The sequence below is a fragment of the Colossoma macropomum genome, unplaced genomic scaffold (assembly GCF_904425465.1).
Source record: "Colossoma macropomum unplaced genomic scaffold, Colossoma_macropomum, whole genome shotgun sequence".
NCBI classification, from domain to species: Eukaryota; Metazoa; Chordata; class Actinopteri; order Characiformes; family Serrasalmidae; genus Colossoma; species Colossoma macropomum.
In genome coordinates this window covers 5,448,502-5,592,680 of record NW_023494792.1, presented here as the reverse complement: position 1 = coordinate 5,592,680, position 144,179 = coordinate 5,448,502, and the positions used below count along the sequence as shown (strand labels likewise).

At 39.4% G+C, this 144,179-nt stretch overlaps 4 protein-coding genes and 1 long non-coding RNA gene across 7 annotated transcripts in view; 2 read left to right on the top strand and 3 right to left on the bottom strand.

Moving 5' to 3' along the window:
• Window positions 1–30,368: 30,368 nt before the first annotated feature.
• On the top strand, window positions 30,369–54,142 carry fgf18a (fibroblast growth factor 18a). Of its 2 annotated transcripts, none has more exons than XM_036575664.1 (5): window positions 30,369–31,983; window positions 44,044–44,083; window positions 44,261–44,438; window positions 52,348–52,454; window positions 52,593–54,142. In XM_036575664.1, exons 1-5 carry the CDS (start codon window positions 31,952–31,954, stop codon window positions 52,857–52,859), a joined length of 624 nt encoding a protein of 207 aa, XP_036431557.1. In that variant the 5' UTR covers window positions 30,369–31,951; the 3' UTR covers window positions 52,860–54,142. The 2 variants fall into 2 exon arrangements, with proteins under 2 accessions (XP_036431557.1, XP_036431556.1); XM_036575663.1 differs by having other exon boundaries at window positions 52,590–54,142.
• A 4,605-nt stretch (window positions 54,143–58,747) lies between these two features.
• fbxw11a (F-box and WD repeat domain containing 11a) lies at window positions 58,748–83,250 on the bottom strand. Of its 2 annotated transcripts, XM_036575660.1 has the most exons (14): window positions 83,125–83,239; window positions 79,418–79,522; window positions 73,879–73,947; window positions 72,665–72,884; window positions 71,173–71,359; window positions 68,275–68,365; window positions 67,992–68,129; window positions 67,731–67,849; window positions 64,799–65,048; window positions 63,458–63,576; window positions 63,165–63,275; window positions 61,869–61,947; window positions 61,470–61,634; window positions 58,748–59,952 (listed from the first exon to the last, which is right to left on the bottom strand). In XM_036575660.1, the coding sequence occupies exons 1-13, from the start codon at window positions 83,161–83,163 to the stop codon at window positions 61,473–61,475; spliced, it is 1,689 nt and encodes a 562-aa protein (XP_036431553.1). In that variant the 5' UTR covers window positions 83,164–83,239; the 3' UTR covers window positions 58,748–59,952; window positions 61,470–61,472. The 2 variants fall into 2 exon arrangements, with proteins under 2 accessions (XP_036431553.1, XP_036431554.1); XM_036575661.1 differs by lacking the exon at window positions 79,418–79,522 and having other exon boundaries at window positions 83,125–83,250.
• Window positions 83,251–87,366: 4,116 nt separating this feature from the next.
• etf1a (eukaryotic translation termination factor 1a) lies at window positions 87,367–102,022 on the bottom strand. The gene is made up of 11 exons (XM_036575659.1): window positions 101,900–102,022; window positions 101,136–101,258; window positions 98,040–98,215; window positions 97,491–97,630; window positions 94,579–94,717; window positions 94,210–94,400; window positions 92,134–92,263; window positions 91,710–91,883; window positions 90,163–90,227; window positions 88,998–89,145; window positions 87,367–88,064 (listed from the first exon to the last, which is right to left on the bottom strand). The coding sequence occupies exons 2-11, from the start codon at window positions 101,219–101,221 to the stop codon at window positions 87,982–87,984; spliced, it is 1,332 nt and encodes a 443-aa protein (XP_036431552.1). The 5' UTR covers window positions 101,222–101,258; window positions 101,900–102,022; the 3' UTR covers window positions 87,367–87,981.
• A 6,944-nt stretch (window positions 102,023–108,966) lies between these two features.
• LOC118811279 lies at window positions 108,967–114,080 on the top strand. Its single transcript, XR_005007467.1, has 4 exons — window positions 108,967–109,160; window positions 110,189–110,251; window positions 111,903–111,989; window positions 113,216–114,080. It is a non-coding gene; the product is annotated as an uncharacterized LOC118811279 (long non-coding RNA).
• A 24,275-nt stretch (window positions 114,081–138,355) lies between these two features.
• spock1 (SPARC (osteonectin), cwcv and kazal like domains proteoglycan 1) overlaps window positions 138,356–144,179 on the bottom strand; it is a 363,926-nt gene continuing 358,102 nt past the window's right edge. Inside the window, exons 13-14 of the mRNA XM_036577816.1 lie at window positions 141,190–141,327; window positions 138,356–138,733 (exon numbers count right to left, since the gene is read on the bottom strand). Coding sequence (XP_036433709.1) covers window positions 138,528–138,733; window positions 141,190–141,327 — 344 coding nt within the window. The 3' untranslated portion in view covers window positions 138,356–138,527. The remainder of the gene's footprint in view (window positions 138,734–141,189; window positions 141,328–144,179) is intronic.

Sequence of the window (144,179 nt, the reverse complement as noted above, 5' to 3'; positions counted from 1 at the left end):
ATCAGATTCAGACTTTGACTCTCTCTCTAACTCTCTCTCTCTGTCTTTTCAGTCATTCGGGCCTGTAGACAGACATGGTACCTCTCTAGCTGCACTCTATTTTAATAGATTAGATTCAGACTGTGCCTAGTTCTCTCTCTTACACTCTCTCTGTCTCTCTCACTCTGCTCTAGTCTGTAAGCCTATGCAGTGCCTGCATGTTCTGCACTCACGTCAGTCGTAGCTTAATTCAGTGTGATAGGTGAGAACTCTGTCTCCTCGAGGCTCCAGACATTTTTGGCCAGCTGCTCTGAAGCATTACAAAAGACGTTAGCTTATCCATAAATTAGGTACTGGCCACATCACCAGATTGTTAATTCACTTTGAGTTCCCTGTAACCAGGTGCAAAAACAAAAACAACAGGCCTAAAAACGCAGCCCTGCAGGACCCTGAGGTGCTCACTTACCCGAGTCTACTGGGAGATGACTCAAACCTCCGAACATTCAAGCACACACGCGCACACACACACACACACACACACACACACACATAACCTGAAAATAGAGATAAATACCTAGCCATTGTTCTTAACATGCTTTTCTCATTTAATCTTATTGTAAAGTTGCGGTTAGTGTTCAACAGAGCATGATGGTGTGTTGAACATGACCGTGTGTTTCTCGTTCTTGCGTCCGTGTGTTTATGTATTGATGTGAAGTGAAGCGTGGCCGTTTGCGTACAACTGCGTGCATGATGTATGTTTACGTACGTGCCTGTGTGTGGCTCCCATGCACTGTGTGTGTGCAGGCAGGTTTGCGATGTATACGCAATGACTGAGCTATGGATATGTTATGTGTGTGAGTGTGAGTATGTCAAAGAGTGTGAGGGCTTGCCTGCTCAGGGCATCGACTGAATTGTTTCCACATGTGTCTTAATGCAGAGTTCTGGGTGGGTAGGGTTGGGGGGAGCATGGGTGTGTGTGTGTGTGTGTGTGTGTGTGTGTTGGGGGGGGGTCAGGTTTCATTGCACCAAGCAGCACATCTGGGCCTCAAAATGCAACGTTAAAGTTCCCACGACTACCAACGCACATTTTATACACACCACACATGTTCTTCACATGGAAACGCAACAAAACATACACATGCGTTCACGCGTGCACACTGTTTGCATTTGAGCAAACAAGTAGCTCACACTGCACAAACATAAAGCCAATACAGGAATTTACAGCTACATCAGTCAACAACATACAGCATTTTTCACCAGCCACACACGTCACACTCCCGCTCCCCTGGCACCGCAGTCCTCTGTGTCGTGGGCATACGGGCGTTTCACTGGCACAACACATGGAAGGAAAATCTGAATGTGTTCACTAATCACTCCCCCATTACACCCAGAGAGAGAGAGAGAGAGAGAGAGAGAGAGAGAGAGAGAGAGGAGAATATGGGAGGGGGAGAGAGAGAGAGAGAGAGAGAGAGAGAGAAGGAGAATATGGGAGGGGGAGAGAGAGAGACAGAGAGAGAGAGACAGAGAGATAAACATTCAGAAATCTGTGTGCTCTCCAACGCTCCCAAATCTAATTTACACAACAAACAGAGAGAAAGGGGAGAAAGTGAAAAAAGAAAACGAAGGACAGCAGCAAGGGAGAGAAGGAGAAAAATGCTAATAGGCTCCAGTTGGGCATGTCTGGCCAGAGATTAAAGTAAGACAGGACATGTATGTGTGTGTGTTTATATATATATATATATATATATATATATATATATATATATATATATATATATATGTACACACACACACACACATATGTAAGGTATGGATAGACAGATGAATTGATAAAAGAGGACAGTCTTTTACAAATAAAGACTCCTAATCAGCTCTTATCTTCAACGTATGGCTCCAGATAAAACCGCAAAATGGTACTGAATTTTACATTCACACTTGCACATCTCATTTGCAACAATGGTTTGTTAAGGAACCATCCATTAAAAGTTTTTTTTTTTTTAGGGAGCCAAAGGTATTTCTTCAGTGGCATCACTCCCTATTTGGCACCTTTATTTTTAAGAGTGCAAATTCAGTAGAGAAGATCAGGCCATACCTGATGGCTAAAGTTGGGCTTTGCCGTGTAGTGAAGATGTGACCAGTACAGATGTTCTCTTTTCTTTCTCCACCAACATCACTCTCTCTGTTTCGCTCAGCTCCTAGTCCCAAACAGCCACTCTCCATCTCCCATGTCTCTCTGTCCCTCATCAGTCTACCTCATCATCCTTTCACTTTTCTTTATCACTCCTTTGCTCTTCCGCCTGTCTGTAGTCATTCTTTTCATTCTCCTTACCTATTGCTTCCTCCTTTTTCTCATCACTGTCCAACACTTCATCTGGTCTGTTCTGAATATGCCACAATGCTTTCATTCATTTTCTCTCTCTCTCTCTTTCGCTCTCTCTCTGTACTGGTGAGACAGGGGACAAGAACACTCTAAGATGGATGCACTGTTCTAGGAAAAAACTTCCATTGGTACAGAATCATTTCACTGCTTGGAGGTTCTTTAAACTTTGAAAAACAGACCTGCATTATCTCATTTTAAAAAAGTTTCTTAACTCTCATATTTTGTTGAGATTGGCTTTACTTTCTAATTGTTTGGGTCCCAGAGACCCCAGTGCTATAAATGGAAAAGTAATAATAATTATGTGAAAATTAATCTTGTTCTTTCCCTTCAATTTGTTTCCTTCTTTTCATCTAATTAAAACTCAATGGAATTAGTAAAATGGCTGAAGCATTAACCCTCCCTTTTTCCAAAAAGTAGACAGTGAGCATTTGAGAAAGGTGAATGCTGTAAATGGCTATAAAACATTGTCATTGACTAAATAATCAGAGAGAGAAAGAGAAAAACAAAGAGAGAAAGAGAAAAACATTCCCAGATTTCAGTCTTAAAAATTGGTTTCATTTTCCAAGTAATCCCAAATACAAATTTAGACTCATCAGTCAAGAATACCTTACTCCAAAGCTTGGACGTCCACTTTCAGTATTCTGGTGCAACATTCTGTTTTGTGTATTTGTTTCTCTCAGTAACAGTTTCTTTATAGCAACACTTTATTTCAGACTCATAGCATTGAGTTGTCTTCTCAGAGTGGAAGGATGGACAGAAACACCTGTGGATTTTTTCCATATGTGAAGATCTGTTTATCTGATGCTGACAGTTTTGGTGGTCTACCAGGTCGTTCTGCTGTGTCCTATTGTCTCTGTTTCTTTGAATGATTTTTTGAGCTCCAGTTTTGGAAACTCTTTTTTTCACTTATTCTCAGAAATAACTGCTCATAACTAGTCATTTTAGATGCACATGAGAAATAAACCTGCAAGGCAGCTGAGGTGTGTTATGGTAGCTGATGTCTTTTTAAAGAGTAACATAATACAGAGTAAAAGTAAAGAGTGGATAGATTTGGCATTAGTTGTGAAGTTATTAAGTACTGAGCTGATAAAACACTATTTTTTTAATCTTTCAAAGAGAGGCTGGGGTCAACAAGATCCCAAATATAACATGAGAGTAAAAAAATATCAACTGAAAGGTTCTTTCAGTATAAATAAAAATAAATAAGTGAATAAAAAGTGGAAATGCATAAAAAGTGGATAATCTATGGCATCAGTCTAAAAGGCCCTTGAATTTTTAAATGCATACCTATCCTTTAATTCCAGTATTAATTATGCTTAATTTTCATTTTACATTAACTAATGCAGAATTACCTTGTTAGGTATGTGTGTGTGTTGTTGTTTCTTAGAGTGTTTTATTATGTTTAATTCTGTTAGTTATTCACTGTGTAAGGAAGAGGCTAGTTGGCTCCAAGCTGGATGTTTTTGATATTCCTGTGGGTGTGTGTAGAATCTAACCTTTGAGTGAAACTGACAGGTTCAAGTGTGCAGTCTCCCTCTCTCTCTCCCTCTCTCTCTCTCTCTCTCTCTGTCTCTCTCTCATGATAGATTTTTTAAGTGGGTCATAGTTTTTATTTTATTATTTTATTTCTTTTTTACTATTATTTTTGAAAGTATTTCTGAAATGTCTGTCATGTGTCTTGACTGCATTTTTCTGCCTCTTCTATTACTGAGGAATCTATTTAACAAAGATTTAATGCAGAATTCTCAATTTTGCCTTTCATTTAGTCACAGCCTGAGGGCCCAGTCACAGATCCTGTTGTACGTCTCAAAGGAAACCTGCTGATGACCCCTACAGATTACACACACACACACACACACACACAGAGGCCAAAAATATCCTTCACAGTAAAACTAGAATGCAGAACAGCTCTCTTTCTCTTTCTAGACATACTACAGAGACCCAGACAAAACAGTTAGAGAGGAGCACGGTCTCACATACACAGTGCACACGCATCCACATACCACAGACATATGCACCACACAGACGCTTGTTAAACCAGGGAATAGGGAAAAAAAGAACCCAACCTCATATATGTATATGAAATATATATATATATATATATATGAAAGAGAGAAGCCCCTTAAACCGTGGTCTCATTTTCTGTCCCAATGGGGAAAAAATAGTCACAAACAGGGAGGCTGAGAGAAGACCTGACTTAGCTGAAATTCTCCCTGCTTCAATTTCTACTTTTCCACCAGCATCAGCTAAGTAGACAGAGAAAAGGCAGAGGGAGAGAGAGAGGGGGGGAGGGAGAGGGAGAGAGAGAGAGAGAGAGAGAGAGAGAGAGACAGAAAAGAGAGAGAAATTGTCAGACAGAGTCAGAGAGAGAGAGAGAGAATATGTGCATAAAAGTAAAAAAGAAAATGTAAAAAAAAAGCTGGCCACAGAACATTTATCTTTGATCAGTTCTGACCACCACAGGTTGCCCATCTTTGGCGTTTGACCCTCAGCCAGACAGAGACAAGTGCAGCGCTCTGCGGCTCCTCTGGGTTTGGCGTCGAGCTCTGGAGTACTGTGTGTTTGTGTGTGTGAAGCAGCCCCGCCGCTCGCTCCGCTCAAATTGCCCGGGACAGTCACGATTACCCTGTGGCCAACCAAAGCATTTCCTGGGTTAGTGTGTGTGACGTGTGCTGCTTTGCTGTGGTGGCATGGGGTGTCATTAGCTGCTTGTTTTACTGCTACCCCAAAAGCGCCGTCAAGCCACATCCCTGACCCAGGGGAACATTGCGGCAACGTTACGCAGCACAAAGGAAACGTCTTCACAACACTGCCACAATGCTGTTTTAGAAAAGTTTAAGTGCTACTTTAGAGGGCAGTTTTCTGGGGGTCTTTTCTGAGTCAAAGGTATTACAGACTTCGTAAAAATAGCCAAACGTCATAAAAAGGTTTGAGGCACGCGGTTTATAAGCGCCTTAAGAACATTGTAAAAATGCTGTAAAAGTGTGTGTAAATATGTTCCACTAACATGATGATGTTGTTGCTGAAACACCTGGGCTGCAGCTTCTCACTCTGTTGGATGCAAACTCCTCAAGTGTGGTCCTGAGAAAGAGGACTGGAAACGGGATCTTGTTTGTGTGTGTATGTGTGTGTATGTATGTGTGTGTGTGTGTGTGTGTGTGTGTGTGTAAAAGTCAAAGATAATAGGGATTAAGGCTGTACAATATGCCTTTTTAATTGTTAGTGCCATATTAGGATTTGCAATAGCACAATTACAGATGATTGCAATGAGCAAATGTGCCCTTTACCAAAGCACAATGCATTTCAATGTGCACTGTAAGCATCTTGAACAATCACAGTTCCAGGGGCCGATCTTAACTGCAAATTTGTTTGTTGCCAAGACCATTTTTCTGAGAGGACTTTATACCTATTGCACCAACCAATGTTACTTCTAGGCACAGGGTCTCTGTACAGCAGAAGCGTCCAACAATTAGAACCCATTGTTTTCAAAGAAGATGTTTGCACAGCCCTATGGCGACTCCCAGCTCTGTTCATTTTCTCAAAGCCTAATAAGCGAACATGCTACTGGCGTACACTAACATGCCAATTCATGCTACAAAAAAAAGGAAAAAAAAACAGTAAGTAACATTAGTGACATACATACATACATACATCATCTAAACCGCTTATCCTTCTGGGTCGCGGTGACATTAGTGACAGTGAAACCAAATTAATTAAGTTATATAGTCTGCCATACTGATGGAAAGACATAAATGATTAATTAAGAAATTAAAACAAATGAACAAAACAACAGCTTTCTACTTTGGTTTTAACTAGAGTTTTAAATTATATAGGAATTTTTGCAGACATGCGACAGCTCTTTCTAAACTCAGCCATTCTGAATGAAGTGATATGTCTACTTTTTGCATGCATTGTAGCATAGTAAGTTCATCATGTAATGTTGTTAAACATATACGGTAGTAAGCTCAGCTGCTTGGCTAAGTGCTGCTATACACCACGCCAGTTACAAAGAGGCCAGTTAGAGACTTTTTTTGTCTGGCATGGTGTGCAGCAGTGATTAGCCAAACTAATGAACTAGCTTGTTTAAAGTTACCATAGCCTAGAAACAACCTTGAATTTGACTTCACGTCTGCTCCCAGCTAAATTTACACCTGGTCTCAATTTATGCTCACCCTTAGTTCAACTAGAAAATTCAGCTTTTTACCAGCTACTGCAATGATCTTAAAGTTACGCCCAAAAGGTTACAACCAACTTAGCTTACTGACCCTCTTGATGCAACCAGCCTCAGTTAATTGTTTGTGTGGGGATTCTAATGAATTGATGTATTCATATAATCCAAACAAAAGAAAATTATTTTGGCCAAAATAAAGCATGCTACTCTTTAACCATGTCACAAGATTGATATGTTGCAAGGCGTATCACAATTGCAATAATTGCAGTGTCACTATATTGTCCATATATCCTTAAAAATAAAGGTGCCACAAATGGTTCTTTGAGTAATGTCATAGAAAAACCTCTTTAGGTTCCTTGAAGAACTATGTTTGAAAGAAATACCAATGAAGACCTTTGTGAAGATCTTTTTAAAGGTTTAAAGAACCTTCACATAATGTAAAGGGTTTATTTCAATTTAAGTGATCTTCCTACACGGTAAAAAATGAAACTTTTTAACTTAAAAGTTGAGTTCAATGAAGTTCCTTATGTTGCGTCATTTTTACAGTGTACGTTCTTTACGTACTTTACTTTTTACAAAAAAAGATTCTTCACATTCATACTCTCATGTACAAAAATGATTCTCTACAGAAACATCCACTGAAAGGGTTTTTAGGGAACCAATGACATCACGTGAAGAACCTTTTTTTTTGCACCTTTATATTTAAGAGTGTCTTTTTCTGAATTAAATAGGGTCTGAAGGAGTGTCTTGAGTGGCAAATGTGTGAACTGAGTGTAAGGTGCATACGAAAGACACACATAAGACCTTTAACATCTTCACAAGAACCAAAACACCAGATGGCTGTGATGTATTACAGCCACGTCTCACACACAAACGAGCTCACAGCCATGCACGAATGGAAAGAGGGATTACATGAAGAGATGGAGGGATGACGGAGAGAGCAGAGCATATGATGATATCAGGGACAGCTGTGCATGAGCAGCACATCTGTGTGCGTGTGTATGAGTGATCTGAATGATCATGCATGTATGTCGCTTTCTATAAGTCTGCTTGTCATAGGGTTTCGGTCTGAGGATGAGTGAGGAAAGAGAGACTGTAGATGTGTATGTGCAGATGCCCATCTGGTCCTTCTCTGCTGTGTTCTTATGCCAGCTGCCTAATAGCTCCAATAAGACTGTGGTTTACAGTCACACACAAGCAAACACACTCAGAGTCACTCACACACATACACACATACACACACACAAACATATGCTTCTGTTATTCTTCTCCAGGAGAAATATCCCAAAAAACTGCCATTTATTTACTTTGAGCTGCATGATTGTGGTCATATACTCTTGCCAGTACCAACCGAGAGGGAGAGAGAGAGAAAGAGAGAAAGGGAGAGCAAGAAAAAGAGAGAGGAACAGGTTGGCATGCTTTCACCTGCTTGAGACAAAATAAGAGAACACTTCTCTATCCCTTTTTATATGCAAATGCTCAGTCAGCTCAAGAATTTCTGCTGGGTCAGTACTATGCGGGTGTCTAGCAAGGGTTTAAATGTGTACATGTGCACTCTCTCAACCTAAACTCACCAGAGAGGGCGATCACACCTTATTCCCCATTGGACAAGGTTACCCCGGTTACCTGCTCCTGTGTTCTCTCCACCCCTCCCTCGCTTTTCCCTCTCTTCTTCTTCTCTCCCTCTCTCTCCTACTCTTTTTCACCCCTCGCTCACTCCCTCCCTCCTCTAATCTATTCCAGAGCATTCTGTGATCACATGGAAAAAACATAGCAAGTGCACATATTTCTTCTCAAGCCAAGAGTGAAAAAACACAGGACAGGCAGGGGGGGTGGAGGAGAGAGGGAAAAGTGAGAGAGAGAGAGAGAGAGAGAGAGAGAGAGAATGAGGAGGGGGAGAAAACGAAATAAATTGTTTATTGAGTCTGGGCACTGGGCCCTTTGTTGTGGTGGAGACCTGTCTTTTATTAGCAGGCTGAACTGTCTTCAAAGCCTGGAAAGACAGACGACAAGCCAAGAGAGGGAATACACAGCCCTGCGGGGGAGTCACTCACACACACACACACACACACACACCGTTTATTTCAGCTTGGAACTCACAGTAAGACGGTGAGAGATGTACACAGCGCTGACCCCAGGGCTGTGGCTATCACACTGCTAGCACTGCTCTTATGGCAGACAGCTTCTGTAGAAACAGCCTTTGCTTCTAGCTGCAGGACACTGAAGTCTTGATACAAACTGTCAGAGCAATGTAACACTGTATGTGTGTGTGTGTGTAGGGCCCGTTACCAGCACTTGAAGCAAAATCAAAGCGCTCTGCTTCCAATAAAGAGTTCCAATCAGCAAAGTGGCAGCAAGCGATGACATCACTGTTGCAGCTGGGCCTTCAGCTGCAGCTCAGAAACCTGTGTGTGTATATGTGTGTAGGAAAGAGACAAAAAAGACAGAGCTTGTATGATCTTTTCATGCATAAAGGCTTGTGTGCAACTGCAAGTGTCCATAAAAGCACACATTATTTAGGTATATAGAAGTCTGTGTGTTCTGTGAAGGTTCTACTTTGAGCATATGTGTATTTTCCAATAAATTGTGTTAAAGGTTACCCACAATTATGTCTCATAAAAATGCCCCAAAACAACAAAGCATTAACAAATTCCACCATTATCACCTGTTCGGGCATACTTGAGGTGATACAACGCAGTGGTGAGGAAAAACAACACTGTTTTTTGTTAAACAGGAGTTATTCTCATAAATAGTGATGTGCATAAACCATCTACTAGCAGCAATGCTGCAGCCAAACCAACATATTCCAATACCATGGAGAACATTCAAAACTAACAAGGCCGACTGCGGATAGTGTGTGCATGTGTGTGTGTGTGTGTGTGTGTGTTGGGTGTGAATGGATTTTCACACTATTTCAGTCATCCGAGCAGGAAAATTATAGTCATAAACGACAAACGCCTTTGAAAAAACAGACAACTTCAGAGCAAGCCAAGGAACACTGGTAAAGTACTAAACACACAGACAACACACATACACACTGCTACTGAAGACAGTATAAGATGACAAAACACACATATATACAGATCAGCTTTTTTCATCCAAAAAATCATCACTCTTTACTACTAGACTGTTTGTGGTGCTATAACGGAAAGACGAAAATTCTGGATTGATGTGTACACTTGCTACTATTGCTGTTTGATTGAAATATTCTGTCTAGTTAGTACTGGTTAACTTGATAGTAGATATGCAGAGATGGATTATGGTCTTGTGAGACCCCCAACCACAGAAGTCTTTGGAGGCTCCCCGCACCCCAATAAGAGCACAAAAAAACAGAATTTATTTCATTTATTTAGTCATTCATACATAATTAAGGAATATTCATTCATCCAGTTTTTACATCTCCAGTGGACTGTCGAAGTATGTTGGCTACCTAAAGCCTTGTGGTCTTAGAAGAGTATTCAAATCAAAGTTATTCCATAATGTTGTGCCAGCACTCTTTTATAAGTATTCTCACACGAATGTGACACTGTCCCATGACTACAAATGATTTTCTTGATATAACAGCAGCGTCTTATGTCTAAAAATCAGTAACAATCAACTGCTTGTGCATTTGCGTGACTGTGACAGAACAACAACTGTGATTATTTTGAGCAATACCATTCTCAAAATAATCATCATGTAGTCTAAACGTAGAGAACAAAACTGAGGTTTTGATTAATAGGCCTATAAAGCTAATGGTGCAGCCCAATTAGAACCGCTTTGAGAATTCTGCAGTCTCATGAAAAGAAATTATGCAATAACAGGAGCTTGGAAGAGAGACCATGCCCGAAACTCCTCTCTCCTGGCCTACTGACTAATATAGTCCCTACTCAGTGCTATCATTCTCTGTAACACATTTTTATAACTGTATTGCTTGTGTTAGTTAAAATTGCAATGTCACTCTGTTACTATTGCAAACAACCTGTAAATATATACTAAATACGATGAAACTTCCCCCCTACCTTAGTCCTCAGAAAGGCACACGTTGCAGAATCCAGTGTTAAGCACCCATCATCATCAAATACTTTTTGTGTGGACAAAAAAAACGCCCTTCTACCAAAGAAGCAAGATGACAAATATTTTTTGGAAAGAAAAAGAGTACATTTTGGAAAAAGATGGCAAGTATAGGGTATGCAGCTGGAAGCCATGTTGGCTACACTCCTACAGAACAGGTAAAGTGATCAGTATAAAGTACAGTAAAGTAAGTTCAATATACTGTTTGAAACGACGGCCAACTTTACGTAAAGTTCATAAAGCAATGCTTTTGGAAGAAACCATGATTTCAAGCACTGGCATATACTGTTGGCTAAGACGACCTGCAAACCTCCTAAGAGTTGTTACAGATTGATCCAGCTGCTTCATGTTCTTTTCTACTCTTCTTCAACTTCTCATCCAAAATTCTTTCTTGAGACAAACATGTCATTGGTAATACAGTAGCATATGTGATCTACTAAGTGTAACGGGACAAGGCCTGCCATTTTGCAAAAAATGCATCAGCAAATGTAACAGTTTAAGAACAATGTTCCTCAACTGCAAAGATTTTAGGCATTTCACGCTCCTCAGTTCATAAGATAATTAAAGAATTCAGGGAATCTTAAGAACTATACGTGTATAAAAAGCATGGCCGAAAACCACAGCTGAATGACAGTGACCTTCAATCCCTCAGGCGGTACTACGGCATGCTTCTGTGATGGATTGCATTGCATGGACTCCGTTGTCAATAAATACTGTTCGTCACTGCATCCATAAATGGACAAAAAGTCTGCATTATGCACAGCAAAAGCCATACATCGACAACGTCCAGACTGCCGACTTGTCTGGGCTCAAGCTCATCTGAAACGCACTGATGCACAGTGGAAACGTATGCTATGGTCTGACGAGTCAACTTTTCAGATTTAAATATTTTCTCTGGGCCAAAGAAGTAAAGGACCATCCAGATTGTTACCAGTGTAAAGCTTGAAAAGCCAGAGTCTGTCATGGCATGCAGGTGTTGTTGGTGGGTGACTTGCACTTGTGTAAAAGCGCCATTAACGCTGAAAGATTTGTACACATTTTGGAGAAAAATATGGTGTCCTTTAGACGCTGCCTTTCAGGGATGTCCATGCTTATTTCAACATTGACAATGACAAGAAACATACTGCATGTGTTACAGCAGCAAAGCCACATAATTAGAAGTGCTAGACTGGCCTGTCTGTCTCCTGTTAAAAAGTATGGTGCATTATGAAGTGTAAAATACAACAACAAAGGCCTCATACAGTTGTGCAGTTGAAGACTTGCATGACTAAAGAATGGCAAAAAAATTGTTGTTCCAAAACTGGATCAATCAGTGCCTTCTGTTCCTAAATGTTCATTAAGTTCTGTTAAAAGGAAAGGTGATATAACAGAGTGGTAAACATGCTTCTGTCCCATCTTTTTTTGGAATGTGTTGCAGACATCAAATTTGGAATGAGTATACATTTACAAAAAAGGTTTACAAGGTTATAGGGTAAGGTTATAAGGTAAACCATGAAATATTGTGCTTTTATACTGTTTACTGTAGTACAATTCAATAATTACTGCTTTCTGTTTTTATTGGTATTTCACATACGGTTACAACAATTTTGGAATTGGGTTTTTATATATGTTTATGAGAGGTTTTGTTTTTAAGATTTTCTTTTAAAATAATTTTACCACAGAAAAAAATCCTGAAAGGATTCTAGATGATACACGAGTTTACAAGATGTGATGTATAATGTGACCTTTCACATTTTACACAAGTGAAAAACTCTAAACTTTCAGTAAATGTGAAAAAATACATATAACTAATGCACTTCTGTTAGATCTGTGTGCTTTTCAACACAGCAAAGAAAAAGCAGGACTGTATTCTCCAGATGTCCATGCTGTATTTCTCCGTGCGGTGGGCGTATCTATGAACGAGCACCCGAACAGAGTTTAGTTGTATTTACTAGTTAACCATCTGGTATATACAAACTTCCGATGAGCACCCAACCGCAGCATTAGTTTAGTGACACTAATGGTATATTGACAAATAAGGAGAAGACAGACAGACTCAACAAACAACAAAACCAGGTAAGTTGAGTAACATTCACAGGCCATGTCAGCAAGCCATAAAGGTTTTTGTAATTTGGAAAGCTCCTATTAGCTAAACATATAGTGAATAGCAGACTTGGTGGGGCATTCATAGAGACCTGATGACTAGCCGATACCGATAGTCAACTATTGTTAGTCAAAGATTAAACAATGCTATATTAACATACAAATAAAAGACAAACAAACAGATCCAACTCCGAAATGGCTTTTTACTATTGAGTCGAAGAGTATTTCCAATGTGAAATCTATGTTGATTACAACCATTGACTAATGTTACAATCTTGTGACCTTCTAGGTTACCAAAGCGTTTTTTTTTCCCTGGCTGTGCACTTAGTAATGTTTGTAAGCACAAAACCTGTCTATATGGAAAGAGGTCCTTTTTAAACTTGCATCACTTTTCTGGTGTCATACACTTATCACAGAACTTTAGAATGATGACTGAATCAAGCATTTATAGGTCCTTTGAGACTGAGCATTTAGATAACATTATTGGTCACCTTTTATTCCAATATAGATGTCTTTGTCTCTATTTTTTCCCTATTTATTCAGTCTTTCAGGGATGTAGTATTAGGTTTATGGTTTTTTGAAGATTTCTGTCCAAAATTCGCTCTACATCTGCCAAACAATTCTGCAGTTTTGTACATGACCACAACATGTGTAAATGTTTGCACACATCTGTTTTACATTGAAAACAACACAGAAATAATTTTTAAATTTACTTTGTTTTCATAGTGTTATATATACTAGATGCAGAACCTTACAAACTTCAAATCCACCACTTGTCCTCTGTGTTTTTCATACCTGGTTCTAAAGCACCTCTGCCCTGCACATTTAAATTTCTTCCCTGCTTCAACACATTTGTTTCAACTCATCAACTAATAAAACAGCCTTAGACCCATTAATTTTTTATCTCTCTTCATTGAGCCAAGCTTCATTGCAGCACTCACATCTTCTCCCCCACCTTCTCTACCTTGCACCAACAATCCGTCTGCCACATGAACGTATATCAATAGATGACACTTGCCCAGTGGTGGACTTTGACAAACAGGGTTGGGTAGTAACATCATTATATAATCAGGATACCAAAAAACGTAACAGTATTCCATTACAGTTGCAGAAAATAAGACAAGCAATCAGATTACAGGTGCATTATTAAATAGGGTAATTACCAGCAGGATGTGCAAATTAATTCGTCTTTGCTGAATTTCGCCGTTTTAATGACCAATCTGACAGACAGATTGAAAGAGTTTTTGATTTGGGTGGAAAAGAGGTGGGCTGTTGCCCAGAGAGAATTTTGAGGAACTCCACTGCACAAGCAGCAGTTCAGCCAATCTACAGAATTTGTAGTACATATTTTATTTTTATAGGCAGAACTGAGATCTGCAATGTTTTCCTGAAGATCCACTTTGCGATATTCTACAGATGCAAACTGATCTCACAGTAAGCTCTTTATTCTCGTTTGTTGCTAAAATTCTACAGTCTGACCAGCTATAAATCAAACTTTTGAAAACCTTAACCTGATAGATTTTAACTAACAGTCTGAAATGTTAATGTGTCCAAGCACGACACAGCAACATAAAACCTTTAGAGCCAGTACAGCCTTTTAGCAGACAGAACATGATGGCCAGTTTCGTTTTTTAGAATGGCCTCTATTTATGATTATTGTTGATGAGTGATCTCAAAATAAGATTTCTACAATACTGATCTTTTGACTTTGGTAGGAAAAACAATAGATTTTTAACAAACAAGACAAATAAGGGAAAGTCTCAGGAGGGCAGTATAGGTTTTAACTATATTGCATTTGATCCAGTGGACTTAATTATTCTACATTGATTACTTGTCGCTCTGTGTTTTAGTCAAAGAGCTTTTAGTCTCAGTTTACCTTTTGTTTTTTGTTTAAACCACTCATTTTTTTTTTTCCTGAGGAGCAAAGCTTGATTTCTGAACTTCATGCTTTGGTTATACATGTCTAAACTCAAAAAAATTATACTGTTACACAAATTTGTCATCTTTATGTTTTAAATATTTCCATATATTGTGCCACTTAGGTTTGGCCATGTGAGATCAGTGACCGTTTCTGTGAGGCACAATATTTAAGTCACCTATAATCTGTCATTGTTTCATAAAACAGTGCAGCTTTTGTGTTCGGTCTATGCTATGTTAAATTCTTGTCAAAAAGTCTTGTTGACAGTATGTTTCTTTTTCATTATTTAATTATATGTCTTTAATCCAAAATGAGTGGAAAGCAATCATTAATATTGCATCAATATTGTAATCCTTTGGATTAGGTTACAATTACTTTACTGTAACAGAAAACCTCCCAAGCCTGGTAACAAATTACATGTACATGTACTTTTTGGTGTATATGACATTTTCTACACTGTTTTAATTTTTGGAGACTTTTAATTTCACTCCACTACATTTCATCTACTTTTCACTTCACTACTTTTTACATGAATGTGTTGGTACTTGCTACTCTGATGTAAAGGAAAATATATATTTTTTTTAATATCTAAAATAATAAAATGCACTTTTAAACTGAAGTAAACCAAATGTAACACAGCTTTCACTCGCCTAATGACTGTACAATCATACAATCACATTGAGGGAATTATTTGTCTTTAAAGGGCAAGACCAAAAACCACAACTGAAGTCTTCAACCTTTTAGCACTTACAGGCTGCTAAAAGATCATAATGTTTTGTTTGTTGTCTTCAAACGCAGCCTGGAGACCTTTCTGTCTATTCTGCAAACTTGTATGCACTGATCCAAAGAACTAAGAATTAAACAAATGAGAAAAAATCTAAATTGTTAACTATATGTGTGGTCACATTTTCCACAGCTGTCACTGGTTTACTTCTTCCTAGATTACTGAATTCACTGTCCTGCTCATTGTGTTAATCAAATCCTTGCCTTGTAGTACAACCTTGTTTCCAAAAAAGTTGGGACTGAAAAGTGAAAAGTTGAAAAGTGGATTTATTAGGGGCAGTCCAACACTCATTGTCCATATAACAGGCAAGGGATCCATACTCAAAAAACAGAGAGATAATCAAGGGTCAGAACAAGAAAATAATACAAATGAAACCAGCTGGAACTCAGAAAGACAACACAAAGACTTCCCAACCACTGAAACAAACAAAGGGGTATATACGGGAGTCTTAATGTCCTAGAAATGAGCTGCAGGTGTGTGAGAGAGGCGGAGAGTGGGCAGAGCCAGGGAGAGTCCAAGTTGAATCTTCACAAAAGGGGTGGCTGACATGACACAAATCATTTACACCCTATATTGAATTAAAACACGTATAAAGACAACATTTTAAATGTTGAAACTGAGAAATTTGATTGTTTTTTGAAAAATGTATGCCCATTTTGAATTTAATGATAGCAACATCTGTTGGGAAGTTGGGACAGGAGCACGTTTACTACTGTGTTGCATCAGCTCTTCTTTCAACATCACTCTGTAAGCTCTTAGGAACTAATGATACTTGATGTAGGATTTCAGCTGCTCAACAGTTCGGGGTCTCCTTTGTCGTATTTTTAATTTCATAGTGTGCCAAATGGGTGACACGTCTGGACTGCAAGCAGGCCAGTTTAGCATCCAGAATCTTTTACTACTAAGCCATGCATTTGTAATATTTGCGGTGTGGTTTGGCATTCTCTTGCTGAAATAAGCAAGACCTCCCCTGAAAAAGACGTTGTCTGGATGGCAGCATATGTTACTCCAAAACATGTATGTATCATTCAGCATTAATGGTGCCTTCACAGATGTGCAAATCATCCATGCCATGTGCAGTAATGCACCCCCCATATCATCACAGATACTGGCTTTTGAACTGTGTGCCGATAACAAGCTGGATGGTCCCTCTCCTCTTTAGCCTGGAGGATACGGTGTCCATGATTTCCAAAAAGATTTCAAATTTTGATTTATTGGACCACAGAACACTTTTCCACTTTGCCTCAGTCTATTTTAAATGAGCTTGGGCCCAGAGAAGGCATTTCTGGATCCTGTTTATATATGGTTTCTTCTTTGCATGGTAGAATTTTAATTTTTGTGTTCACGGACAGTGGTTTTCAGAAGTGTTCCTAAGCCTGTGCCGTGATTTTCACTAGAGAATCATGTCTGTTTGTAATGCAGTGCCACCTGAAAACTCGAAGATCATGGCCATCCAATATTGATTTTAGGCCTTGTCCCTTGTGTACAGAGATTTCTCCGGATTCTCTCAATCGTTTAATGATATTATGTACTGCAGGTGATGAAATCCTTTGCTGAAGTTCTTTGCTATTTTACTTTGAGAAACATTATTCTTGAATTGTTGCACTATTTGCCCACACTGTCGTTCACAGAGTGGTGAACCCCTCCCCATCTTTTTTTTTTTCTTTTGTTGTCCCTGTCCCAACTGTTTTTGAAATGTGTTGCTGGCATCAAATTCAAAAAGGCCATATATTTCAAAAAACAAAATTTCTCAGTTTCATATGTTGTCTTTTTACTATTTTCAATTAAATATAGGATTTAAAGTATTTGTACATCATTGTATTTTGTTTTTATTTGCATTTTTGGACAGGGTTGTAGTTACAACTTGGTGTTACCACCATTTTTATGGGGCACGAACAGACTTGCATCTATTCATTCCGATAACTCAGCAGCTATGCCCATCAATTCTCAAGATACTCGTTAGGATTGGTGTAGCTCCCTCTGCATCCTGTTAAGAACTCCCAGATCTCAGTGCAAATTGCTGTTCAACGCCCCAGGTTTTGGTCATCCCAGGCATACCACAGTAGTACACATACGCCAAGTCAACTCAAGTCACCTTTATTTCCACAGCGCATTTAAAGTACAAGCATCAGCCAAAGTGCTGCACAATAATATCAATTAAAATAACCACTACTTACTAATCAAAACTACACAATACATTCAACAAAGAAAATAACACGCATACAAAATCAAATCAAATAAAAACAATGAAACTAAATAGAAGAGCTACACTGGCAAGACAGAACAAACCAAGACAGAACAGATACTGAATGTAGTCATTAAAAACACTCAAATGCCTGAGAAATGGGTTTTTAAATTTGACTTAAAAACATCTACTGTGCGGGATTCCTTTATGAAAAGCGGAAGACTGTTCCAGAGTTTTGTACAGCGAGTTGCAATAGTAAATACAAGAGGAAATGAAAGCATGAACAACTGTTTATAGGTCCTTGAAAGACAGGATGCTTTTAATTTTCGCTATACTAATTGGTTGAAAGAAGCTACCTCTCACAACAGCATTTATTTGCTTCTCAAACTTAAGTACAGAATCAAAAATAAAACCAAAATTTTTACATGGCTATGCAAGATGATAATGGCCCCAGATCATTAGATATAGCTCTGGCCAAAAAAGGATTTCTGAAAATAATAATGTCTATTTTGTCTTGATTTAGATTAAGAAAATTCTTAGACATCCAGAAATTTATATCTCTCAGACAAACAAAAATTGAGGCACAGAGAACCATTTTCACCTAGTAAAAGCAGGAGGTAGAGCTGGGCATCAACTGCATAACAGTGATAGCGGATTTTGTACTTCTGAAAAACGGACCCTAAGGGGGAGCACCTGTAAAGAGAACAAAATGGGACCCAATATAGAGCCCTGAGGTAACCCACAAGTAATAGGTGCTAAAGAGAAGGACAAGTGACCCATCTTGACGGAAAAGGTTCTATTTTCCAGATAAGAGGCAAACAACTTCAGCACAGTACCCTGGAATCCAACACCACACTTCAGGTGAACAAAATGGTATGATTGACAGTGTCAAAGGCTGTGCTAAGGTCTAAAAGAATTAAAATAGCACATTTTCCAGAATCAACGGCTAAAAGTAAGTTGTTAGATACCTTAAGAAGAGCAGGCCCAGTACTATGGTGTGCTCTAAAACCTGATTGCAACATAACTTGGACAATATGTATGCTTAAAAATTAAGAAAGTTGAAAAAGGTATGGTAACTTCAGAGACTGGTCTAAAATTGTTGAGAACCGACAGATCTAAGCCTGGCTTTTTTAAAAGAGATCTGAATGACAGCATGTTTAAACCAAGAACGAACTATGCTGTTGATGAGACTGCTATTTATTACAGACAAAATACTCAGACCAACAGACAGCAGATCTTTAAGAAATGGTATGGGAGGCGCATCCAGGGAGCAAGTGGCAGGCCTCATACGCAATTATATTGATTAGATAAGACACTGACACAGGATCAAACTCATTAGGGAAAACAGAACATGTAGATACATGAGGGGGGTCATGGGCCAAATATGTGCTCTTATACTGTCAATTTCAAACTCAAAAACTAAGAAAAGCTCATTAGCACACGTCATTAAAATCTGGATATACTGGGTGTCCTAGGTTCAAGCACAGAGCCTCCCAGAACTTCACTTGCAAAATCCTTGTTGACAGAGGTAGTGGCTCTGTGATGCTGTCTCAGGCACCAGGCGATGCTGTCAATTGAGGCAGTGGGACATTAGATGGAGGTCTTGAAGGAGGCAGTGGCTTTAAAGTGACTTCCTGTACTTCATCTCACCTCACCTTGAGGTTCTGAGCACGACTGACAACACAAGGGCTCCTTCCGCTACCTTATCCAGTCTGTGTAAATGCACAAGCATGAAGGTCAGGGAAAGTCCTCATCCTTCTGTAGTGGACTTCTAATATCTGGCCCACCTCTGCCACCAATGAACCTACACTCCAGTGCATGCTGGAGGCTCCAGTTCTGCCTTTCCTCCCAGGGCAGGCCATGCAGCTGCTACATCTTACATAGGGATGTAAAGTTACTGGGTCTTCTTCTTCTATTGTCATCTGTCACTGAATTTCTTTTTTCCCATTTTGTTAAAACTGTGGAAAAAAAGACTAAGCTAATAGCAAACTGTGTTATGCCATGTGCTACCCCAAGAGGAGACAGGCATGCTGGTGGCAGCAGTCATTTTTCCTTTATTTGCACACAACATAAACAAAAAAAAAACATAAAACCAAATACCGGCCACTTTTCAGAGGCTTCTAGACAGGCTTTTCAGTCCTTTCGTGTACACCCAAGCTTTTCAGCTCTTAAGTCCTTTGCCTGCTGCTTGTCCATCTCCTCTCTTCCCTCTCTGCTCTTTCAAAAGGAGTACACGCTGCAGCATCCGCTGGTTCTCATCAGGGGCTTGATCTTGCTGCTCCACCTCCACATCATCACTCCTGCTCCACAGCTCAGCCACCAGAATTAAATGTCAGACATAGTACAGTGGCCTTCCTGCAGAACAGGAGGCAGGGCTCAGGGTTTGGGCACTGTCCTCTCGCAGCCGTTGTCCGCTTCCCACCATCTCTCAACTATTATCAGCCTATTTTAATGATACATCACTTAATCTAAACTCTAAATTCATTTCCTAAAAATAAAAGCTATAGGACAAAATACATTTTTGCATGCAGTTTCACTAATTAACATGATCAATAATACATCAGTAATATTTACATTAAGCTTGTTAAATATAAAAAAAAGACAATTTAAAATGTCCAAGCCTAATAGCTAAGTAAAACAAATAGGCTACAGATAATATAGTGTAGCCTAGCTCAGCTCACAAAAATTCTTTCATAGCTCTTTTAAGAGATTGTTTTTAAGAGTCTGTGAGCATGTGTTCAGGTTTGGATGGCAGCCCCGCGTCCAGGCCATCACAACGTGTAGTTATTATGACGCTTTTGCACAAAAATGCTTCAGTCAGTACAATGCATTGAATGCACAGACATCATTTGAATATCAGCTATTTCACATGCTAACAAGATATTTAAGCTTGTTCTGATTTAGACTAACCACCAAATACCTATGTTGAGCAACCTTTTGACTTTAAACATGGCATGATAGCAGTCATCCTGGGCTTTTAATGGACATATGTTTCAAAGAGAATGGTGAGAATTCAAAAATGATCAGTAACCAGAGATCCTGAGTTAAAAAAATCTTCAAAGGATTAAAGGAGTTAAAACAGAATGTCAGAATTTGTGCAAACAACCAGGAAAATCACATCTGAATTCAACATAGGGGTGCAGAATACATCTCAAAATACACCATTTATTGATGCTGGGTGCTGATATTGTTAGTGAAAGACATGCACATCTCCCAGTGGCCGAATAAGTATTGGACCACTGAGAAGAGAAAAAAAGTTGCCTGTTGGATAAATCCAGGTTTCTTTTGCATCAAGCTGACAAAACAATCAGAATTTGACAAATATAACATGAGTCCCTGGAGCCATTGTTTATGAGTGAACAGTACAAACAGCAGTATGGTAATGCAGGGAGTGTTTTCCTGTCACAACTTAGGGGCCCTGATACATACTGAAGAACGTCTAAATGCCACAATGTATCTGAGCATCGTTGCTGGCCAAGTTCATACCTGGCTTCAATTTATCCACACTCAGGTGGACACTTCTTACAGAAGGTATGTATTCCACAGTGAAATTATAATGAATCAAGACGTTATGAAACTTATTTGAAGAGTTTATAGAGAGTAGCTAGCTCCACAGTGCCAGTCATTATGATTAGCTGATTAGCAATTCTCAGTAAATAGCATTTAGAATAGCCTAGCTAACTTCACAGTCTATTGCTTATTAAACAAACAATATTATTCAATGAATATGTTGTAATTGCAAGATCTAACCTTGCAACATTCAAGTTCCACATCAGTAAAATTAGCACTTCAGCTGACTATCCAGTTAGCTAGCCAGTTGGCAAGTTTGCAAAGATTACCCAACTGCATTTGCAAACAGTACAAATATCATGTGCTTATGCCCTGAAATACACACTTGCTAGTATGTGCTACTGGCAACATGTGCTCTACAGCATAATGCTGTTATGTTGCGGCTGAATTATTTCTCTAAATCCCAGAGCCTCTGATTGAATTTTACCCATTTCTATAGGCACTAATGACTTTAGCCTTTGCCTTACCCATTCTTACGAGAACAATGACTTTCTGCTGCTGCTGGGACTAAGGCAGTGATGAACCAATATTAAAGGGGAACAACATTTCATAAGCTTTAATGAGAGAGAGAGAGAGAGAGAGAGAGAGAGAGAGAGAGAGAGAGAGAGAAAGAGAGAGAGAGGGACCCCAAATTCACTACCGATGAGGGACACCTCCCAGCAACACATTCCAATACACACATGCACATTCTTTTCTACAGCATATGCTTGCTAACCCCTCACACACATTCTAATACACACACACTCATTAGGACCTATCAGCACCTCACTTATCAACACTGTCAAGTCCACCAGCTGATAGAGAACTTTCACCTTCTCTCTCCTCCATCTCCTCTTTTTCTCCCTCTCCATCTCTCTCTCTGCAAAATTCCAGAATAATGCCATTCCAGATTTCTCTCACATCCCATATCTTAGTACATTTCTGTGATTGGGTAGAATTCCGATGCCCCTCGGTACTCCAGAACTCTGTCACATTCCATATTTTTGTCACTTTCTAAAATTGCGGCGTGTTCCAAGGGCCTGTCGGTTTCCATATTTCTGTCACGTTCTATATTTCTGTGGCCTATAATAACCAGCTCTGAAAGCAGCTCAGTACATATAAGCAGAAAAAACACACAGTGACAGTGAAGAGGAGAGAGTGATGGAGGAGGTGTCATCAGGTTCTCTTGCTCCTTTTCCCTCATTTTTTCCTCATGCTTTCCCCCACTTTTGTCCAGTTTTTTTTAAAGGTACAGTATGTGGCAGGTGGGGGGAGGGTAAGCAAAGCAGACACTGACAGAGGGATCCTGGAGGAAAAAAAGAGAGACACAGAAGAAAGAATCTGTAAGTATGAATCACCTCTCTCTTTCTCTAACTCTGCTATAGGACAAAAAGGTTGGGGCCTGGCAGTGTGGGTGTCAGGTGATGTGTGACGGGGTTAAATTAAAGATGACATAATGAAGGGGCCACTGGTGGGGGTCTGCAGGAGCAGGGGGCCAGACAGACTAGGCGATCCGAGCTAGAACACAGCATGCTGGGCAGCAGGGAGCTTGCCCACGGCCCCTCCAGATGGTACATGTTAGCGAGCCATGCTAATGAAACGCAGACTGACGTCAGGCCCCACACCCTCCCATTGTTATGCTGCTTAATTTGTTATAATATTTGCCTTACAAACGAGAGCTATAGCGCAGAAAAGAAGGGGAGGGGAGAGGGGTGAGTAAGGGGAAGAGAGAAGGGGGTAGGTTTAGGGGTTTAAGTCCACTTTACTCTATAGATCGAGGGCTGTGGTGTAAGCATAAGCCCTAAAGCTGAAGGTTGAGAAAAGGATTGAGGTGCTTCAACCTCTGTGAGCCTAATATACAGTGCAAGATCAGCAGACTCCAGCCACTCCACATCGCCAAGCCCAACTAATCGAGAGCTCAGCCTAAATCCAGTCCAAGAATGCTGCTGCAAGCCTAGGGAGTCATAGATTGTGCAGTGTAAAAAAGGTTTCAGGATAGAGCAAGGAAGGGGTTAGAAGGAAAAAGCAACGCAAGGATAGAACTGGAACTGAAGTGTTCACTAGAACTTCATAGTTAAAAAGAGTGTTAGGGTTGACCAGTCTTGCATGCATGCACACAGACACATAATCTTCTGTTTTTCAATGGCCCTGCCTATTCAACCCTAAACACACTCTCTCTCATTCTCTTTCACCAACACTTCCATTCATTCTCTTCTCTCCTCACCCTCTCCTCTCTGAACCAAGCCAAAGAATGCACTTTTGTTTTTCCAGAAACAAATGTACTGTAGCATTTGAAACCACCTGCAAAGCTGGCAAAAGAAAGACAGAGAGTGAGAGAGAGAGAGAGAGAGAGAGAGAGAGGGACAGAGAGTGAGAGAGAGAGGGACAGAGAGCAAGAGAGAGCGGAAGAGGGAGGGTAGGGGGCAAGGTGCTGTACACTAGGGAGGACAGTGAAGAAGAAAAGAAATAATGGCCAAAAAAGATGAACAAACAAAGATCAGAGAAAGAATGTTGGAGGGCAGCAGAGAATTTGAATGGGAGATGGAAAGTTGGAGAGCCTTCCTCGTTTTCTCTCTCTGACAGAGTGATTGTAAGGTGCTTTATTGGCGTGAGTAATGAGAGGAGGTGTTGCCAGAGTAATTACATAGCACATTAAAGGCTTTCATAAACATTAGCGTTCCTCCTCTACTCAGCGGGATGGCTTGCTCGCAAACGACTGAAAAAAACTGCAAAATGGATGGATGAGCAGGAAAAGAGTCAAACAGTTAAGGAGGAAGGAGAGTGGTTAGAGGAGGTAGAAGGGAGCTGTGAATTACTAGCAAGTTTGATCATGAAGCAAAAAGGTTAAGATGAAGTTGAAGCAGAAGAAAGGAAGAAGCAGAAGAAGGGAGGAAAGAAACGACATCTAAGATTCAGAATCCAACACAAACCACATCTGGTTTCCTCATCAAGACTGATCCAGTCCATGGAATGCAGGACGCACGGCCCTGACCTCATATTCTAAATATACATAGTCATACCATACATCTTACAACGGCACATGCTCTGAGCCTCCCAGCCCATGCCAATCTACCACCTACTGCTTGCATATACACATGTAATACACACATACACCCAACAAATTATAAAAAACATGGGCAGGCTCCCAATACCCAAGACAGGATATAATAAGGAAACAGCTCTATCACATCCCTACTGATATGAGTGGAGAGGATGGAAGGTAATGGCAAGGGAAAAGAAGAGAGGAGAGCAGAGGAGAGGAAATGAAGATGAAGGATAAGTCCTCTGCCTTCTGCCTGTTTCCAACACTTGTGAGGTGCAGTCTGCAGAGAGGGATAACACTGAGCAAAACAAGTTTGTTTTATTTTTCGTTACCCAGGTGCTGCAAAGGGCAAATTCCCCAGTTTCAGCTGCTGCAGTTCAATACAATGATGTCAGTTTGGTATTCCTATCCATAACCCTATTTAGAGCCAGACAGCTGTTTAAAAACAATACCTACTGCTAATTATGTCATTATACATTAATTCTTTCAGCCGAGTACAACTTTTTGACACAGGACACTGGCTCGGTCTTTGCCGCTCTAGCCTCTTCCCCAGCAACCTAAGCCTCCTCAGCACATCCAAACGTTTTGGTTGGTATACTGTACCTGTTAGTAATTGCTGGCGAGGTTTAAAGACGTTCTCCTCCATTTAGACAAGTTCATTTGGCTTGTCAGTGTTTTCTCTGAACCTTCTGAAGCCAGCTGCAAAATGAGAGTTCTTTTGCTCTCAGAGGACCGAGGAACGTCAGGTCACAGTGCCAGGGAACTTCAGAGGTAAATTTACTACCACTTAAGCATGTGTTCAACTTGTTAGGACATACAAACCATAGGTCATGTGGTCAGTGCATCAGAAATGAACTGGCCAATTGGTGTCCTTTTGCAGTCAAAAATTTTGGCAGATGACTTGGCAGTAATTGGGCTGGGAACACACAGGCATGGTTGTGATTAAAATACTGAAATGAAACTCACATTTTGAGTGCAGTCTCACTTGTCAAAAGACACAGTTTGCTTAATGAATAATGAACCAGTACTTATGAACATGGCTTTCACAACAGCTGATTGGATGGAAGACGGCCTGGCAGACACAGTTTCATGAACTACCAGAAAGCAGAAGTTACTGGGATTTTCTGATGCCTCTGGGACTGAACAGTTACCAGTGGCTTTCCTTTCACCTCTGCTATACTAAAGGCCTCACCAAATTAAGTCCAACCTTTACCTTCACTGGGCAGGACTCGAACCTTAAAGATGGAAGGTCCCACAGTAAAAATGGGGCCTCTATCAACTAAAGCTTATTGAAAGACCAACAACAAATGGTATTGGTTTATTGGAAACAGATCACAGGAGAGAGAACACAAGCGGTTGCATGTCACTAAAGGCTTTCCAAAATGTGTGTGCTGGAGTTATCACATGAAACAGTGTCTTTGTTTTTTTTTTGTTTTTTTTTACAAGAACTGTACAGCGTAAGTGAGAAAAGTAAAGTTATCGCTCATCCTCTGTGTCCCTTGAGTCCGTGAGACAGCTGTGACAGATTCCAAACATGAAGCAGTGCTCGCTTGCTTTCCCGAGATTAATCTCAGAGAGTGAGGGCCGGCACCCTGCCACCAACATCGTTGCTAATAAAAACAATATTTCAACTCTTACTCTCTCTCTCCTTTTTCTCCCTCTCTCTTCTATCTCCTTCAACTCTGCATGGCAAACATACACACCATACACACACCAGAACATGAACGTCGCTAATTAATTCCTGCTCCGTTTGCTGCACAGCTGTCCGTGCTCGTGGTACAAGTGGCTAACAGGTTCTCATTTCAAAGAGCGGCACTGAACGCATTCCGTTTGCCTCTTTCACTAGGGCCTGTCATCAAAGACACTTAGTAATGTGCCTCATACATTTACACATTGGGGAATGGTTTAAATTTGGGGGCTTACTGATAAAAGGGATTTCATTGCAGATAACGACTTTATGATGAGATGTGACGCGCTTCAACAGTCGTTCTATCAAGTGCCTTACCTAATGAGAACCATAAGACTGTGGTTCAGAACTGTAATCACCATTGCTCCAGCCAATCAGGTCTACATACACACATGCGCACTCACAAACGCACACACACAGAGGTTACTACTAAACCACAGAACCAGCTGCTGCCTTACTATATGTCCAAAAGTTTGCAGACACCTGATTATGTATAGTTTCTTATGAAATCAAAGGTATTAATAGGGAGCTTGTCTCCCTTTGCTTTAGTAACAGCCTTGATTCATCTGGGAAGGCTTTACACTAGAACACTGAATTTGACTGCATTCAGCCACAATAGTATTTGTGAGGTCAAGTACTAATATTGACTGATTAGTTCTGGATCACAAACTAATCCCAAATGTATTTGATGGAACTCCATAGAACGTAATTCCACTGTTACAATGCTCAGGAGCTTTATACCACCCTAGACAATGCTTGGCAATAGGCATGGTGATCTTAATGTGCGGCTGTGCCAGAGCTTCCCATTGTATTGGCAGCTGTGTACTGTGTGCAACTGAAAGCCTGTGTCAGTAATGCCATGCACCTTAAAGTAGATGAAGTAGATGAAAAATAGTAATTCATTAATTATGTTAAGTATTTGGACATAGGGACTGCAGTGCAAAAAAAGGGGCCAAGCCCAGAATATGATGTTTTTTTAATAATAGTTTTGGCCTGGTCTGGCAGTGTCCAGATTTAAACCCTACAGAAAATATTTAATTCACAATAAATACTAGCTTGGCAACGTTTTTCAACTGTTTGAAGCCATCAATGCTGAGTGGAACAATACTGATTCTTTTTTCTGCAAAAGGTTGTCTGAAACTTTACATTTAAATAAATCAAAAATAAAGAAAGAAAAGAAACAAATGTATAATACTCAATATATGCACACATATGACCACCTCACAGCAAATATATTCTGTACTTAAGTACAAGGTAACTAAAAAACATTGTGCTCTGAATGGACAGCTTGCAAGGACCACCAAGGCTATTGATAGATAAAGTAAAAACACACTTTTGTTAACAACTAGGCTTATAGATAGCCAGCTAAACAGGTTAAAAGATGGCTAACAGGCTAAACCATTGCTCCATTAATATTATTTCTCATAATGACAAATTATTTGTTGGAATTTTCTGTATGTTATCCTATTTTATGTTGTCACCATTTTGCAAAAGCATCACCTAAGATGGTGTATTTTAGTGATTTTACCATGAGTAAAGCGATAAAATCACAGTAACACATGGCAATCTCTTTTCAGTCTCTTCTTCACTGTATGCTGACAGCATGGTCTGGAAGTGGAGCGGAATAACATTCACCACGAACACATGCCACACATGCACCCAGGCCCAGTGCAGCACACATGCAGATGGCAGCCTGCAGCAAGACTAAGGTCCTGTTAACACTGTGACCTTTAGCTAAGCCCTACAGCAGGCCTGATGTAACCACTGGTGCTAAAGCACAGCAGGGCTTGGCAGTGTGTGTGTGTGTGTGTGTGTGTGTGTGTGTGTGTGTGTGTGTGTGTCATAGGTCCTTTGTGTGAGAAAGACAGCTTTGGGGCCTTGCACCTTCTACATATGCACACACAAACACACACACATGGCTGCAGCAGCCATAAAGGCAACTCATGGGTCTTTGTCTGGCTGGACCCATATTGACATGGGCTGATGGATGTTAATTGCAGGACAGAATGGCAGTATTGAACAGGCTTCAGAAAACGCCTGCAGAGCTGGACCCAGAAAGGAGATAGATAGAGAGAGAGAGAAAGAAGGAGAGAGAGAGACAGAGAGAGAGAGAGACAGAGACAGAGACAGAGACAGCCAAACGTACAGCCAACATAGACTCAACAACTGACACCTTTCACACCAGAGCAAGCCATCTCAAACAAAGACAATACTGGTGTGTGTGTGTGTGAGAGAGAGAGAGAGCGACAGAGAGAGAGAGAGAGAGAGAGAGAGAGAGAGAGAGATGGGAAAGAAGAAATAGAGAAAGTGTGTGTGTGCGTGTAAAATGTCTCAGCCAAAGATCAATAGCCCGAAGCTGCAAAAGCAAAGACATGGGCAATCAATACTCTGGCCACAAGCAGTGTGAAAAGGCCAAAGGAAGGAGAGGAAAAAAAGATAGGAGGAGGAATTAAAGAGACAGAGCAGAAAGCAGGAAAGAAAGAATGAATGAGAAACAGAATGGGGTCAAACGAAGCTGTTTGACTAAAACGTTTATTGGGAAGGCACAAGAAGTACACCAGATGTGTGCTTGAACTTCTGAACCAAGTTATTGAATTTAGACTCAAGTAGGTTCTAAATTAGCTGGTATCATACTATAATGCATTAGTAAAGACTCCCCAGAGCTTGCTAAGGGAAAACAGGAGCATCATTTGAAAGGTGTCTGACATCAAATGAAAAATTAAATACTTCATAAATCATTGGTTGTTGAGATTTTTTCTTAGCGGACTTCTTAGAACGTGTGAGTCTAGAATCCTCGGTGCTAGAATGTAATGGTTAGATATAGTGAATGTCACGATATTGTATTACAGTCACACCTATAGTCACACACTTGAAAGCTTACAAAATTTCCATTTTTTTCTATATAATTCATTAGTTGGATTGAAAACAAAGATATTCATTCAATATAATCATCTATAATGCAAATATAGACAATTTCTTTGCAATCCAGAACAGCCAGTGAACACATCTTCTGTGTTGTAATGCTGACAGTAGTAAAAGTGTTCAATCTGAAAAAAATGTTTTTGCCTTAAAATGCCCTGTATGTAGTTCTTCACCATGCATGTCTTTTCAATATATGTTTTAAGCAAAAACTTTATGATAAACTACAATAAAACAATACATGAAGCAACAGGCACTGTATTTGTAACATTTTCATGTGATTACTTTCTGTGATGTAGCATTTAGAGGCATTTCAGACGTTGCTGTGAATCATTCTGACTGTGTACATTTCTCTAGAATGGCACATTTCTGATCAAATCACTCTTGATGACTTTGTTTACATCTTAATAGTTAAATTATGCAGAATGTTTTAGAAACAGGTTCTATAGGCACTGTGCAAATCAGGAGATATTAACCATCTCTTACATTTTTTTTAACTGGCCCTGCAGTTATTGAGGATGGTCAACTGTTTCTCCCATAGTGGTGCCCCCTAGTGGGGACTTCAGGGCAGTAATAGAGCATAGTGGACACCTAGAGCTTGCCTGATGGATGCTGAAAAGACGGCGGGGCTCTGGTCCCTAAATGTCAGGTGAGTTTATATTGGACTTGTTTTGCCACGTTTCTTTCTCTCTGCCCTCTCCTCCTTTCTCTCTTCCTCTAACAAACAACTTTCCTTCCAATACCAGATTCTTTATAAGGTGGAAGAGGTCAGAAAGGAGCAGCCAGGTCACAATGGGGAGAGCTAAACATCAATGGATCAGACAATAGCCGAGACCATGTGAATATGCCTGTGAGGGTGGAGAATGCCGGTGAGCTGACCTGTTAGTCCATTTCATTGACTAACTACTGCCCCTGATGGACCACTATTAATAACTCTCTTTCTGACAGACACAAACACAAAAATCTCTCTTTCTGACAAACACACACAAATACAAAGCCATGTGTGTAAGTGCATGCGTATGTGCAAGTGTGAGAGAGACAGAAGGAAGGGGGGTTTGCGGAGAGAGGGAGGGAAAGAGGGAGAGTGTTGGCTTGGCTGACCGTCTGCGGTTCTGTCGCGGTAAGGGGTGTGTGTGTGTGTGTTGGGTTAAAGCGGGCGTAGCTGCCGAATTCCCTGAGAAATGTTCCTTTTGGATCGGACCCTATGCTTACATACCTCCCTCTCTCGCTTTCAAACGAGCCGTCTCCATTCTCCTCTCTTAAACTTCTAACATTCGCGAAGCGGGGAGTCGAAGCAGATTCACTTTGAGCAGCCCTGCAGTGAAGGAAGCCCACTGTCCACACAGGCTTTGGGTTCTGAAGAGTAGTGGTGTGTGTATCACCTTAACGAAAAGGCAGAGCTCCCAAGAGCCTCACATCGTCGCCCTGGTACTGAGAGCGTAGAGAGAAACACGGGGAGTCCCGGGGGGGGGAGGGGGGTAGTCAGTGTCCCACCGGCAGAGTGATCGCGTTTGGATTAAATAAATGCGAGTTAAGGCAGGGAGCAAGAGAGAGAAAAGGGGGGGGTGGGGAAGGAGAGTGGATTGATCTGCCGCTTCTTGTTCTGTGTGTGTGTGTCCTGAAGTAAGATTTGTGCTCTCGCCTCCTCATCAGCGCGCGCACAGAGAGGCAGGGCTGCAGGGGGAAGGCTCCACTCACAGAGTGCGCGCGGAGGACGACCTGATCTGCTCTCCTCTCTTGTTTTGTGCTCTTTTTCCCCGTCGTTTTCGTCTGTCCGTGAATGAAAGGGGAAGGAGAACAGAAGGTGGCTCGGTGTGGCGCTCTGGACGCATGGACAGGCACCTAAACCGTACGCGCGTAACTGAAAAGAGAGAGAGAGAGAAGAGGAGAAGAGAATCTCTGAAGAAGAAAGGGGAGGATTTTCTCTTTCGATCTGAAGCCCTCGCTTTCTGCAGCTGCGCTAGACTTTAGCTCGTTGTGTAAAGAAGGAGGGACCTGCAAACTTTGTTCATTAAAAAAAGCACATTAATAATAAATCAAAAGCTCGGATTGCGGTTTTTCCCTCCACTTTTAAACATTTTTGCGCTGATGTCATCGCGCTGGCTTGTTGGCCGCTGTCGCGCCGGAGCTGCAGGGGAAGCGCGGTGAACGCCGGGAAATCAGGTGCAAGGGAACCGCAGGGTGGCCGGTGATCCACTGGGTCACAGCTGCCCCTCCTCCTCCGCCTTATACCCCAGCTCCTCCTCACCTTGGACCGCTTTCCTGACCTCCACCGGACTCTCCTGTCCCTCACCCGCGGCCATGCTCGCGCCCGTCGTCCTCCTTTCCTCCCTAGGGAATACAGGGAGAATACAGCAGCACCCTTAACTGGACCTCGGACAGCCAGCCTTACATGGGACAACACCTAGAGGACGCACAGCTCCAAAAACAGACTAAAAAGAGAGCGAACACACCGTGCTTGGATTATACTTGGCTCGAAAGAGGGTCAAGTTTTATGCCTCCCCTTTTCTCTCTGGAGGAGCCTTAAACAAGACAGCCAGATTAACATGGGACAACGCTTGGAGGACGCGTGGCTGTAAAGTCACAGCTCCAAGGAGACACTCAACAGAGAGCGACCACACCGTGCTTGGAGTAGGCTAAAAAGGTCATTATTTTGTCCACACAACTTCTGGCCGATCCTCCCACCCACTGCAGCCAAACTTGGCTCTCGATTTGGCCGGAGGTAGCGCGGAGCTGTTGGGTCTCTTCGGGGCTTGAACTCCGCTTCACCTGTTCCTCACTCCCTGGAGAGCACAGCTGTTATGCCCTAATACAAACCTCCCCACTACCCCACCCCTTCTCTCCTATTCCCACCTCTCCTCCTCTCCTCTTCTTCCTCGCGCTCCCGCTGCCCCGCCCCAACCCGTTTACCGAGCGCAGCCGCCGTCCCGTCGCTGCCGGTGGCACACACTGCATCGCGCACTCCTCGATCCTTCAACTCACCAGCACACACGCACAGACACACACCTCCTCCTTCTACAGAGGAGGCTATGCGCGCCGCCGGCCACCGGCGGGAGCCTCCGCTGACCTCGTGACCTCGTGGCTGTCCCGTCCCGTTCAGCCGTCGGATCGGCACGTGACCCGAAAGCTGGGGAAGCTGCGCTGAACCCTCCTTTTCCCAAAAAGGCGCACGGATCGACCGGGACGCAGAGGCACGGAGCGATGTGGTCCTTTCTCTCCACGCTGGCTGTCTTGTAAGTCATTAACGCTGCGAGTCATTACCTAATGCTGAATGGCTGTAAATGCGTGTTAAACACGAATCGTTTCCTAAGCTGTAATACTTCAAATATTTACTCTGCATGAGAGAAAGAGAGAAAAAAAGCAGCAGTTATGTGGAATTGCCCGTTTGCTACACGCTTCACTTGACGTGACTAACTGTAAGTCTTGCATACATAATGATGAGGTGACATCACCTCCTCTGGGTTACCATGGTCACGCATGTCAATCAAACGTGTGGCTCAGGTAAGAATGGCTGTCCAATGAAAACAAACTCCAGCAATGTGCCCAGTTGTCCGCTCCAGAAGTGTACATGCAGGGTCTCTTTATTTTTCCTTTCCTTTTTGTCAAACTCTCTTCCTTTTGCACATGGCGGTCATCTTGAGGTGGTTATCATTCCTTACCCTAACCTGTAGAAGGGACGGTGAAGGAAACGCTGGCGACCTGCTCCACCCAGGACTTTCATTACAGGCCTGGGCAGACAGGGAACAGCCGTCTGCCCTTTGATTCTCTCCCTCTATCCGGAGCCCCCAAATTATCTAATAATGTTCAAGGATGTCTGAGCTAACATGGAGCTGGCACCTTATCTGCTGTCTGGGTAAAGAGAGAGCCAGCGAGACACTGGGCGAGAGCAGCAGACGTCTAGTGGAGCTCTCCAGCAGGAAACGGCTGCCACATACAACACATCTCAGCTCAAACTGGCTTCTAGGATTCTCAGCCAGTTGTACAGAATTAGCTGATTTTCTGGAACACATACTGAGCTCATCCTTAATAGATTAAGGGTAGATTAAGTTGGGCAGGGTTTTATTGTGATTGTGTATGTGCACATCTATTCAGAGCACAAGTGCACAATGCTAATGTGCACTGTTTGTGCTTCTTATGTAAACCAGTGATTCTCCAACCTGGTCCAGGAGAACCACTGCCTTGCATTGTTCATTTTTTTCCAAACCCAGTTCAACTCATGAAAGGACTGTTGATGAGTTGAATCAGGTGTGGAAAATATGCAGGGCAGGGGTTACTCCGCAACCAGTATTGAGAATCACTGGTCGGAACCATACTCACCTTGCCACATGTGCATCACCCAAGCCCTATTCTACACAGACTGAGAGAGGTGCAATAGGATCCATCCATTTCAATTTAACTCTAATATTTCATCACTCTTGTCTCTTGCGTGTGCAATCCAGAACCGACTTTCCTTCAAGCCCTTGGCCTAGGACTGCCTCGCAGATGTGAAAGGTGTACTGTGTAATGTGGCAGTAACACTACATTGCAAGCTGATTAGCTGGCTTGCAAGGCTGCCATACCGCTTTGACCGAGACAGTCAGTTAAAATTTGTGTGAGGAGGGGTGGAAGAGAATGAACTGTGCTTGAAGGGTGCAGAGGGAAGAGTGTTAGGGGTGATTTGGGATAGAACTCCACCTCATGGAGCTTGACTCCACACACAAACGCCTTTAGGACAAATCCTGTCTCAGGTCTGATGATGTCACACCGCCTTGCTTGTCTTGGCTCCTGACCACAGAACACTGTAGAGTAAGAGCTCCCAGCTACTCTTTCTCTCTTCTCTTCCCTCCCTCTCCTCTTTTCCCCTTTCTCTCTCTCTCTGGCTGACTGTAGGCTTAATGTGGTTTGGGAGGGATAGGGAGAATCCGAACTTCCAGCCGAAAGGGTTTTTTTTTCCCTCTTCTTCTTTTTTTATCGTTCTCCTTCTTTCAGCGTAACAGAGTTGTTTGAACAGCTGAGAATTCTTACCAAGCTCAGAGCCGTTTTCACCTGCGCTGCCAGTGCTGGCAGGTACATGAAGCATATATACACCACAGCAGGCAGCCAGTGCTCATACGTCTCCAAGTAGTGCACATAAATATGGAGATAGCATGCATGAATGCACTTATAATTTGGATAACACCCCATACGTAGTGGCCAGCATTAATTCTGTATAAAACATACAGTATAATGCTTACCAACTGCACACTGTAAAGACAGCACATGTGTGCAATTGAACAATACGTGTATTTCTATTAGGCATACACTCTGGGTGCTAATGAAGAGTTACCCTTAAGCATGCATGCATGAGAATGCATTACAGACATGGTAGCAATGAACAAGCGTATATGGAAGTGTATAATGTATCTACATTATCTATAGATTTCCCTAGCTAGGGATACAGGAGGTGTTCAACATTTCAATAAACAAAGATACATGGCGGAAGGTATGCTGCAACAATAGATACATTTAAATGTAAGCAGTCTTTTCAGATGACTTCATGGGGCATATATATAGGGAAGAGCAGGGCACAACCTAACACTGTGTAAAATGTATATTTTATATATTTAAAGTATGTGCTTTAGCTTCTTCTTATGTTCCCAAAACAACAACATCTGCAAATTTTGACAGCAATTGGACAGATATTTCTCAAGATTCACTGTGAAGACAGTTTGTACAAATAGAATTTTTCATCATATGTGTTCTTTTATTGTGAATGTAAGTCACAGAAATCACACCTATATATTTTAATCACCTCTTAGTGCTTCTTGGCAACAGCAAAGTTCTAAGCATGTACTGTACACGTGTACTGAATTAAGTGTGTTTGCATTGATTTATCAGATGTTTTAGTGACTGTTACAACTAGCCCCTCTGTCAGTTACAATTAACCCTGTCTACAGGGTAAGCTGTAGCAATTGCATTCACACTGCTTTTGGCTGAATTTGTCCACGAACGATAGTACTGTAGTTCAGCATACAGTATGCACATTTTGTCTAACAGCGTAGTCTGCCTAGATCGTAAATTCCTATTCTCATGTAATGCATGCCAGCAGTAAGTAACAGTTGCCCAGACAGCATGAATCAATGCACAAGCAGTATGCATACATGAGAAGACAGCACTGATTGATTCATGGCTTGTATGTTCAGGTGTGTGCGTGGTATTGTAAACCACCCCGTTGTTCTGCACAGGTGTAGGAATGGCCAGCATATGCAAGCGGTACCTTCAAGCACCTGGCTGACACACTTCACTACCCATGTAGTCTATGTCTACAGGTGTAGAATGGGCACACACAGGTGCAAGTAAACCGCGGACACGCAAGCAATCTGTCAGCAAATACCGCTGCTCGCCCCATATGCACTGATCCCAAGCTAACGCATTCTCAGTGTGCAAACATATTGAACCAGTCTGCTCGGATATAAACGAACTGTGCACAGCTATATAGCCAGAAGGTGTTCGTTGTAGGCCAGTTTGCTGAGGGAAAGACGGCCAGTGGGGAAGTACAGAGACGACCACCCTGCAAAAAGGAAGATAGCCAATAAGATATACAGAGACATACAGTCCATGCTGTTCAACTCCATTGGCAGCTTCCAGTTATACATGGCCAATGAAGGTATTCCCAGAGACACAGTCAGAGAGCAAACACACATTGGGCCAGCATGGGACCGCGTGAGGACAGGATGAATCAGCTAGGTTTGTTATGGAAAGAGACGAGGTCAGTTCATTCAGACGATTTTCCAGCAGCACCATTCAAACATCTTAAGCATCTGTCTCCCTCTCTCCTGCTCCCCCACTTTGACTTCCTCTCCCTAATGCAGCTTTGCATCCAGCTCTGTCTCTCTCTCTCTCTCTCTCTCTCTCTCTCTCTCTCTCTCTTTGTAGGGGAGTCCCAAGGTGCAATTTCAGAAAAAAATATGTAAAAGAGACAGAAAGATAATGTAAGAAAACGAGAAAGGGAAAGAGAGATAAACAGAACAGACAGGAAGTAGTATTAGTTTCAATGAAGAATGAAGTTTGTTGAAAGATCTGGTCATGGAAAGAGCGCTGAAGCACACACAAGGTGTTTGCATCGACAGTTGTTATGTTTATGTGTGTAGTTATAGTTAGATTGTCTAATAGGTATTCTACTATAAAATTACACAGTTACATACATTAGGGTGGATAATGTTAGCTGTGTCACTATGTCTGTGTAAAGTGCTTCATTGCCGTAAGAGATACGAAAAGCTTGGATAATCCTCGGTTTCTAGTAGTGGAAACGTGGAGATCAGCTACAGTTGCTAGGAATTGTCAAAACAAAAAGTCAACTATTTACAAGTAGTCTCAGAAAAAAACATGTAAAAAGAACTAAAAAGGTCTGCTTTTACAAATGGAATTATCTTCACGTTTGGAGTATTTATGTATTTGTTCCAAATAAATTTCAGACCAAACAGGGTTCTCTTCTTGGTCAGATGGAACCATTTAAAGTTAAATTGAATAATGATCCATTTTTAAAACTACAGCTCATTAGAAGTAGTGTGGTTGGTACAGAGACACTGGATATAGTAAGGAAGATATTCTAATAAGCTGGTTCTGGTCACGGGATGGTGTGTGTTTGAAGGAAAGGGACAGCCTCAGGCTACGTGCTGGAAAAGTTGGGTCTAGGCCTGTCACAATTATTACATAATCGTCTGATCACAATTATTTGAGCTGATGGCAATTTTTTAAACTGACCACAATTACATTCCATAGTTGTCAGCTTTCAAAATATGTTTACACTTCAACAAACAGAATGTGATCTGGTTGCATTCTGAGGAAAATGCATATAAATAAAAGAAAGAAGAAAGCACATTCACAAGTCTCACGAAAACAAAATTTTCACTTCTGACTGCTGTAACACCTTTAGAGGGTAGCAGTGAGAAATGTTGGTTTAATTTAGCTTGAGCTGTGTCTGTCATTAGTTGGGAGCTACTAAGTAATAAGACCTAGGAAACAAGACAGGTAATGAACCAATTTGGTCAGGTCAGGCTTGCACTAAATATTCACACCCAATGAACAAAAAAAAGACAATTAAAATTGTTATTGTTAATCGCAATTACTTACATCTAGTCTCTGCGTATGTTATAGCTAACCTTCTCATATGGGGTATGCTGTAACATTTGCTTTTGGCTGAATTATTGCGAAACTGCAGGTGCGGGAAACTAAGTTTATGTTTTCATTTGTAGCATACATATGTATTGCTTGTATTATATAATTATTAATCTTGTTCTTTTTTTTTTAATAAAATTAAGAAAAATCCAATACAGGCTATGGCCCGTTCTCCCCTGCTTTGAGCCACACTGAGTGAATAAAATGAATGAAAAAAAAAAACAATTGTCAATCACAATTATTTATATGGCAATTAACGGTCAGCTTCATAATCGTGAGAGGCCTAGTCTAGTCTGTGGCTGCTGAAGTGCAGCTGAGGTGCTGGATAGTGAAATGTGTGGTCCGTCTCTTCTAGAATCTAAATCTTTGGTTCTTGTAGCACATAGTTTGATAGTGTTTATAGTCCATGTGTGCACACCTGTTCTTTGGGGATCACCAGGGATCGATGTAAGCAATATGAAAGGTATATTCTGTTGTATGGCATATTGTTTTATGTGGAAAGTAACAGTGTATGTCTATGATGTATTGTTTCATGAGGAGAAAGTGTGCAGATGTGTGTATGTCATCTTTGATAAGGCTGATATATGATATAAAAGGAGTGTCAGTGTGTGTTCTATGTGTGTAAAGAAAAGTTTGATGTGAAAAGAAGTGATTTGTGTGTGTAGATATGTTCCTCATTACAGATGTATGGAGGGGAGTATAAGTGTGTGTTGAGCATCTGAGTGTGTGCTTTGCTGTGGCTGCCAGCTGCTGAGACACTTTCTCCCCCTCTCTCTCCCTTATTTTCCCCTCTTACTGTTTCTCTCTCTCACTCCATGTTTCTCTTTCTCTCTCATATCTCCTCGCGGCTGGGACGGCATGGGGGAGTCTTCCCTTCCTCCTACCACCAGACAACAAAACAAGAGAGAGGAAGGGAGAGAAGAGAGAGGGATTAAAAAAACGACAAGATGAGAAACACTCGTTCAATTCCTTCCATATCTCTTCCATTCTGCTCTTTTCTGGAACTGCTCCCTGTGTTTTCGAGAGCTCTCCACATCTCCGCTGACCCTGTGGAAGTGATGTAATAATGAGGTGTGAATTTTTAGGATGTAAACAAGTAACCGGGTTCAGTTGAATCATTCCAAATAAATCACAGACTACTGCCTTATCGCGATCACAAAAATATCATTAATATTGCTTGGAAGCCACAGCCCAGCCACAATTCAAAGTAAATTACATCGTCATTCAGAGCGTAACTGACTAGGAATCTCCCAGTGCTAACTGTCTGGTGCCCTATTACGTCAGCGATCAGTAACTGAATGCCTGGATATGAGTGTGAGAGAATGACTGGATTTCCACTGATGCAGCACTGCTGGAATCACAGGGCTTCTCAAGGACACCCAGAATGGACTACTCTAGCACAAATACTCATAAATGCTCAGCCATAGAGAGGTCAGGAGGTCGCTGGTAGGGAGGAAAAACGGAAACGATGAGAAGGGTTCTTTGCTTGTTTCTCCATCTCTCTTTATTTCTTCAACACTGATTCTGTCAGATCACTCCCACTCCTCTACCCCTCTGTATTAGCGCTGACATCACACTGACCACACCACCCAGCGAGACAGAGACACAAACAGAGACAAAAAAAAAGAGTCAGTGAGAGATGGAATGAGAATCTCATTCTATAATGTTCTCATTCACGCATTTGCCAAATACTGGGTGTAGAAAGAGATAAAGAAAACAGAGAAGAATGTATGACAAAGACGAGTGAAGTAAGAGATGGGGGGAGAGAGGAAAAACATGGCTTCTGATGGCTTGTTTGTGTGTAGCGAGTTGCCAGGCAGAGGGCGGTGGGATTATGGGATCGGCCTCAGGTTTTCCTCTCTTGGTGGGCAGATCAGCCACTTGAACAAGGCACACCCGTCTGTGAAACACACTTACACACATTTCACTACAAAGCACAGTGCAGAATCACACATATGCACTCTCAAAGTGTACGTAACACATCCCTGGAGCGGCCACAAATACACTAACATCACTGGCGTATACACTCTGATACACTTCATTAGAGCACATAACACTCCCTTTCCATGCTTAACTGGAAAAGATCTCAGCAGGATCGAGCCCCAAAAGCCGATCTGGGATCAGTTTATTTCTGCTTTGGTCCGACTCAGTATGGGCCAAGACTTCAAAGCTGACTTTGAGTCAGCTGTAAGACATGTTATAAACATACCTTGTATTGTATGGGTCGAAATATAACAATGGCAGTTCGAGTATATTGCTTACAATAATCAAGCAATTTTGCGGTGAGGCTGGAAGCAATACGTCAGCCACAAATCAAATTTTCTCCCTAACCCAAATGTAGTCAATCAGTCAAGACCTATTTTTCATCTTTAATTTTGCACAGGACCTACAAGTCTAATTTAACTAACAAGCAATGGAAGCTTATAGCAATCAGTTTAGCATTGTGCAAACTGCATGTCAAAATCATCACACTTGGTTTAAATGACTGCAGGTTGTTTAGCAATCTAGACCTGTTTGTGTTAGTTTCTGAATTATGTTGAACTATGAGACTTCTGCCTGACATCAGAAGGTCTGGTGCATTTTTTCCCTTAACCTGGCCAAGAACCGCCTACTTTGACAGAATAGGGCCTTCTGACTGACATGCAACTTAACCAACCATTGTTGTTTTTGTGCCAGATGCAGAAGTGGTATGCGCTAGTTAGTATACCTCAGTTTCTAGCTTTTAAATACTTCAAAGAAAACTACTGAATAACAAAGTTGTGATGCTGTGAAATTCACACACATTTTTCAATCCATACAATATCTTAGAGCATAACTGTTTCCCATTGGTCAATTTAAAACCACTGCGTGGATGTGCGTACAAACAGTCATTTGAATAGCCACTCAGAATTCAGCTGACAAAATCTCGATAGCTGCAGCCAGGTTAATGTGCAACAGATATCAAATGGTCCACACCTCTGTGGGTGGAGCATCTGAGACAACATATTCAAAAACAGTAGTAGCCTGAATTTTGTCTTTTGTTACTGACACAAGTACATACAAGGGAAAAAAGGAAAACATCTGAGTGGCACTGGGACCCTGAAGAGTGGTTCAGAGACCACTGGTGCTTCCATGCAGAGAGGCTGGTGCATGTACTTTCGTAGCTTGTTCCAGCTGATGAACAGCAAATAAGCAGATGAAGTTCAACTTATTTCCAAGAAACAGGATACACAGTAGTTTAGCTGAGGTATGTGCATTATGGCCTGTCTTTTATAATACATGGAATCTCTACTAGATAGTTCAAGTGCCTAATGTCAGCCTGTATATGTAGAGTTTTCAATGCCATGGGATATCCTGCATGTTGATTGTCTCATTAAAGGAATATTTTAGTTTAAAAAAACAATAAAAAATCAATCAGCCAAGATGCATTTGCCATCAAACATTCTTTCTTATGTTCTGCATTGGAGCTAGGCTAAAAGTAGTTGAGGCTTAAACTCCATTAGCTGTCACTGTGTAAACGTCATGGCATACTCTTATCTATAAAAATTAACAAAAGTGCAGACAAAATTGAGACTCAATGATGGTTGCTCCTGCTCTTTTTAACTATGCAACACAGTTCTGTCGATTTTTTACAGATAACAGAATGGTATTAAGTGTCAGAATCCACATAAGCAAGCCCCAAGCAAACTTCAGACACTAAACATGTCTTGGCTGATCAGCTACATTTGGGGATTCTTCAATGAAGTATTCCTTTATGGGTTTGAATGGACAATGTTTCTGTTGTCAAATATTCTGTATAAACAAATATCAGTATCGGTGAAACACTTTCAACTTGCCTGCTTTCAGCTATGTTTCTGAACTACTTTAGACAGCTCCTGGGCTTCCTTCATAAGACTGTTATAAGAACTTCTGACAATTCCCACAAAAGCTGTTCTGATCATACACCCTGAAGGGGAACCTAAAAAGCACCTCTAGAGCATCACTAGACTTTGCTGAAGGGCTCCTAACTCCCCTCTTCACCTTCACAGGCCTGCACTGGTCTGCTGCTGTTCATATTTAACACGGTACAAACGGTTCTCGCATGAGCCACTCTCCAAGTTTCCATGCAAATGTGAGCTATGCTTCAAATGTCAGCTTTTTCCTCTCCCAAAGTGAGGAGATTAAAGATGGCAGACAGAGAAGGAAAGTGCACAGGGCTCTGTCCAAAATCTCAGCACACTCCCTTCCCTCCCACCCCATCCTGCTCAGTGGAGATGAATAGGGAGATTATCGCACATTCAACATTCTGACAGAATCAACATCCTGCACTCCGGGAGGTAGAAAAGGAGTTGTAATCTTATTGTTTATAATTTTATGGCCCTCTTAAGATCCAGCCAAATTGTCTTGAGGGAGTATGACTACAAGGAGTTAGAGACTGGAGAGAACTCGGAAACATCCCAAAAGCATCACTGTGCAAAGAACATCATAAAGTTATCTTTTTTAGGAGTTAGGGTGTTTCCCTCAAACCATCATAGCCATGGTAAACTATGATCAGCACTGTGTTTGGGAAACAGGGCTCAGATTAATTGGCAATAGAAGAAAGGCACATGAACTAGACCTAGGTGTCATGACTACCTGTGCTACAACAGGAAAAACAGAAACCTATACATTAATGCAGTGTTCCAGGACTGGGACTGAAGAATAGTGGATTAGAAACAAGGTTTAGAAGATTGGTGTAGATTCTGATGCTAGATTAAAGTTGTAGTTCAGCAAAAAAAAACAAATTACACAATTTGCCTCTTTGTCTAAATGTCATTGGTCAACCAAGATATGTTCAGCATCTGAACTTTGGTTTTTTTCCCACACAGCATTGAGTAGCATAGTGTTAGATAGCATAGTGTTAGTATAGTGGTGCGTAGTAGAATGTGCTGCATTGACAGCAATGAAGCTCAAGTACACTCTTTGTAGATTTATATGTATAGCATTTGGTATCAGCTGACCGCCTCTTTACAAACTGTTTCTGAGCTAAAAGATACTAGGTGAAATAAATTATGTTACTAGGCTAGTAACATTAGCTTTTGTCTGTTTATTAGGGATGTGAATGGGTACTCGAGCAGTCAGTTAACCGTTCAATGTGGCAGTATTCAAATACTAAACTGCTATTCGGGAACTTTGGAGTTAATTTTGTGCCAAAAGTATTAAATAGAATAGTAAAATCCACAAGCAAAATATTATGTATCAAAATGTCCAAGATATGTTGCAAATACAAATAATGAGAGTTAAATTAAACTTAATTTTCAAAAAGATTACTACTCATTTTCTCTCATCTTTAATTTTTTTTCTGTTTGCTTCTATTTTTTTTGCTTCTGAAAATTTCCTTTTGCTTCTGACTTTTGGCACTTTTTAGCAGGGGGCGGGTCACATTCACACGCACTCTCTATTGTTTAACTGATTTTGAGTGACAGGTCTTCTGAACACATAGCCACGCCCATTTCATGAGCCATGATCTGCCTTGAACATGACGGAGCACTTTGTATTCAGTGTATATATATATATATATATGTATATATATATTTATGGGAAACTGAAGTATATCAGGTAAACTTAACTGTTGAACAGTTGTTCTGATGACCTGCGGCTCCACACGGTTTCAACTATTCCTTACCTTAAAACATCTGGTCCAGCTCATCAACTGATTAACGAGCCGTTCATGAGCTGCGTCAGGTGTGTTGGGTCAGGAATCGTTGAATCTGCAGTGCTGTGAGTTGACGGAAATAAAGTTGAGGCAGCACTGGCATAAACACAGTGAAGAGCAGAAAATACTGCTGATAGTAGCAAGCTACAAGTTACTGCTGCTGTGAGATCGCTGATAGACGATAATGTTTAATCACTATAAAGAGAATAAAAGTTGACATATCATGGTTGGTCGTTCTGTTCTGGGGGTTACGAAAGCTGTTATGTCAGTGTGTTCTTGTTTCTACCCACAGACTGCCTCCATGTCAGTCACTGAAACAGGATTCCTATTTCACCACAGTAATTTATTGAATGTGCTGCTCCACATCGCTGTCTTCACTTTATTACAGTGAAATAACTTCAGATATTTAAGCAGTTTAGTTCCATATCCAGAAAGGCTAGCCTAGTTATTACGTCGCTATTATGTTTTAACAGGACAGTTCGATGTTATGGTTTTGCTCATATTTATGAGTAATAATGTATATTACATTCTGTCACTCCAAAACTCGAGTGCCTAAACGTGAGCAGACTGTCAAGGACACCTTGATAAGGACATGATCGAGAAGGCAGATGTAGCGTGGCTTTACTGTTAACCATGCTAATTAGTATAGCTGAGGTTAGCTAGGTCCAGAAACAGTGAAAATATATTTCTCTCACAAACTAACATGTTGGAACATCCACTGCAGAAAAATACCTCTGGTAAGACAATGAAATCTCATCAGCACCCAGTGTTGTACCAGCTGTAGTCTTAGCTCACATCTGAAGAGGCAGCCTCCCTTACTCTTGCAACACATAACTCTCATTCACATATTTCTTTGCTTGCTGCAAAATTTTAGTTAAACCCAGTGCTTTCACATAAAAAAGTAAACCTGTCCCTGCAATGGTTTATTTCAGCCAAAGTACCATTTATTTTTGCAGTTTCTTTTTTTTGGTCCTTCCCCATAGATAACTGGATTTCCATTCACTGTGGATACTCTTGCAGATACTCAAATTTCAAAATTAGTTGTAATGCACATGCTTACTGTTTATTTTAAAGATTTCAGACTGACTGCCTCACTGTATAAATTTCAAGCCACGTCACCTACCATCGTTTTTATGGTGTCATTCTGGGTTTAATTTAATGCAGTGGTGCTTAGAGAAATTGAGCAATGCTGGAAATCCCAGAGCGTGCTGACAGCAAATGTTGGCAGGGGTTTATGCACCTTCATTAAAACAAAAAATTTTCAAATTTTAAGCAACGAGGCTCGGCATGTTCAGTGCGCGGTAACCTTAATGTAGCTGACAAGTAGTATAATATACTCCACCAATTAGCATGATGCAAAGTACATGCTTCAATCATCACACATTTGTTTCAAACTGCGCTTAGTTGAAAACAATCTGAAAGAAGTTTGCTTACACAGTTTCTGTTGATGTTAACTATTAAAAAGAGACAAATCACTTTTCTTCATCTCACTCTCTCCTCATAGGTTTATCCAGATGATGCTGGTGATGTGCAACCCTTTGCAGGTGAGATAGTGTATGTGTGTGTGTGTTTTAAGAGATTTCATTGCACATTTAATAATGAACAACATGCACAAACTTTACCTTTGTGAGAACTTGGAGATATCTAAAAAAAGAAAGAAGAGGGGAACTGGCAGGGTAGGGAGAGATAACACCCCTGTGCTTATGCTACTATCCCTGCAGGTGTTCGGAGTTGACGGTGTGAACTTCAGCGTGCACGTGGAGAATCAGACTCGTGCACGAGATGCCATGAGTCGAAGACAGCCCCGAGTCTACCAGCTCTACAGTCGCACCAGCTGCAAACATGTCCAGGTGCTGGGCCGCAAGATTAGCGCTCGCGGAGAGGACGGGGACAAATTCGGTAACAACACACACACATACAGTCACACAAAGGGTCTAAGGCCTGTCTGACACCTTCACTGGAACCTTTTGTTCTCACACTCCATCTTAACTTTGCCTCTCTCTGACAACTCAGCCTTTCTTTCATTCTCTCCCCCCTTTCTGTCTGACTCACAGTCTCTGTCTCTCTCGATCTCATTCACACGGTACAGTAAAGGGCAGAAAAATAATGAGATCGCGAGAAAAGCATGTATCTGCAGACAAGATGTTGGCAAACAGACTAGAAGACAAATAATATTGTGCTTATTCTGTGGTACAGAGACATACACACACACAGGAAAGATGTAGTGAGGAACTTGTGTGTGGAAAACAAAGACCTCAATGACTGCTGACACTGTGATTCACTGAGGGGAAAGGGGAGGGAGAGTGAAAGAGAGAGGAAGAGGGAGTGAGAGATGGATAGAGCACAGTCAGCGCTGGGTGTTAGACAGAGTGTTAGAAACTCACCTCCAGATCGATCTTTCCATTGATCCGGCGTTCTGCCTGTGGTCTTTCCCTCTACGCTTTTAAACAGCACGCTGACCATCTCCTCCCCCTCTCCTTCTTCCACCTTCAGCTCATCCTCTCTGTCTCTTCATTCATCTATCCATCCATCCATCCTCCCCCACTCTCTCTGTGTGATGCACAGCAAAGCCATACAATCAATTCCAGAGGAAGTTGAAAGCTGATCCATACCCTATGTATGTGACTTTCCTACAACAGCAACGGCATTTACATTTATGTACAGTACATGGCTTTTAAAACTCTGAATTCATGCTTCTGTGGCATTTTAAGATATATATATATATATATATATATATATATATACACACACATATAAGGGTTTGATGTAGTAATTCACTTCCCCAGTCCATGCAGCCGTTTTTTAATTCAATCATTCATTAAATTCATGTTTTTCTGACAGCATGTTAACATATATTCAGCCTATGTCAGTTTAGCCTCACCCATTCATGTTAAAGTGGTAAGGGTATGTTAAGCCCAGCCCAGACTACTTTTGAAAGAGGCACAATACAGGACAATCAGAACAGAGCTCATTAACATATATCAGCCTTAAAAACAGAGCAACAAAAACAGCCTGTTCAATTCTAATGGATAAAAGGAAGTCTGAAATAAAAATAAAGTATGACTCTTCTTCGTACACACAGACCGCAGAGGGAAAAACTTATGTGCCCTTTAAAGTTTACCATCCTAACTCATTCAATTATGGCAGTGACTAAAGGAAAAGAGGAAGACCGAAAGCAATGGGAAGAGTATAAGAGGAAAGAGCCAAAGGGAAGGCCTTAGGAGAGATTGGTGGAAGAGAAGAAGCGAGTGAGAGCTTATTGATTTGTGATGACCCCTGCGCTTATAAAGGTCATCTAGAAACCATTTTGGGGCTTTATCTTCAAACAGGCACGCTCCCTGTGAAATGCACAGTGTATGAATGAAACATATGCACTCACATACAAAGACCTACTAAGCACTTACTAAATAAAAGTAAATGAAATGTAGTAAATGATACCCTATTGGGAGAACAAGATGTTTGTTATATGTCATACTTAACTTATATAGGACAAAACTGCATCAACTGATAACTGGAGACTGATTTTTAAGTTGAATTGCACTGACCCAGGCAAATATGATGGTTATCAGTAACTGTGTCAATCAGGAAAGTCAGTGTCAGTCATACTGGGGTTTAATCTGCTTAAGAGCTCCAGGTTATCTCTCCTGCTTTAACTCTGTTTATCTCTGGCTTCGTCTCACAACTGCTGCTGACAGTGCTGATGCCAGTGGTAGAAGTCAATCATTAGAATCATAGCAATTATTAGAAGCCACTTGGTCAGTTTCTGTTTCACTCAGCTAATAAATGGCCTCAATTATCCTTAACTCCTTTCACCATCCTGAAAATTTCACCTGAAATGAATTTAATATTAGAAAGGGACAAATATATTTGTAGCATAATTTCTATAGTGTTTCAAATATTTAACCTAAGGCATAATTATGTGAATGTTCAGTACATTTATTCATCTGCACTGTCTCAAATCAAACTTCAGTTTACAAGTTTACTATAAGACTGCAAATTCCATTCACTGTGGGCAATGTTTTGGCTTTTCAAGGATTTGACAAATTTCATATATACTTAACCTGAGGTAAAGATTGTTTGATATTAGTAAATCTAAGAAAAAACAAGGTGCTTACAACAGTCCATTTTTTTATCATCATATTTCTTAAAAAAGTACATGAGGAGTGAACCACAGACAAACAAAATTAAGCTTATTTTAACTAACTACTAATACTGCATTTTGCTGTTTAATCAAGCATTGATTTATTTTTTTTTTTTTTTAACCAGCCAAGTAATTAGGTTGCAGTTCTGTGGGCTAGGGAAGAACAACTAAAGCGTAGGGCAGAGTAGAAGAGGAAAATTATATGAGTTCAGAAGAAACATCACCAGACAATTTGGTAATGCAAGTAGCGTTCTGTGACATTGATCCATATTTGTTGGTCCCTCTTCTTTAACAGCTAAATCAATGATTAAAAGACAGTATGTTGTATTTTGCGTATTATTTATCAGAATATGTGTCAAAAAAACATTATGTACCTTAGTCTTTGAAAAATGTGTACAAAGTGGTGACAGAGAACGTCTCAGTAATACAGCCTAAGTGAAAAATATGAGTCAACTTAATTATTCAGGTCATTTTAGTTGTATCAGCAAACTCATCTTACCAAAAGGTGATTCAGATCGCTACTGAATGGTGAAATAAATGTATCAGAATGAAGTAACTCTGCCATAGACATTTCTTTCTCTATCACTTATTGTGTGTATTTTATGTTAGAGAGGTATGCAGTTATATCAGATTAGATGTTGTGGGTTCCTCATGTTAATTCAGCAAACCTTACCAAGCGTACTCAGGTCAATCATACACTAAAACAGCTATATGGATGTAAATTACAGTATGAAATATTCCAGTCTTTTCATGAAGTACTGCATTTTGTTTACATTGAAAGCGAGATATAGCTACAGAATCATAAATTTGTAGCAGCTGTGCAGATCACTAAATAGTGTGACTGAATGATTTGGGGAGAATATGTAATTGGGATTGTTTTTTCAATTAAGCTCCATGCATATCCATTTTTTTCAGACTTCAGGTCTGAACACTGAATGTAGCGTGGCTCAACGCCAGATACTAGGTTACATTTCTCCACTAAAAAGTTGTTAAGACAACTGTAAATAATGTAGGACATAATTAAAACTGTACTCTTGTGATTTTTTGCCATTAACTAAAATTGCCATTAACTAAATTTTTATAAAAATGATTAATCATTAAGCCACATTACATAGCAACGTTTAACGTAGAAACCTTGCAATTCATTATATAAATAACTTCTGTTCATTCAATAACCTGTGCTATGAAAACACAAATTTCTGTTAGTGCCCTTATGGGCTATGCCAAGCTAGCAGTGGTGTATATTCACATTTAAAGATAGCTCTACCTGACACATGATATTTGAAGCTTGTACTGTATATTTTAACATTGCATGTTATAATTTAATAGTTTATAGTTTAATCCTCCCTTAGTATGAAACAATACTTCACGCTAGCGTTAGCTATCCTGACTGATTAAACAGACAAGGAGTCAACTACTGTTAATTACCAGAATAAAGACATATGTCAAATAATTACTGGATTACGCTCAATAAAAATAATTAGGGATGCACAGATACTGATACTGGTATCGGGTATCGGGCTGCTACCATGCTGATTACTAGTACTGGTACTTCACCCATACCAACATTCCCATACCCGCTGTGACACAAGTCGGGCATAGGATATCGTGTTAACTTAATGAACCAACAGTAAAGGAGGCTCTGCTCACACAGAGGAGAGTTGCTGACTCCGTGATACTCGGACATAAAGCCATCAGTCACTTTAAACATTCCGCTTTAGTACATGGTGTCCCAAAAAAAATGACATCATTTCATAGTCTAATAACATAGCCAATTCTCCCTCAAATGATCTCAAATTTTAACAAAATGTGTAAAAACTAACCAAGTTAAATTTTTAATGTTTTTTTTCAGGTTGAAGAATGGCGTTCACTAGAAATGAAAAGGCATTTTGAGTGTTAGAATTTGCTCAAACACAGTCAAACAAGAGTGTGCAGCGTGTATTTTCGAGAAAATTCAATAAAAATGCACCAACTGGAAAGCAGATTTGGACATGGCACAAAAAATTCAAAGAGGAAGGCTGTCTGTGCAGGGCAAAGGGATCTGGACGACCACCAGTATCGGAAGATATTACATTTGTGAAGCTTTGTGAAATCGGTTATAAAATCTACATCCCTCTGAATTTCTTGTTTGAATTTTGATAAATAAATCTTGTATTGTTCAGCATGAGGCCTATTTAATTTCGTTTGCCTAGGGCATGTAGTTACTCAGATATTCACATCTCAAATGAGGTCAATTTTTTTGGGACATCCTGTATATTCCCGCCTGACCTACACCGTGCAATTTTAAACCGTTTTAACCCTCCTGTTGTGTTTGTTTCGGCTAACACTCATATTGTTCCCGGTCACTTTTGACCCGGATCATTTTATTCCATTATAAATCAACAATAATACATATATTATCATCTAATGTTGTGTTAGTTCTTTATATGAACTTCAGCTCTTGTGAACATTATAAGTTTTGAACTTGTATTTGCTGTTTATGTCCTGCTGGCCTCATTTACCTGAGCTCATACCGCTCGTTTTTTTTTAGGGAAAAAACATTATATACATATATATTATATACATATTATGTATATAATATATAATATTATTATAATATATATATATAATACACATATTATTTTGACTATAACGAATACTAAGATGAAACCTATTGTAGTGTTTGTCACAGAGTACTTCACTGAAATGTTTACCAAAGTCACTTTTTTGAAACCAATTAAGTTTTCTAAACTGTGGCACAAAATAACAACTTTTGTGTTCCCGGTCAAAACTGACCGGTATGATTTATTTATTGAAAACAAAAGCCCAAATGTACACAGGGAAAATTTAAGAGAAATGCTTGAACCATACACTGTATGAACATATTTACAATTTTCTATTGTACTCTGAAAAGACAGTGCCATAATGTTATCTTTATGTTCCTCAGTTTTGTCCTCTCATGAGCATGTGGGGCAATATACTGTAGTCGTTGCATGTTCTTTGCATATATATACACCGCATCTGTGGCACACAAAGCTAGTTTTTTTATCTCTTGGTGCACACAGTTGGCTCCTCTTTCTTTTGACTCCTCCTTCTCTGGTTGCTGTGGATGTGCTTGATATGTGCTTGAACTCTGTTTTATACACTAATTGTAGTCTTATAGATTAATTTCCAATAACCGGTCATTTTTGACCAGGAACACCATGGGTGTATACAAGTTCCATAAAACACACACATTTTTATAAAAATATTTCAGATTTATTTTAGGTGTTCAAATACCATGTGTGAACAAAGTCATGGAACCTCATGACAAACAGACGAAATGTACTACACTTTTTAAAGAGGAAACTTGTAAATCGGTCAGATTTGACCGGAACACAACAGGAGGGCTAAACACAAAAGCACAGCTGCTTCCCCATTACGGGTGGAGACACGCAGGTGGAGGAAAGTCGACATTTGCTACTAAAGTCCTTCTATACTGTTTTTCCTCTGTTTGAATGAGTAGAATAGTGAGGTAGCTATAAACGTTCATACGGTGATTTTCTTTGTAAAACAGGCTGTAGAAAGACCGTTGCTACTGTCCAACCGTGTTCATCTACACCTGGTTTTAGCTTCAGAGCTCAGCGTTGTCACTGAGCTAGCTACAGAGACTGTCTTTGAAAGACACAATAAGGAGCATTAAACTTGTGAAACACATTTTACTTACCGCTGTAACGTACAGAAGTGTTTTTCTGATGTGAAACAAAACCCGCTCTTCTCCACAGCAGCGCTACTCGATCAAAGGTAGTTAGCTAACTAGCTAATGTAGCTAGCATAGCTAATTCACGTCATTTGAAATCAGCTAGCTAGATTTTAATGATTTGAATTGTTTATGGTATCGGACTTGGTATCGCCGAGTACTAAAAACATGTACATTACTCGTATTTAGTCTGTAAAAACGATACCGAGTTCTCCCCACCTTTAGAGGTTAAAGTGACAGTTGGTTCGGGCTAGCACTGATCCGTTGAGTTTTGAATTTGAAATGAGCGCGCGGCTGCAGCGCAGCCATTGGTGCGCTGTATTAAAGGGGATTTCCACCGATTTTTCAAAATTTATCCATATTTCTGTGGTTACGATACAAATAAAGTCATCCAACGTGATTTGATGTGAAATAATGTATCTGTAGAGGAATTTGCCAACGAAGATTTTCTTTACAGTGGTGGTGATAGGAACCAGAGGTCCCAGAGTCTACAATGCAAATACAGCCATTTTATTTACTGTCCAAAACCATCAGTGAACCTATATGTAACGTTGGTGACGGTAAAATAATGGTCAGTCTGTTTTCTTTGGGGACTATTTTGCCTTAGAACATCCTTCATGTATCCCTGCACCATGAATTAATCAAGATATAATGATTAAAATACGCGTTAGACCAAAACCTTGTCACACCACTACCATAAAACAACGTCTCAGACATCAGGCAGTATGTTCCTAATCATTTCATGTATGGTTTCGTTTCAATAACTGTCTACGAGGGGACTTTTAGAGGTGGACATCCACTTCCTATCACCACCACTGTGAACAGTTCTGGCTCAGTACGTTTCTCCAGCACAGAGCATTTTACATCAAACCACTCTACATGACTTTTTGACATGCTGACCATTTAATTGTGCAGAAATTTTGAAACATTGGTGGCGTTCCCCTTTAAGCAGTAGGATGAAGCCATACAAACCCTGAAGAAATAGAGTTGAACTGCATCATATGGGCTAATCTAGTGGTCCAGCCATTATCATCCTGTTATAATGGTTAGGAATGACTGGCTGGATACGCTTTACCTCTGCGTGGTCCGGGTTTCTGCTATTTTTCAGAACATACCATCATTTTTTAAAGCACCATGTATAACTGCTTAAAAAACAAATGCGATGAGCATGATATAGAACACTTGAAAAAGTTGTGAGCATGCATCCCCTGTGTTATCACTGTAAATCAGGCATACAATGTATTTTGAATCTGGTGACCAGCCAACAGGATGGTCAAGTTCAAGACAAAGATAAAAGTACAGAGCTCAGTTAACTGCTTCATAGATTAGAGAAAGCATTGTCAATTCGAGTCAGCCTTCAAGACAATGGCTCAGCAGTCAGATAGTAAAGCCTGGTAATGTTTTAATTTATTACTTTTTAGAGCAATTTTAGCACTTTTAAAGAAGCATTTATTGGCTCAACCTTTACAACAGTTCAAACATTCACAAAGAGCTGGTGTGGCTGCAGGTTTTCATTCCTACAAAGCAGATCACCCGATCAGCAGTTTGAAGACAAAAAACAACTGATTAAACAAGTGGGATCAGGTGTGCTCCAGCTTGTTTTCAGTGAAAACCTGTAGCCACACTGGTCCTTTGTCGATAAGATTGGACACTACTACAGTAATGTTACTACAAAATGTACAGGATTCTTATAAGAATCTTATAGTAAATTCAGACAGTTACTTATTTATATATTAATATGACACTGCTTGTCCTATGGCAAAAAAATAAGTAACTGTCTGAATTTACTATAAGATTCTTATAAGAATTGTAAATTTTGTAGCAACATTACCATTTTTTCATAAGGGAAGGTGAAAGAAGAGACATCTCATTTGTAACCTTAGTGTATTTAATGTAATTCTTTTTGTAACGTCTGTCTGTCTGTATGTGTCCGTTTGTCCCTTCACAAGCCCAGCTTGTAGTGGAGGCAGACACCTTCGGCAGCCAGGTGCGAATCAGGGGGAAAGAGACCAACTACTACCTGTGCATGAACCGCAGGGGCAAACTCGTAGGCAAGGTGACACATCTCTATGTTAGCTTAAGTGTTGTCATTTCATGCTCTGAATGGTCAAATTGAGTTTGTGGCAAACTGACACGTTTCCATTCTCTCCCTCTTTCCCTTTCTCTATTTTTTTTTTTGGGTTATCTTCAGAAGGCCAGTAGTCGTAGTCCAGACTGCGTGTTTGTGGAGATGGTGCTGGAGAACAACTACACAGCGTTAATGTCAGCACGGTACACAGGATGGTATGTGGGCTTCACCAAAAAGGGGCGGCCTCGCCGTGGCCCCCACACGCTTCTTAACATGCAGGACGTTCACTTCATGAAGCGCCCCCCTCCGGGAGAGCAGCCGGACCACACGCCCTTCCGCTTCACCACTGTCAGCAAGAGGAGCAAAAGGGTCCGTGCTGCACGGCCGCGTTAACATACGCAAAATCCCCACTGTCCCTCCATGGGACCCTGCTAACGTTCGAGTCAGGGCCTACTAACAAAAGACACTCTTAGACTACAGCCCTGCTAATGGGACCACGCTAATGCTAACTACAGGACCTGGTGTCGATGGAAGGTTGGAAAGTCTAACTCCATTTGACTGGCTAATGGACAATGCTAAATATGGAATGCTTTCCTTTTTGAAGGGTCAGCTATGTGTAACATCCTGCAGTAAACAGGATCTGAACTGGACCTGCTAGCATACCAAAACAACTGCTACTCCCCTCTAGAGCCTTGACATGGCCTGATGTTGACAAACTAAACCAAGCCAAAACTGACAAGATCAGTGGAACTTAATGCAATGACAAGCTCTAGCCTTTTTCTATGGTCTAAGGAAGCAAAAAACAGACAATGGTAAACTAACAACCCTCGTTGCACCATGGGGGGACACTGACGCAGCAGCCTGCTAACCCAGCTATCGCTTCCTACCACTTCATGAGAGGGATACTCTTTCCTACAGCATAGGCTCCACTCAGGATTCCCAGAGCAAGATTCATTTGGAACTAGACCTACATGGCTGGGAGAGAATAATGGGTCTCCTGGATTCCTGTAGAAGATTATGAGAAAAGAGTTCTGGACTGAGTCCTACTAAAGGACTCAAGAGTGATAAAGAGGAGAGACTAAAACTGAAAAGCCTCCCTCTGCCTCTGCCTGCAAGCTAGTATGAATTTAGGAGTGAGTGAGTATGTGTGTGTGTGTGCCTGTGTGTATGTGTTTGAAAGAGTGTTTCAAGTTGCACCAAAGACCACATTGGATGCTACCACGGATGACTCTGAGGAGTACATCTGCGTAGGCGAGCTTGAAAAAAATATATAGCCTACCTATGGCTGGAAAAACCTACTAAAACTGGAATGTAATGTAAAAAAAAAAAAAAGAACACCCAGAAACTCCTTAGAAAGCTGCACCAAAAATGACCTAACGACCAAAGACAACTAGAGACCAATGATGAACTTGACAACCCCCACACCCTAGAGCCTCTGAAGCCACCAAGCCTATCAGAGTAGAGCACTCAGCAGTGGGACAGGAAAGGCACGGGGTTGCTTTCGGAACGACACAAGGAGCAACGTTCACGTTTGGGTTCCAATCGGAATGCTGCTAGTGGAAAATTCAGTGGAGTACCAAAGTCACTTACATTATTATTAAAAGGAAAAAACAAACATAACAATAAATAAAACTATATATATATATATGAAAAGAGCAAAGCTAAATAAGCGATTATATTATGACTGCTACTATAATTGTTGTTACTATAAAGTTTATTTCACTTATTTATTTCATCTCTGTGTATGGCAATCTTTCTAAAGCCAGTAAACTCTACAGAAATTGTCTGTGTTTTAAAACATACTCCCAGTGTCTGTTTCTCTCAATTATCACTTTTGTTTTTGTCACCAGACAGCAAGCTGTCAAACTTGTGGTCATGTTTAAAACTACCATTATAAAGACTGTCCCATACAGATTAACCTTTTAAGAACAATGAGGGTGTCATAATAATAATAATAATAATAATAATAACAATAATAGGGCAATATGGCAATTTTTATCATTATTGCAATAACTTATGTCATATGCTTTTCAAATCATGGACATCGTCATTTCATCGGACATGTATTTAAAGACATGCTTAAAGAACAGTGACTAACTGCATGTGTCATGACAAAGACATGAAAATTAGCCCTGTTTAATTGGACTTAGTTCAGCACAATATATGAAACATTAAATAAAAAATACACAGTATTTTTTGATAGTATTTATTAAAAGGCCTATTAATCTTTAATATAATTGTTTCCCCCTTAAGTCCAACATATGAGGTTTGGGTAGTTTTCAGACCAAAAATGAATTAATAAATAAAGAAACAATAAATTTTGTTCAAGACCATTTTCTAACTGCTCTTGATGCCTTAGAAACAGGCTGTTTTTGCTAATGTACCTTTAAGACTGATATATTTAAATTATCTCTGCTTTAATTGGCTCTGTATTGTGCCTCATTCCAAAAGCAGTCTAGGCTGAAACACTCCTTATAGCTTCAACGTAAAAGGGCGGAGCTAAACCGCTGTATGCTGAACTGGCAGATATATATTAAATGTGTTGTTTTTTTTTTTTGACTTCACAAAAGCATTAAAAATGGAACATTTTTGCAGCTTGGTTTTAATATATGGATGTTATGGACTGGGGAGTGAACAATACATTTTTTAACAATGTTTACATATGACATCAAAGTCTTTTATTAAAAAATGAAATGGGCTCTTTGAATGTGACACTACTGGAGCTTTTTTTATGTTCCGACTTATTACACCTCAGGAAGACTAAATACAGTGTTATATATCATGTATTGTGAAAATAGATCCGCCCACCCCTATAATAAAAACATAAATGATACAAAAAACATTTCACAAATTAGAGAACTAGAGAACAAATTGATAAATCTAGATACTGGCTATCCAAGAAACTATCGTGAATAAGCACTGAACAAAGAATAATCATTAAACATTGGCATATTATTGATTCATCCAAATAACATAAACCAACGATAACCGACTGAGCTGCCAAACAAATGAAAAGAAAGTGACTAATCTAAACACAAAATACTGCAAATGCTTCCTTAATCTGTTTTCTGGGTAATGATTGTAATAGTAAGTTAACCTAAAAAGCTACAGACACCCATGGAAGTTCTGACATGTCATACAATAATTCCAGTAAATATACTCATACATCCCTCTTACCTCTGGTGGGAAATGTTAGCCTGTTGTCTGTGAATCATTAAAGGACTCTCGTGAGCACACACTCACACACACATACACAGCCGTCACCTCCAACCTGTAATCCCGGCAATCCCAGTCGGCTGACTCAGCGGGAAAGTGGAGCGTTCAGAGAAAGAGAGCGCAAGGAGGGGTGCAGAGAAATAGAAAGAAGGAGAGAGACAGAGAGAAAGAGAATGAGGGTTTTGGAAACAGAATGGTGGAAAGATTCCACAGCCAAACCCAGAGGAAGGTGTATGGTAAGGCTGCAGCAGGAAGGAATGTTAAAAATGTGCGTGAGAACGGAGCAGTGACCTGGGACCTGCAGGAATTATGAGAAAAAAAACATATCCCTCAGACCCACAGGAAACACACACGCCCTCCATCATACACACTACACCCCAATAGTAGCATACTTGGATCATATACATGGCTGATACACCAAAACTAAGCTGCAAAAGCGGCCTGCTTTGAAATCATTGCTTTTGTGATGTCACAAAAAGTGGTGCGTTTACATATATCCACCGACTTAGCTTATTGCAATTTAGCTCCACCCATTCTCATTGACATTACAAGGCGTATTTTAATCTGGACGGCTTTTTGAATGACCTACAATACAGAGCAATCAGAATACAGGTCATTTGCATTATATTGGTCTTCAAAACCCAGCAACAAAAACTAAGAGACAAGGATATGTTGGAAAATTGTCATGTAAAAATGCATCAAAGCTGTTTTGTTACATAAAACTACATAAGTGTGGTTTCTAAAAAAATAAAAAGTGGACCTTATAAAAAAAAAGTATGATTATGGGTCATTTGATATTAATATATTAATATAAGTGATTCCAAACTTTTGAACGATAGTGTACATATAGAGTAATACATTCTAAACGACTATGTAACGCTATGGAATCTGTGATCAACCATAGACACTGCACACATCTGTCACTGCTGTTGTAGCCTAAGCACACACTCACACACATACTCCTAATACAGTTCTATAAACCCACTGTGTAGCCACTAATACCATAGTGTGTAGAGTAAATGCAGAGTATCACTCAGCACAAGGAACCACAAATGCAAGGCCGCACACACAATCACGGTAAACCACAACTATACCGAAGCTCAGCAGCCAGACCCACAATGTAGAACAAGGATTAGACATGCACATTAAATGCCCTCAGTCTCACACACCACAACAACCACTGACACGCTTCTCACACACACACACACCAAATCATGGTCCAACTGTACTCACTGCACACTGAAGTGGTCTGAAGGCTGTTTCAGTTTTAACCAACTAATGGCTTGTTCAAACTTTGGCGATTGGCTTTAAGATGTTTCAAAAAAAAAGGGAGAAAGGGAAGAAAAGGAAAAATGGAAGGGAAAAAATCTTGACACACAAATCAAGGACATAATTTAGAAGGAAACAAGTATAACTGCAGCTCTATTTAAAGTTGCAGGCTATGTTGGACCTGGGAACCCCTGCATGCCACACTTCGGCATTTTCCCTGCTCACTTCACTACCACACTTGATTCAAATCCTTAGCCAATTAACTACCCTTTTGTGAGCTGGAACAAGTGTTTTAAAACTGGAAAACAAAACTTGGCAACACTGTACTGATGCATTTCTCCATTAGTACTTTTGTAAGTATGTACACTATTCTTCAGACGTTTGGAATGACTCGTCATGTCAATAGTTGCGGTTTTGATTAATATTTCAAGGTTTTTTGGTAACATGGGGAACTTAGTAAATGACAAATAACAATGTAATTAACTATTTATATTAAGTCCTACATTGGGATTTGAGCACCGCTTTCCCAAAACTAGGCATTCTGGATGTTAATTCAGTTATAACTTCTTTCTCAAGAATCTATGGCTCTGGCTCCCCACAACCATTTTAGTGTTAAGATCATCTTAACTGGTGAAGTGAGTGCTTGCTCTACCACTTAAGAATGGTCTTTGTGCTAAGGGGCTTTTGGGATACACAGTCCACTTCACCATTCTGTGAACATCTAATATTTCTTCAATTTTCTTTACTGCTTTCCACCAATTAGTTGGAACCTATGAGGTCAGTTTCCCGGACAGGGATTAAGCCTAGTTCTGGACCTCTACTTCTCTTTCAATGGAGAATCCCCATTGAAAATGTCATGTAGCCTAAGACCAGCCTTAATCCCTGCCAATTAAACCAACTATAAAACTGTAGAGAAGTAGCATCATAGTGGGATCATTCTGAACATCTATTGGCTTTATATTGAAAAAAGATGCTTTCGAACTTATAAATGGTAGCAATACTTTTTATGCACTACATTTCATCAGTAGCTGAACCGATTACACAGTTTGTGCTGTCTCAGAAGAAGCCTTAACTGTGCCGCACTTGGACTGGCATACTGTTGGAACATGTCTAATGACATCCGAATACTGCACCCATAAAGTCATGTCTGGAGCAGAGGATATCGACATTCAGAAGACCACTATATTTATGACTAAAGTTTGTTAAATCTAAAGTAAACTCAGGGCGAAGTCGAAAATTAAGAATGGAAGAAAAAATTCCCTCTTGTTCTAATGTTGCCTACTCTGTATGTGCAGGCTTTAGAGGGTAAATGATCCTGAGAAAACCTTAACCATAGCCACAGGGGAATTTTTATTTATCCACTGTTTCTAATTATCTAATCACTCAAATGCCTTTAACAGGAGGCACAGCAGGTAAGTCCAGGCTTGTTCTGATCTGAATGAACTCAGCTCTTTCATGAGAGGTTAGTTCACAAGCCACAAGATTGCAGATTATGGAGCAACAGCACCACCTGTGGGCCGTGATGAGAAATGTTCCTCCTAGGGTTTCACCACTTTTAACATGTCTGCTGCTCACTCCAGTGTGATTCTGGTGGCTCTGCGTGTGCAGATTATCATCTCTTTGGGTCCCAAAGGGTCAAATGTCACATTTGGTCACTGAATCAATTAAGATTTGCCGTGTTTGAACACCTGTTCAAAATTCACCGTCACCCCTAATCCCCCATATTGATCTAGAACACGTTTGAGCGCACAAAACGTATTCACTTAAACGTAAATACAGAACATAGATACGCAATACATTGTCAAAACATCGCCATAGTCATGTACTTTATTCACAATAAATGTATTTTTTCTTAAAAAAAAAAAAATTAATATACAACACAATTTGTGACAAGACACTTCTGTTTACAACTAGAGTCGGCCCTCATACAGCAAGCAGGCAGAGACAAAGACTGTGTTTGTGATGAGAGAGAGAAAGAGAGACAGACAGAGAGACAGAGAGAGAGAAAGAGAAAATATGTACACTAGCCATTGAGTGGAACACATAGCTCTACACTGCCTAGTGCAAGCATACAATGGAGGACACGACAAGTCCAATTAAATAAAAAATAAAAAAAGAATAAAAACAGTCATAAAGAAAAAGAAAATGTAAGATAAAAAGCAGAAACAGGAGAAGCTGCTTTAGAGGAGACAGAAACTCCACGCTGTCTCACATGCACAACGCTAGTCTCAGCCATGAGAAGAGAACGAGACAAGGCGAGACGAAACGGAGTAACCAAACTCCGTTCTGCCAGTTCAGAGCTGTCGTTCTCCACAGCCTAAAGACGGGAGTGCATCCCTGGTCCTGAGGAGAAGCCTAGGGCCAGGGAAAAATGAAAAGAGAAAGGGGGGAACACCCTTGTGCATCTTTACTCCACCAATCTGTCCATCTAGCCCACTCATTTCATCCTCCTCTGCAGATTCGTCAAGAGTCTCTTTCTCTAACACTGCAGTAAATTCATCCCTTGTTCATCAGCGTGCCCATCCAGCACTTCCCGAATGGAGGCAGGAGAGTAAAACTGTCTTTTGACAGAGTGTTTGGTGTGTACAAAGTCGTGGTTAGTGAACATTGAGATTAAGGTTTTTCCTAACATTATAATCAAAGAATTTCTGAGCAATACTGTGGCAATAGATATTGTCTCAAGCTTATACACTTCATTCTGAGTGTGTGCATGTGTGTGAATATAGAATTAATGCAATATTATAGAGCAAAACTGTTAAAATGTCTGTGTGCTACCTTTGTGTATTGTGTGTGTGTTTCCGTTTTGGCTCAGAGTGTAGGTGTGCATGTGCATGTTTCGAGGCAAAACTCGTCGAGTGTTACTGGAGAAGTTTCTCATCAGACTGGACAGATGAAAAAAAAAAGAGGAGGCGGTTCCCTGGACACCTTTCTGTGACAGACACAGCCAACAGCCAAGCAGCTCTCAGCTTTCCCAGGACACACTGGCACACATAAGAGGCACCTGGAAGAGAGAAGAGATAAAGAGTCAAAACAGTCGGTGGAGATAAAGCATGTGCTGTTTATCTAGAATTGCAGGGGTAAGGGTGTGTATGTGCGTCTAACAGTTATCTGGTGCTTTTTGAGGAAGTATGTATGCATGTGCACTTTTCACAGATGCTCATTTAAAGACCCTACACTCAAAACCATGTTTTTTAAATGGTTAACTCTTGTTGGAGGGCTTATTATGTGTGTGTAGATTGATATTTGTCTCAAATGCATTACATAATGTTCAGTTTTCCGCTGAAAATGCAGGACTTTTTTCGTACTTCTGTAAAAAAAAAAAAGAATTCTTGGTGCACAACGTATCAGCTTAGTTTTTTATGTCACAAATAAACTTGAACCTATCGCAGTCCAACAGGCAGAAATATGTTAATAAGAGGACTGTGATGTGGTGACAGGGAACATCCAGCTACAGAACATGTACTAACACAGATAGCCTGTTTGAGATGTTTGGACTGTGTAGTTAGCCTAAAACAGAGAAAAATGCTGGCGAAATTTATAATTACGACTGAGCCAAATTTGTGTTCATCTACTTAATAAACTGTCAAACGGTGGTGTAATTACGATCTGTGAATGAATAAAAAGTATTAATTTTTAAAATGTAATTTGCTGCTTAACTTGCTATTAGTATGTCTCAAACAAGTTAGTGCTCTCAAGGCTGACCACTCCACTGTTGTTAAAAAATTGGGATCTTTCAGTCATAGGTGTACAGTTTTATGAGGAACCCAGTAAAGATTTTAGTGGGCCCGCTTGCCATGGGTGCGACTGATCCTAGCACTAGAGCCTAGTGCTAGCTTAGCACGCAGGCTAAAACAGCTTCACAAACCACAACACTGGTTCAATCCAGACTGATCCTTCACAGACACAAATTTAGAGAATAAAGGTTAAATTCTGAGTGAGTGAAATCGAGCTGCAGGAATGAAAAAGACAGAATATAACTTGCTCTGTGGTGTGTCTGATCATTTAGTCTGGTAAATTAGCCCTAGTATGACCTACTCCACTGTATTCTCCTCAGCACTGTTCAACATTTAACAATTGTTGTTCTGTTTGTGGTTAAACACTTATTCACAGGTTCATTGAATCTCACCAGTTTGTTTTGTTACAGTGGGAGTTTTGAAAATAGACTAGTGAGAAATAGACTCCTCCATCTCTTCTCCTCAATCAGAGCACAGTGCACTGGGGCAGGGCACTGGTGGGCAGGGTATTTGGGGCGGGCAGGGTAGGGTTTGTCAAACGTGAATAATCAACGCATAATCAGGCAGATTTGGAAATCTTCACATTCTTAATTAGTGTAAAGGTTTAGTGATGCTCCTAGGCCATTTTAGTAGTTTCTTAGAGGGTAAAGTCTATGGGTAAAGTCTATGGGCTAAGTCCAGTGTAAGTGTAGGATTAGAGACAACTTGTTCCACTATTATGTGGGTAAAGTTTTGGCATTTACATAAAAACTAATGCATATATTTTGTGTGTGTGCGTGACTACCTGCTATCTGGAGATATACGTGTAGGTGCGTGAGGGCGATCGTCCCTCTGGCTGCCCATTAGGGGAGACATTCAGGAAGTCCCATATAAGGATGGTGTCGTCATGGGAACTGCTGATGATCTGGAACTCATCAAACTGTAGACGGAACACACGTCCAGAATGCTCCTGCAAGTGGTAACCATGACAACACACACTTAATACACACAGAAACAACACACACACACACTCCTTTGGAAGATCACTTGTTCACAGATTAGTTACAAGATGGGAGGCGTTAACTGCTTAAAATTCTGACCGCAATGCTCCAAGTTCTTTAACAAAACAAGTAATTCCATCTGCCATTAGACAACCTATTTAGTTAGTGCCAGAGACACTACACAAGCACACATACACACTCACCACTAGCGTGCGCAAGCAGAGTGTGCTGGCTGGAGCTCGAGGGTCCAGAGCAGCCTGTAGGTCCCACACTTTAATCTTCCTAGACACAAAAAGACAAAATGAAAATGAGTGACACATTGGTAAACAGGTGTGTGGGTGTGTAAGTGTCTTTGTACATTTTGAAGACAAAAATGCCCTGAATTTGAAGGAAACCCAGGGAAAAAGGAAAAAATTACCCTGACTTTGAAAACCACAATTTGCAAAAGCTATACATTTTCCATTTTTTACAATGAAAAAGGGAAAATTCTTAACAAATTCTTATTACATATACATTTATGTACACAAATGGTTCTCAAATTCAACTATGAAAATCACCATAAAAGTATCTTAGTAAGGTGTTGGGAGACCATAAGCCACCAGAACAGCTTCACTGTTCCTGTTCATAGATTCAATAAGTCTCTGGGACTGTACTGGGGCACCATTCTTCCAAAAATATTCCCTGAATTGATGTTTTGATGATGGAAAGCACTTTCTAATGCATCAGTCCAGAGGTGTTCAGTTGAGCTCAGATCTGGTTACTGTGAAGATAACCAGATGGGGTGCATGTTTTTCATATTCAGCAAACCATTCAATGACCCCTCGTGCCTTATGGATGGGGGAATTGTCATCTTCGAAGAGACCACTCCCATCAGCAAACTGGAGTATAAAAATTAAAACGTAAAATAGAAATATAATCAGAATTTATCTGATTTTTATTAGCCCCTTATATTTGATATCGGAATCGGTTACAAAATTTTCATAGCAATTACATATAAACCTGAGTATGTAATAATGTGCGATATGTATTAGATATAAGGTTAGATATAAGGTAACAAATTAAAGGAAAAACCTGGATAAAGGAGTGGTGAAGCTTAATGAGTCCACAATTCTGGAAAATTAAAAGAAATGTGCATAGGCCACATTTTGTTTTATTTTTTCCAATATGTTCAATTCAGCAAATAAAAATAAATTTTGCGTTAAAATATGCAGAAATGTGTTCTCTGTAGAGGATGTGTAACCAGAGGCACCCTAACTTTTTCACAAGCTCCCAGCCTGCCAATGTACAAAACGGACACGTATGTTGGATGGAAGAGAAGCAACAGTATCAGAGCTCATGACAGAAGGAGGCATAAGCCATTACTCAGAGCACGATTTTAACAGCCTTCTGTTTTGCAGTGTGGTTCAGTCTGTCAGGTACTCAGCCGCTCTACTGAACAGCAGTGTGTCAGCACCAGAAGGCCCGGGCGTGAGTAGTGCGTGAGCGTGTGTGTGCGTTACCCGTCATATGCTCCACTGACGATCCTTTTGTTGTCAAACCGAATGCAGCGAACAAGCTCTTCGTGACCCTCTAAAACACGCAGACATGCGCCACACTCAATATCCCACAACCTGCACGACGCAAACACAAACAGAGGTGTCAACAACAAAGTTCTGCATTTCTAGTGTTTCTATATGTGTACATTATCTCTGTCTTGCACACACATTCTTATCATACTTCACTGATAGGCAGAAGTACCATCACCACATGTGCACATTCACATTCACACGCACACAAACACACACCCACACACCGTATGGTGTTGTCTGAGGAACCGCTGACCACCAGTCTGTCTCTGTATTGAAGGCAGGCGATGCCTCGCTTGTGTCCGTTTAGTGTTCGCACAAACTCACACGTGCTGGTGCTCCACACCTAAACGAACACACATACATGTACTATTAGAACACCATCGTGTCCACACAGAACAGCCTCCTACAGTATAAACACAGGTAATACTGTACATCAATTCAAGTTAAATAAATATGACAACAAATCACTGAAGGCTGTCCTAGATAACCATTAACTTTATATTATATTGAAAAATACATTTCAAATGGCAAACCCAACCAAGACCAGAGCGTCTACCACAGCAACAAGCATGACCCAGCTAAAGTAAACAAGCAATATTTACATATAAACAAGCATTTACAACAGACCATAAACAAATGTAACCACAGTCCTTGCCCTTGTAGTCATCACTGGTAAAGTCCGCAACCAATAGTCAATGCTGGAACAAATAACTAAAGTACTGTACTAAAGCTGTTTTAAGAAGAATTTCACGTTTTTTTTTTTGTTTTAATTTTCAATATATTTTTATGGTTGAGATGTAAAGTGAAATTGTGCATTACAGAAAAACATAACACTATAAGACTTTCTTTACAGTGGTAGTGATAGGATCCAGAGGTCACGATGTCTACAGTGCAAATATAGCAATTGTGTTTACTATCCAAAACAACCAGTGAACCTTCACATGCCTTCTGGGTATTTACAGGTAATGTTGATGGTGAAATAGTGGTGAATCTGAAAACATACGTTTTCTTTGGGGACTATTTTACCTTAACACACTCTGTATGTGTCTCTTTGCCATGAATCTCTTTCATTATGTGTTTATTTGGAAGCAAAAAGTGAATTCACATTAAAATGTTACATATTTTAATGAAAATGGAAATCTTGTAAGTTTCAATTAAATGATCACCATAAACAAGACTGTTTAACATTGAACGGATTTAAAAACCTGAGCTGAAACCTATTAAAAGTTCAAAAGTCACATGGTTGAGAAGTTGTTATTAATGTCAAGATCAGTTGTTATAATAATTTTCTGTACTGCTATCAAAGGAATTAATTCCAACTATGAGCTGCATTAAAATAAAAAGGTAACTGACAAAAATGGCTGCAAGACAGAGGGTTGTAAGCATACTCTACATCTATAAAAGGAGTGAAGCTGAACACTAGCGGTCATTAAGAGCAGGGATGCTGGACTTTGGCCACAGAATAGGAAATTATGCAGTGCTGCTTTCCCAACACTGCAAAGGTTGTACATTCAAATCTTCAATTATAGAACATTTCAAACACCACTATTAAGATTTTCTCTTACTTTTATAGTCCTGTCTCCTGACGCCGAAACGATGTATTTGTCATCAAAGTCAACGACATTCACAGCAGCCCGATGTCCGACGAGCACGCGGCGGAGGCTGATATCAGTGGCAGACGCCATGTCCCACACTGCGATGGAGCGGTCCTTAGAACACGTTACCATCAGCCCGTTACAGAAACGCAGGTGCAGAACTGCCTCATTATGGTGGATCAGAGTATTCAAAACCTCACCGGAGTTTACATCCCACACTCTGAGATTGTAAGAGGTAGAGGAAAGAAGAGAAGAGAACGAACAGGAGAAAACAAATGAGAAGGATAGCATCTTTAACCTGCAATATGAACAAAAACCTTTTAAAAAAAATCCTTAAAAGTAGAGCAGATGCACATTTAGAAAGCACTAAAAGGGTTTGCTGATGAAGTAATTTCCTGATTGATATTCCTCACGGCAGATCCTGCTATTGCCTCTAAATCAGCTTTTCAGTCTCAACTGGCATGGCAAGAGCCGTTGGCTTGAGTCATAAAAAAATCTGCTTCTCAACCAACACTTGACTGATGATTATGTAATTAGTTTTGCATGAGTTAATACATACAGTCCTCCGTAGTCACACTCACAGGACTGATATAAGATTTCTGCATGGCTGCCCAAAGCAATCAAGCGCCTCTTAACAACAGTAAGACAGTGCAAACAATAATAAATTCTGAATGTGCAAAATGGTTTGTACATGACAACTGCTTACATTTCAAGGTGTTTCACATTTCAAATGTTTGTATTTGTCTTTTAAGTGAGTGATGTACATTTGCTTTAAGCCACTATAGTTTATGAAAACAATTTCTGTACCAAAACACTGCAAGTAAATTGTATTAACATAAAAGTGAAAACAGATTTTACAGCAGATTTAGTCAGTGGAAAAGGTGACAGTTAGAGAGGTAAACCGTCGTTAGGGAAGTTCAGTCAGTGTTTCCGTGAAGATTTCTCAGTGTGAGCAACAGAGTATGGTACAGTGAATCTGACAGCAAAAGAGACAGGGTGTGAATGAGAACAATAGTGAAAGCAAGAGAAAAATTAACCTGAAGATGGCCTGTGAATCAACGCTGACTCGCTTAGCATAATTACTTTAATCTAGGCAGGAAATTAAACCACGCAACAATTAGGGATGAGTCAGGATTTTCAAACATTTCAGTCAAAAAGTTTAAAAGCTAAAACTAATAATGATAAATAAAATAATGATTTTTGGTAGACAAATTAGCATCTCTATAACATTATGTCTGCAAGCTGTCTGATCTCTATAATCCACCAGACGGCAACGTAGAGGTTGCGGTCAGAGGTTCTAATAGATTTAATCCAAAGAAGTAAATACAGAAAAACTGCTGCAGCTGTCTAAAGGCTACCACTCAGACTCCAAACACTGGACTTCATCTGTACTCAATCTGTACAATGTTTCTGCATAACGCAGATTCCAAATACTTGACCTTAGAGTTGCTGCTTGGCTTACTTAATTGTCTGCTTATACCTAAAATCCATAACAGTGTCAACTGCAATGTGGCAATAATAAATACGGATCTTTCTATCATTATTAATCTAAAGCAAGGTTGAGTCCAGCCCAGTGTAGCCATTAGCTGAGGAGTAAAATACAATGTGTTAGAGCAAGGAGACAAAAGGTCCAGCAATGTTAACATATTTTAAGGCATCCATTTACGTTCCAGGGTTGCTGCACTATTTATTTATTTCTTTTATTTAAATCCAGTGCTTTTTAAGACTCAAACATAGCAAAAACAATTTAATTTCCACCCCACGCACACAAACTCAAATGTTTAATGTACTAATGGTTATTTTATTCAGTACGGTTGGCTAAAAAAGCATGGATTTATGTCTGAAATTACACAATCCTTGCACGGTCTTTTCAGCGTGTGTCATCCTCTAGCCCCTCAGGACCACTGTCAGCTGCATAGTTTTGGTTGGTTAACTGCTGAATTAGTTTAATTCAGAACAGTCAGCCATCTGATACAAGCCCTTTAATCAGCTGATCCTGAGGGTACCCTAACCTCTGTTTTCACAGATAATACAGCTGCACAATTTAGATAAGATGTGCTAGGTTGCTAATTAGTACCATGCTAAAATTACAGCATTTTAGTATATGCATCATGTGACATTCTGTACTTATACATTTAGGTTTTTCACCTCTTTTTCCAAAATGACCACTTTATAGTTTTTCTTTTTTTTTTTCTTTTAAACTTAGAATGCAGTTTGATTGATGTCCCTGATGATGCGGCTACCAGCTACTTTAATATCCTGAATAAAATCTTTAATATGTGCATAGTACTCAAAAAAGATACCACTGTTGTTTTCTGGGGTCATGTCTAGTGTTGTAAACACACTGTCATTTCGTTTCGCTCCAACGCATCTGCAGTAGCTGCTCCTGTCTCTCAGATTTGAACGCTAACGACATTTTAAAATCAAAAGCACGTTTCCATGATGGATTATTTTCAACCATTCGTGACTCACAAGAGGAAAACATGGCGAAAGTGTATATTCTACATGCTTGTGGCGGGATGACACTTGGGACAAGTGGCAGAAAACAGAACAGAATAGCCGCATACTCACATTTTACGTGAGTACACAAGTCGAAAGGTGGCTAGCTCAAATACAGTAGCAACACGGTTACTGCGGATATTGCACACTCCTGTTTTCCCACCTTACAGCAGCTCTGAACTGCAGACAATCAAACCATTTTGTTACCCTCTGAAAACACACCTCATTGCTGCAGGTTGTGGGAAATATCCATTTATGGAGCCTCAACAACAGTCAAGTAAACAGAGCATTGGACTTACTTTAGCCGATACCCCATACATTAAAATATGACCAGACTTCAAATTAATCTATTCTTAAAATGTCACATAATGGTCATTTTATGATATTCTGAATGTGTGCCTACCTGACAGTGGAGTCTGAGGAGCCGGTCACTATGACTCTGTCATCATACTGCAGACACAGAACTGAACCAGTGTGACCGGTCAGAATCTTCAAACATTCCAGACTGTGCTTATCCCATATCTGGGGGGAAAAAGACAAATGTTTGTTTTAGAAAGTTTAATTAATGTATAATGAACATTAATACTGGTAACCTCTCATAATTGTGTCACATAATGAATTTCAGATGTTTTGTCCTGGAAAGCACATTAACACACACACAGACCTTGATGGAGTTGTCTCGGAGGCCGCTAATGATCTTGTCGTCGTCATACTGCAGGCAGTAAACCCCTTTGCTGTTCTCTGATCTGCACTGGATCCTCTGTAAGTTGTGTCTGCCACAGCGCCAGTTTGCCTCGATAGTCTACGCAGACAAGGGTGAACAAGACAGTTTAAATATTAGCTATAATTACTGAGCACAAAAAAACACCCTAAACCACAGTCCAAATGACTCAAAGCCAAAGGCAAATCCTAACCTACAACAAAAAAATAAATGAATAAATGATCACCTCAATGTCCTGTATAATTTTGGGATAGAGAGAGTGATAATACGAGTTGGGTGGGACTTCATTTGTGCGGTTCTTGAACAAGTACTTCTCCCTGGAGACGAACAGGAAACAAAAACAGATGCATTCTTTGTTTACATCCTTTATGATTGTATCTACAGATAGGTGCTGTTTGCAAAAGATATTTCTTTTGCTCTCTTGGACTCTATAACTATTAATAACTAAAATTACAGTAGACTTCAAGTAAAAGCTTTAGGTAACACATTGGACAGCCATTTAAAATGTAATGATACACTCTGTCCCTCTGATACAGTCCCGTCTTCAGTGAAATCCCATTTCTTTGAAAATTCACACGAATAAAGAGACAAAGCAAAGTAAAATATATCTCATCTGGGGAAAGGCAGCAAAAGGTCACGCTTGCTCTTTGTTTCATTGCTCATGTTCACAAATCTCATGGGGTCACCTGTGAAGAGGTTCCTGCCAATCAAAAATTAACTCAAAGTTAATTAAAACAAACAACCATGACCTTTTCGAGTCACTTCAGCAACCAACAGGATCGTTTTATTTTTATTCATTAGGCATGAATTTCTCATGGAAAACTGGCTGCCGGCAAGGAGAAGCTCGCATAGTCTTGATTAAACATTTTATGATTAATTAATGATAGAAGATTATGTGCACATACAAAGAGAAGAGAATAAATCAATATGTTTTGCACGTCTTCTCAAGGAGCCAAGGCAAAAGAGCTTAAGAAAACAAGATAGCTATGTGCTGTGGCCATAAGCCCTTGGAAGCTAAAAAAAAAAAGGCACCAAATCAGCTTTAACAACCTGATCTCAGTTATATAAGTTTTTACTGACATCTGTTATTCTTCAAAATCGGTTAGTTTAAGAACATTCAAAGAGTAGCAACAGTGATTTGCTATGAAGGTTCAGACAATTAGGAAAATGACTACATCTGTTCCTGAAGCTGTCCTGGAGATCTGCCACCTTGCTCCAATTTCAATCTAACACCGTAATCTAGTTAAGGATTTATTAAGCCTATCACGTCAGAGCCAAATGTGTTATTTTAGGGTTGAAACTCAATTCTGCAAAAGAGCAGATCTCTAAAGGCCACAGCACACTGAACCAACATTCCCGAACAAACACCAACATTCTAATGGTGGTAGATTTCACACTGTTCCAGAGTGAGAACTGACAAGCCTAAATCAACCACTGTGAATTTGGGGACAACATTCTAGAGCAGTGAGAATAGAGAACATTCAAAAACAATGTGAATGGGGGTTAAGAGACTAAGGGTGGGCTGCACCAACAAGAATAAAATTAAACTGAGTTGAGAGCTCATCAAAGATTTGTTAACCTAGGTTTTATTTCAAATCAAGTTGTGCTCCACCACTTAATTTTAAACAAGGATTAACAAATCTGTGATTAAAGCCTTAATCTGTGATTAGTAGCCTGACATAATTTCAACTGACAGTAGAAATAAACAGCAACAGCATTACTCTCCACATGAATCACTGTCAATAAGTTACTTTTTTCCATTTTGAGTGAAAACTAGCATAAAGCGGACAAAGAGTGAATTCAGACATTTATACAGCCCATTATTAGACCCAGAGGCTCTGCGTCGTCAGAGGGAGCTGTTTATTCAAAGCTGAGAAGACTGCTTAAAATGCATACAACACCTCATGGTAATTTAAATCAAAACATTTTAAATACAAACACTCTGTATGTTATTCTGTAAGTTGCACTTATTACTTAAATCTAAAGCCTAACACAGAGAATTATAAGACTAACGTTAGCCTTTTAGCCTGTTAGCTAACCATCTGCCAAGCTATACATCTAAGGTCAACTAGTTCAACAAAATCGCATTCTTGCCATTCTTCTTCAGTCTGTCTTCAGCTGTTTCCGTCTTTTACACACTTTTGTAACTGTAAAACATGCATTAGTGAGATCCCACTGCTGTGTTTATTTTCTTCTATTTTGGTGATGCACACAAAAGCTACATGAGTGCAACATGAGTGCAAAAGCTACATGAGCGCCCCCTTGCGAACAAAACTGTTAACCATAAGTGAGCGAGTTATAAGTCCTTATAAAGTTTTCTATGTTTTATATTATATGGTGGTTATAGTTTTACTAGAGAGATTTTCTGTTCTGCAGAAAAAAAAAATCTTTTGGAAATTTAAACCACTGAAATTGGAAATGTAAATTGAATCCCTGAATGAAGTTTAAATCTGAGTTTAACAGTAACAGTGCAACAGGATGAAATTTAATCTAGATTTACTGTAAAATAATTAAATTGATGGTTTAAATGTAACCCTGATTATTTAAAAACTAGCTTTAAAGTTTGGTGCAACATGATTAATTGATAAACCTTGATTTAATCCAAGTTTATGCTTAATCCTTGTTGGTGCAACCCACCCTAAATGAGGAGAACACTTTAGAACAATGAGAATGGAGGAGAGTATGAAGTACGAACAGTATGAATTGTGGAGAATGTTCCAGAACAGTTCACCAATATGAGATATACCACACCAAATATGAGAAACGTACAGCATACCGAAACAGTGTTTGGGTCTGATGGTGTTTGTTGAAGAACACTGGCTCTTGCCTTAACCCTATAATGTGTGGGGATGCGTGCAGACAGTCTGCTCTATAGTGGGTTAACCTACAGCACTGGTCGCCAACACTCTTCTTGTAGGTTTCAAGCAGTTCAACCCAAGTATAACATCTCATGCAGCTAATCTAATTTAAGGACTTCTGAAGGCAATCATTAGCTGGGGCAGGTGTGGTGGATTAGGTTAGAGCTGAACTGTGCACTGAGGTAGATCCCCAGAAACAGGTTGGTGGCCACTCAATAAGTAAATAAGCTTTCTCTTAATAAGTGTCTTTTAATCTGTTAGCTCACCACTGATGTCTCTCAGACAGTCCTTTCCACAGTGGATCGGTTCGCACCATCCTCTCTATGAGCTTTTTCCAGAGCATTCCCTCTGAGATCACCCTCTGCCACTCTCGACAGACCAGCTCAGCCGAGCACAGAGAACGAGCATCCAGAAACGACAGGATATTCTCCGCTATGTGGTCCAGGCCTTGGGCTAGATAGACACAGCGGGGAAAAAGGTTTAGAAGCAGATAAGGTTTATAGGCAGAGGCGCTTGGATGGATAATATACTGTATATTAAAGCTGACAGAAGAAGTCCTCCTCTTAAATAATTATTTCTAACAACAACTATAAAATAATACAAGGTAAAGGAATATGTTTCCATTTGGTTAACGTGCATGGTGCTGGAAATTTCACACTGCTTCATGATATTATTGCAATTTAATTATTTATAAATTGCATCACTTTTGGCAAACTTTTTAATTATGGTTTACGATTTCACAATCTTGCATTAATAAGAAAATCAATACCTACATGTATAAGATAATACATTAACATATGTACAGTTATGAATGTCATTTGTTAACTGTCAATGTTTGGTGGTTACACATTTTGTGGATTTATGTTTTCAAAAAAAACTTTCATATTCTTCACATTTCTGGAATCTTGCTTTTTTGACAGTCTCACTAGAAATACAATTCTAGGTTTCCACTGGATTTTTTTTCCCCAGCCCATGCGGTTGACTATCGAGGGCCCATTTTAGTACTTAATCGTAACTTTGAATGGATCACATCAACTCGGATGTACATCACACCTATATTACATAAGAGGCCACTTGTGTTAGAACGACTAGATTTGTGTAGAACCATAGTACAAAGCCTTTTCTGTTGTCATTAGATGTGAAGCTTGCAAATTGTATGCTACAGTTTTTAAATATTAAGCATTTTAAAACAGTTTACTTCCATGGCTTAAAAAACAGCATTGAACAATCTTTTTTTGGGGTTTGAAAATGGAACTGCCAATGGAAATTCTGGGCTCTGCTTCTGCAGTTGACATTTTATCCTTTGCCCTCTGAAGGCTTATTTAATAAACTTCACTTGAGCTAACAAAGTAATATAATGGAACAGCTCTTAAGATGGGATCCAGGATTGCCCCAAGAAGAAACAGCGAGGCCAAACAAACGAGGGCATGTTAAAACTGGTATTGAGCTATGAAGGTGCTCCGACCAGTAACACACTAAAACAGCTGCATAAACAAACATCAAATAAAGTGTGGGATTACAATGTGACAGTGTACTGGAACCTTGTTTATCCAGATCTACTCTACAATTTAGTCTTTGGTGAAACTGCTACTTGTTTGACTAAGATTCAGATAAGATCCACAATAATACAGTGTGTTGAATATATACACCTTATTTTTGAATATCAGCACTTGTCTAGTTCACACAAATACCAACCACTTTATGTAAAGAACGTAAATGTTAGGGACAATCATAATGAATGTACTGGTTTGAGTGTACCTGGCAGCGCAGTTATGAAGTCTCTCTGTAACATGGGCTTGAGGTAAGAGTTGATGTGGCCATGCTGGTAGTGGCACATGCGCGAGATGAGATGCTCCACAAATTCCACTTGGTCAGCTTCTGACCACTGCTCGAACATCTGGATGCACATCTCCTTCTCCTTCTCAAAGTTCACCCGTGATGGACGTTTCCTTGAGCCTGTCAGAGTACCATTTCCAAGCTGAACAGCAGGGGGCAGACATGGGTCAACAAGGTTTCAGTCTCACCACTTTGAGGACAGTGGGTAATAACAAAGTTGCTATGGAAATATTCTTTTATCAGAACTAGCAGTTAAAATTACCTATGCTGAAAGCAACATTAAAAGCCTGCTACCAACCACACATAGTAAAACTCTTAACATACAGTGAATAAAAATATAAATGCACACTTTTCCATTACATTTTTCCCCAGAAATGCTAGTCAAATGATAGTTACACCAGATACTAACATGGGAATTCTGTTTCATAACTTACCCTTTTTTGCAGTATTTCAGTAAAATTCTTTCAGTAAAAAGTGTTGCATATACATTGTTTAAAAGTGAATAAGTGAATAAAAGTGAATAAGGGTGTAAATTTCTGATGTAACAATGATTCAACTATAGGCAGTTCTTTGGTAATGATTAAATTGAGGTGGGTAGAGAGAAGATATATACGGTTATTGTGATAACTAAGTCATAATATGCTATTATAGGTATATATAGGTGTATATAGGTATACAATTACAGACTGTAGTCCTAATCACACACATTTTGTCAACCCTCTCTACCCCATTCATCACTGGTCATTTTCTGACCACAGGACCACTGCTAAGCAGATATTATTTGTCTGGTGGACCATGCACAACATAGCAGTGATACTGACATGGTAGTAGCATAGTTGTGTGTGGCGCTGGTATGAATGTATCAGGCACAGTGGTCTTGCAGTGGCTTTTATCCCTGTCAGTGTCACTGCCACCCAAACACATCCAGTCGAGAGAGGTCTGTGGCCAGAAACTGACCACTGATGAAGGGCTAGAGGCCTGCTAGCCCTTCATCAATACGCAAACTGTGAATAGCAATACATGGCCAGTAAGGTGGGCCTACAAAATAGGCGTTTCTAATAAAGTTGCCAGTGAGAGCATTTAAGTAACCTGCTTGCACACGTAGACCAATAACACTTCTTCTTTCACACACAGACCTTAAACACTGTGGTCTTCTTTGGCGAGAGGTCATCTGTCAGATTCTGCGACTCCATCACTGTTAAGTTCTATAAAAAGAGAGGAAAGTCCGAAAGAGAATATTAAAATGTGCTTGTAATCATAAATAACTTTTACAAACTTTTGTGTAAAAAAAAAAAAGAAGAGGAAAAGGGTCAAACACAAGGGAAGTATGATCATTAACAGTGCAATCTGGGTACGTCATCCATGACAAGTGCAGGTTTATCATAGACAATCGTGGAAAAAAAATAAGCAAATAAAAACCACAAATGAACAAACAAAAAACCCACATACACACATTCTGTAGCATATGGCCTTCTCTGAGCTAATGATTCCAGGCTATGTCTTAAAGAAAGATATATGTGAGTCAACAATTTATAAATAACACATAGTGAAACGCTTACACTAACGTTGGTGGACAGTAAAAAGGAGGGAAACAATCTATGACAGTGGCTGTATTAGTGTAGCCTAGTTAGCACTGGATATGACATCTTTTAGCAAATACGTATTTATGGGTGGGTGATATGGCAAATAAAACATCACAATACTTGTAAACATTTTCATGATGCATAGCTTGTTTCATATTTTGTTTTTCAGACAAAAGTTTAAAAAAAATTACAATTTGAATTTTGAAGTTCATAATTTGCAAAAGTCCTAAAAAAGCTACGTGTGGCTACGCAGTTACTACAGTCTGGCGGTTGTCTCTTTAATAAGGCTCACTGAATTGGGGGAAATACAGAATGGCAATTTTCCTGACCAATAATGTGATTTTGATTTAAATGTCATTATTTTCTATAAATTAAGCTCCAGACACCTCTTGATGTGAAAACTGCACTCCTTTAAACTGCAATTTCGATATAAACATTTGTTCAGCCTTACTCTTGACCTAAATGTGCCATGAGCAATCCAGTATTCCTGAGGTACTAATGATCCTATTGATGTACAAATATATGGTGATGTAATTTATTACAAGAACAATAATATACTGCCATACTGTCCTCTCCTAGGTGTAATGCTGCTCTTCCTCAATAAGGAAACCTGCACAGGCAGGCAAACATGGCAGAGCTGCTGAACTTGAAGAGCTTTCAAGAAGCCGTTAGTGCCTACACAGTGAGTGGGTGTATGGTGCGCCGTGTGCTGCTGTGCTGCTCACAGTTTCTCTGTGTGCAAAATAATTAGAGCTGCCCACTCCAAATGGATACACAATCCGAACTCTCCATCTCTCTGTCATCTCACAAATACACAGTGTACTCCAACACTTAAAGGCAACGTATCCTTTAGTTTAATCTTTGGGTCCACACTCGCACATAAGCACACAATGGAGCTTTGACGCACAAAACCAGATGCATGCTTAAAAAGTCAGATGGCACAAGTACAGGCACAAATGTGCATACACAAACGTAAACCGTACATGCACGCACTTGAACAGATGAGAAAAGCAACCGGACAGGATGACGATCATGGTGCGTCAGATCACGGAGGTTCAACAACACCCTTTTCAGATACCAGAGCCACAGCACAAAAGGGCAGAAAATGCTGACAAAGGTATTATTTGAACCACTTTTGCAAACGTTCATCAGATGGAAAAAAAATATCTGTGATGGCCAAATTTGACCAATGTTTCCTTTATGTGTCTATTGTTTAAAAGTGAATAAGGGTGTAAATTTCTGATGTAACAATGATTCAACTATAGGCAGTTCTTTAGTAATGATTAAATTGAGGTGGGTAGAGAGAAGATATATACGGTTATTGTGATAACTAAGTCATAATATGCTATTCTAAGCATACTGCAGGTAACTACAGCGCTTAAAGATCACTGAGCAACTGCATGTTTCATGAAAGAGGGAGCATAATTTGTTGTTAACGAATAAATGAACTGCTCTTAAACACAGAATAAAAATCACTGCATATGTAGTTTGACACCTTCTCAGAAAGTAAAATGCCATGGTACATATTGTGATGTCATATTTTTGCCATATCACCCACATCTAGGTATGAAGTATCAAGATTTCTAGATGATTACACTGCACTAAAAAAAATGCATTAAAAGTTCTTGCAACTTTTGTACCCCTTTTCGTCATGGCCAATTCCACCTGCTAGTTAGATCTCCCAGTTACACGGAGCTACCAAGCTGGAAGAGAGAAGGCTACCATGCTTCCTCCGAGAGACACAAAACCAGCCACCGAATATTTTCCAACTGCTGCTAATGCAACCTTCACTGGGCAGCTGAACACGTTCGGAGGAAACTGCTAACTGCAATTCTGGTATGTGAGTTAACAGGGACCAGCACTGGCCAGCACTGAGTGATATATGAGGTGGAGAGTGAGGGCCATCATATCCACCAAGAGAGAACAGAGCTGATTAAAACTATTTTGGCCAAAAAATGAGCACATACTTTCTAATCTATTTGACAACAAACAATTCTCACATTCCTAATTAAATGCACTGGCACTGTTACCTTCACAATAAAGCAATTCATTTTAATACCCCTAATAAAAAAATAATCTCTCTAAATTCAGAGCCATAGCATTTGCACAAGCTGCAAATGCATTTTGCACTGCTCCAGGAGCCGTGAGGGCTGGTGTTGAAGCCTTGTCTCTTTCAGTGACATGCAGTGACCCAAAAACACACAAGCGCACTGTTGTTTCAACTGTGCTGAAGATCATTACAACAACTGAACAGACAAGGCCATCTCCAATGATCGTTTAACCTAAGTGTGTGTATGTGATCTTCATATGAGCAAATGACTAAAGAAAAGAAAAGGAGGAGGGTAAAAACAGAGAGACAGAGACACACACAGGTGAAGCCTTAATGCTCGAGCAACAACTGAAGAGCCAAATACACCACACTACTATAAAATAGATACATATAAATAAATAAATATTGAAACCTATGTGGCAGATGATACGTCCTAAATCTGCATGGTTCCCACTCATCTACACACCCCACACCAGTTGCATCCTCCACACTATTGAGCGTAGATGTTGTCTTATCCCATAGTAGATAAGCTTATCTGCTTTATTTAATCTATCTATCCATTTTATCACAATAATTATTTAAAATTATTTTGGATAATGAGTAATAAAGGGATGCAAGATATCAAAATCATATCAGCAACAGCAGATATTTGCTCAAAAAATGATCAGCATCAGAAATTTAGATTTGACCATTATTTCAAACTGATATTTGTTCCAGAAGAGCAGAATGTTTAGGCGATGCTTGACTACTTTGTCTGCATTTTATTTGTTTAACTCCATTTGTAACCCTATAGGAATAAATGCTATAGCTTTCTGTTGACACTAATCTATCTTGGTCGTGTTGCCGTTGGCTGGAGCTTAACTACACCTTTAGAACTGCGGCTAATGATGACTTTACCTACAACTACTGGCCTGGAATCTTATACACATGAGCGTGTTTCTGTTACAGAATTCTCTTTATCTCCAAATCTTTACTGAACCTACTCTCAAGGGCACTTCAGCACGACAAATCTTCCCAAGAATAACCTGCTGCCTTAAACTGGCCAAATCAAGCGACTGCTGATAATGGAGGGACCATGTCAGTCCACAGTGTCTCCAGGGTGGGCACTAGGGGTGGGCAGTATGGCAAAAATGAATTATTGTGATACTCAAAGTCATCTTCACAATTCACCATATGTTTCACAATTATTCAGTTTTCTATCTTTAGTCAACCCAATATTACTACCTTGCTAGTATATGTTCCTGATCATAATAAGCACAATTTATTATACTATATCATTTAAAAGACAAAACACTCGTCTTTTACTATGAAACTGTAATGACTTGCGTCTGCTCCTAAAACCTTATCTAATTTTTGATTACACTACTGCGCACTAGCAGGCGAGGAACAATAACATTAACCAACAATATCATGTATCATGTCCCCCTTCCACCACCCTCAAGCTCATGTAGCTCCGAGACCCTCACTGATAGCATGTTTCACTTGGAAATATATCAGGGAACCCCCCCCCAAAAAAAGGGTTATAACGTATGGGTCACGTTGATGTTTCTTTTAATGAAGCATGCTACCAGCATGGGTTCTAGAAATACCAACAATTCTTGGAATGTGCTGAGAAAGGCCTGCTGTGATTTATTTACCTGTGATAATGATAATGTCTCCGTAACACGTCTACTGGCTTGTCTTAAGATTTTCATATGTATTAGCTGTGTGACAGTCCTCACAAACAGGCATGTCTTTGTCATGGTTACAAATATCTCTGCTAGAACAAATAATTGTGTTGATACAATACTGCTGGCATGCCGAGCCGCTCTTTTGCATGAAAGAGTAATGACACTGAGCCAGGAGACCAGATATAAGGTCGCCAACGAAGACTTAATCCTCACTAATATATCATAGCCCTTGTGTAATTATCGCTACCCGCTCCCCTTTAATGCTGTTACTCTCACAGATAACAAGGCACAACATAAAGAACTGGACAGAAGAGGGAGCATTCAAGCAAGACAATCACATAGATCATCATGTTCATGCAGAATTTTCAGGAAACAAAACTTCTGTCTTAAGGGTGTAACGATTCCAATACGGTACCAAAAAAATAAAAGAAAAAGAAAAAACAGAAAAATGAACATCTCTGATACGCCCCTCTGTCCCATCCAAGCATCTCTTATTTACCACCAAACCTGGAAACCACAGTCAATGATGAACACTAGGCATCTGGGGGCATTCTGTCTGATGTTGTATTGTTTACAGTTCAGCTGTGTTGTTTTAAAAGATCAACAAGATATGCTATGCTTTGTTTTGGAATCAAGTTTATATTTTTCTAAACCAAACTAATCCGTAGAATATATAATTAAAGCTCTATAGGATTGAAAATCACACCAAACCTGAATATACATGTATCGTTACACCCCTAGTGTGATTAGATCCACACCGTCAGAAAAAAAGGTACTGTGCAGGTACATTTTTGTTCATCAAGGTACAAACAACGTAAATGTACCCTGAAAGGTACAACAATCGTCTTAAGGTCTAACTTCGCACTTTTTTTTTCCCTCAGGAGAAAACTATGTATTTGTATGTTTTTATAACCCAATGTTTTAAAACAGAACAGTAAAAATAAAAAGCCTTGCATTCCCTGACTAAAGGTACTGAAAACGTAACCTTGAGGGTACCATCCCAGTGACAACTGAGCTACAACTCCAGGGACAATGTAGAACCTTTTTTTCTGAGAATGTAGGTTACTCGAGCAGGCCCAGACCCAGCCTAGAGTGGCCATCCAAACCAGAAGGAGAGCAGGAGGTGAAGGGTGTGGGGGTGAAGAGTGTGTGTGTTGGGGGGGCAGGACAGAGACATAAACAATGGGCAGACAGTGGGAAAACAAGGTCATAGGGGGTGAGGGAAAAGAAACTTGTGGGCCAGACAGGTTGGAGGGTGGTAAAGGGAGGGGCAGCACAGAGAGGAGGAAAAAAGAGGAGAGGAAAGGAGGTGGAAGAGGGCAATAAAAACTTAAAAAAGAGAGAGAGGGAATATCAAAGAGGAGAGCAGAACCTGGTTGTGGGCCCGGGAGGTGGGGAGGCTCTGCAGACACCTGAGAGCACACAGGCTCTCTGCTACCGAGGAACAACCCAGCCAGAGAGAGCGAGGCAAAGAGCACTGTGTGAGAGAGAGAGAGAGAGAGAGAGAGAGAGAGAGCGCGAGAGAGAGAGAGAGAAAGAGAGAAAGAGAGAAAGATAGAAAGAAAAGAGGGAGGAAATGAGCCGTGAAAAAGGAAGTGTTAAGGGAAAAGCAAAAGGGTAGTTAATATTGAAGGGGAAGAAAGAGTCACAATGTGGGTGCCATTTATTTAAATGAGAAGATTAAGAAATAGCGAGCAAGAGAAAGAAGAAAAAGAGAGATGGAATGAAGTGAGAAAGGGGGGGGAGTGAGAGAGTGAGGGGAAAAAGAGGGGAGGAGAGTAAGTGGGGGAAGTGAAGGAAGGGAAAAAACAGTATTAGAGCAACATACAGTGAGCAAATACACACACACACACACACACACACACACACACACCCGCACACACCCACTCAACTGCAGACAGTGCTAGACACACACAAGACATTAAAGCATTAGGCCTATTCATTATGACGTGGGTTGGGGCGTGAGATAGGGTGCAGTTAGAATTCAATAAGGACCACCCAATCCTCTTCCATCCTCAAGGAGTGCTCGGGTTAAAGAGGAATTTCACTGATTTTTCAAAATTTTCACAAACTTCAAATCACCGAGACAAAATGCCTTGACGTGAAATGCACCGCAGACAAACTGGCCGGATTTCTTTACGATAGTGGGGAAACCAAGAGACATGACGTGGACAACGCAGATATATTTACAAGCCAAAACATTCAATGAACCTACCTGTGTCTTCTGAGTTTTTTTATATGTAATGCTGATAATGATGGTAAATGAGTAGGGATGCACGAATATAGGAGTTGTGGGCTTCTGCTAAAAGCCATTATTTTTTATGAACATGTCCAGCAATACCGACATTTATAAAAACAAACATTTATAAAAAGTAGAAACTAAGACTAGATCCACCTAGATAAGTATTATAGAAAAAATGATACATTTATTTGTCGAGGCATACAAATACAGTAAAACTAATAAATGCAGACATCTTAGTACAGAAGCCAAGTATGACCTAAATGTCTACTCTTCTGGAGTACAACAAATATTTTTATCAAATATCAGTTTGATATATTGGTCCAACGTTGACTGTTTTAAAGCAAATATGCCGATACAAATATGATTCCAATATCATTGTTCACTATAAATTAGTGGTAAAGACCAAAGCCTCATCTCAAAACTATCGTTAAATAACGTCTGAGGCATCAGGCAAAGCATTCATAACCATTTCATGTAAACGCTTTTTGTGATGTAGCTTTCAGAGCCATTAAACACTTTAGACATTAGGTTCCTGTTGCCAACACCGAACAATTCTGACTTGTTAAATTTCTCTATAACAGAGCGTTTCACATCAAACCACTCTGATTGACAGCTTACATGTTAACTATTGACTTATAAAGACATTTAGAAAAATCAGTGGAATTTCCCTTTAAGATTAACACAGCACACACACACACACACACACACACACACACAACCCCACCCAGAGTCAAAACACACAATTAAGCAAAGTCGCCATCAGGCACAGACGTGTGTTTGTTTGAGTAGGTGTATTTGGACTGGACAATAGATCTGATGTAAAAGAAGAAGGGACACGACGTCAGCTAGTCCATTTACAACGGTCATGCAAGTCTAAAAGTAAAACAGGTCATCATGATGGTTAGTTAGCAACTAATGGTGACAGTGGTGTCCTTGTTGGATTAACCCACATCTCACTGAAAGAGCAGCAGAGTATTGTAACAGATGCAGTGTTACACATGGTATAGCGTGGTGGGGGTTGGGGAGGTGTTAGGCCATATGTTGAGGTCAGCCTGTACAGCAGGACTGAGGATATTAATGATGAAGAAACGAACAACAACAACCCTAACAAATCACATACTGAGACATCGCACACACCATGTAACATATTTTAGTTCAGACAGACAACCCTACTGAAGTGTCACTGATAGGGAGCAAGCGACGACCTTAGCAGAGCAAGCAACCTATCTGCATTTTAAAGGGCCCATATCGTAAGAAAAAAAACAAATTTCCTTGTTTATTTTATGATAAGAACTTAATGCAGTATGTGAACATCACTAGTGTCAAAACATAACATTCACTCCACAGGCCGTACAGCCCATATGCTAAAAACTAAGCTGCAAAAACAGGCAGTTTTGAGTTAATTGTTTTTGTGATGTCACAAAACCTACACATTTACACGGATTTAACATCCATCAGTTCAGCCCCACTTTGAAGTTATAAGGCAGTGTTTCTGGACTGGACAGCCTTTTAAATGAGGCACAAGAACAAAAGCAGCCAATAAGACCAGAAGTCGTTTATACACAAGTCTTAAAAGTACAGTACCAAAAACCTGAACTTGGCATGGGGGAGAGACACGGAGAGATATTAGAAGATGGTAATGTAAAAATGAACTAGGACTGGTTTTGAGAAATAAACCCCACAAATGGACCTTAAATGAAATAAAAATACAAAATATGGGCCCTTTAACATCCACTAACACTAGTGTGACAGACTAAAAACTAGTCGGATTAGTTACTAGCTGGCACATCTTTCTACTCTCTTAAAAAATGGTTCCTCAAGGGTTCTTTAGTAAAGAAAATGGTTCTATATAGAACCATGAACACTCAAAAAACACTCTGGACGCTTAACCGGTTCTTTAAAGCATGGTGAAATGGTTCTTCAGACTGATGGAGAATGTTTTGTATATGGTTCTATATGGAACCTTTTTTTGAAAATGGTTCTATACAGCGTCAAAAAAGGTTCTCCTGTTATTACAAGCTTGGCATCGTTACAATAGCAGAACCCTCGCTGACCCCTTTCAACCCTGCACAACACATTCTCCATCAATCTGAAGAACCACTTCACCACGCTTCAAAGAACCAGTTAAGCACGCAAATGGCTCTAAACAGAACCAGTGTCTTTACTAAAGAACCTCTGATGTACCACCTTTTTAAGAGTGAACGCAGCAGGAAGAGGAAACTAATTAAACCAAACGCTGCCAACGACGGTACATCAATTTTCAGACGAGTACTATGAGAAATCATCGTAACGAGGTTCAGGGATTTGTCTAAACATCTGTCCAGTCAGCCACCGACCTAACAGGGCTAACAGGCTGAGGCGGTGGTGAATTTGGTAGAAGCTGAAGAGCTACATGGTCAAATGGCGCAGCAGCAACGCCGCAATGACCGGACGGCTCCCTCAATATTGACGTTTTTCTGTGAACAACAACAGCGAGGCCGCCGTACGCAGCTGCTGTTCTGCGACACGGTGAGTATCGACGAATAACAGCCGTTTCCTTGACTGAATCCACACTCGTAGCTAGTAAACAAGGTTCTGCTGATAGACTAATTCGGCGGCATTCCTACAGACAGCGCTGAATTATCCACATCCACATCAGACCCGTGAAATACAGCTAGCTAACCTAGCTATCCAGCTAACCTAGCAATCCAGCTTCCCCTCGCTCAGCCCGATAACTGACTCGGAGTTCGTCGAGCAGCTGCGACCGCAGCCATACAGAGTCAACAAGACCGAGGCCCTCGCAACCCCGTATTCGGCTCACGACAGGGTTCATGTTTGTGTGGTTGTAGTCAGCTCACCATCAACTCTAGCGTTTTGTCCTCCATCTCCGGCTCCATGTTGTTGTGCCGTCCGCCTCTCGCTGCGAAAATGGAAACCACTCACTCACCAAACAGAGAGCAGAGCAGCAGCAGCAGCAGCGTGAAGACAGCGACCACTCACGACCCCTCCTAGAGCCGCTGTCAAAATAATGCGCCTTCATCTCACTCCTCACTCTGCTGCGAATAATAATTATTGTTATTAAATAAATCATAATAAATAAATAAATAAATCAGTAATCTCAGATTATCCTTTGTCTGATATATTTGTACATAGTAGAGAGTCTTCCTACATGGGTCCCTCCTGTCTCTGTATCTTCTCTGAATATTTATCATGTTTTTGACATGTTGTGCAAATGACAAACTTGAAACTTGCAATCAATCAATCAATAAAACTAGTCTTAAAAACGGTTATTCAAGGGTCGGTAAAGACAGTGGTTCTGCTATTGTTACGAGGTCAAGCTTGTAACAGTAGCAAAGCCTTTTTATTGCTATATAGAACCATATACAACACATTCTCCGTCAATCTGAAGAACCATTTAATCATGCAAATGGTTCTTTGAGTGTTCATGGTTCTATATAGAACCACTGTCTTTACTAAAGAAGAACCATCTTCTTTTAAGAGTGTGGAACGACTACAAGGAAACTACAACATTGCTATACTCTTTAAAAAGATGGTTCTTCAAGGGTTCTTTAGTAAAAACAATGGTTCTTTATAGAATCATGAACACGCAAAGAACCATATGCGTGCTTCAATGATTCCTTGCATGGTTCCTCTTTTTGATATATAGAACCATATACAACATATTTTCTATGAGTCTAAAGAACCATTTCACCATGCTTCAAAGCTTCGAAGAACCAGTTAAGCATGCAAATAGGACTTCGAGTGTTGAGTTCTTTGTCTGCCGATGCCGATACTTTGCAATTTAGAAGCTCACTAAGAAGTACTTACTTGGATTAGCATTACAAAGAAGTATAACATTTATTTTTAGGGACTTATATATATATGTGTGTGTGTGTGTGTGTGTGTGTGTGTGTGTGTACACCATCACATATTGGTGTAAAACAGTGGTTAAATCCAAACATCTGTGCAATTCTATAAATTCTTTGAAGCAAAGTGAAAGTGACTGGCCAAATCACTGAAAACATTCACAGATTTGGCTCTCAAAAAATTAAATAAATAAAAATGATATATACGTGTCTGGGGGGTGAAAATAAAGTAAATGCGTCTAAACGTCTCTTTTATTTCCGTTGGCATTTAAAAGAACTTTTATACTGAAAAATATGGGCGGTACGATCCTGGTTCCTGTGTTTAGAGTTGACTCAGGTTGACTGTGAGAATCCGGAGTGGGCGGGTTATTTGTAATATCGTGATTTCGATTGGCCAACTCTAGGGCAGAGGGCGTGGTTTGGTGAAAGCATGTTTCTTGCTGATTGGCCTCTTGTGTTGTTGGGGCATTTCCTAGCAATAAAGGAAAAAGACAAATAAATATATGAATAAATAAACCACAGACAGAGATTATATGTCAGTTGAGCCCATCTTTAGCGCAGGTGGGCGGAGTACCATAAAACATCCTGAAATAAAACGAAAATTGTTATTTCAAGTATCATTAACAGTGGCTACCAAAACAACTTGCAGTACAAGTAACAGGACAAAAAAGTGGTCTAAAATGAAAAAGCATGAGCAACAGAAACCAGTTTAGGGGCAAAGTGAAATTAAATCCAAAAACCTAACTACGTATAGGTAAATAAATATGAATGGCTACAGTGGAACTTAGTAAAGAGTAATTTCCTCAGAAATGTACTGGACTAAACGTCATTTGGAAGCAAAGATCTATCAAAGTTACTAATGTACAACTTGTCGACCTTTCTGACCTCAATATAACCGGTTAAAGGAGTACTTACGTGTGTTGCTATGTAATCCTTCTGCTTTCATAATTTATTGTACATAAGCATGTTCTTTATAACTCCGAATGAATTTTGAACTTAGCCTATGAATCTGTATCACCTACCTGATATTCTCCCACTGCTTTAGCACCACAATACTGCCCACCAGCAGACGTGACAAGATTTAGTTGCTTGCAATTTGGTCCAAATCAATTTTCCCTTTATATGAAGTAACAATCACATAACACTACACTTGGCAAAAAATGGTTCTATATTTTGGTGATACAGAGAACCCCTTTCAAAAAGACTTCTATATAGAACCATCTAAAAATACATTCTCCATCAATCTGAAGAACCCCTTCATGATGCAAAGAACCCTTTAATCCTGCAAAGGGCTCTTGAGTGTTCATGGTTCTATTTAGTACCATTTTCTTTACCAAAGAACCCTTGAAAAACCATCTTTTTTAACAGTGTAGAGAGTCACCAATGGCTGGAACCAAATTCCTTGTGTGTCACCCATACTAGGCCAATGAATCTGATTCTGATGAAATGTCTACATCAGTTTCTGGAAGGTTGCTAAACTTGGACCAGATTCTTCTGCCTGAGTGATTTTGGGTTCTTGGCCAAAGCCTTAATACCAACACATTAGATACCCTACTACTTTCCTTATAGTATGTCTACAAAACCACAACCAGAGTAGCACTCCACAACTCCATGGATCATTAAAACATTGTTCTAATCTTAAATGATCATAATCTGAAGTAATTGTTATCTCAGACACATTCTGCATTTCTCTTAATACCTATAACCAACCTTCACCAATCTCAGTCTATTACACTGTGTGAGTGAGAGAGTGAGAGAGTGGGAATGAGAGCGAGAGAGACTGGTTCGAGACTAGTGGCAGACAAGGCCTTACCAGTTTTGGGATGGGTGATGATCAGAAATGAGACTTAAATAAGAGAGTTTGCACTTGATAAAATGGAATTGGGGAAATTAAATAAGTGGTAGAGGCACAATCAACTGAAATCTGTCTAAACACAAGTGTGGAGTTACTTAGTCCATACATTATAGAGACCAGTCCTACAATCATGACATTTGCACAGCTCTAAATGACACAGTGGCTGGCAAGTGTCCACCCCTTAACACAGCTGTTATCATCAGACAGCACTGACTCACCACGAAGTGACTTCAGGACAGAAGTTCACTAAATGATGTGCACAAGATGTAGGAAAACACATTTCACATTCATCAAAATGTAAAACACCAAAAACAAAAAAGGCAAGGTATTGTATAACAGCACTAAAGACAGAAAACAGTTATGCAACTCCTACCACAAGCATGCAGTCAGACCCAAGTTACAGAGTTGTACAGCCCTTTTGCTGTATTTGCTACTGGCTTACTACCTGTATAAAAACAATTTTCAGTCTTATGAACATTAAAGTCTGAAATAAATTGTTTTAGAAATGTACAGCAATCATTTTCATACTGGCTGTCACTGATAAGCTTTGACCAAACACAATCCACCAACTTCATTTAGTGCTTTGCTCAATTTAAATAAGCTAAAAAGAACAATCCCAACTCAGTTCTACAGTCACTGTGGATTTTTACTCACAAGAGTAGACCAGATGCCACAACCTGTTTTCTGGCAGTTGAAGTTACAATTGCATTGTCTCGTAAGTGGAAAACAAAAGGTGAAAACAAATGAAAATATCCCATATATACATTCATAAAGTCACTGTCCACAAAAAAAAAAGTATCTCAATTTTTTGCAGTTTTCTGCATACTTTGAGCTCAGCAGCTGCCCTTTACATTGTGTGAAACTTTCATGATGACTGGACCAAAAGAAATGCTCAAAAATTGCATGTAATAAAACCTCTTTACATTAACTTACAGAAAGTAAAAAAACATTTTTGCCCTCTTCTGTAAAGTTAACCTTTTGGAGATACTTGTTTTTCTTAGAACAGTGATGATATGCAAAGTTGGAGCACCCCTGGTCAAATGTCGTTTTCTAAGGTCCAAAGGGAAAAAAATGTCAACATGTCCTCTACAGACAACACACTTCTTCATACTTTTAAATTACTCTCTATTCGCTGAATTTAACATACTGAAAATGTTTGGCAAAGTTATGGCATTTCTTAATTTCTTCTCCAATATGTAAACTCAGCTAACAGAAGAATGTCATGTTTAAGTTTATTTGCTGTAGAGGATGTGTTAACGTATTTTCATTCAGAAAATGAATGAAACATTTTACTAATGGGTGTTCAAACTTTTGCATATGACTGCATATATAGCACTGTAGACTGAAATCTAACACAAATCAGGTCAGATGAAAAGCTATTGGTTTTAAGCAGTTCAAATTTAATACTTTTTTGTCCCCCCAATCGCTACAGAAACCCAGGTATCCCACACTGTCATAAAATACAGCAGCAGCAGTTGCCAGTAAAAAAAAACAAAAAAAAAAACAAAAAAAAAGAAATGCAAAAAGGACCCAGAGAGACAGAGGTAGGGATGGGTTGATGAAGGAAAGAAGAGAGGGAGGGAGGGATATAAAGAAAAATATATTTCTGTATAAGAGGAGTGAGTCCAAAGAACCTTTCTTCCTTGGACAGAGCAGAGTTACATCCTGGGCACGTGCTGTCGCTTTAATTCAATAGGGAGACAAAGAGAATAAACAAAATGAGGCAAAGTCCTATCCAATCAGAGCACTCTAAGGCAGGGGCATATTCATTAATTCATGAAGGCTCGGTCCTTCACTTGATTGACAGACAGTTAACTCCTCCTTTTCAGCATCTGGAACTGTCTGCATGTGTTTGTGTGTGCATGTTTACGTGTGGGTTTGTGGTTAATTAGAGTCCACACACTCTCTTGCTGCAAAAGAAATACGCATTTCTTTCCATATTTCTTCATTCATTCTTTCTTTTCGTTTTTCTTCCTATTTCAGTTCCCGACTACCTAGTAGTCATCCAAATCGAAAAACTCGTCATCCTCTCCTTGGTATTCCATCCCTTGGAAATCCACTCTGTACCGCAAGATACCTGAGAGAGACAGAAAATACACTCAGTAAGTCACAGAGAAAGCATGCATGTAGTGATGGCCTTCTTTTTAATAATTCAGGGGTTACTAGCTTTACAAGCTCTTGCATATCTTCAGTGGAAGAGCTCTAAGTCATTGTTTTCATCCAAAGCTCATCCAATTTAAATATCTTTTAAAGGCATAAGAGTAATAAGTGGTTAAATACATATAAGCCCAAGAGACTACTAAAATGGCCTAGGAGCATCTTTATCACCTTTATCACCATCAAGATTGCAAAAAGCTATGAATATGCATGACTGTGTAAATTTAAACCACACACACACACTAGTCTGACATACTCTTACCCTCCCAACCCCACTCCTTCTACTCACTACATTGGTTATACTATGCTATCACTTTTGGCAAACTACGCTACTACTAAACGGCAAGAATCAACTTGCATTTACTGAAATTGCTTGCTGCTACTCTACAACGTCTGTGCTGTAATTAGTGTTAGCAAACAGCTAGATTGCTAGCTGTTAGCAAATTAGGTCACATTTGTCACTGGAAGCTATGAAATGGCTTTCGGTATCCGAGTTGATCTGCATGGTCATTCTCAGTAATTTACATACTAGTAGCCTGTCATCATATACCACAACAAGCCAGATTTAGCTTAACTTTGTTACAAACATTGTTAACTTTTGTTTATACATCAAAAGTAGTAACTAAGTTAGAGAAGCACTTTATGCTTACCCTATAATTAACATTTGTAGTATACCATGACAGATAAAATTTAGACATATACCAATCTATAATATCATAATAAGCAGTCAAAGAGGAGTTAGCCATTTAAAATTCAGAGTGAAAAAAAAAGACTAAAATAAACTGCTTAGAATGCCCAAGTGAGTTTTGCCTTATGCACACTAATAGGTGAATTCACAGGCTAGGATGCTCACCCCCAATTCCTCCAAAGCCCTTGACGAACTGTGAACCCTCCTGACTCTTGTCCGTGACGATCTCCAGCGTGGCTCCAAATTTCTTATAGTTATTAGCAAACCACTCCAAGAGTGGCATACACTCGATCAGTTCATGCTCCTGCCCTGTCTGAGATACAAACAAATGTTAAATTGAAGGTACCATAACAACATACAGAAGTAAAGAAAGCTCTATTTAATTGGCACTGTTTTTCCTCTCTTGAAAAAGAACATGGTTCCAGTTCCGGCGGGGCGGCGAGTAGCTGCAGCGGCCACTTCGGGAACAGAAAAACGGTGCTTTTTTGCTGTTTGTCTATTATCTGTCATGTAACCCGACCAAAAAAGTGGGAACTGCACCGCCTCCGACCGCAAGACCCTACAGCGCATAGTGAGGACAGCTGAGAAGATCATCGGGGTCTCTCTCCCCTCCATCATGGTCATTTACACCACACGCTGCATCCGCAAAGCCACCAGCATCGTGAACGACCCCATCCTTTCCTCACACAGACTTTTTTCACTGCTGCCGTCTGGGAGAAGGTACCGGAGCATCCGTGCCATCACTGCCAGACTCTGCAACAGCTTTGTCCCTCAAGCAATCAGGTTTTTAAACTCACAAGGACTGAAATAACACCCATACACACCTCTTTTCCTCAGTAACTGCTGTTTATATGTATGTTATCTGACGTAACTTACAGATCACATCATGTTAAATATGTCTGCACCTTATTCCACTACCTCATGTCCAGAAATCTGTGCTGTGTTGGTGCTACACTGTCTGGTCTGTTTACTGTGTCTAATGTCTGTTTAATTTACCGTATTTATTGTATTGTTTCTAGCTTAATTTTAGTTTGCACACTGTCTGCATGTTCTCACTTTGTAATTTTGTACTTTTTGTTCCTTGTTGCACCTTGTTCCTGGAGGAACGTAATTTCGCTCCACTGTGTACTTGAACTTAGTTGGAATGACAATAAAAGCCTCGACTTGACTAACATGGTTCTTTTCCAAGAACACAGCTCGTCTTGCATGGGCATGTAATTGTACGGACAGGTGCAAGCTTTCGTAACAAAATATGACCTTTTACATAGATCTGCTCTAGAACAAATGCAGACACACATATACACACACACACACACAGACACACACACACCTCTTTGTCTGTGAAGTGAGACTTATCCTTCTCCTGCTCAGGTGTCAAATATATGGTCTTCTCATCTGAAACAAATGTAAATACGAGTGAGTAAAGTAAGAGCGAGTAAAACTATCCATGAGATGAGTTTCACTGATGTTTCACAGATACAGTGTTACAAAAGAATTAAATAATATGTTTTGGGAGAAGACAAATTAACTCAATGTTCAAGCCTCAGAAAGGTTTCTTATTTTTCTTCTCAATGCAAAAACAATTTCCATACGTGAACACTCGGCTGAAACACTGACAATATAGTTTAGCATTCGCTTATGTTTGCTAAATGACTTTTCCAATTATACCTATAATAAGGGTACAGTCATTCTGTACATGGCCAGCAATAAACTAGGTCAGGGTCAGGAATGCAAGCAAGACACCACTGAGCAGACACCTGACAGCTGGCTGATATGGTGCTCAGGCAACTCACTCTACTCAGTCTCAAAAAAATACCTTGCTGTTCACGTATTGCTCTTTGCTCCATCCTTTTTGACTCAGTGTATTTATCTCTTAGTGCATGTGAATCGTTTTCTGTACACTGTAAATAGACAGCAACTCACATTCATTCCTTAATAGAGTTGCACCAATACTGACACCATGGGGGTACAGATACCTATGACCGATACCATAAAGCAATTTCTGCAGTAGACGTGTAGCTAATTACCTAGTGGGTTCTCAGACGGAACCTAACAACACATCAGCGGTGTAGGTTGGCAAGCAGCAGTGACATGCTCAGAACAAAATCTGTAACGCTAATATTTCACAGAAAACCAGTAGTAGTGGATGCTCTACCAGTTGGAACTCTTCCTGAGCTACTGGTTTTACTGCTCTGTCACAAATACACCACTTAATGTACAAACAGTGCAAAATATGCTAACAGGAGCTGCTTGCCTCAACGGCTGAGTCAGGCTTCTTTCAGTCATTACTCATCTGCCAGGTTAACGGTAGTCCAGTGTGTTATTGCAGGAGTGAATGTAAAGGAAGGAGCCGCTGGTCTCTTGGGGCAATGAGAGCCTTTTGCTTCAGTTTAGCAGCCCGCTAGCAGGGCCTGTGTCTCCATTAGCCCTGGCTACTGTGGACTTCCAAAGAAAGCTCTTACCAAGCTTTTACCAAAATAAAATATTAAAACAGTGGAACCATATAAATTCTAGGACTTATGAGCTAGTTAGACAGAGTTAATCTAAAGGAACAGGTATCAGTATTAGAAAGGAAAAGCGGTATCAGTGCATCTCTAGTCTGTAAGTGTTCCTTTCTGTATATCTTATGATGCATCTAATGTTATTTATTGTTTAGTGTACTTGTGGAATAAACGTGTGTGTACATTTCAATTCAGTTCTTTCAATGCACGGGGTACTCATAGTAAGTAGCATTCTTTGATGTACTCACAGTATGTGTACATGCTGATGTACTTTAGGCTTAATGTGTGGGGAAGTGTGGCTTTTTTGTTTGTTGTACCCACAGAATTAATCTCCTAGTATGTGGGTCTGTGTATGCACTCTGGTGTGTGTAAATACCATTCTCTGCTCCGTTTCCCTCTGCCCCATGTACTCGTAGGATGTATCTCATGGTGTCCAGGTTCTCGTAAACAATGAGGATCTCCACTGCCCCCATCTCCAATGCCTTCAGTGTGTCCTCCACACCAAAACAGTACTTGCCCGTGTCCTGGCTTATCTCATCAAAATAGCGACCTGAGGGAGAGGAAGGAGTCATCAACCAGCTAATCAAAGCAGGCAGGCTATTCAGTGTCAACATCAATATCTGAATCAAACTAAGAACCGAAATAAAGCACTGCTGCCTTTCTCATTGGCTTTAAACAAAAGTCCAGTTTGTTTACTAGTGATATCCTTCTCTTGCAATTTACACACAAATGCAATCACATCATTAAAGCATCTGCATGCAGATACTTACATGTACATGCATGTACACACATATACTCACCTATTAGCTTCTTCTCTTGAATGAATTTGACATTGGAAAGGACCTCAGCTGATAGCTCAATGGCCTGGTTGAAACCATTCTCTCCACCATAAGAGATATCCACCAGCTTTAAAACCTTCGCCTGTAACCTCTGTAACCAATCACATGCACACACACAGACAAATCATGAAGACAAACACATGAAGATGGTTGATACTACTGTTCTTAGCTATGCAACATATTTTGATTTTTATTAGAAATACATAAACAAACTGAGATTATTTAACAGCTTGACAAGGTTTGAGCCAAGTATTTGATGAATTTGGCATGTCACAAAGTTCAGACACCAAACATGTCTCTGGTGATCAACTACATTTTCACAAATCTGATTTTTTTTGCCAAACTATAGCTTCACAAGTGAGAGCTTTTCTAAAAGAAACACTATGGTGACCACAGTTTGGGACAGCACCCTGTATTTGCAAGTGTCCCTTCAGGACTGGCAGAGTGATGTGCTGAATTAATTTGTGAAATGCAGCACCTGTGTCTACAAAGAATGTAGAAGACCCTAGGCTCAACTGAAAGGGCCACTGGTTTGTCAGCAAAAGTCACCTGGATAAGTGCAGTGAGATCAACGAGGGGGATGAATTTACTTAACTTTAGTGAGAGATCACATAGGATTATTTGCAAGTAATAAAAAGGTGGATGATCTTCAAGTTCAAACGTGGCTCAGAGCCGAATGAGGTGAACAGAGTTAAATAATCAGTGACTCCTTCACAGATGCACTAGATGCAGAAATTCAGAAGTTCAGAGAAGGAAAATGATTTTCATTATGTGGGGTGAAGGACAAAAGTGGGATGACTGCTGAAGTTCCCCTTGAGGTTAGAGAACCTGCATTTTAGAGGATCTGGCTGTTTTTATAGAATCACTGCACATGCTGAGGTGAGGTTTGTAGGCCTCAACGTGAACAGCAAGAGCTGTTTCCCTAAGAGATTCTGGTCCACAAAGTGAAGCACGTGGCTAAGCTAGGAGGAGGTAAAGGACACAGACCTTAGCTTCTTTGCTAGGTACGATACAGCAGGATGAAGAGTCAGAGGATTTTAGGAAGGGCAAAGTAGATTATATGACCCCACAAAGTTCAAATGATTTATTGATCTGATAGTGAGTAAAGAGATGACCCACAGGGCCAGGTTTCCACGGGTGGCAATAAAAGAGGTGGAACGGAATAGTTCACAAATCAAATATGACTGCACAAAAGCCCAAGAGAACTAAAGCTAATGCACATGACCCTCAGGAAGGGGCTGGGAATTATATATAAAAAAAAAAACCCACAAGATGGTAGCCATTCAAAGAGAGAAACACAGAAACTAGCCAACAGGAAAACAAGGGCACTGAGAAAAGAAAGAAGAGTAAACACTGAGTTTTGCACAAGTGAAACAAAAAAACAGAAAAAAAAAAAGCTTAGTTCAGATCCGTCTCACAATAGTGATCACTTTTTACCAGCACCATGACAGCCGCCTAATGGAAATGGACCCCTGGAGTCCCTTTCAGGTCAATTCTTTTTGTGATATTTGTGCTGTTGATCATGTGGAGAAAATATTGCTTTTCACACAGAAAACTTAAATATCAAGAATATTAAGCAATCATTACTCCGAAAAGCACTAACAGTGGAAATGTCAATGACAGTGCTTTTCATAAATGCTTTACTTTTATAAATGCTTCAACAATTTCACACAGAATGATTTATATTTCCTTCTTCGAAAAAACCTACATGATTCAATGTTTCAAGAGATTGGCTGTTCCTCATGAACATCATGCATCCATGTGCATGTGTATGAGCATTAATCACAGCTTTTGTACCTAAACATGTTCTATAAAGGCGTCTGACAGCTTTCACTCTTAGACCAAGTTAACTGCAGTTGCATTTGTTAAGTTTTGTGAAGCTGAAATTATATCCAAATTGAACACGCTTCATGAGACTGGAGTTAAATATGAAATAAGTTTGCTCAATGAGCTAAAATGCCTGCATAGAAACATTTGTAGGAACTCTACAGTAAACCCGGAACTCGGCAGGCATAACCAAATGATCTACACTCTTACCGGATCGAACATGTCGGACTGGCTGAGTTCAGTTTTGAAGTCTGCAGATCCAGCCAGCACCATGCCAGCCACATTGACCTTATCGTTTGACACAAAAAGCTGCACTGCTGTCTCAGCCACTTTACGCACGTAGTTATGTCTCTTCTCCATTCTCAACCTGGCAAAACGCAGCGCAGACTGCCCTCCTCGACCTGAGAGACAGAGAGAGGAGAGAATCAGCTTGGCTATTCTGATCAACAAGGTTTTACTGATCAAAGTAAGTGGAGGAAAGAGCCATTGCAGGAATATGACACTGCTGCCAGATCAATTACAATTTAGTTCTGCAGAGCACACTATATCTGTGTGCACGTTGGTGTGTGTTTTTAGTACCGTGTTTTTTGGGAAGGTCCACTGTAAATTTGTGCAGCACTTCTCTAGTGTTTCCCTGTAAGGTCCCGAATAGTGCCCCACTACCATCGATCACTATGAAGCCAAACTTGCTGTCATCTGACAACAACGCCGTCAGAGCCTACAAGAGGGAAGAAAGAGAAAGAAATAATGTTATGAGCTGACAGTGTGTGTAAAACTCAAACAATTGTGTATACTGCCAAAACACAAGGAGACAAACTGATAGGGGTGAAAAGGTCAGGGGACTAAAACTGTATGAAGAAGCCCCTGCTGTCCCTGAAACAGCTGAACACAGCTGGTAACACAGCCATGGAGAAAGGTTCTAGCTGTCAAAAGCCAAGAGAGGAGCATCAAGATTTGGCACATTATCCTCAAAGCATTAATTAAGCAAAGAGCAAAAAGAAACAAAAGTGTGATTTTCAGGACTAAAGTATCAAAAAATTACTTTTTGCACTGCACTGCTATGTTTGAAGAACAACTTTGCATGTCAGCTGTTACCTATTTTTTGTCTTTAAGACAATATTGCATACATGTATTTTGCATTTGCACATACAATTGATGTCTATTGTAAACAAGCTCCCTTACAATTTGAGGCTTCTTTCTCTGTAGATTGTTCTCTGTTAAAACAAATAAGTGAGCTTCACATCTTGGACTGCTTCTGACTACATAACCTGACTGGAGTCCCACCATAGGCGTTGACTCCTGAGGGTGAACTCATTCATGAGTGTCCATAAACAGATAAGAATGATAACAGCACAGGGACAAGGCGGCATGACTTTGCGTTGTTATAGTTCTGTATAGCTTGAGCTTTAATGCAAAAAGCACACACCAGAAAACTGCTGGAGGTAAAATGTATATTAACTCTAGACTAACATGCTTATTCACTGAATCAGTAGAGGGCGTCAACTGAACAAGCTCTTATCAAATAAGTTTAAGCACAGCCATTTTCTGTGAAACAACTTCTGGCACCACTACATTCAAATCGAACAACTACATGTCTTATTTGTTGATCAAGATCACAGCCACCCTTTTACTGATTCTATATTATATAGAATAATCATTTTGTCATCTTAATTGATTAAATGAGTCCTCACCAGCCAATCAGCAATAGCATATGTTGCTCTAAAGCAGAGCTGCAACAACTAATCAACATTATCGATAACATCTATAATAAACAGTTGGCAACAAATTGAGTTATCGATTAGTTCACCTGACATTTACATCACATGAATGAAAGTGGGAAGTACAAACAGCACAGACGGCAGTTAAAGATTATATATGCAGTTCAGGGTGTTGAACAATGAAATCTATAAAACCAATTCAAGTCAATGTCATTTAAAAAGACTGATTCGTGTGTGATAAAAACCTGAGCACAACAGGCAGCGCGACCGACTGTCAGGCACAAACACGAGAGAATAAACAGCATCCATAGTACAAACTCGACACTGTAGGATACTAACATCTTATGAAAACTGCTGTCAAAAGTGAAAGACAGCTCATCACTGTCACTTTTTATTTGATCCTGTTTATTTTAGCAAAGCAATGGTAGCTGAAGGAATGAGCTACATTTTAAAACTGCTTGTCAAAACTGGTTGTAACTGTTAGGCTAAACTACACGGTTATCAGGGCTGCTAACTAATGCACACAGTCCAGCTCAGATGTTTCGTTCTTTGGGTTTTTGCCTCCCGTCTACACGAAAACTGCTTTAGGTCACTGTTTTTTAAAAATATTTTCAGTATTTGAATGTGGACTGAAACGCACATATTTGAAAACACTGACATCACATGCATGTTTATTGAAGTGTCATGCTTGAAGAGCTGCTTTACGTCTCTATGTCTGACACAGCTGATGAGTGGACTGTTAGTGATCTGTAATATCAAATTTAATCACGATATCAACCACACAGAAGCTGTTTAATTTATCTTTGACTTATCATTAGAGAATCTTATACAGAACAGCAGCCTTGTAAAATGTGTGTTGTTCCATAACTGTTCCTGCACTTTTTGAAAATAGTTTTTATGTTGCTGTGCACATGATAAAAGCCCCATGAAAATGTAAATAACAAGATAGAGCAGGTTTTTATAAAGGAAGAATAATCTTTATATTTTTCAATACAAGGAAACACTATCGCCAGACTAATACGTGCAGGATTACGGTTCCAAACTAATCGATTATGAAAATAGCTGTTAGTTGCAGCCCTACTCTAAAGTATCAGCAAATGGAAAAAGTGGAGGGGAAAATAAGATTAACAACCACATTTGTTTTCTTTTAACAAATGACATGTTACATGAAACTAGCAATATACAGAGAAGGTCTGTCACTAATCATCAGTGTGCACTGATATTATGGGTTAAACAGTCATTGCTGCAGTGGACAGTACTCACTCCTACACACAGACATACTACTGTCCAGTCTCTACAATCATGTATTTAGCGGTTGCATAGATTATTGTATATTACATAGTACCGTTTATTGTACAGTGTTTTCTATAGTTTGTTGATATTAAATGAGTTGATACTGTTGTCTGCAGCAATTTTAGTATTAAATGTGACACCTTGACCTGCAGGAACCGGATTTCTTTCCTTACTCAATGCTTCTGTTGTGAGAAGTAATGACAAAGCTAATGCTGACTTTGACAGTGCACAACCACTGTCAAGGTGAAATTTGCCTACAGATGCCTATTCATATAGACATTTCCTCTTTATATTCATGTGGTTACATGGGTAAGCAGTTCAGGATTCAAGCAGTGTGTACTGTGCTTAAAGGCGACTAGTTTGCATCTCTCATTTTACCATATTTACATACATTTCACATACACGCAAGTTACACTCACTCACACATTCTACACATTCTCTCCCTCTCCTTTACAAGCACACACCTATTGCACTACTTACCTCAGTGTGAAATTTGTTGTCACAGAGATAGAGCGAGGTATTGATGGGTTTGAAAGGCTCAAAGTCAATGTTGACTTTCTTCTCTTTGCCCTCCTCTGTCACAATGGTTCCGCAGTACACTACAAGACCATTAGGGGGCACTGAGAAAAGAACAGGCAGTCATAAACACAATTTACATTTACATACACAATGTGACACTAATATTAGAACTGAATTGGGAAAGGGTTAAATAAGAGAGAAAAGTTGATCACTGCAATCTTTTCAACAATACCTGACAAAGCTTAGAATAAACTTGTTTGAGCTTATAAATAAAATTACCGTTTGCATTAAATGACATAGCTTGAGTATTGCATTTCCATCAACTGCCATCTACTTGCAGTTGATGGAACTTACTTAACTACTACAACTTAACTACTCCCCCAAAGTTAACCCCTAGAGAAAAACAGCCTTAAACACCCCAGTGACCTGCAAAACATCTCAGAAAAAAAAAAAATCAAACCATAGCAGCCCAACCAGTGACCACCACAAACTCACTCGTACACAACCCACCTTTGTTGTAGAGTTTGAGTCTCTGCTGTACTGAAGTGATGGCTCCCAGCACTGACAGTCTGTTAACTCTGCTTTTGATATTGGAGGCCGTCCCAAACTCATCAGCCAGCATCTTGGCCACTCTGGAGATCTGATCCTTAGGAGGGATGATCAATGAAATCATACTGGTCCCATTACTGAATGAGAAAGAGACAGACAGAAAAAAACTCAGGCACAAATACAGGTGACAATCAGAAAAATAAATCAGCATTTATTGCACTTACATCTATAACATGGCCAAAAACAGACAGAAACTGCTGCATGAATACAACAGATTAAAGACAGGCAGAAACTGATGAAATTAAAATGTCAGTTAAATCCAGGCCAACGTCTCAGTAAAAGCTTGCAGTTGCCACTGCTTTCTTAATCAAACCTGGCTGAGAAGTCAGCCAGCCAATTAGAATCAAGAAGACTGAAACTAGACAAAAAATATGTAAACAGTTCACAATCACCGTTGCCTATAATGTTTGATTAAAGTAAACACAATCTTCACTTTGATTGAAAACCATAACTTATAGTCATAAAGATAGGCCTGCTCTATGTCCACCTATAATTTATTAGACATTTGTTGAATCACGCACATGTCTTCGTTCAACAAAGTCCAACAGAAACACTAATCTGGAGGGTCTGAGGTTGGTCAGGATCCTCAGAACAAAAACAGTTTTAGTGGATTAAGATGGATTTATTACTTCCGGAGCTCATTTTCATATTACAGTCTTTTGCAATGGCCAGTATTGTGATAATGGCTGTTTTTAATGTGTACTATTGCTTTAGCCGATGTAGACAGAACAGGCAAATACAACAAATTTTCCAAAAATGTTACAGGTAATGTGTTACAGTGAGGTATGGAGCAAAGCAACATTTTTCTAGCACCACATAACAGTTTGCAGTGTAGCATTTCACTGTTGAGCTGCTGAGAGTGGGGAACCTTGTCATAACTAGCAATCAGATTAGTAATACTATTTTTAATACCTACAGTAAGAATAGTGAATAGTGTCCAACAACCCGCTGAGAGTGCGAACACCAAGACATCTTCAAAACCTGTGCACCATTTGCCATTACATGTGAGATAGAGGAAAACTCACCCAACCACCTCTAGTTCATTTGTTTTTATAGAATACTATCAACTACACTTCCCATATTTCAACATCGTAATGTATTTTGCACTTACACAATGAAAATATGCGGTGAGGCAATGGAGATCTACCAAATTTAATCTACAAACACACTAATTTGTTCAACAGCTGTGGGCACAATTAGTTGTTGATAGTCAACATCTGACAGTTACATTGATATTTTGGAGCTACAGGTGCTTCAGGGTGGAATAATCTACAGAGTACAGCTACAGCAGACGCAAAATGGATAGAAATCAATGTTTGGGCTTCACACAATGTTGGTTTGGGCGAGTTAAATGGGAATCAATCTTGCAAAACTTCATTTTTTGCCATAATGACTGACATGTTTAGATAGCTGTATAAGTAAACACTGATTCAGCTGTTGTAACAACAGAGGATAGATATCAAAGACGTTGTTTGTTATTCACACAATCTGAGAATGGACAAACAGGATCATGTTGGTGCCATCACTTCCCCAGACGAGAGGGAATGCAGTGTCCGTTAATTTGGAGAGAACAGAACACAGATCTGTGCCAACAAACACATACACATACAAGGTCAGCTTTGGACCCACAGCATTTCCACTGCTTCCTTTCACACACAAGGCAGTCAGACTGTCAATTACATGCTCAAAAATGGCTCAAAAGTTGGCTAACAAAGGCCAAAAGTGACAGTCTGTCTTAACTCTTATTCTCTTCCAAAAACACAAGAAACAGGAAATCAAATGAAATGTGTAGTATCAAATTACCGACACTCAAAGGGCAAACACACAAACAATAGCTGTCCTTGAATGAAGGACTAACCTGTTGTGACACATTGTGTCCTCAGTCATAACTACCTGTCAAGAGGTTAAAGGAGGAGGTGAAAAGTTGGAAGGACCAAAAAAAAACAATGGGCCATGCAAGCAGTCACGCTGACATTGCATTTACACACATGGGGTGCATATAAGCAGGCGTGTTCAACAGTGCATGAACGGGTGCCATTATCAACCATCACATATGACACTTAGGCATAAACACACACCTTGGATCTAAATTACAACATATTACAATAAATCTGTGTGGGTGGATAAACTAGATAACACAAACAAGTAAGATCAGCAGAGCTAGCTTATGCCAAGTTTTTTTGTTGTTTTTTGTGACGGTTGTCTGGTGTTGTCTTGTTGTCCATCCACACGCTGCTTACTTTACACTTGTATTACATACTTATTTGCCTACTTTATTTTTAATGGTGTTTACTGTGTGATTTGTTTGTATCGATGTTACCCAAACCAGGACCCAAGCAGCTCATTTTATTCCCTTCCAAATGTACATTTTCTGGAAAGACAATAAGTGGATCTGAATCTGAAATCCATCCAAACATGAAGGTCTCTTTAAAGCACCTGAAGTTAAGGGTGATTAGACACAGCAGCTCAGAGACACAAGAAACACCAACGTAAGAGATAACGGAGTTATTTCTCGACCGTGACAGCTCATTAACTGAATTAGCACCATCGTCAGTAAGAGAAACCATGAATGATTATAACGGCGCCGTCCTGTGAACGAACTTCAAGAGAAACAACGTAAAGCCCTCGTTCGCTATGGCCCTTTGTCGGTTAGTTTAGGGAGCTGGATGGCGGAGGCAGCGTTACGTTTTCCAAACACAAACCGACAAGTCTGACAGGCGGTAACTCTCAAAACACCAAAACTAATACGCTGCCTTTATGAGCTGAAAGACAGAGAAACACAGAGCCTCGCAGTTGCAGAGCTTCGCCTCGTTTGCCGGCTTCTCTAACTAACGTTACTCCTCCCAAGGCCCGGCTAACCAGCTAGCTAGCCACTTAGCAAGCTGGACATCCGTCGTCAGTCCACCGGCTAAAACCCTCCAGCTAACGAGACTGAGAGGTCCTCGAGTTTGTTCTGCGCCGTAAACACGTCAATAAGGGGGTGAAATGTCTACATACCCTCTGGCCGCCTCCAAACTTTTGATCAGCTTCTTAATTTTCCAGATCTCCACGTTCCTGTCCGCGGCGCTCGGGTCGTCCGCCATCTTCCCTGCTGTAAGTTAACGTTAATCGCTTCGGCACCTGAAAAAAAGGAAGAAGAGGGGGAAAGGAGCACGAAAGCTCATTTTAACCTTACATTACACCCGCATTCAGAAGGCAAAGCTCAAAATAAAGAAGATACATGTTCTCAAAGCGTCACACTGATCCCGCTGAAGCGGGCCTGAGCTGAGTCCAGCTGCTGGTTCGTGTCCGTTTCTTTTTCAAACGGCGCAGTTAAGTTAGCTTGGTAGCTCGCGGAGAAGCTTAACGTTACCTGACGAACTAAAAAAGCCCCGACCGAGGGTGTTAGAACGCAGTGCGGGGCAAATCTAGGCCCTTCGCTCCACCTTCTTCTTCTGGTTCTTCTCCTAGGGCCCTAGAGTCCACCCAACTCCCGCAAATTTACCTCGCTGCCCTTGCAAACAGCGGAAAGCCACTCATTTCCAGCCGACCATTAAGAAGCTTCTTATTCTACAGCTTCTTGTTTGAATTCTTCCGTTCCTCCTTAGACGTTGCCGTTACACTCTGGCGCCTGAATGCACCATTTAAGGTGGAAGGGGAAAATCTGAACAAGAAGCTGACTCCAGCCTCGTCGACCATTCCGCGCCGACTCGACTCGAGTACGTCGATGTCTGTAAAGGGGTTTAAGGGGGGTAAACGATTTAAAAAAACGACCACCGTACCTGCCACAGAGGCTCCGCCGCTCCTCTTCGTTGTTTTTACCGGACCGCGGTGTGACGTTGCCTCCCTGCCGGTTCCGTCCCTTACCGACGGCGCGTGGTGCAAAAAGAGGGCTCACATGTGGGAGGAGGGATTATAATTTTCCTATTTTTCACTTCCTGGAAACGCTGGTAGAAACTGCGACCCAGCAGCCTCTAATTGGTACAAATTTGCGTCCATTAAGCGCGTAAGCGGATGTACGTGAAACTCATGTACCGCGGGAGAGCTGGGAAATGTAGTTCACTGCTGTCGTGAGCAATGGTTATGATGATATAAACAGAGAGACCCTCGTCCTCGTCGTTCTGTTTTACACCGTGGCCAACGTGTAGTCTGTCTCTGACTGGTTTACTCTGCAATAGACACTTACACCGGCTCTTGAGGTGACTTTGGTAAATGTCAGTGTGAAGTGTTTTTGTTCACTTCACTTGCTCGACTGGGAGAATCCCCTGATGCATGATCACATCCCTTTCTGGAGGAAATGTTTCCACTTCATGTGAAAGACCTAAGCTGGATAGAAGACTGAAATGTGTTGTCAATATTTATATAGTTGTTTTGTTCACATTTTGTTACAAATTATATATACATATATATATATATATATATATATATATATTTATATATATATATATATATATATATATATATATATATATATATACACACACACACACTATATTGCCAAAAGTATTCACTCACCCATCCAAATCATTGAATTCAGGTGTTCCAATCACTTCCATGGCCACAGGTGTATAAAACCAAGCACCTAGGAATGCGGACTGCTTCTACAAACATTTGTGAAAGAATGGGTCGCTCTCAGGAGCTCAGTGAATTCCAGCGTGCTACCGTGATAGGACGCCACCTGTGCAACAAGTCCAGTCGTGAAATTTCCTCGCTACTAAATATTCCACAGTAAACTATAACAAAAAATGTGAGCCAGGCCTTCTCGTCCAACATCAGTGTCTGACCTCACAAATGCGCTTCTGGAAGAATGGTCAACATCATATTAAACCCAATGGATTAAGAATGGGATGTCACTCAAGTTCATATGCGTGTGAAGGCAGATGAATACTGTTGGCAATATAGTGTACTCCACAGCTTCATTTGGCACAAAAATACATTTTATTTCAGATTGTAATGTTGTATGTCCTTGGGCAAAATAAGGATTTTATAATGTGCAACTAGGTACAAAAAGAGGAAGTCTCTCATATAAGACCTTGCACAGCAAGCCTGCATTTTCAACTCTACTTTTTTCAATTTAAATATCAGTATGTCACAATACCACAATTAAAATATATGAAAATCTGAAACCAAGCATTAATGAGATATTACTGTTTGTTTTTTCACATTTCATGGTTTCCAAGAAAGATGGCAAATGAGAGAAATCAGAGCGAGGGACGTATCAGTGACACAGTATTTAATGTGAATTCACTTTTCTGAATGTACACTTTTCCAATTTTTGATACTGTAACATCTTTATTAAGTAGACATCTATGCAGTCCCCTGTCCCTTGGCTGCTGTTGACTGGAGTCTGTGGTAAATTCCTGCCTAACAGTCTGGTATTTTCACATTGCCAGTTCTCACTGCAGCAGTACTGATTTGTCATGGGGCCTGTTGCCTACATAAGTGCTGGTGCTGCAAATGCTGTAGACTGTGTATCTGTTTTTTGTTTTTTTATGAATCGTGATCGTTTTTTGTTCCTCCCCTCAGGTTCTCAGGATAGTGCATTTTTGTTCGGTTCCAGTTGCTTGCACATCAAGGTGCTGCAAAATGCTCTGTACCTGCCTTCAGGTGTGTTGGAAACAAGACTGTTTGGCAGGGCCCTGAGGATTTAGTCGACAGCTTCTGCTCTGGTCTAGTGAACGAGGTTCCTGGCCATTAGATCCAACAGGATGGGAAGTTTTAAGGGGACATTTTCAGCCTGAAAGGTAGGAATCTGACACAATCTGGTCCCAAGCAACTGTTTTAGGCCCTCCAGTGCATTCTGTACAGCCAACTATTGCCTGCAGATTTATCAGACTTCTCTGCCCAATGCTGAAGGCCATTACTCCCTTTCAAGATTCAAGACTGGTTTATTGTCATATGTACTCAGAATACAGGGCATTCAAAAACACAGTGAAATTTCTTTACTACAACAGCACAACAACAGTTACAGATATTGCACCAAACATTACAGGGGACTGGCGATAAGGAATAAGGTAGATGTCAGCTATAACATAACACTGTGAAGATACAGTGTGTACAATTTAGTACTATGTGTAGAATAATACAACGTAAGAGACCACATGTGGGGTAACATGGTAAACAGTAAACTATTTAATAATACAGTGTAACTCTGCAGCATATATAATCTGTCAAAACACAGTATGATATAAACATGTAATGTAACACTTTACTAGCTAGACTGAGCTACAACATGTACAATATAGTGCAGTAGAAAAAACAGTGCACGTTGCAATATACACAATACAAATAGGGAGATTGAGTCAATCAGTGTTAACCGTTAAGAGCACTGATGACCTGGGAGGAGAAGCTGTTTCTGTGGTGGATGGTGTGCACTGTGATGCTTCAGAAGAATTTACCAGAGGAAAAATGGTAGGACAGGACATGAGCTGGGTAGGAGGCATCTGAGATGATGGACTGAGCCCTCGCCTGGCATCGGGATGCATAAATGTACTTTTTTTTATGGGGGAGGTCAGTGCCTCTGATTTTGGAAGCAATTCTGACAGTTTTTGTAGGAGTCTGAGATCCTGAGCAGTGAGGCTGCAAAGCCACACCCTGCTACTTGTTTCAAATTATTTTAAGTAGCATATCTAATATAACAACAATAAAATGTTATAATAACTTCACATGCAAATGCAGAGCTTAGGACAGTTTGCACTTTTGCTGGTTCCTCTGTTCTGATGTTGTCGCCAGCGACTTATAAGAGATAGACTCTTACGCAAGCCATCAAAATACTCATTTTATGGATTTTATGCTCATAGTTGAATGATCTAATGGAAAAAATAAGTGTATATTGTGTAACAACGAGACACTGTTTGTTATATAGTATATAGTCTTCATTCACAAGATTTTCTGCAAAATTACCAAAAGATCAACTGAATAGACACTCAATATTTCCAGTACAGCAGTGCATGTATGGAGAGGCCCAACAAGAATTGCTCAGGTATAAAAGTGATAATCTTTTGAATCATAAAAAGCTTTTACTAAATGTATAATATGTACAGTTGTATGCAAAAGTTTGGACACCCCTTGTCAAATTACATGTTGTGTTGAATTTCTAAGTGAAATAAGTCAACACGTCCCCTATAAAGAACATTTAAATGCACATTTTATTGCATAATTACTATTTATTTGCTGAATTTAACATATTGGAAAATAGGTTATACATAAAATGTGGCCTGTGCAAAAATTATGGTACGTTTACAATAACGTAATTTTATGTTTTCATTTTTTTCCAATGTGTTAAACTCAACAAATAAATAGAAATAATGCACTAAAATTAGCAGAAAAATTACATTGAAGTGTGTTCTGTGTAGAGGATGTTTAACTTATTATTATTTAGAATATTAAACAAAACATGTAAATTGACCAAGAGTGTTCAAATGTGTTGCGACTGCGACATAGTTTTAAGTGTTCTGTCTGTGAGGGACTTTAATGGAAGGGTTTTAAGCTGTGGCTTCATTACAGTACCCAGAGACAACCCATGTACGCACACACATTTTCTAAACCGCTTATCCTTTTGACTAGTGGGAACAACCCATACAAAAATGTAAAATTTAAATTTTGGAATACACTACCGTTCAAAATTTTGGGTCACTGTTTGAAAATTTGGAAACAAGGTCTTCAATTATATAACCTCAGTTTGGGAGAAATTAAGTAACTTAATATGAAGAAATGTTAGGATGTCTGTAATAATGAACAGAGCAATAGTAGATTCTAAAATGACAGAGAAAACTGTCTAGCTCTGAGAATAAAATTTTAACAAAATTAATATCCAGAATTCATCTCAAGTCATAAGTAAAGGATCCAAGTGTTCATGTAAATAAATAATTGCAGTACATTATTTATCATATAATGGCATATTTCTTAGAGAACTATTGAAATATTGACTAGAGGACCTAAAACATATCTTTTGGCAAATAATCTTTAATCCATGTTGTCCAAAGTTGCAGTATAAACATTATTTACTCTTTCCTGGCCCAAACTGGCTATTTAAATTTTTCCATCTTAAATCATTTGCCTATTTAAATAACATGTAATATAAAATGCTGTATCAAAAATAAAAGTCAATTTTGTTTAGAACAATAAGTCATGGAAAATTATGCTACAACATTTTGGTGCAGGTGTAGCAACAGCATTCAAATACAACACGTGTACAGCTCTTACCTGCCTCATGCTAATTACAATGTGAAATAGTGACACAGATCTGTAAAAATAAAAACAATGCACAACGATTTTGTGTTGAGAGCAAAAATCTGCCTATTCTGATTGTGTACCCCAGGTAATTACGGCAAATGATTCCAAACTTTTGCATGGTAGTGTACATAAACAGCAGATTGCCTTTCCTATATGCTACATGAGCTTTGCCTATTACACACTTACAAGGGGAACAATCAGACCACACTTATTTGCAAAATACAGACTAGAATATCGTCGCTGTCCAATGAAAACCATGTATCTCCATTTTTGTTCATTTTCAGTTTTCATTTCAACACACCAGCTGCCCTTTATGTTGTGGAAAAATTTCATAATGCATGGACCAATAGAAATGCTCTAAAATCGCATGGAACAAAATCTCTTTACATTCACTTACATTGAAAGGTAAGAGAGTTTTTGCCTTCTCCTATAAAGTTACTATTTTGGAGATACTTGTTTTTCATTGGACAGTGACAGTATAACAGGTCTTGGCATGAGTGTGTTCACCTTTACCCAAACTTCAAAAATAGCTTTCTAGTTACATATTTCATTGACACATGAAGCTGGAGGCAGATAGCAGTAGTTCAGCAGGGGTTTTTACAAGGTGGGATGTACCATTACAGGTGCAGCACAACAGTCATTCTTATCTACAGTAATGATATCATCTTACATGCCAGCCACTTGGAGCATGTGTGAGATTATTAATGATGCGGGGTACTGACAATTATGCATGTTATGCAAACACATTTCAGTATGGTTCTATTTTTATGTACAGCCATAAAAAGGAAGGCTTGAAGCCCAGCATTTTTGTATAATTGCCTTGCTACTGCAGCTAGACTGTAAAAGAGGAATAGCATCATGTCAGCTTTAGAAAGCATGGCAGTGTGTTTTTTATAGAGGAGGAAAACTCATACGTAGGTGCATCATGAAGGAGGCAGTTCATGTTGTAGTTAAAGGGCGCATATCCTACATTTTTCTTTACCAACTTCTCTTTTTCCCTTAGAATTAAAGAGGTTTGTTACTGTATCTCATATATATATATATATATATATATATATATATATATATATATATATATATATATATATATATATGTGTGTCTGTATATATGTATATATGTGTGTGTGTATCACAAAGTCTCCACTCTGAGAACATGATATATATGTTCTCAGAGTGTATATATATATATACCATATATATATATATATATATGGTATACTTTAAACTTTATCAAAGTTTATATACTAGATCACATGTGTCAGGCTCCAGCCCTAGCAGGCCAAAACACTGCAGACTTCAGCACACTACCTAGTTAAACACACCTGATTCAGGTCATTAGCTAATTAGCAAGGCCTTCATGAACTGAATTCAGAGCATTAGATGAGGGTAAATGCTAACATCTACAGCACTTTGGCCTGGAAGGTCCCTAGTTTGACATGCCTGTACTAGATCATACTCTCTTGTTTCAAAACAGCAAGATCATTTTGTTTTCCATGATATGGGCTAAGGTTGTTTTTGCAGCTTATTCTTCATACAGGACTACACAGATTGGGCAGTGACTGGTACCATGTTAACACACTACATCAAACTATTTTACTAAGAAAAGCAAGGAACATTCAGTTTTCAATGCCTTTTAATATCAACTATGCTGCTGTGCATGTAATACACAAGAACTAGTATTTAAACTTACAACTTACATAAACCTCTTGATTTAGTTCAGCTTTCACATTAGAAGCACTTAGTTGGGCTATTTTGTGCATGTATGACTGTGCAGTTTTTCACAATGTCTACCAACAAACTCCCTGATTCCATTCACAGTTTCACTGACATCTAGCCCACTCTAAACCAGTGTTTTCTGGTCCTGGTAGTGAAATACCCCTGCAGCACACATTTTCTGTTCTTCCTGTTCTACTGCAACAAGTTTTTAACTTGGCTTATGTGTTTAAGTAGAGAACACACTGGAATCTGATTTTCTAGTAATGGCTTTAAAACTGCAGCACTTTCAAAGAACTCGTCTTGGCGTGGAGTGAAGATTTTATGATTAATCTGGGGACTTTGAGGCCTCAAAGCACAACTTAACACTGTAGGTTGCCTGGGTTCTTCCTCAGTTCCCTCTCCATTGTACTTCAGCTTGCCCTTGTATCCTCCAGCTCTAATACACTCAGAAGAATCTTTTGAGTTGAAAACTATTTTGACTCCTACAATTTGAGAGAAATATAGTAATTTAACATAAAGAACAGTGTAATTCACAGGCTCCCAACCTTGGTCCTGGACTACCCCCTGGCCTGCACAATTTTGTTTTCCTGCTGTAACACGCTCACTTCACCTCAAGAAGAGTTTGTTCATTAGCAGATTAGTTGGAACAAGTGTGTTTTAGGAGCAGGGAAAACACGAAAATGTGCACAAGGAGTACTCCAAGACCAAGGTTCAGAACCATTGGTGTAAATGATTGCATTAGAATTAAAGAGTTTAATAATCCAACAGTGAAATGTTCCCATGTGTATTTGTATATTCTAAGGCTGGCAGTGGTGTATTGTTTAAGTGGTTCAAAATGGATTGCAGAATCCTCCTTCTTGCAGCTGGCATAGAAACAAGTGTATCAGGTTTAACAGGTACAGAAAGACGTCAGCAAAACGACACACATGATCTCCAAACAAGTTCTCTAACACACTTGTGAAGAGTGAATATCTAAGTGAGAGTTCGTTGAGAAACACCGTGGAGATTAACTGTTGAACGAGGAAGCTCGGTGTGTTTTTCAATCTTCTAAAACATCAAATCGTGACAAAGCCTCCACTCTGAGAACATGAGGTAAGAGTTTGTGTCATGCTAACATCTTGAGAATAGCTATTGTTTGTGAACAAACTGTGAATAAATAGCTGAATTTACAACCTCTAGAATTGGGTTTCTGGGTACAGATTAAAAGAATGATCCACTGAAAAATCAAAGTGTCCGAAGTTTGTTTCAGTTGTTTTGCAGTGGAGCTGCAAGGCTAATGTAGCTAACAAGTAATGGAAGTCTATGTCACCCAAAATAAGTCTGTCCCTCAAAATAAGGCTATGTCGGCCCAAATAAGTCAAAGACTTATATTAACCTCGCTGATCCAGTGCAAAACTAAAGAAGCAAAGTTCATGTCTTGGCTGAACAACTACAGTTGAGGTTTAGGAATTCTGATTTTTGGTGTACCATTCCTTTAAGAATACCCTACTGAGCACTGACATTTATGTATCATTATTATTATTTATATATTATATGAATTATGTTGTCTAAAAATGTATTGCAATTTTATGTATTGTATACTCACCTTCTACTTTATGAGAAACACCTCCCTTTCAGAAGCAGGGTAGTGCTTGTGCATTGTGGTATCAGTGGTGTTGCTGGGTTTTTTCACATGCTGGGGCATCATTGCTAGGTTGAAAGTGGTCCCTCACCCAAAATGTCCAGCCAAGAGCAGCTCTGGGGTGAGAAAGGCTAGAGTGTGGCTAACAAACTGTAGCAATGGATGAGCTACAGTCCAATTGCACATGAGAAAGATTGTGCTGATAGGTTAAGATTTATTTAGGAGGGCAATTGAATAAGGCAGTCACACTAGTCAACAAGCATCAAAATGTTTTAAATATGTGGAGAAATGATGTACTGTAGGCTGGTATACTGTGTCGCATGCTATCTTAAAATTGCTCGGTCTATTAAAATACCATAGTTGGGAGGGGTACATGGAGGTTGTAATGCGGAATGATTCTGTTGCACACAGTAGCAATCACAAGTGTGCACTGCGAATGACTTATGCAACTATAACATTTGGACTTTCCCTTTTCTCTCCCTCTTTGTTCCACTACTAGTAACCAACAGCAGCACTTCCTCTCAATGTCCAGGCCTCAGCATGGGAATACAGCACAGCCAGGGTAATGTCAGCTTTCATTTAACATATTTTCACCCTTCACATGAAGCATTTCACAGAGCAAAACCTCTCCAAATGGTAACTTTTTAGGAGAAGAAAAAAAAAACTTTAAAAAATCTTAACTTCTACAGTAAGTTTATGTAAAAAAGATTGCTAAGTAATTTTGAACCATTTCTACTGGTTCATTCATCGTGAAATTTTCACACAGTGTAGAGTGTTCCTCCAACAGTAATGACATATAAACTGTGTTTCATGAATTTAGTGGAACCAAAAAGTAAAAAAAATCAGTTAAGTTTTAAGTTATATTCAAGTTTGCCATCAAGTTCTATAAATAAACATTACATCAATATCCAACCCATAATAGTTGGTGATATGGATAGCTTGAAGGAGTGTTACACTATTACAGCCCCTGAAAAAACCTTTGTCTTTCTTGTTGCAACTGTGACATCAATTTGTTTCTCAGTATGTGGCAACGGAGTAATATGATGCCTGAGTAACAGCGGCAAAGTCTACTGAAGACCTGTAACATGAAAGGAAAACCTTGAATTATCTTGCTGGTTATGGCATGATCACTCACTTATAAACATGCTATAATTGTATTTTAACCAGTGGTTCAGATAAAGGTCTAATTTATACATTTCTGCCCTTACCCTAAATGTAGTTGATCAGCCAACACATGTTACGCAGTTTGAAATGTGTTTCTTTAGCTTTCTACTGGAGCTACAAGGCTAATGTAACTAACAGGTATTGAAAGCTTCATTGTGCAAATTACACACCTAATAATCACACACTCACCTCACACCATGTTTTCTGACACTGTATGATACTGTCTTATCTAACAAAATGAGCAAAACTATGTTGCATAGCTAAAGCACACAGTAGTAGCAGCCTGAATTAAGCCTTATTTTTGTTCCCTTTCATAGATTGACCTACAAATTCAGAAACCACATAAGCAAGTTAATTTGAGATTTTGCAACAGTTCAACACTGTTTGTGTGATGATTTAGAAATGCAATTTGCACAAAGCTAAACTGGTGGGTAGACGCTTTCCATAAGCCACTTGTTGGTATATGGGCCTCATATTTTAACTGAGAAACTGAAGGAACAAACAAACTGATTGTCTGCCTGTGGGATAACAGAACAATTGAGCAAATGTGACCAAGCCATCGCTTTAAGTGGAGTTAGGAGTAGCTACAAGAGTAGCTAAATGCATGCTTTACTTTGGGAGAATGTCAGGACATTTCACATTTAGAATAGAGCAAAAATGTTCAGATGAACCATTAAGTAATTACACTATTAGTATTTATCTACCCAAGTGTCTGGTAGAGGATTTTAGTAGGCCTGTAGACTCTTTGTGCTAACAAGCTGCCAAATCTGCCCATTTCTGTCCTAAATGGCACTACTTTTCTTTTTTTAAATGTTTTGTACAAATTTGTTCCCATTATTTGATAAACATTACGTTGATTGAACATTTTAATGGACATCAAGCATTATCAGACTCTAAATTGGTCTGTGTATGTGGCCCTTTCATTTCACATTATTTGAGCAATTTGTTTGCCAGCTTCTTTCTACTGACCACTGTGAGAAATCAATAGTATGTCATCAGCCCAAAAACAACTTTGATTTTCATTTTTTCTTGCTGTGTTTTGGTGTTAGGTACTCCTGCCAATCTTCCCACTACTGGAAACAAAAATCCATGGAAGGGCCCATAGAATTTAAAAACCCCTCTACAGGAGAATTAAGGTGAAACACATAGATGCAATTATTCCACTACATACAGTCATATACAAAGGTTTGGGCACCCCAACATGCTTTGCTGGTTGCACCGAAGCACATTGTTTAAAACCATTAACCTTGGCAATAAGTGTGTTTGTGCTAGAATAGATGCTAGAATAGACATTTCTGGATCATGTTAACATATGGCTTCTTCTTTGCATGATACAGCTTTAATTGTATTGGTGGATTGCATGACAAACTGTGTTCATAGACAATGATTTCTGGAAGTGTTCCTGAGCCCACGCAGTGATTTCCAGTGAATCATGCCTGTTTTCAATGCAGTGCTGCCTGAGGGCCCGAAGATCAAGAGCAATATTGACCATTGGCCTTGTCCCTTGCTTACAGGGATTTCTCCAGATTCTCTGAATCTTTTGATATTATGTACTGTAGATGGTGGGATATCCAAAGTCTTCACAATTTTACATTGAGGAACATTTTTCTGAAATTGGTCCACAATTTTTAGACACAGTTTTTCGCAGATTGGTGAACCTCTGCCCATCTTTGCTTCTGAGAGACTCTGCATCTCTAAAATGCTCTTTTTATACCCAGTCATGTGAGTTAGTTGCAAATTGCTCCTCCAGCTGTTTTTTATTAGTACCACTCACTTTTCCAGCCTTTTGTTGCCTCTGTCCCAACTTGTTTTAAGATGCGTTGCTGCCATCAAGTTCTAAATGAGTTATTGTTTTCATGAAATGGTCAAATGTCTCACTTTCAACATCTGATATGTGTTCAATGTTCTATTGTGAATAAAATACGAGTCTATGAGATTTGCAAATCATTGCATTCTGTTATTTATTTACCTTTATTTACATTTTACACAGCTTTTTTGGAATCGGGGTTTTGTATATATACATATCTCACTGTTTTTTGGAAGAAAACTTCATATCTCCATTTTTGACATTTTTCAGTTTTTGACATGATTTGAAAATACCTGTTACCTTTACGTTGTATTTAAATTTCATGATGAATAAACTGAAAGAAATGACCCAAAATTACTTGGAGAAAAGTCTGGTTCCATTGACTTACATTAAAAGTAAAGTATGTTTTTTCCTTCTCCTGCAAAATTATCATTTTGGAGATACAAGGTTTTCTTCCGACTGCAGCGATCTGTTTCAGTGTCTTTTAGTTTCTCTTTCTGGAATAATCATTGCTTATTGGTGTTGATTATGTTGTTGTGTTTGCATCTTTCAAAGTGCACAACAGACATCCAGTCCCAAACGAGGCATGCTGAAGAGACAGACAGCAGTGGACCATGAGTAGCCTACAACAACACAACGACAAGATGCATTACATAAGAAGTCATACTTATGAAGTTGAGCTCCTTCTCCAAACACATTCGCTTGACATTTGTATCAAAGTTGTTAATTCTAGCATGCTTCGTGTGTTTTTGGAAAGATAGAAAGTGTTCATGGTACATTTATGGGCTTTATGCTGCTTTCACCTTTATTTGAAAATGTGCTGCATACTGACAGAGAAGAAGTCACCCCAAATCACACATTCGTTTTAAGGTGGACCAATGAAAACACAGATTATAATGTGAGTGGATTTATTTCATAGTTTATAACATGTGTTTGATGTTCTTCAAGGGGACTACTTGCATTCTGGGACATGTACTGATATTGCATTTATTGTGCAAATGTTTTGTGTAGGCCAAACCAGTACTCTGTGAGTACTTTACTATTTTAAGTGCTGTTCTTTTGTAAATATGTTTATATTTACACATGCAGATGCTGAACTGCAGATTTCTTTGCTTAACATAGTTCAGTGATATTCTATGAATAATCTCCACCTGATAACTGTAATATGATTAGGCCACTGTCTTTTAAACTGCATGTAAAGGGCTGAACACCATCACTCTGTTCCAAAGGCCGACTCAAGCACATTAATACTAACTATTCTGTTAGTTCTTCTAAAATAAGCATTTTCTTTTCTGTATGTTTCTGATTCTGTAATTTTATTTCTAATGAGTGATTTTACAGTTTGACATTTAGAGCCTCATTACAAACATGTAATGTACCTGCAGGTTTGTGTACAATGAATGAATGTAATAATAATAATAATAAAAAAAAAGCCGCAACTTTATATTTCAGTAAAATAAAAACCTTGTAATGACTCTTTCCTCCAGCAGATGTCAGTATCATCACACTCTGAACACTAGCTGCTCAGGCTGTGTAGGGTCTTGGAGGACAGCACAGTGTGATGCAGGTTCACTCTAGTCTTTCACTCTATAATTTCCCCCCTGCTGAACAAGGCTCAAATCTATGCAGGCAAATGCCTTACCCCCTATATAAGAGCTCTGCAGAGTAATAGTCACTCTGCTGTATTCATACGGGCCGAGAGAGCTAAAATGAGAGACGGCCAATTCTGATGATGATATTTATGATTAATACCAGTTATTAGGCCTGCAGAGCAAAATACATTGTGAAGCTCGGCGGGCACACAGCGCCTGCTGGGCTGCAGGGGTCTGACCTGTGTTTAGAGCACTGCTTCTCTTCAAGAGCCACCTACCAATTTAATTGTCTTACATTTTAGTTCAGATGTCTATATTTACTACAATGTAGCAGCTTTATAGGAGGCAGTATTTCGCTTTCAGCACCAGGCTGGTCATAGAATAAGTGGAAAAGAGCTAAGGTTCTCTCCAGACACATATCAACAACCTCACACTAATTTAGACCTGAATTGTTCAGTCTCAGTCAAAGCAAGGTCACACAGTTCAGTGTATTTTTTGCTTTTTTCAGCTTGTGAGCTGAGACCTTTCAGTAGGTGAAGTGGGTTTTAGTCCATTGCACTGTCTGTTTACTTCATTCTTTACACTGTTAATCACAGTTATATATGTGTATGGTAACATTTAGCACACTGGATTTGGAGCACTGAAATGTTCTGTAGCACTTGATTCTGTGAGCCGTGCAGTGTCATTGTAAAGGAGACAAGGCCGTTTTGCTGGTTCTGGGCTAAAGAGCGGAACGCCACAGCCAAAAGGCTAAAGGCTGGAACACACTCCAATTGCCCAATAACAAGCTTACCTAATTGGAGATTCATGCTTTCCTCTATCATTTAAGCTCTCTCTCTCTCTCTCTCTCTCTCTCTATTTCTCTGTGACCTGCTGTTACCTCATCGTATTTCAAAGGCCTTCTCAAGTCGGTTAAATGCTGGGTGTTCCATTAGTGACCCTAAAATAAGCTCAGTTTCCTTTTCTGTACATGTCCAATTTCTATATTTTCTATGGTTTCATTTTTTTTGCATATCTTGTTATTTGTAAGGAGTAGTTTTTTGACATAATTTCACAACAAAATCTAGAAACTATTATGCAAACTATAATCTGTATTGAAAATCAAAAAATCAAAAAACCAATGCAGGTTTTTATTCAGTTAATTAAAATGATTAATTTGCTCTGCAATTCACTAAATACACTCTCTTTCTCCCTATCTCTCTCTCTCTCTCTCTCTCTCTCTCTCTCTCTCTCTCTCTTTCATTCTCTCTCTCTCACACACACACATACACACATAGATGTGTTTTTTACATTTGTGAGGTGTTATTATGTCCAAACTCAGCCCTAACACTGATTTTTTCAGGAATTTCTGCATAATTCGATCGTTAGATGTGAACAAAGTTATTCAGAGTGTTTTAATGTAAAATGGTTCGTTGTACAGAGCAGACTTAGTCTTGGATTTCTTTACAGACTTGGTGATTGCAATGCCTACAATACAAATATAGCTATTTTATTGACTATTCAAAACCACCAGTGAACTTACATGTGTTTTCTGAGTTGTAATTTTAATAATGATAAAATAGCAGTAAATCTGACTATTTTACAATTTCCCATGTGTACCTTTTCAGCATAAGTGGATTTTAAAAAATTTATTTTAGACCAAAAGATTCTCAAAGCTATCGTTTTCATTATATTCATAACTATTTCATGTAATGCCTTCTACAATGTAGCTTTTAGAGGCATTGACCTCTTTAGACGTCTGGTTCCTATCACCACCAGTGAACAATTCTGACACAGTCAGTTTCTCAAGAAAAAAGTATTTCACATCAAACCACTCTGAATGACCTTGTTAACATCTTAACACTATGACATCTGACATACATGTTCATGACTAATGACAGATTTTAGTTGGTAAGGCTGGCTTTACATGGTGAAACTTTCATGCACCTAGTTGCATGCTGTAAGTTGCCTGCAACATAATTTCTGTGCAACTTGACAGTTACACAAAGCAATTCAAAACTAGTTGTGTGCAACACATTCAGTTACTACACTAGATAGCCAAATTAGCAGCTTGTATTTTTTGATACATCATATCATCACCTGTGAGGTGTAATTTACATATTTGCAGCTTTTTTTTTCATCTCCATATGTTCCAGCTGCCACTACTGTTCCTTTTTCTATGGCTATAAATCTGTAGTTTATCTACAGCCATATGCCAAAGTTTGGGCACTTTTGGTCAAATTAAAATCATATTTAACTGTAATCTCTGTAGAGGATGTATTAACTTGTTGCTGCTGTGAGCTGGCTAATTAACGCAGCTGGTTACAGAAACATTCGAGAAATACAGTGTTTTTTGGCTTAAGAAAGAGACAAAGTAAACGACTACTAACCTTGACTCAAGGGGTGTGTGCCTAATAAACCATTTTTTGTTTTCGTGTCCAGTGATCAGGTGAAAGAAATGGTTTGGAAGTGTGTTTTTGGATGTGATCATGTGATGCATTGCGGCCATTTTGACTGGCCGTTTCATGAGACCTATTTCATGAAGTTGAAATGCTTGCAACTGTTGCAGCTGAGTTTCAAATGAGTTGCAAGAGACTTTACATTATGCAACTCAAGTGCAGTTACTAAAGTTGCAGGAAAGTTTCACTGTGTAAAGCCAGCTAATATAGCAGTGTCATGTTGCCATTACCATTAATTGTCATGACATGTCATGCTTCATGATATAATGGCTTATGCTAATTTTTTCTGTGTACTCTACTTTGCTGTCATGACATCAAATATAATGATAGTTATCCTGACAAGTAACGGTAATGACAAAGTAACGCTGCTATATTACTGAACACAATCTGTCATGACAAGTCATGTTCTGTATCAAGTTTCAGGTAAAGTGTTTCTGCAAACTTTATAGTGCCCACTGATCTGATTGGTCAACTCTGAAGCAAATGGGCATCATTGTCTCTAAAGCTGTTCAATCCCTTCACGCTATTTTGTTTAATCAATGAAGGTACAGTTGCACACCTTTGTTTGCAAGATGATATGATGCAGCAGGTTATTTATTTATTTACTTAGTGACCAGCCTGCCATACACAAAGTTCCGGTGCAGCTGACACTGCAATCCATCACTGTGTGTTTGCATTATTGGCTGTCCTCTGCTGTCACTCAGAGTTGTGTCCGGAGTTCCATCGCTCTGCTAAAGCTACATTAGCAGTTCATGCAGGGCCTCCTGTCTGCTATCACATTGACTATCTGACACCCGCTGTCCAAACAGCCGTGATAACAAATAGGCTAGTGACTCTACACAAAAGACAATTTGATACCACACACATCGCCAGCACTTCCCCACGTTATAGGTATATATATAAAGTTATGTGCTTCTTCCTTGTTTAGATTGTGTGTGATGGCTGCTCATAATGCATTGCAGACTGCAGTGTGTACAGGGATTTGCTCCAATCATTCAATGCAGCACCTGATCTCGCTGATGAGGTCCCTTGTTGTTAAAGAAGAGAGGTCATTAGTGAAATCAGGTGCTGTTTTAAGTCTACCCGGATGGCATGGATACCTGAATAGCCTGTGGGTATGAAATCTGTGATGCAGCTCAGTAGGATAGCTTGTAAAACATCTGTCATTCAGACATAGAACCAGTTAATTTCTAATTGGTGTAAAAGTAACTCACCAGATTTTTCTTAATATAAATGTATATAGGTAGTAATAGTAATAATTACTACATGAAAACTCAGGGGATTGCTCCAGGTTCATGTGTAACTATATGCCAATATCTACAGTTGTATGCAAAAGTTTGGGCACCCCAGTCACATTTTGTTAACACCCCCTCAATAACAAGCTTAAATATGAATATACCTAAATATGACACATTGTTAATTTTAATGGACATTTTTTATTTGATGAATATAACAGTTTGGGTAAAATAAAAGATAAAATTTGACATGTGGGTAAGTTAGGGCACCCTTTCAGTGTTTACTTAGTAAGACCCCCTATTGGAAACCATGACCTCCAATGTTTTTTGGAGCCAGCTAACAGTCTTTCTATTCTTGATTCGGGATTTTCTTGCCCCCACTTTTTAAGTTCAGAATTATTCATTGGTCATTTTGTATGCATAGCATGTCTGAACTAACTAGGTTTTCAATAATATTCAAGTCTGAGGATGCTATCCCAAAACCGTAATCTTTAGTTTGTTGAAGTAACTTGAAGGTGATTTTGATGTGTGTTTCGATCATTGTTTTGTTGTAATGTCCTATTTCTGTTCATCTTCAATTTCTTTGCTGACTGTGGGAAGTTAGCTACCAGGATTTGTTGATATTTCTTGATACCTTTCTCCCTCTATCTACACAGCATATCCTGTGCCACTAGCTGCCATACAACCCTGAAGCATAATAGATCAACACTCGTTCTTGACAGGGGGCAGGGTGTTTTTTATCAGATGCTTTTTCATTTTTCTCCACATATATTTTGGTGATTGGTGAATTTATGTTATGTTTTATCAGACCTCAGCGCTTGATTCCAAAATACCTTATCTAGATGTTGTTTTGCATGCAAGACATTGACTGTTGTGATGAGATCACAGTTAATATTACTTTCTTCCTTGTACATGTTGCTTGTGCAACAACAATGCCCAGTGGACTGGTGCATTGCTATCTTAGTGCCGGCCAAATCTTCCTCTAGGTCCTTGGCAGTGATGTTTAGCTTTGCACACCTGACTGGTCTAAGAGCAATTTCTTTTGATAATTTTTTGGTCTTCCAAGTCTTGTCTCGACTTTGACAGTTCTCCTCAACTTATTCTTTCTTACTGGCATTTCAGACAGTGAAAACTGTAAGCAGAGAGTGTTTAGATACCTTTTTATATTCTTCTTTTGCTTTGTAAGAGTCAGTTATCTTTAATTTCAGATCCTCAGTCAGCTGCTTGATGAGACCATGGCTGTTGAGTGTAAGCATAACATTTTGAGCAGTTTTAAAGGGCCACAGAATTTATGCTCTGGAGTTGTCTACACTTGGCTTGAATCAGGGCTTAATGAGTCAAATTTGCTTTGACGCAAAACAAAAAATAAATAAATAAATAAAACACTAGTGGATCAACTGAAAAGATGTCCAAACTTATGCATGTGCCACATTTTATGTTTTCATTTTTTTGCCTATTTGTTAAATTCAGTGAAGAAATAATAATTATGCAGAGAATTGTCAGAAATATGTCATATTGAAGTTTGATTCTTGCAGAGGTTATGTTCATTTCCTTTCACTTAGAAAACAAACAGAATGTGTAATTAGACAAGGGTGTCCAAACTTTCACATATAATTGTATATTATCACTGGCCTTTCAAAAATTAATTACTTAATTAATTAATTAATTTATTTTTACATAATTTGCAAATGCCAGCTCCCCTTTAATGTTGTATGAACATTTTATGATGTATAGAACAATAGAAATGGTCCGTTGCGCTTGGAATAAAATATCATTACATTAATGTTTTTTTTAAAGTTAAGGATGTTTCTTTCATCGTTTTTAAGATATAAGCTTTTGTCATGACAGCAACAGCACATGTTGACATAATACACAAAGTTAATTTTAAACCCCATTAAACTGACTACTAATATGAATTAAATATGTACTCATATTAATATCTTACTAAAATAAATTATGTATTTGTGGTGTGGCTACTGGTCACTTTATTGAGTTTATTAGGTAGGTAGATGGGTATCTATCTTGTATCTATGCTCACTGTCCATATTATCAGCTCCTTGTACCATATATGTGCACTTTGTAGTTCTACAATTACAGACTGTAGTCCATCTGTTTCTCTGCTTACTTTGTTAGCCCCCTTTTACCCTGTTCTTCAGTGGTCAGGGCCCCCACAGGACCACCACAGAGCAGATATTATTTGGGTGGTGGGTCATTCTTAGCACTGCAGTGACACTGACATGGTGGTGGTGTGTTAGTGTGTGTTGTGCTGGTGAGAGTGGATCAGACACAGCAGTGCTGGAGTTTTTAAATACCTCAGTGTCACTGCTGGACGGAGAATATTCCATCGACCAAAAATATCCAGCCAACAGCATCCTATGGACTAATTATGTGTGTGTCTGATAGAGTGGACAGTAAGTGGACTCACACTAACATGCCACTACCATGTCTGTGTCACTGCAGTGCTGAGAATGATCCACAACCCACATGACACCTCATCACTGGTGAACTACAAGTGAACTACAATCTGCAGTTGTGGAACTACAAAATGCACCCACAATCGTATGCAAAAGTTATAAACACCCTTGGTCAAATTGCTTCTTTTGTTGATTTTCTAGGTGAAAAGTTGACATGTCTTCTGCAGAGAATTGAAATATGGCATTTTTCTGGAAATTTGCATGCACAATTTATATGAATTTGCTGAGATTAACATAATGGACAAATATGTGATTTAACATAAAACACAAATGAAAAATGTGCATGAACTTTTGCATAGGCCCTATTTAAGGTTTTAGTTTTTACCAATATCTTTAATACAGCAAATAAACCGTAATTGTGCATTAAAATGTGTGGAAGTGTGTTCTCTGTAGAGGATGTGTTCACCTTTCTTCACTTATTTTCACAGAATCAATAAGATGTCATTAGACCCAATCTTCTGCATATGCCTGTGTGTGGTAAGTAATGTAATGTAAATGGTAAATAGTAAGGTAATCACTGCTATCAACACTGAATATGGCATTTTCGTTCTGCCAGTTCTCTCCACTGGCATGCAGAGGTAAGTGCTACAGCTGTATTTGAATTAACATGAACATCAGTTTGCCAGCTTTAAATGCTTTAAGTGGAAGAAACGATTCATTGGAGTTAACAAAGAGATCACCTTGGCCAGGTAGGAGGTCGTCAATACCAACATGCACACACACGCATATAAGTGTCATCAAGTCCCCCTTGCTTCATTCTCCATCTGTGGCCATCTGCTGAGTAGACTGAAGGGGACAAGGGACAGAGAGAGTGAGAGTTTGTGTATGTGTGTATATGTGTGTGTCTAAAGGGTTGTTGAAGGGCAATTCTCTTCTACTATCTATTAACCAGATGTGTGAAAAAAATATGCATGGGTAATAAATTGTCTACATGAAATATTAATTTTCCCATTCTATATCTTATCTCCTCTTCCTCCTAGAGAGCCGTTTATTCTCTCTCTCTCTCTCTCTTTCTCTGTCCCACACATACTCTCTCACACACACACACACACACTTTTGAGTGTTCTGTCAGTACTGCTTAAACTATCTGAAGAAAAGCAAAGAAAAATCAGCGCTGTACACTGTAAATGAACATACCTCACCATTACACTGTCCCTTAAAGACTGAGCAGGACACACTGTGTGTTAAAACAGACCCCATGTTCAGTCTGGAGCTTCAAATATTTGTCTGAATCTGATGGAACCTGACTATTCACATCAGGTTCACATGAGTTCAGACATAATTTCTTAAATATTTGTCAAAAACTAATTTTGTCAGTCAGTACAGATGGTTCGGGAAGAATTTTGTTGGACTACAGTCAGGTTCAGACAGAATTTTGTCAGAGTACAGATGGGAACATATGTGTCAGGCTACAGTCAGGTTCTGATAGACTTGTCAGACTACACTTGGGCTCTGACAGAATTTTGTTGGACTACCTTCGGGTTTAAACAGTTTTTTGTTGGACTACAGTCGGGTTCAGACAGAAATTGGTTGGACTGCAGTCGAATTCAGACAGAATTTTGTTGGAATACAGTCGGGTTCAGATAGAGTTTTGTTGGACTCCAGTCGGGTTCAGACAGAGTTTTGTTGGACTACAGTCGGGTTCAGAGAGAGTTTTGTTGGACTACAGTCGGGTTCAGACAGAATTTTGTTGGACTACAGTGGGGTTCAGACAGAATTTTGTTGGACTACAGTCAGGTTCAGACAGAGTTTGTTGGACTACAGTTGGTTTGAGACAGAATTTTGTTGGACTACAGTCGGGTTCAGACAGAGTTTTGTTGGACTACAGTTGGGTTGAGACAGAATTTTGTTGGACTACAGTTGGTTTGAGACAGAATTTTGTTGGACTACAGTCGAGTTCAGACAATTTTGTTGGACTACAGTCGAGTTCAGACAGAATTTTGTTGGACTACAGTTGGGTTGAGACAGAATTTTGTTGGACTACATTCAGGTTCTGACAGAATTTTGTTGGACTTCAGTTGGGTTCAAACTGAATTTCTTTTGGACTACAGTAGGGTTCGGACAGAGGATGGAATTTTATATGGCTACAATTGATTTTAGACAGAATTTTATCGGGCTACGGTTTTGTTCAGATAGAATTTTAATGGGGTACAGCTGGGTTCAAATTTAATTATGTCGGACTACTGTGGGATTCAGACTACTGCGGGCTACAGCCAAGTTTGAACAGAATTTTGATGGAAGTTACAGTTGTCTTTAGACAAAATATTTTTAGGTATAGAACGTTTTGTTAGGATGTAGTCAAGAATTTCACGCTCAGACAGAATTTTGGTGGGATATATTGAGGTTCAACAGGAATTTGTTGGACTATATTCAGGTTCAGTCAAATTTTTGTTGAACTACAGTGGGGTTCAGACAGAAATTTATTGGGTTGCATTTGGATTCAGGTTTTTTTCAGTGTTGTCAAAAATCTTACAGTCGGGTTCAGGCAAACTTTTTTTTGGACCACAGTTGAGTTCAGACAGAATTTTGTTGGACTACATTCAGATTCAGACAAAATTTTGTCAGACCACTGTGGGGAATTTTGTTGGGCAGTGCTAAGTTACACTTGAACAGAATGTTCTCAGGTTATAAACTGGTTTGCTCAACATTCCAGGGCATTAATACTGTAGTTCAGTCATACTACCAGATACGGACTAGGGCAATTTCAGTACTAATGACATACAAACACACTGTGCGTGAGAAAGCGAGCAAGCATGAGTGCTGATGAGATAGCAGCTCCAATGCGGACAATTTCCTCATTCCCAGCGGCTGCTCTGAGCGCGTGCCAGCATTTGTCACTGCCTCTCCGTGCGCTGCTTTAGTTTGTCACTCACTTATTCTTTTTTCTCTCCCTCGTTCATTCTTCACTCTAATCTCCACAGTAGCATTCTCATCACATCGCTCTCTCCTCTCCTCTCCTCCCTGAGAGAGATAGAGCGAGGCTTTATGCTCCCGCTCTGAAATATTAAGTGGATTAATGAAGAATTTAAGAGCCGCAAAGTCATAAATATAACACCGTGCTTTAGAGACGGACAGAAGGGGGGGGCACTCACACTTTATTAACACACCAGATCAGACTAACACTGCTCCATTTAAAGAGGTGGAATTCCCTTTGTGTGTGTGTATATGTGTGTGTGTGGTTTATGCAATAAAGGTCAGACATGAGGGGATGGTGATCTGAATACAAAGTTTTTCAAAGCCACTGGGGGCTTATGCCCTATTTAGAAATGTCAGGTTGAATCAGCCAATCATATTACACACCTGTTAAAGAGGTGAACGTAGGCCAAGTTCATATTAATGTTCTTGCTTTCATGATGTTTTTTAAATAGCCAATGGTTTTCTTGGCTCTTAAACATCAGGAGAAACTGAATGAAGATGTTATTCTTGGATTTTATTTTTCTCTGCTAAGGTTCTCTTATAATGTTTGTTTGGTTCTAGGCACCAAACATTGGCATAATTTACATGATGGCTTTCCAACCTCTCTTTATCTCATAGAATTAAACAGGCTGTTTTTGTTACTGTGCCATCAAGACTGATATACTATATGGCCAAAAGTATCTGGACAGAGCATTACACCTATATGAGCTTGTTGGACATCCTGTTCCAAAGCTATGAGCCTTAATAAAGTGTTGGCGCCCCCTTTTCAGCTATAACAGCCTCCACTCTTCTTGGAAGGCTTTCCACAAGATTTTGGAGCATGTCTGTGGGAACTTGTATCCATTCAGTCAAATAATATTAGTGAGCTCAGGCACTGATGCACCATCAATGTTTCAATTCAGGTCTAAGCAGGCCACTGGAGTTTCTTTCGCAGTGCCACAAAGTTGGAAGCATATAATTGTCTTTGTATATTGTAGCATTAACATCACCCTTTAATGGAACTAAAGGCCTGAAAAATAGCCCCAGACCATCATCCCTTCTCCACCAAACTTTACTGCTGACTCTATGCATTTAGGTCCTGCTTCATGGCTGAGCTGTTGTTGCTTCTATGTGCTCTTTTTCACAAAAATAACATCTACAGTTGACTGGGGTAGATCTTTCAGGGCAGAAATTTCATGAACTGACTTATCGTGTTTAAAGTCACTGATCTATTCAGTACATCACAATTTAATGGTTGTCTATGGAGATTGCATGGCTATGTGCTGGATTTTATATACTTCTACAGCAGAGAGTGTTGAAACACTTGAATTTAATAATTAGAAGTCCACATATTTTGGCCATATAGTCTATGTGTAAATGAGATCTGTTCTTATTGATTACTTATTGATTATTGAACCATATTAAACGAGCAGTCTAGGCTGAAACACCCCTTATAACTTTAATGCAAATGAGTGGATGTAATGCTGCACAAGCACAGAAAGACGTTTGCGGATCTTAAAAAGGAAGTGGTTTAATGAGAGATTAGTAAGATGGTCAGACAGTTTCAGGGCAAAACCAAAATCAGAATCCAAAAGCCTTGCAAAAAGTCAAAAAACCAGAAGATACAGAATGCACAAGCAACCAGAGCAAAAGGGCAAACACAAAAACACAATCCAAAAAACAGGCAAAGGGTCCGATACACAAGTCAGGAAACCAGTAGAGAAACGCTCAGTAGTCCAGTGAAGAGCAATACCTTGCAATGAGGAGAATGAACCAGAAACTATTTAAAGCCTGGGACAAACAAACACAGGTGAATTGCATTAATACTCAGGTGACTGAGAACGAGGAAGCTGTGTGTGATTGGTGGAAGGAGTGACATCATCAGGATTGGAATCATGGGAATTGGAGTCCTGGAGAGTATTAGGCAAGGGAGGAGAACCCGGAAGCGCGACAGTAAAGCTAAAATGATGTAAAAACTCATATATAAAACTCATAAACTGAGTAAACTCACATATAAATGAGTTAGTTTTCAGAACATCACTAAAATAGTTTATTTATTATATAATTTTTAGAATTGTTTAATTTGTAATAGGCTGTTTTTCTGACATAGTTTCTATATATGGACTGTATGGACTGGGGAGTGAATGGTATACTGAAAACTTTAACAGTGTGCACATTCTACATCATCGTTTAAAAAATAAGGGAAAATTTGTTATTTTTTCTATTGATCTATTATTTATTTTTTTTTAATACTGGCTAGAGAAGCAGTGCATCCCTGTACAACGAAAGGGGGTGCCCAGTTATCCCCTCGGTAGTATCTTTTCTTTCCTTCTGCCTTTCATAAAAGATTGCCAACGAAGCGCATTGTATTATTAAAAATGTAACCAACAGCTTTTCAGGCCTTGTGATCAGGAGGGTGTTTGTCCTATTTAGAACTGTCAGGTCGAATGTTACACACTTGTACAGGTAAATGTAAATGTAGGCCAAGCACATGTTAATATTCTCCTCTATAGCTGAAAAGCCAACAACAGAGACAAAATCAAAATGGCATTTAAACACAGTTTGACTTTTTGTTAAACACTGTCTTATGAAGTACTGCATCAATTACTGTATAAAAAGAACGAGGCCTAATTATTTTCCTTTGTAGTAACTTTTCTTTCACATAACTGCTAATAATAGCATTTTGTGTCACTAATAATTAAAACAGCAGATTTTTTAAGCCTTGAGCCACTGACAGTGTTTGCCACATTTAGACCTGTCACAAGTTAGACAAGCTGAATGTCAGTCATTATTCACATATGTTAAACAGGTAAATGTAGGTCAAGCTAATGTTAAGCCCTTAAACCCTTACATCAGACGTCCCAAACTTTTTTTGTTCTGAAAAGTCAAAGTCCAACATTTATGGTGGACTAAGGGCCAAAAACAAAACAACCAACCAACCAACCAACCAACCAACCAACCAACCCACCCACCAAACAAACAAATAAACAAACAAAAATATATATATATATATACAAAAAATATATAAAAAAATATTTAAAAAAATATAAGAAAAACAGCCTCCAAATTAAGAAGACATGTATATTTCAATTTGATATATTTTAGAACATTACAATATATTTTGTTACTAAAATAAAAATGTAAAGATAAATAAGAATAAAGTAAGATAAAATAAATAAGAATGATCCATATAGTAAATGAAAGTTACATACAGTATAAAAATATGTTTGTTCTCTGATTTGGTTAGGAGGTGGGATTAAGATAACTTTCTGGTGGGCCAAATGAATAAGCCACATTTTGGGCAGCCCTACTTTAAACTGTCAGGAGCAGCCATTTAGTCCAAACTTCTATGGACTAAATCAGTTTGTAAACGTGAAGGTTGGCTGTACTTTGAACTTGGATAACAGATGAAGAACGTCTAGTTAGCATGGGAGCAGCTCAATTTATGGCACAATTTAAAATACATTCAAACATAACAGACAAAACATTGGCAGTAATGGTACAATCTTGTTGTGTAAGGTTTAATCTCAAATGTACCCAAGTATGTAATGAAGTTTATTAAATTGTTTCCCCTTTTCCAGCTTTCACAAGCAGGTAGAGCTGCTATCTCTCTGAGGGATCCTCTGTCTTTGGTAACACTCTTGTAGCTGAAACCAACAACAATTCAAGGAATCCTTCAACCTTCCAGATTAAGATGAAGTTGCCCATCAATAAGACATGACCAATAAGTGAACTAGAATGTACAGATGGTCTGATGATGTATAAATTGTGATTTTTTTAATTATTATTTTGTAGAGAGTTTGACTTAAGGTGACATAAGCTAGTTAAGAAGTTAATGCTGATAGGATTTATGCTGGTGGCCATAGCAAAAGTGTTATGTCTTTAATACTTGACAGAGAAAAATTGAAGCTTTATTTGATTCTACACATGATTCTGTGTAAATGCAGACACTTGTGTGAGTGCGTGCACAGAATAGTGCAGTATATCTTTTCATATCAGCCAATAAGCTGATTGGCAAGCAGTGTAGCTAATTAGCCAAGTTAGATGCTTTAGAGCAGGGTTCTCCAAATCCGGTCCTGGAGGGCCTGAGTCCAGCACAGCTCAGTACTTCCCCCACTCAAATAAACCCACTAAACCTGGCAATTAGCAGATGAGTTGAATCAGATGTGTTTGAGCAGGGAAATTATCAAACTGTGCTGGATACCAGCCCTCCAGAACTGGATTTGGAGAACCCTGCTTTGAGTGACAAAAAATGATCAAAAAGACCATTAAACCATTAATTGTGATTAATACAAATAGCTCTAGTTGTCTTTTGAGTGGATAGAAAATCAAATACACCCAAGGTGTGAAATACAGGGGGTTCTGGGGGGGTCCAGGAACCCCTAATTAACCTATTGGACCACTGAAAGTCTCAAAATCAAAATTCTGGGGGGTTCCTGAAAATAAACTTCTAACAACATTATGCTGTCTGTTAGGGACATATAGATGCTCAAATACAAATTCAGGTAAAAGTCATTGTTTGGCTGCTTCACCTACAACTTACAAACTTCTGTCTTTGGTATTCTTAACTAACAAGGGCTGCAGCTCTGGTCTGCCTCAGGGTGGTACTGTAGCAAATTGGCTCACTCAGTTGGGCCTTCATAGACTAACTGTCTAACTGTCTATAGATCAACTGTAGCTTTGCCTGGGATACCTGAAAAGAGTGAATTGTCACTTATTTATCAAATTGAAGACAAAATAACTTACCTGTTTTTAATCATCTTTTATTTTTTTGTTTTAAATTGCGCCACTGTTTTTTATGTGTTTTGTTTTCTCTCAGTTTCTTTTTGTTTTTCTTTTATTTTTACCTGTGTTTTGTATGACTTGTTTTGTTGATTGTTATTGCTCTATTTTGTAATGTATAGTATGTGTACTGGACCCCAGGAAGAATTGCAGTTATTGCAATAGCAGAACAAAAGAAAGAGCAAAAAAAGAAACCAAACATTTTGTCACCATTGAAGCTAGAATCAGCGCCACTTTGGAGAGTGAGTTATGGCTGCCAACATAGAACCCCCTGAATACCAGCAGGTATTTTGCACACTAACTACAACTAGAACTGTAAGTTCAGTTGGTTCATGTTTGGGTCAGTTCTTGTTTTTGGATGTGTACAAAATCCTGTTGGACCAGTGCAGCGCTAGCTGCGTTATCCACCCGAAGGTAAGTTCATTGCTGCTGTTATATAAATCTGATTTCACACTTTTAGAACTTCTGTAACTGGCAATTCACATTGTAGTCCATGTAGTTACTGAGGAAAAAGCTCTGGGATCTAATAAGCCTTGGAATTTAAGAAGTTAAAATTCCAGGCTTATTACTTCTCAAGGCTTATTATTCAGTAATTGCATGGAAATCAAGGCGAGTTATTCTTAAGTTAAGAGTGAAGAATGGAAACCTCGGGCCGCTGACAGGTCCTGTGCATTTAAATGGTCAATATTCTCCTCTACAGCTGAGAAGGCAATGATGTATTCTGATCTTTTAGACATCTGGACACAACTAAAGAAAGACAACATTTGTCTTTGTATTAAAAACTGTGTGTGATGAAGTATCGCATCAGTTACTGTATTAAAAGAAACCAGGCCTAATTATTTTCCTCTGTAGTATCCTTTCTTTCTCTCAGCCAGTCATAAGATAATGGCTAATAATAGCTAAATAAAGGAGACTGATAATAATTGCCGTGTCTTTCTCTGGAGAAAAGCACTGGCATATGCCTCATCTATCTGCCGCTCACACAGGGATGCTTTAAACGTCTCTTTATTTTCTGACAGGGTCTGAAAGCCGGAAAAAAGTGACATGCTGAAAACAGGCATTTTAAGCGTTCCAGATGGTGGGAATCCCCCAGCCACCGCCTTTAAGAAAAAAATAAAAGACTCCAGCGCTGCTGTCTGCACTTGGCTGCTTTTGTCGGGAGGTGAGATGGCCATTAAGTGACAGAGGAGTGCAGAGAATCCCAGATCAATAAACAGCTCTGGAATGGAGGGAGCATTCTAGAACACCCCTGGCAACAATACCTGTTAGAGCTTTCTAAGTGGTGTGAAGGAGGAAGAGGAGGGAATGCAGCAATGTGTGAGTGGGAAAAGAAAGAGTGAGGCAGCACATGGGACAAACAGAGAATGGGAGAAGGAGATAGAGAGGATGAGAGAGCACTAGGGAGAATAGGAAAACAGAGGAGAGAGAGAGAGAGAGACAGGGTGAGATAAATAGGGGCAGGGGCTTGGGAGAAGAAAGGAAGAGAATGAGTGACTTACGAAATAATTGATTTTACCACCAGCCTCATGAATCAAAGCCCATAAAGTCAGTCCTCTGAAATCAATGGATGAATAAAGCTTATCAAATGAAGAGAAAAGATCGGGCGGCGCGTGTCTAGTTTGAGCGCATTAGCTATGACTGATCTGGGGGCTCGAGCCAATGGAAAACAGTAATAACGCATTAAGATGAAAGAGGAGGCACAGCGCCAGATCACTCTTCTGCTAGCATGAAAGGCCATGAAGAAATGATAGGCATCAGACATGTGTGTTACCTTCACAAAAGATCAATGTGCGAGCATATGGCGATCATCACTGACATTCAGAAGGAGGGGCTCTGATGGACGACCGGTTCAGGTTAAAGGGTCCACATTCTGTTTTTCTTGCACTTTATTGTTTTTCTCCAAAATCTGCTTATAATATTTGTGTGGGTTTATCTACTAAAAACAGTTGGAATAAATTTTATATAACTGTTTAGAACCTCACTCTTTATCCTGTAAAATTAAACCCATGAGTAACGGCCGTGATTAAGCCCTGAACATTTTTTAGCAGCTCCTGATCTTTTCTGGTATTAAAAATATATGTTCAAATTAAGTTATATTCAAATAATACATAAATGATGTAATCACTTCAACAAATGGATTACAGCAAAATTAATGGATTTTTTTTTAAATTTCCACCACTCTAGGCTTGGGGTGGGTTTGCCTACTTACTTGGTTTACTTAAAGCTGTGTTTATTTATTTATTTATTTTTTGATAGAAGTAACATTACTGAGTCAGGAGACAAAAACAGATGAAAATATGGTGAGCGTGCACTGCTGCAAGTCACCCTGTAAAGCCTGAAATAATAATTTAAAAGTTGTCAGGTCATTTTGTCAAATCTTTACATATCAACATCACAAGCACAGCCTCCAAAAGAAAATCCGGCTTGATGTTTGTCTCAAATGCAAAAGCAACATTATACCAATGAAAATATGATGACAATAGTAAAAAATTACTCATGTCCTCAGGTGACATGCCCTTCACCAAGTTTCCACAGTTCTCTTTGAATACACTTCTACACTGTTAGTAATAAAGGTTCTGTGCAGGTACATTTTTCTTTCATCAAGGTACAAACAATGTAAATGTTCCCTCAAAGGTACAACTGTGGTTTTAAGGTCCAATTGTGTATCTAAATTAATTATCTATTATTATTAATTATTAAGTATCTAAATTAATTGTGTAGAAATAAGTTTTTCCAGGCAAAAAGTACGTATTTGTACATTTTCATAACCTAATGTTTTAAAACAGAACAATCAAATAAAAAGCCTGGAGATGAGACGGGGTGTGTGGAGTCAATACAACTTAGAAAATATAATTTCAGTGGATTATGGTAAAATTATGTTCCCTGACTATGTACCCTTGAGGGGACCACCCCAGTGACTGTTTTGTACCTTTATTTCTGAGAGTGCAGTGTGCTCACAATCATCAGATGCACAACCAACATTACAAAATGATCTTCTGCACATTGCATGCAATTACACATTTCCACCAGAGAGGTCTCCAAGCTGCACAGATAACACTTTTAAAACAGTACTAAACTTGGCAGAATAACCTGCACATTAACTTTTCAAGTGGACAGAGACTTGGATGGTTCAGCAAAGGTTAGGTTTTAAGCTGCCAATAAAGCATGTTAGCTCTGAAGTAAACTCCTGAAGTGAACTCCAGAAGTCACATGACAATACTTAAAACCCATTAAATGTTGCAAATTTTACACTAATACATACCTTAATAAACCTTCAATATGTTCTTTAAATTATTTATTTATTTATTTATTTATGTGTCTTCAAGTTTATTATTTGGCAACTACTATGAGTAATTCAGTAAATACTATACATTGTTCAATAACTATTATGAATTATTCGGTAACTACTATAAATTGTCCAGTAAGTACTACTCAGTAGTTCCTACAAATTATTATTATATATATTTATATATATTATAACTATTATAAATCAAATACGTAAGTATTAGTATGTAGTTATGAATGTGAGGAATTGAAGTGTAGGCAAACACACAGACTCTTTAAGGGCTTAAACAGGCTGTGTTAGTGTACCTTTAAGACTAAATGATATAAATGATCTCTACTCTGATTGGCTGACCTTCTCAAGTGAAAAGAGGCACACCATGTTTAAAAAACAGTATGGGCTTAAATATATTAAACAAACTGCTAAGTTCAGACTGAAATCCTGAAAGATAAAAACAATAAACCTCAGCCTTTCCTTTTGTACATCTGGGTCCTTTAGAATGCTGCAATGATCAATTTGTTTCCTGAGAACCAGGAACAGCAGAATGTTTAATGCATTTCCCCACATATTCCAGTCTAATAACTCTGCTACAGATTGTGTACAGTAGCAACAATCCTTATCACTTCAAAGTGGACAGCTAAACTGCTGTAGGCTGAAACTGTGATCATATGCAAATGTGTTTATGGTTGCAACATCACAGCAATTATTTACTCAAAAATATGTATTGAAACATTCAAAATGTTTACACTGTACAACTTTTGGCTAATGGAAGGAAAAGCAAAGAATATGCCTTTTTTTTAAATATAAGGGCCTTTTAAAATTAAGACTGAATTGCCTACAAGCAAATGTACCTTTGGTCAGGACCCTTCTTATAAATTTCACTTCACAGACAGCTCATTCAGATCCTTGTGCTGTAAACATGGCTATAATTACTCAAACATGATTTGTACCAAACTCTCCACAGATTAAAAAGGTCTTACCAAGCAAATCCATCACCGGCTCATTACTGATGGTTGATGAAAAGCCGTTATTGAAAATTATAGCCAGGCTAATTCATTGTGAAAGGTAAGGGAAAGAAGACAAGAGGCGGACAGGAAGTGGACAAGGACAGACTTCAGATTTATTCAGACAAACATTTTCCCATGGAACCGTTTTACAGATAAAATTCAAAAGGAGAAGAGAGAGAGAAAAAAAGAAACTCTAAAAAAGAAAAGAACCGAAAACTAAACCAAAACAAGAAACAGAACAATCAGAAAATAATTCAGCCCAGAACATCAACATTCCAGTGGGACTCGATCAGGGAAAGGGCAGAGGATAAAGGGTGGGAAGAAAGAAGACAGGCATAAAACACTAGTACATAAAGAGAGAGAGCGAGAGAGAGGGAGAGAGAGAGAGAGAGAGAGAGAGAGAGAGAGACAGAGAGACAGAGAGAGAGAGAGAGACAGAGATAGAGTGAGAGAGAGAGAGACAGAGAGACAGAGAGAGAGAGAGAGAGAGAGTGAGAGAGATGAGGGGGGACCTACACTACAGTTAGGACTACAGGGGACTTATACACTCAATCTCTGCAATGCAAATGGACAAAGCCACACTACTGTATTATATTACATCATCATATTAGTACTCTTCATTATTTTTTCCCTCTGTTTTCATTATTTTCATCTTTACAAAGTAAAAAATATAGAGAATTAACAAAGGAGACTCTTGCAAATATGGCCATTGACTGTACTCTTTGTATCAGTGGTATCTGCAGTAGCGTTAGCAGTACTGTTGTCTGTGAGTGCGTGTGTGTGCTTTAAAGAGGTGATTACTGAGCCTTTTTACAACAGCGAACCAAAACAAGCTTTATACAACAGCAGGCCAGGCATCAGACACCATAAGCATTGAGGAGAGGGTCAAAGAGAACCAAACAAAGGTCACTGTTTCCATCAGAAAAGGTCAACGAGTCAGTGACAATGTCCATAACATCCATAATACAGTTATTTAGAGGTCATACAGGGCAAATTCTGGGACCATGTGTGCAGTTCTGTGTGTATATGTATTTGTGTGTAGGCCAATCATCAATCAGTAAATCAATATTGGAGTCTTAAGGCCTTTACACACCAAGAGGATGTCAATAAAGTAATTTAGAAATGTGTAATTGATCACAAAGTGGCCCTAAAAAGGCATTTGGACATTTGTGCCATACTTACAAATGGATTAATTTCATTGTGTGAGGAAATAAAATGTCAACCCAAGTGGTGTTGATTTCAAACAAACATTTTCTATCAAGAGATGACTGGAGTGTTTCAGATTGTTATTGTTTCTTTACAGACTTCTTTACATCAAAATGTCTTTGTACACTTCTGAGTTCATGATCACATCAATGACCACAAGCTCACCAACACCATAGTAAGAAAAACAGCCCCAGACTTTGATGTATCTACCTCTGTGGTTTACAGTAGTCTTAGTGCAGTCTGGTTGGAATTCTTCTCCAGATTTTCTACACACACAGAGTCTGCCATTAGTTTGATGTTGTGTTAACAGTGTTTTCGTCTGCAACAAATATCATTGTTTTAACATTGTATGAAGTAACTTACCAATGGTTAAAATGTCCAAATACTTTTTGGGGGGCAACTGTATCTTGCACACCAAACGTAATTTACATTAAGCAACGTTTTATGTGTTATTTTATTGTTATGTAATGTGTTATTTTATACACCTTCTATTCAATTTTTGCAAAGTTTCACAGGCAACATGAACTCACTTGACCAATCACTGTTGTCTCTTGCATTGGCATGGCAACCACCACGATTGGCTGTATCCCTGCAATTAGAACTTTTAGACAGATTAGGGATGAGGGGACATTCAGATGATGCCATTTTAACCACGAGGCAGTCGTGTCTCGTACGCAAAAAGAAGGAGGATGTGCTTATTAGGGGTGAGTTAACACAATTGACTGATAAGTAAGTGGACATGAGACATTGTTTTGAGACAATACAAAAGACTGAGATGCTGGATAAACATTTTGAAACTGACATATCGTTGCTGTTGGCCAAAAATCTTCTATCTCCATTTTTGCCATTTTTTTTTACTGTTTTCAGTGTTTGAAAGCTCCAGTTGCCCTTTGCACTGTGTTAAAATTTCGTAGCGAATGAACCAAGACAAATGGTCCAAAATTACTACTTCATTACAAAACAAGAAAATACTTTTTTCCTTCTCCTGTAAAGTTTACATGTTGGAGATACAAGGTTTTGTTCCAACAGTGACAATATACAAAAATAAGCAGAAAACTAGTTTTCATGTTCAGATTGTGGTAATCATTGTTTTGAGTGTTCTGGGTGTTTGAAAACATGTTGGATGATGGACTGGAGAGAAGACACCCTCAGTTTTGATTGGTCAGCTGTGGATGACGTATGTGTGCTTGAGAGAGTTTGAAAAAATGTCATCTGAACGCCCCCCCCCTCTGTTTCGTCCAGTGTGGTGCTTCAATATCAGCTCAAATTGAGTTATGTACATCCAAGCTATATACCAAAGCGCTAATCAAGCTTCAGCTCCTGAATGAGGTGGTAAAACTCTTGGTGCTCTTTTTGTTTTTCCAAAATGGAAAAATAATCTGCCTAAGGTCACTGTTTGAGAAGCTGAGGACGTCCTTTTGTCCCTTGAAGATATTCTGCCTGTTTTCACTGAAAGTGAACAGAAAGTGAACATAAAAACTGTTAGAATATTTAATGTTTTGTGTTAACTTTTTTTTTAAATTCACATCTCGTTTGGTGTGCAACGGCCTTTAGGTTGTCAAAAATAGGTAATGAAAGGTCTAGTAAGAGTGAGTGATTGACGAGAAAAGAAAAAAAAAGTCACAGCTTTTTGAAAGTCATAAATATCATATAGAGAGATATTTTAAATCTATGTATCTTACATGTTTTTGAACATTTCAGCATTATGTTACAAGCACAGTTACTTGGGAAAAATGAGATCGATCCAAGAAGAAAGCAGCTCACAGAGAGGGAGATGTGAGGCAGAGAGAGGTAAAACCAAGGAATGACTGAACAGAGAGAGAGAGCGAGACTCCAGATTCAGTTTCCTTTCATGGTGCCTAACAGCTTTCATTACCTATCATCCCCCTGTCCCTGTGATCATGGGCCACATCATCACCAACATCATCATCATCATCATCATCATCATCATCATCAGCATCAGCATCATCATCATTTATTATCTCTCTCTTTCTTTCTCCCTTTACGCACACACTCACACACACATGAGGATACATTTCTCAGGGGCATCAGTCTGACTAAACAAAACACCGCTGACAGGAGTTGACACATTAACGAGAAAAAACCTGTGTGTGCATGAGACAGAGTGTGTGTGTGAGACAGAGAGAGACAGCCTGAACTGAACTAAAGTGATATAATCAGACAGTCAGTGCCGCTATCAGTAATGAAGTGAGCTGTAATCTGTCTCTTCACTGATCATAGGCCAGAGAGGGGAACATGATTAAGCTCATGTGTTTCTGACAAGTCTAATCGGCTTTATTTAACCCTGCGCTCGCTCACGTCTGTTTCATACGGCCTGCGTTTAACGGCCTTTCAGCTCCAAGCCCGTCCCCTTAAATCAGAGAGGACTACTTAATGATCGACTTGCCACCAGACTTAATGCTGCATATCCATCCGCCACCACTAAAAAACGGTAGAATATGAACAGCGGTAATGTGGCTCATTACTGTATGATGAAGTGGAACAAAAAGACAGTGAGTACAGAAAAAAGAAAGAAAAAAAAAGAAAGACATGGAGAAAGAAAGAAAGAAAACCAAATACAAACTCAGAGAACTACTTTATGATTGACTTGTCACCAGACTTACTGCTGCATATCCATCTGCCACCACTAAAGAGAGTACTAAATAAAAAGGTCTACTGTAGCTTATTACCATATGATGGATTGTAAGAAAGGGGACCAAAGAGGGAAGAAAAGCACATGAATGGCTCTAATGTGGATGAAAAAGAAAAGAATGAAAAAAGAAAGAAAGATAAAGGGCTACTGAATGTTGAAGGGCTACCTGCATATCCATCCACCACCACTGTAAAAAGTACATCTATAATGTGCCTTCTGACTGCATGATAGAGTGGTGCTGGCTCTACCTAATAAGCAACACAGGCAGCCAGGGGGCTGTCTAACAACCTCCGAGTTAATACTGTTCCACTGGGCTGTCTAAGATACTCGAGTGAGGTTAAAGATTGACTAGTTAATTGTGTCTCAAAAAAAAATTTTACACATCTGGAGCCGAAAACCAGAAAAGAAAACGATATGGACCCCTGGATTGAGAAAGCAGAGAAGGTTACCTGTAATTCAAACTGTAACTTATCAAAGCCCAAATGAGGACCAAATCACCAGCAATACACACATTAGCCAGTTAAAAGTTGATATGATTTAGACAGCTTGTGGTAATAGTTAGATTCTAATTTTACAGTCCATCAACTAGCAAGAGGGCCCCTAAAAGGCTAGAGATGGCCCTAGTGATAGACTTGGAATGACTGCATGACAGAGTGAAAGAAAATGAGATGAAAAAGCAAAGAGAGAAAGAAATGATGGAAGAAATGATGGAAGAAAGGAAGAAAGACTGAAAAAGAAAGAAAAAAGAACATCTTCTGGGGGGCCTAAGATTTCAATTTAAAACTGCAGCTGTAAGTTCTGTACAAACAGTGGTTATGATGCAGGACTGTAGGGGGAAACATTTGTAGATGCAATTTTCCTGAAAGGACTGTCAAAATAAAATGGTGGCTGCTTCCACTTTGATAAGCGTGATTTCTTCAACAAACGCATCTCAGTGGGGTTAACAAAAGCACCAACCATGTCAGCGAAGAAACAGAAGTGAGTTTCTCTCTTGCCCTCCGTTTTTTTTCTGTTTCTGAGTGAGAGAGCTTTTAGTGGAGCTATGAAAAGGTCAGGTCAAACAACCCGATGGTCTGTCAGGACCTGGACTCCACAGAACAGCATACGTACACACACCCGGATGGAAGTGGTCACAACCTCTCTTTAACACACCGATAAGAATCTAAGACAGAGGATATTTTAAATTAGCATAGCAGTGGATAAAAGGATTAATGACTCTAGAGCAAAAATGTCTTTTTGAATTATGGTTGGTCTTTCAAGAACTTGGGGTAATTTTTGGATAACGTTACTTATGGAGTTGATGCTCTGAAGGTTTTCTGAAGGACGTACACACAAACACACACATACACAGATTCTTGGTAGCACTGTGGCAACCATCCAGCGACAGAACAAAGCAGAGCGGCAGCAAACGACAGCATTATCACAAAATAAAATGCTTCTTATACTCATTGGCTTTTCATCAGCTACCAACCAAATAAAAAAAAACATCACCTTCTCGCCTCCACAGTGGGGAGCATGCATAGGCCCATTGAGGTTCTCACTAGACCTTCCAGAATGCTCCAGAACCCTCTGGAATTCCTTTCACACCTTCTAGTATAGGAATTCTGTCAACCAGAATCTACTGGGATATTCTATAACTCTTGAAGAAACCTTCTAAAATATTCAGGAACCTTCTAGAAGGCCTGGGTGGGAGACTCTGGGACGAAGGGAGACAGAATAGAGGAGGACACGGCACCTCATCTGTCTTAAGAGAAAGAGAAATATTTACAGCCACAGCTCTCGGATGGCTTCAGATTTTCACACTAGAAGCTCGACAGAGAACAATAAGAGGGCTACAGATTCCTGTTTAACAACGAGTGGAAAGAAGGTGAGAAGAAAGAGAGAGAGAGAGAGAGAGAAAGAGAGAGATGTTGGAGAATAAGATCAGAAGTGGTTGCCATTTCCAATTAGCTGACAGAGGGTCACTGCTTTAGTAGAAGAGTGATAGAGAACAGTTGGTTGAGAACATAGTCGATAGCATCGTTATGAGTCCTTGCTGATTTCAACTGTTTGATGTTGTTGAAACAGGAAGATGCAGAAGGAGGGAAGAGAAGGACAGAGATCAGACGATAAGAGAAAGAAAAAGAAAATGCAAGTAAGATGATAAAGCAGGCTGTAAATGAGCTCTGGTGGGTGGGGTGATGTTTAGAGGTGGAGTTTATATTCTGAGGGGCAGGTCCAGGTTGGTGGAGTTGGAATGGCTTCAGAACTTTGCATTTCAATGGGGGTCCCTGGTTGGCCAGCAGAAGATGAGGGGGTGGAGCTACCAGACGTAACCCATTTCATCCTCTTTGTCGTCCTCTTCGTCTTCGTCATCCTCGATGGCCCCGCGGGGGCGGAGCCGAGCACGTTTCTCCTTCTGTCTGCGTCGGCCATGCTGCTGAGGCTCCGCCTCCTCTTCCTCTTGGTCATCGAGGAGAATCACAGCTCCTCCACTTCCAAAATCCCCTGAAGTCTCCTGATCCTCTTCTAGTCACACACACACACACACACACACACACACACACACACACACACACACACAGAAACAGGTTTATTTTTAGACAGTGTCGTATGCAATACATACATAGTATGTAATACATACAGTCGTGTGCAAAAGTTTGAATACCCAGAGTAAAATTATGTGTTTTGTTCATTTTCTATGTGAAAAAAAATTTCTACAGGAAACAAATTTAAATATCGAAAAAGCAAATGCAGAAAGCATGTGCAGCAGTAGTGTATATACATATACATAATAATTTGATATTATACATAATTCATATGTAATTTTTTCCCCCAATATGTTACATTTAGCAAATAAGTAACAATTGTGCATGAAAATGTGCTTGTAGAGAAAAACTCTGCTTATGTTCACCTGAACTCTCTGTCGGTCAACTGATCTGGAGAGACAGATCTGTTAAACATGTAGCCACTCAACATGAACCGTAATCAACATGGTGGAACACGTCATACTGAGTTCTGCTGTGGGTGCAGAGTTGTACTGGCATATCTGTGATTATGAGCACATTTGTCATATTCTTTTTAAATTATTAATGTAACATCCATATAAGTCCTGTGTTGACCTGTATAAAAGGATATAACTGGTATTCTGGGCATAATGAAGCTGTTACAGCTAGCTTTGCAGTGTCCTCTAGGGCAGACAAGGCTGGCCATACCACAGGGGTGCAAAACTACAGACCTGGAGGGCCGGTGTCCACACATTTTGGTGAATTACCTGCTTAAACACACCTGATTCAACCTGCCAGGTTCCTCCAGGACTGTGCACCCCTGCCATACTGGTAACGAAAGTAAACGGCTTAAATATCTATGGTTATACTGCATGTTCACTGTGCTTAATATGAAGACAGTGATTCGGAGCAACAGCATTCTTTAAACAGGCATTTTGTGGACAGAAATGAGGAAAGACTGGCATAATAGCTTTCATAACTCTCAAAACGTTAATGGCCAACAATGATGTCAACTTTATTTCCTTTTGTAGTGTTTAATATGGCCACCTATCAGCGATCTCACAGCAGCAGTAACTTGTAGCTGGCAGTAATCAGTCAAATTTTCCACTCTTTACTATTTATGCCAGTGCTACATTATTTCCATCGACTGACAGCAACACAGATTCAATGATTTCCTGACCCAACACACCGGATTCCACTCATGAAAGGCTCAGTAATTACTTGAGTTGGATCAGGTGTTTTAAGGTAAAGAACAGTTGAGACCATGTGGCATCCAGAAGCAGGGTTAATAAACATTGATTTAAACAGCTGCAAAACTCGCCTAGTTAGCCCTTCAGCAGACACTGCTAGGTTAGTTAGCGCTAGCAGCTGCAAATCCGAACAGTGGCAGCTTTTTTCAGCAGCTACGTCAACCTAATATATTTCAATTTCCAACATTTTTATTTCACACAGGTAAACACACAACCCAGAGAATGTGCTGCATTAATAAATATGGCAAACAACACTTATAATGTTGGACAACCCTTATAATGTTCCAGGCAGATTCCGGCTCATGGAGTAGGTGTGGCTATGTGTCCTGAAGACCTGTCACTTCAAATCAGTTGACCAATAGAGAGCACAGGTTAACGCCTTCTTCTAAGACATGCCCCCTGCTAAAAAGGGTCAAAAGTTAGAAGCAAAAGAAAAAATTCAGGAGCAAAAAAAGAGCAATTTCACACAAAAAATCAGCAAAATCAGCAAATAGGAGTAATATGGAGTAATAAATTTATACCAGAATAAGAGAAAATAAGCAGTACTGTTCTGGAAAAATTAAGTTTGATTTAACTCTCATTGTTTGTACTTGCAACATATTTTGGATACATAATACATTTTGATACATAATATTTTGTTTGTGGTTTTTATTATTTTATTTAAAACCTTTGGCAGAAATGAACTCCACACTATTGTCTTCTACAAAGTCAGTCTTGAAAACATATGTACACAAACACATGCATACCCAAACACGTACACACACACACATTCACAAAGTCAGGGGTGGTGAAACGGGTCGATGCTGGAGGAACAGCTGTTAGACAGATATGAGATGGGGTGAGGGAGATGAATGGACAGCCAGTAGAGCAGGAAGAGAGAATGGCATTATTTATCTATTATAGTCTTTTACTGTGATGGGACATGGCGAAACAGCACTGTTTTGACTTATGGGCTTTCAGATATCTCATAAAACAAGCACACTAGATTTTCTGCGTGCCCCCACTCTCTCTCTCTCACACACACACTCTGTCACACATACACACAAGTTCATGTGCTTCTCTAAGACATCCTATATTCCATAATGTCACTGGGTGTCTCAAAGGGCACTGCCTACAGCAATCTGCACATGATGTTATGGCCTGTGTGTATGGCTTTGTGTCCTTTAATGGAGCAATTGCAGTGTAATCACTCGAGTGTGTTACTGGGGGGTATGAGGATGTAACCTACCGCAAATGGGGTTGCCTTGTTTTCTGGACCCTGCAATCTCATTGCCATATTTGTCAACGCACCAGCATTGCCCCGTACTGCCATGACACTGTGTAGCCTTAAAGTAGCCATCTTCTGTACAGCGGGGGATATATGCTCCTAAAGAGAGAGAGTGGAGGAGAAATTTCTCAAACTACAATATTGATCAGCACAGATAAAATAAAACATGAGTTAAAAGCAGGCCTGAGTTCAGGGGGGCATTAAAAGGGGCAATGCCCCATTAGCCAATCAACATGCCCTAAACCCACTACTTTTTGTACATGCTTTTTGTACATCTACATCGATTATTTCTACATCCTCTACATCAATTAACCCTTTAAATGACCAAATTTTTTACACACTCCTATAACCTAAGAATACCTCAGCCAGTTTGCACTGAAGTCCCTGGAGTTACCGAATAATAAGCTTTAGTATATAATAAGCCTGGGATTTTAGGGGGTTAACATAGGGTTTAAACGCAGCTGCATTATAAAGATGTGATGTGTAGGCTGTGCCCCCCCCCAACCCAGTGGCTTTCAGATGCTTCACTCATGATTTAGTTCTGGCGCCAGGTCTGGTTACCCGTTTTATTTTTTCTTTCTCTCTTTCCTTCCTTTAAAACGAAACTCTTAGAAACCTACAGTTATCACTGACCTTCTGCTATGCTACTTCAATATAATTGCATAATTATAGAATAATTCACATGTAATTACATAACAGTGCGTAACAGTTATGTAAGGAATTACATTGACATTTTGTATTGGCATGTTTGCATTTGCACTTTTCCCTTTTGTTTTAATGTCAAGCAATCAGAAAAAATTAATAAAGAATGTTTTTTCCTTTCGCAAAACATGACTATGAGCACTTCACTTCTTTATCACATTGAAATAATAACAGAAAACCTCATCTTCTACACACAACTCAACTATGGTATGAATTCAAAATTTAGAATTCACACTTTGCCTGTTTTTATGCTATAAGTGAAAAACAATATCAAACGATATCAAACAGCAGGGATGCTATCCCTGGTGATAACTAGGACATGTAAGAGTTCTGAAAACATTATATAAACATTATAACATCATTATGATTTACATACAATACACCACTCACTCCTCATAAACTGAAAAACTCTTTACATTGTGCACCAGCACGTGAAATGCACACTGATCTTTATATTGTCCTATTTGCATCAGCTCAGGATCACCACATAGCCTTGTATTTGTCTTTCTTCCAGGTATCTAGCCCAGCACAGATCTCACTCCAGCAATGAATATCCTGATAGAAAATGTCTCATCAATACCAATAAAGCATTAGATCTAATATTACAAAACTTTATATATTAATGCTTCCACTTTGTCATGAAATCTGCACTCTCCTTTTCCCACTATTGGATCCAGGAGTGCAAACTGTTGGACCCAACTAGCCCTCAGAGAGAAAGAAAAAACAATAGATAAAAGAATGAAGAAAGAAAAATATTGCATCAAAAATAGCTGTCGTCTCTATTACAATAAAACCTTGTATCTTAAAAACGTTTTCAGGAGAAGAAAAGAGAGTATTCTTAACCAGTGGTGTAGTTGGGCGTACACTTACGTATATGCCATTTATGGACTGGTTATAACCAGGCTGTTTCCATATACTGACTTTTAAAGATGCATTTTTGCACTTACCCTTATAAACATTATTTATTTTTATGAACTCATAAATCGATATTTTTTATTTCAAGATGCCTTACAAGTCAAGGAGAAGAAGAATATCACACGTGACTTTCACAGAGCACAATTTGATTGTTCAGTTCCACGATTAATAAACAACTTTAATTGCTTCATTTTCATCTGTTTCTTTGGACACCACCACGGGACTCCATCAAGTTTGACTCTCCAGCAGTCAGTCACAGACATGCTGATATGATTTGAGATAAAGCAATAATGTGAATCTAGCATACCAATAGCATGGCACACTAACTGATCTTAGGTAAGGTTTGCTAACATCAGCTCTGTGAAACTAGCAGCATTTCAATGGCTAAGTAGGCTGTAAGCAATGTTGTAAAATATAATATATATATATATATATATATATATATACCAGCTATATTAGTTATGTTACATAATATATGTGACAGGATTTCATTTCATTTTAATGATAGGATAGTCATTTTATTTTATGCATCACTAAATGTAAAGGGCAGCCATTGTTTTTTTAAAATTGCAGTGTAACAAATAAAAAATGACAAAAATTTAGTAATAAAGTTTTGACAGTGACAATATAATACAATAATTATGCACTAATGTAATATAATAATAGATCACAGTTGAGTAGTTGGAACACATAAGTGACAAGAGCTTTGCTGGCATTCAAATGCATAAAAAGATCTATGAATAAACCACAGTGTTTCTACACTGTGAGACAAGAGATGAACCCCATCAAAACATTTCAGTGCCTTCTATAATAAAGACAAAGCTGCTGTATTTACTCTCTGATGTCCCTCATAGTATATATGCATTGAAGTGCCTCTTCTTACATCTTCAATGATTTCTCACTCAAAGCTCATTGAAACAAGTGGAGAAATTCTGTTTAAAGTGCAGAATCTCTTAACAGATGCCACAGTTGTGCTCGCAAAAAGAAAAGGAGATATTTTATCATGATTTGAATTTGATGAAAGCATAATGTTGTCTGTACGGTCCGGTTAAATAAGCTTCATCATAATGTATTTATTCAGAAGTCCCTGAGAGTGGTGAGGATAGCATCAGAACACCACTTCTGTCCATACAAGAACTATACCTGTAATGCTGCCTCAGCAGACCCTCCAAGACAGTCAGAGACTCCGCCCACCCTGTCCACGGACTGTTCAGCCTTCTGCCCTCTGGCAAACACTACCACAGCATGTGGTGCCAGACTGCCCGACTCAGCAAGAGCTTCTTCCCACAGGCCATTAGACTACTCAACTCCCTAACAACACATGCAACATGCTG

Excerpts from the sequence above, each read along its gene's own strand:
- fgf18a (XM_036575663.1), top strand. The coding sequence starts at position 31,952 with ATGTGGTCCTTTCTCTCCACGCTGGCTGTCTT. Across the intron at positions 44,439-52,347 it reads AGAGGACGGGGACAAATTCG|CCCAGCTTGTAGTGGAGGCA; the intron begins GTAACAACACAC and ends TCCCTTCACAAG. Across the intron at positions 52,455-52,589 it reads GGGGCAAACTCGTAGGCAAG|AAGGCCAGTAGTCGTAGTCC; the intron begins GTGACACATCTC and ends GGTTATCTTCAG.
- fbxw11a (XM_036575660.1), bottom strand. The coding sequence starts at position 83,163 with ATGGAGCCGGAGATGGAGGACAAAACGCTAGAGTTGATG. Across the intron at positions 79,523-83,124 it reads ACAAAACGCTAGAGTTGATG|TGCTCTTTGCCTCGCTCTCT; the intron begins GTGAGCTGACTA and ends TCTCTCACACAG. Across the intron at positions 73,948-79,417 it reads CCTCCCGGGCCCACAACCAG|AACTTAACAGTGATGGAGTC; the intron begins GTTCTGCTCTCC and ends CTCTTTTTATAG.
- etf1a (XM_036575659.1), bottom strand. The coding sequence starts at position 101,221 with ATGGCGGACGACCCGAGCGCCGCGGACAGGAACGTGGAGATCTGGAAA. Across the intron at positions 98,216-101,135 it reads AGTTTGGAGGCGGCCAGAGG|TAATGGGACCAGTATGATTT; the intron begins GTATGTAGACAT and ends TTTCTCATTCAG. Across the intron at positions 89,146-90,162 it reads CTCACTTCACAGACAAAGAG|ACAGGGCAGGAGCATGAACT; the intron begins GTGTGTGTGTGT and ends TTTGTATCTCAG.